This window comes from Sinohyriopsis cumingii, unplaced genomic scaffold, assembly GCF_028554795.1.
Source record: "Sinohyriopsis cumingii isolate HCF-2022 unplaced genomic scaffold, ASM2855479v2 utg000309l, whole genome shotgun sequence".
Taxonomy (NCBI): Eukaryota; Metazoa; Mollusca; class Bivalvia; order Unionida; family Unionidae; genus Sinohyriopsis; species Sinohyriopsis cumingii.
In genome coordinates, this window is record NW_028315887.1 from 752,642 (window position 1) to 896,820 (window position 144,179).

The 144,179-nt window shown below is 35.0% G+C and overlaps 1 protein-coding gene across 1 annotated transcript; it reads left to right on the top strand.

Moving 5' to 3' along the window:
- The first annotated feature begins 6,356 nt into the window (after positions 1–6,356).
- On the top strand, positions 6,357–117,644 carry LOC149774364 (solute carrier family 4 member 11-like). Its single transcript, XM_089945373.1, has 19 exons — positions 6,357–6,484; positions 18,409–18,812; positions 24,151–24,188; positions 30,638–30,842; positions 32,093–32,177; positions 50,791–50,914; positions 52,579–52,770; positions 58,805–58,892; positions 62,364–62,486; positions 65,855–65,968; positions 70,734–70,866; positions 71,076–71,149; positions 74,687–74,891; positions 77,034–77,140; positions 88,670–88,841; positions 93,517–93,690; positions 106,547–106,739; positions 109,845–110,014; positions 111,730–117,644. The coding sequence occupies exons 2-19, from the start codon at positions 18,455–18,457 to the stop codon at positions 111,788–111,790; spliced, it is 2,616 nt and encodes an 871-aa protein (XP_089801499.1). The 5' UTR covers positions 6,357–6,484; positions 18,409–18,454; the 3' UTR covers positions 111,791–117,644.
- The last annotated feature ends 26,535 nt before the right edge of the window (positions 117,645–144,179 follow it).

A 144,179-nucleotide genomic window follows, 5' to 3' on the forward strand; every position in this document is an offset into this window, starting at 1 on the left:
AAATGTGAACTAGATCAAATTGGAGATAACATAATTAGACCAAATTTGAAATAACAGAATTCGACCAGATTTGAGATAACAGAATTAGACCAAATTTGAGATAACAGAATTAGACTAAAATTGACATAAACCATTCTGATAAAAAACATTTTTAAGTTTGTACAAGTTATGTCCATCTGCAGTCAGAAAAGGAAGCCATTACGAAAGTAGAAAACCTTGAAATGACTATCAAAATCCTCCAAACACAAGGAACTAAAGGGGCCCCAAGTGGTCTAAAGCGCTTCCCGTTACAGATCATTGCCATCTCACCTCTGTCTGCGTGGGTTCGAGTCTCGGATTCAGCCAATGTGGGTATGTGAGAAAGCTTGCCAGTAGCTTCTCGTGGGTTGGTGGTTCTTTCCGGGGTTTTTCTGAGTTCTTTCTCCACCATTAATACTGGCCGCCATGTATAGCCTGTCGTGTGCTGAAAAATGGCGTTAAACACTACAACAACAACAATCAAAGTGAACTAAAAGTATTTTGGCGTCAAATCTTTTTTATGAATGATGCCAATCTGCTATCAAAAATGGCAGCGAGATTACCAAAATGAAAACAATCTTGAAATCACTTCTCATTTGGTGCAAAACAGAACTCAACCAAATTTGGCATGAGCATCCTCTCCTTAAAGCCTTTCAGAAATTTACAAGTAGATGTAATATATTTCCACAATCAAATATGGCCCAAACAATACCATTAAATAATATTTTTCAGAAACTGCTGAACAGAATTTGATCACATTTTAACTAAGAGCATGCATTTCGGGTTTATAATAACAATAATAATAATAATAACAGTAATAATAGTAATAATGTGGCTTGACATGTTGTTATGCTGTCAATGTCGGTGGGGTGGGGTGCTTCCAATATTTCTTTAAATCATTATAGAAGTCCCACCCAGGCTCAATTTTGGTTGGAAGTTAAATTAGTAAAAGATAGATATAAAGCTCTGAGCCCCCAGTCAGCAATGCCAATGGTTAAATGATTGCATATACAAAAAAGTGAAATTCAACGAATAGCAATTTAATGACAATTCAATAGTCAAATGATTAAAATTTCCCAAGTACTCACCTTCCTCTTGACCCAGTGATAGCTTTATAGTCTCATTTGATTAGTAGTGTGAGATAGCTTTCCACCTGTCCTTGTATTCAGCTCATCTGTGTATTCTTCTCTCCTATTCCTCCAGTTCCTTCTCCTGACTTTTTCCAAATTTCTTCTCCTCCTCGACTATATATTCCTACTCCTTTTCCACTTTCTCCTCCTCGACTCCTTTTATTCCTCTTCCTCGTCTCTATACCGACTAGACTTGTCAACTCTGACTGCTCTGCTAGTCTTACTTCCGTCTCCCATCTTAGAGACTCTGGACTCAATGAAGTGAAAGTTCTGTCCCCCAAAAAGCTTCCTTTATGAAGCTTTGTCTTTTCTTAGAATCTCTTCTCTAAGTTTTACAGCCAAATTATGAGTGGCTGTCTCGGAATAACCCTATATTGCTCAGCAATCTCCCTAGGTGAGACTAAATTTTTCTTGCTAGTTAGAAGTTATAAATTGGATCAAATTTGTTATCACACCCTCTATTTCAATTCTGATTGGATGTTGTTTTGACCTGATCCAATCAAACTTAGCAGACGAAGTCCTTCTTGCTGTCTGTCCATGTGGGGACAGATTTAGAACATGCCCTGTTCCTTGTGGGTTCCTCTGGTATTTGGACAAAGTTGTAGCACAAAGGTGGGAAGTCACATTATCTGACGCCTGTACCGATTCAAGATGCTGGATCTTCTCTCTGGTCACGGTAACCTTGCGTAAGAGATTAACTCTAGCCTGCGGCTATGTTCAGGCATCAAACCATGGCTTATAATATCTTTGTTTATACACGACTTACTAACTGGGGCAGAGCAAATATGACAAATAATAATAATGCTTTATTTATAGAGGGTGGCTCATTAGTCAAGGGCTATTCTCCCTTGAGGCCCTCTTAAGGAGAGTATAACAATGCACATTATATGAAGATAGCAATAACTACTGTTTATTTTAACATGTTTTGTATTAAAATACTAAATTCCATTATCTATTAGAAACACATACATGCACATGATATCTGTTCTTGAATACTCTAATATTTTCAGCAGATTTTACATGTAGTGGAAGCTTGTTCCACAGAACTGTACCAGAGTATTGGAAGCTCATTTAAATTGCTCTTTTCTTGGTTTTGGTGATAGAAGGTTTCCATGTGATATTGATCTCAACTGGTATTGTGTTGAAAAAGGCCTTAATAAGTCCTGAAAATACTCAGTTGCAGTTCCATATAGACATTTATATAAAAGAACTGCCTTGTAAAAATCGATCCTGTCATATATGGTGAACCATTTGAGTTTTGTAAATAATGCTTTTGAGGGATGATCAATAGATGCATCAAAAATTACGTGTGCTGCTCGTTTCTGAAGTTTATAAATCCTGTCAAGCTCAGATTTAGCAGAGTTTCCCCATACATTTGAACAATAATCCATTGTTGGAAGAATATATGACTTGTAGTATAGATTACGAGTTTCCGTAGGTAAATATTTCTTGATTCTGCTGAGTAGGGTAATTTTGGATGACATTGTTTTACTAAGCTTATCAGTATGGTCATTCCATAATAAATTATTATCTATGGACACACCTAGAAGCCTTTCATGTTTGACATTTTCTAATGGATAGTTATTTTTTGCAAGAGATAGTTCTGGGTTCTCTAACTTGTGTAACTTTTGTGATGTCCCCAAAATCATACATTTTGTTTTACTGAAGGTAATTACCATCCTATTTTCTTGTGCCCAGTTCTGGGCTCTAATAAGGTCTGAGTTTAATTTCATTTGGATACAAATGATGCTGATCTGTAATCAAATTTTGCAGCTATTACTGATTTCTTCTTTTTAAGAAAATACTGAGAAAAATCTCAGCAAATTTGACTGAAATGTTGTAGCGCCTATTTGATGTAACTGCGCTATGGGGAATTAGTCACAAGCAAGAGGGTTTCTTCTTTTCTACATTTAATGGAATTCTTTTACCTCTAGTTCTTCATGCTGACTCCCTGCACTATGATGATGAAAAATATTTAAGTTGCCTATGCACCGTGTGCTTTCGCAACTGGTTAATTCTCGAATGTCGAGATCCTTAATTAGTTGGTACTGTAGGAATGGTGCCACTACAGTTCTGTGTTAATGTGAGAATGTCACACTTTATTGGTCTGTCTGTACGAGGCAGGGTGGAAAGGAACCCAGGAACTGCGCTCAAACCCAACAAAACAATTTCAAATCCGCCAGCTAATTAAAGCGTTTTATTGAGTTCATTTAGCATTTCCAATCATAGTTAATACCAAGTATTCCCAACTAAAAGAAACAAGTTATTAGAGAAGAATTCAGCACTCAGTTAGGTTTAATCTGTCATGTTTGCACATTGCAAGTTAGAAATCAACCAGAATATACAACTACCAATCAAATTTGAGTTTATGCATTGAACACTACCAAGTTGGAAAACCAGCCAAGGAATTCAACCTCCAATCAGATGCAGCCTTTCATAACTTTGTGCGAGTTAGCCAAAGTAGAAAAACTAGCCAAAGGTTTCAACTTCCAATCAAATTCGAGTTTATATACCTGACACTACAAAGTTAGAAACCAACCAAAGGATTCAACTCCCAGTCGAATTCAAGTTTACATACCCAATGCCACCAAGTTAGAAAACCGACCGAAAATTTCAACTGCCAATCAGATTTAGTTTTACGTAGTTAGTTTGAATAACTAATACACCGAGCACATTACACCAAAAAACCCAAAACTATCTTTGAACTGGCTTTTTAAACATTCCTAGCAGACTTCAGAGAGAGCATTGCATGAAGACTATTCTAGAACTAAGCTTCTGGTTTGATTGTTAGGCACAGACCCATTATCTAGCTCTGATCTACATATCAAAAAGCACAGAATCTAAATTATGTAATCCAAAGTAAAGCCATATATCTACTCTCCATACACACTTTTTTCCCCACTGATACTTTATGTTAGAATTTACAAAACTATTATATTGAGTAGGAAATTACTTGTAAACTTAATCCATATGAACAAACAAATTCAAAATTAAACTATAACTACCCAACTCTATTTTAAGCACTTTATACCTACTAAATGAAATTCAAATTTCCCTTCAACTGGTCACTAATTTTAATGTTTAAGTATTAAGGCAAACTTGCTATAATTGATTTTAATTAGCTTTAAAAACACATCATCCAACTGTCCTACTGACTCCTTTGTTTCAGTTTCTCAGGACTGTAACCTGACACCATAGCATTTGAGTAGCTGCTGAAAACATATTGTATTCCCCCAAATATCAGCCTCTACATTAACAGTGACTGTAGATCTACTCCTCTATCATAGACATATTATTATTAAATTTATGGAGAGAATTTAGAAAATTTATACACAAATATATCTTCTCTTTTAAAACAGAAAAATACAATAGCACCTGAAATAATTAAATTTAGCCCTATAATAGAAAGCATTTTAACATGAAGCCCTTCCAGTTTTTTTATACAAATGATACCAGTCCATTTTCAAATATGGCCACTCTTACTAAAAAGAGAAAAGACTTGAAACAATGTTCGCAATAAAGTTTACTTACAAATATCTTAATATAATGGCCTTTCAGGTAAAGTTGCTAACAGTTTATATACCTTTTGCAAACAACTTTCCAAAAATAGGTCAACAGAAGTTATGTATATCTGGTTTAATATATATATATATATATATATATATATATATATATATATATATATATATATATATATATATATATAATTTAATTGTTTTAAAATTTTTTTTTCTAACATGCTATTGTAATGTAAATTTATTCACTAGAGATGATACTTTTTCAGAAAATTGTTTGACCTAGACTGTTAGTTTATAAAGAACCGGTGTTGATCTAAATTCTGACCTGGGTTCAGAATTAGTAAACAAAGTTCTATTTTATTTTAAAATGATTGGTTGTTGTCAACTCATGATGGGACTACGTGTGTTAAGAAGTAAACTTTATTTTTATTCTTTGAATAAAATGATTGGTCTAGTCAAGGCCATATTCTGTATATGTGATATAAACATGATCATCTGACCCCCCCCCCCTTGATTTTGCAATTCTGGTTTTTCCATAACTACGCATTTGTTAGTTATAATAGTGATGCATAGAGAGAGATTTCTCAGTTTTCGGGCTTTTACACTTGGTATCAAGTTGTTTTCTTCGTTGTTGCCAGATTTTGAGTTAATTCTCTTCAGATCATTTCAGGATTTCAAAAGGATTAATTCTTTATTCTCTGGAAAAATTTGAAGAGTGCTCACAGATTTTGGAAAGACATTGTTTACAAGTTAATTTGGATTTCCAATACCAGAGTGCCATTATTTGTATTTCTACAAGGAATTGTAGATAAGCACAGTATTGACTACAGCATACATCATCATCATCTGTGTTGGATTTTCCATCTGGATTCAAATTTGAAATTATTAGAACATTTATTACTAGGACTTTTGCAATTTAATTCGTGGATTATTCTTAGATTATTTTTGGATTTGATTCTTGAAACCGTAAGTTCTTCTCCTTTTTTTATTTTTACAGAATTTTCCAGGAAAATAAATTATTTTGTTAAATTTTAAAAAGCTTGTTGTTTTCACTCGTTCTGTGTTACTCTTTATTAGAGCCTAAACACGCAACAAAGTTAACTAAATTTCACAGAAGGCATCCTGGATTGAAGCCTTTCTAGTTTGTACAAATGACGCTAATTACAAGAGTCAAACCAGAATGACTGTTATTAATTTATTAAAAACTAGAAGAAGATTAAATGTTGAAAGCATCATATAAATTTAATTATCGCCAATGAACTGATCATACATTTAGATTTTAAGTAATTGACAGCCAGGTGAGTGATCTTAGGCCCACATTATCCTCTTGTTATGTACCTAACTATTGTGACAATCATAATGAGGACTTGAGTTAGCTGGGCAGGTGTGATCTGTAAAAGGAAGTTACTTTAAATTAGAATTAATGATCACTCAAAAAATAGTTATCTTGTCATAATTCCAAGAATTTGTTCAAATTTTCCTTTGAACTCCTTTTGTCTCTGCCTTTTTTATGAAATTAAAATTTGTCAGGGAATGCTACTGTAATTTTCCCAGTTGAAAAAGAAGCAGCATCAGTACTGGCTTTCACATATTAGCTTGTGCAAGTTTTTAGACCTACCTCGAATAGACCAGCAGAATTGCTCAATTAATAGACTGTACTTTGTAAAGTAGGAGTGTCTTGTGTTTCTTGCTCTACAATTTAAGTTGGGATATATGATCTTGCTTTAAATAACGGTGTTTGGTGTTCTGACATACTGGTTATGGAATGTTAAGAAGGAAAACTAGCATTATTGTGGATTTTCAATGCTTAAAATGAAGGTATGTGAAACTTATTTTGATGTTCCAGGATTTAAGTAGGTTTATCTAAGAAATTGCCTTTGCTTATGACTATAAAGCATGGGCACCCTCAGGATTTTTTGCAAGGGGGGAGGTCAGTCAGTCAGGGCCAAGAGAGTTGCGTTGTTACGTGTGTAAGAAGCCTGAAACTTCATTTGCTTGATTAAACTTGTTAGAATTTATATATATCTATATTTGCAGTATGATTTCCAGGGGGGGCGTGGGGTCATGTGACCGCCCTTGACCTATGCTGCGGGCATCCAAGCTATAGGGTAAATTGTTCCCAATTTAATTAACATCGTTGAAATATAATATACCAGGTTAAAGATCCCTCAGGCACTTACAGGTTCATAAAAACTCGCTCAAATAGCAATATTTTGTAAGTCCTTTTTAACTGTGAAATTACTTAATTAATTTCGGGGCCCCGAGTGGCAAAGTGGTCTAAAGCGCTCTTTGTTACGGATCACTGCCATCTCACCTCTGGCTGCGTGGGTTCGAGTCTCGGATTCGGCTAATGTGGATATGTGATAAAGCTTGCCAGTAGCTTCTCGTGGGTCGGTGGTTCTTTCTGGGGTTTTCCTGAGTTCTTCCTCCACCATTAATATTGGCCGCCATGTTTAGCCTATCGTGTGCTGAAAAATGGCATTAAACCCTACAACAACAACTTAATTCATTTCAACACAAAAAATACATATATATATCAATATTTTGCATATTCTGACTTTTATATCAATATTTCACATACTCTATTTCTCATACTCTGCTTTATAACAGCATTTCTCATACTCTGCTTTATATCAGTTTTTCTCATACTATGACAGCTTTATATCAGTTATTCTCATATTATGACTACTTTGTGTCAGTATTTCTCATACTCTACTTCATATCATGTCTCCATGGCATTTGATACAAATAACTAGATGCCACCATTTCTGTCTGTCAGTCTGCATGGCCATAAGTATTTTGAAATGGTTTTTATTGGGTTTTTTAAAGGCTTTCAAGCATTGAAAATTGAAAGTGATCATAGGTTAAACTTAGCAGAAAATTCACAAAATTTTACTGCTGTTTTGCTGAAATTAACTTTCATCCTTTCTAAAACATTTATTTATACACATTCTATTGCAACATATTTATCTTTTTAAGAAATGATTTACATTGCAACATCTGAATATGATCTTATTAATCTGACCCAAAGCAATGTCGGATAAAGTCTATTGTTGGATAAACTGATTCAACTGTGAATTACATGAAGAAATTGTTTTGTTCATATTTTTGGGGACTCCAGAAGTCCTGAAGCTTGAAAATTAGTTATGCAGTCCAAAATGACTAGTGGACTCCAGAAGTCCTGAAGCTTGAAAATTAGTTATGCAGTCCAAAATGACTAGTGGACTCCAGAAGTCCTGAAGCTTGAAAATTAGTTACGCAATCCAAAATGACTAGTGGATTCATGAAGTCCTCAAGCTTGAAAATTCATTTTACTCATATATTAATTGCAAAGTGAAGGCCATTAACGCTATGTTTGCGTCAATTTTCAGGCATCATGACAAGTTACGAAGCTTGTAAAATCTGAAATTCTATTGTTAAAGCATCACCAATAATAAATAACACAACTAGACTGCTCTGGTGGCCTAGCAGTTAGAGTGTCTGCCTCAAATGTTTCAAACCTTGACCAAGTCATACCAAAGACTTATGAAAATGGTACTAACAGCTGCCATGCTAGGCACTCAGCATTAAGAGTTTAGTGTTAAGACTGGTCAGCCTGTTGTCAGGATAATGTGACTAGGATGAACTAGACATGACAGAAAATCTGTAAATTAAACCTGTCTATATGACCATTTATTAAGGAACAATGATAACAGGATTTTCAACATGTATGCCAAGCTGGCTGTACTGGATGACCTTGTGGCACCCTTTTTATTTACGACCATTTAAACATAAGAAGTCTTTAAGTATTCAGGGGTACCACTCCGGTGGCTAAGTGGTTAGAGCATCTGCCTTGGATGCTGGCGGTTGCAGGTTTGAACCCCGGCCACGTCATACCAAAGACTTGTGAAAATGGAACTTACAGATACCTCGCTATGCACTCAGCATTAAAAAATTAGCTTTAGGACTAGTCGGCCTGGTGTCAGGATAATGTGACTGGGTGGAACATGATGTTACATGTCTGCGGCATGATGCCCAGTACTAGATATCACTATAAACTGCCACACTGCAGACAAGGTAGCGATATGACTGAATTTTTTTTAAAGCTATGTTCAAAATCCAAATCATGCACACACACACACAAATAACAGAACTATATTTTATCCGTTTTTGGAATTGCTGTCATAATACATAATTTGGGCAGGTGAATGCATGGGTAGTTAGGAATGATAATTTCTGGTTTTCTGTGGCACATGAAGGAATTTTAACAAATTCAGATGTTTGGCATAAAGGCTTGGTAAAATTGTGTTCAAGTTATTTTCAGATAAACAGCTAGCTGATAAACAATACACTGTACATTGTAATGCAGTCATTTGTACTCAAAGAAGAAAGATAAAGTTTTCATGGAATAATTTTAGCTGTTTTCATAGAATAATTTTTGTTATTGGCATAATAATAATAATAATAATAATAATAATAATAATGGCCTTATTTAAAGAGAGTAACACAATTAGCTAAGAACTAATCTACCTTGAGGCCCTCATACAAAGGGATTTATTTATTTTAGCTGCATCTCTGAAGCCACTGGATATATTGGGTTTGGAAGAAGGAAATAGAATGGGCATTTCTAATCTCGACTGGAATACTATTCCAGAGCAAAGTTCCAGAGTAGTATTAGAAACTTTTTTAAAAATAATTTCTTATTTGGTTTGGGAATTTTATACTGTTTGGTTATATCAAGACCATCCTTTCTAAAAGGCTTACAGCATTAACATTGCTGAGACATTTAATGTAAGAGAGGTACACTGTACATGGGCTGTTTAATTATGGTTATACTAACTATTTTGGCTGGATGTTTAAGAAAGGTGCACTGTACTTTGAGATAGGTACACTGTACTTTGTTAAAGAGAGGTACACTAATTTAGCAGGCTGCTTAAGATAGGTACACTGTACTTTGACAATTTAAGAGAAGTACACTTTACTATGGCTATTTAAGAGAAGTACACTGTACATTGACTATTTAAGAGAAGTACACTGTACATGGGTGTTTAATTATGGTTATACTGACTTTTGGCTGGATGTTTAAGAAAGTTACACTGTACTTTAAGATAGGTACACTACTTTGTTAAAGAGAGGTACACTAATTTTGCAGGCTGCTTAAGATAGGTACACTGTACTTTGACTAAGAGAAGTACACTGTACTCTGGCTATTTAAGAGAAGTACACTGTATTTTGACTGTTTAAGAGAAGTACACTGTACATGGGCTGTTTAATTATGGTTATACTATTTTGGCTGGATGTTTAAGAAAGGTACACTGTACTTTGTTAAAGAGAGGTACGCTAATTTGGCAGGCTGTTTAAGATGGGTACAATGTACTTCGACTATTTAAGAAAAGTACACTGTACTTTGGCTGTTTAATAAAGGTACACTAATTTGGCTGGCTGTTGAAGAGAGGTACACCGCACTGAGAGAATATTGCATGCTAAAGCTTTGTTGTCCATCTGTATCAATTCAAGTGTTAAAAAGGTACTATTGGTAATTATTGCAATTCAAAGACTGAGATGTTTGAGACAGGTACTATTGGTAATTATTGCAATTCAAAGACTGAGATGTTTGAGACACAAGTTATTATCAGTTTCTGCCAGATTCACAGTCAGAATGTTTTCAGAAAGCTATAAATCTTTTTGCTTCATTTAATGTAAACAACTGATTGATTTGCTTCATTTAATTTGGTATTTTAAAAAAATGGCTTTGAAGCTATGATACATATCAGCCTTTTAAGAAGAAACTAATCACTTGAAATCAGTTGTTGAAAGACAGTTGGGAGTGAGTAATTTCAAGTAAACTCCGTACTTGAAGAGTGCCAAACTGGTTTATCTGCTAATTGATTTTACCCTCTCTAATGTTTCACTCTGGAAAATTGGCCCTTAGAGCAGAGTTTCCTGCTTGTAAAATAAACCACATTGATTGTGTTTGTAACTGTTTATAGTCTTTAAAAGTAGAATATTTAATTCTGTTTTAAATGTTTTAATGTTACTGTTCAGTTTTGAGCTGTTTAATATTTTGATCTTAGTGGCTAAGAATAGTTCCAGAAAACCTTTCATTATTTTTAGGAAATTCACTTCACAAAAGGAGTTTAGTGACCCCATTCCAAGTGGATAAAATTGGGTGGATCAAACAACACATGATTTGAGTAAGTTGTAAGATGGAGAAGTTTCCATTAGCTGTAGTGGTTTGCTGATTAACAATGGTTTCTTTTCCCTAACTTTGGTACCTAGTTTTGGTACCTATTTATGCAGTGATAAACTTGTAGTAACATTTAATAAATTTGTTAAGACCGTTAATACATTTGCATAATGTACATCAAAATGTGAGCATCACAGACCCAATAGTACCATGACATCAAGATGAATTACATTGATTGTGGATTTATTCAGTTTGCTGTGGAATGGGTGTCATGTGCAGAGAAAAATTTCATAATTTTTATTTTGTATGACTAAGGCTGGAACTATGTTTTTAAATGTTCAGTCAGGTATTTTGTGAATATCACAAACACAACCTTACAAAAACAAAATCTACTGCTTTGGAGGCCTTGTGGTTATTGCGGCCATCTCCGATGCAGGAGGTCATGGGTTTGATCCCCAACCAAGTCATACAAAAAGATTTATAAAAATGCCACTAACAGCTGCCTTAGTAGGCACTCAGCGTTAAGAGGTTAAATGTCAGAACTGGTCGGCTGGTGTTAGGTTAATGCGACTGGGTGGGACATCATGCTACATGTCTGCAGCATAATGTCCCATTGCTAGACATCACTACGGCATGGTGTCCCAGTGCTAGACATCACTATAAACTGCCATACATCATAGCAAATATGACTGAAAAAATTGTTAAAGCTAGATAAGAAATCCAACTCACACACACAAAACCAAAAATCATCAAAAATTGTTCATCATGCCTAAAAATGCCTCCAGTGGATGGAAACTGATTAAGGTGTGTTCAGTTACTATTTGCTTTCATTTACACAGAACATCTGGGTCTTATCCCTGTAGCATTGTTGATATTGATCAACTCGAGTACTTGCAACAGCAATAAGACACTAACAACTTGGGACTACATGTTTAATGTTCGGTATTGTGTAACTTGAATGCAATAAAAAAAAATCGTTTTTTTAGTCTATTTGTTTTTGTAAAATATGCAGATATTATGCAGATTTAAAATTATAGATACATTAAAAAGCCAAATCACACACACTCTCATCATTTTTCATTATTATTATGTTGTCGTGTTGAATATATTGCAATGCTTGTGTTACATAGGGAGAGAGCTAATTTAAGTTGTTAGAACTTGTGCCCAATCCCATTGTATCCTGTTGTGATAATACAGTAGTTTTTTTTTTTACTTTAATTATATAATGTTTAAAATCAAGAATTGTAAATCATGGTTGCTAATTTTTGGTAGGGTAAAAATTTAAATTATTTTTTACTTTGCTCATTCGCTGTTTCTCTGAGTGCCAGTTTTGTTGGAAATTGTAGTTGCTGAAAACTATAAATAATGCATTATATGTGACACCAATATGGACACCTCCCAGGTGCATGGATGTAAGAACCAACTATAATTTATTATATTGCCATAAAATGAATGTCCACAAAAATACATGAATTGTCAGTATTTCCTTCAATATATTTATATTTCCATACCAGTGTTTGACAGGAGAGTCACGGCACTTCAGTTGGCTGAGCATCCGGCTTGTAATCCAAGGGATGCAGGTTCAATGCCTATACAAGTCAACCTGGGTTGGCTGCCTCAGTGTGTACTTGGGGAAAGGCATTCCACTCCCATTTCCTCTGCATGCTTTTGCCGACATTATGTGAACAACAAAAATGCCATTGAAACTCAGAAAAACAACATTTTAGTGGTAACATTAAAAGCATAAACTAAATTATTTAATTTTAACTGTGAAAATAAATAAATCTAAAACCTAATTTACATTCCTAATGTGAAAATGTCTTTTTAAAATAATTGAATGCTAGAAAAAAATTCAGGCAGAAGAAAATGTTTTTCAGGGTAAAATGATCTCCTGACAATAAATACTTGAAAATAGAGTATTTTAGAATACAATACAAATTAAAACATTTCAAAACCTTCTGGCAGAAACTTTGAAGTAGCCTAGAGTCAGTTGAGTAACATAAAGTATTGGAATTTGAGTTGTTATGGCTTTTACTACTGTTTTTTTTTGGTTTACAGCAAGGTTTTAATTCTCTTTTCTGTAGTCTATTTATTTATTCATTTATGTTGGCATTATATTTTTATTACAGTTCTGTATTATTACAGTTCTCTCTTTTTATAACACTGGGAAACTTGCATCACAAGTGAAATGGCCTAAGTCTGAGGGACATTATAATAAGGCTTTGTCATTATTTTCATTAAAAAAACAAAAATAGTATTTAATGATTTAAAAACACATTTTAATTGATACAGTAATTGAAAATATTCAGATGAATTAAGTAGAAGTCAAAGCTTTTAGTCATTATAATTTAATCAGATGATTCCTTGAATTTAAAAGGTTGCCTTGAAAACTACTTGAATTTGGGAAAAGTTGGTTTTGGCCTTGAAAAGTTTCAATTTGATATAAAAAAACTTCCAAGTTCTTTGAGTTTATATGTTGAATACAGAATGTTAAAATTGAATATAATCTCTATCATTTTTAATTCAATTTTTCTCATTTTTATATTTTACAAGAATAATGAATGAATAAATAAAGGTGTTTAGTGACCCCATTCCAGTGGGATAAAATTGGGTGGATTAAACAACACGTTTGATTAGTTGTACAAGGGAGTAGTGTCCCTTTCCTGTAGTGGTTTGCTAATATATATACAAAATTCCCAAACTTCTGTGCCTATTTTTGGTACCTATTTTTGCAGTGATAAACAAAGTAACTTCTGGAGAAAACTTAAATTTGGGAAGAAAAATGGTTTTGAAAACTTGTGGTAGTCCATAAAAAACACATCTTGAGGGCTGTACAAGTCATGTGATGGTTTTGTAGTGATGATCAGCAACAATAATTCATATGAGGAGGTTTGATCTTCAATGCAATCTTTAGTCAAAGTTTTAGAAAATGGCTTTGTTAAAGTTTATTTCATATATTTTATTTTGACATTAATAGTACATAATATCAGCACTATTGACATAGGTCTTTTTGTCAACCATAAAAAAAAATTAACTGCTATATCTGAACATTGATACAAATGCCTGGATCTGGTTTTAGACCATTTATTGCACAATGCTTAGAAACCTTTCAAAATAATCAGTCGGTCTTCTGAGAGTTCTGCAGAATACTGCCATTGCAGAATGGTATGCAAGTGTCTTTGTTGTTTATGTCATTTAAGTACTAAACATGTGGCTTGGAATGGTTCCAATAAAATTTTTTTATCAAAACTTAAGTGAGAGCTATTAAAGTTACTCTGAATTCAGTGTTTTTTGTCAGTACCAATTTTGTGGTGTTATGTACATTTAAGTTGCATTGCTTGTTATTTTTTTCAATTTTAAAATTTCAATATATACTATTGGTAATGTAACAATATGTGTTGGATTTAACCTTGTACAAACTCAATTTCATTTTCTACTTGACCTAAATCACTTTTTAAAGAACTAATACATAGCTAAAATATTAACTATATTATCTTGTCTGTGTCAAGAACATTGTGTATACCATGTTCTTTATTATAATTATTTTATCTAGAAAACATTTGAAACCTTCTAGAAAGAAATTTTCAGTGGTAATAGGTTTTTTTTATTAAAAAAAAAGATTAATTGTGACCTGAGGACTATATAATTTTGTTTTTCTAGAAATTATATATTTGTGCTGCAAGCTCTAAGCAGAATCAAATGTATTATTGTTGTGTCCAGTAGTTCATTTGGGCAGGAATTTTATCAATTCACATTATTTATTCACTGGAAATACAAAGTGCTCATCAAAAATATTCTTGGATATAGAGACTTGAATTTATAGTGAAATTTCAAGCAAGCATATATTCTTGGATTTTATTATTGTGATCCAACAAAAGACTTGGCACATCACCACAATATGGGCCACTGCAGCCATGTCAACACTTCCAGCATTATATTTAGTTTGAATTTCCACAAAAGACTTGGCACATCACCATAACATGGGCCACTGCAGTTATGTCAACACTTCCAGAACTAGATTTAGTTTGGATTTCCACTAAAGACTTGGCCTATCAACCCAATATGGGCCACCAGTCATGTCAACACTTCCAGCATTAGATTTAGTTTGGATTTCCATTAAAGACTTGGCATATCACCACAACTTGGGCCACCAGTCATGTCAACACTTCCAGCATTAGATTTAGTTTGGATTTCCACTAAAGATTTGGCCTATCAACCCAATATGGGCCACCAGTCATGTCAACACTTCCAGCATTAGATTTAGTTTGGATTTCCACTAAAGACTTGGCACATTACCACAACATTGGCCACTGCAGTCATGTCAACACTTCCAGCATTACATTTAGTTTGGATTTCCACTAAAGTTTATTAAGAATTTTAATCAATAGGAATTGTGTTAGTAAATACATAATTGTTTGGGTTTTAATTTGCAATACTTTAAGTTTGTTTTTTTTACATTTTCACTTTGTACTCTTGGGGAATAAATTGTTGAATTTTACAAAGCTTGTTGCTTCACTCTCTTTTTTTTTATTACTTATTTTAAGACCATAGAGTCAGAATGTTGGGTTTTGTAGTTGCCACAAGCTGTAAATTTAAAAACCAAACAAACAATGATGATTGCACCATTTTAGCATTTGGAATACTTGATGACTCTTTGGGTAACAGCTTTTTATGTTACAAAAAATGGCAACAACTGGATAAAGTGTTAAAAGAAGTCAGAGCAGCACCAAATAAAAAGCAAATAAGATAAGTAGCTACTAAAGTGTCTTACATGTGTGAGATTAATCAAATTATGGGGGGAAAACTTATATCAGTTTGGATGCCACCATCTTGAAAGCCATGCTTGATTTGATGCAATTTTTTACCTCTAATTTTGGGGCCCCCAAGTGGCTGAGTAGTCTAAAGTGCTCAACATTATGGATAACTGCCATTTCACCTCTGTCTGCATGGGTTTTTGAGTCTCGGATTCGGCCAATGTGAGTATGTGAGAAAGCTTGCCAGTAGCTTCTAATGGGTTGGTGGTTCTTTCCGGGGTTTTCCCAGGTTGTTCCTCCACCATTTATACTGGCCACCATGTATAGCCTATCTTGTGCTGAAAAATGGCATTAAACCCTACAACAACAACAACAACAACCACCTCTAATTTTGCTGTTAGCAATTTTTTTTCTTCAAATGATGTTGCAAACCAAAGACCCAAGCACAGTAGCTACATAGCTTTGTTTATTGTCTTGAGTGCCTCTAAACTGTTTTTCAAAACATGTCAAGAAAGTTTTTGAATAGGCTGAGAGAGGATGAGATTTAAAGTCAATGCAATTCAAATGCCCAAAACAGAAGATTGAATGATGGTCTGAGGAAACAGTCGGATTCCTTTTGTGATCTTTGAATGTCATTTTTTTTGGCAATACCTTGAAATGTATACTGTCACATTAAAAGAAATTACAGTACAGTCAAACTTGTCCTAACAGTCACCTAAGTTCAGCATCAGCTGGTCAGAACAACCATTCTAATTGTCCCCTGTCTAATTTAATAGATAAATGTCATGTAATCATTGGTCACCTGCCTTCTGCAGTCATTGGAGTGTATCAGTCATTGGAATGTATCATTCATTGGAGTGTATCATTCATTGGAGTGTATCAGTCATTGGAGTGTATCATTCATTGGAGTGGATCATTCCTTGGAGTGTATCAGTCATTGGAGTGTATAATCCATTGGAGTGTATTAGTCATTGGAGTGTATCATCCATTGGAGTGTATCAGTCATTGGAGTGTATCAGCAGTAACTGCTCTAAGTATGCAAATTAGACTTTTTTTGTTTGATGAAGAATGGGATGGTGTATAGAAAGGTACATGTGTATATGTTTTCTTGATTTGATGGAGGTGTATTAATATTGTCATGGTTTCATAAGATGTTAAATGAAAAGCAGATTCAGATTCTGGTGAATGCACATACTGTTATTTCTCTACAGCAGACAAAATAACAGCTCTTGTCATTGGCAAGTAAAAAAACAACAAGCCAGAATACAGTATCTGTGTGTGGAACTTACTTTATTAAATTTCATTATTTTTCTTTCTGCTTAATAACTAAACTAAAATGCATGTATCTTGGTAGCTAAATAACGAAACTAAAATACATGTATCTTGGTAGCTAAATAACTAAACTAAAATACATGTATCTTGGTAGCTAAATAACTAAACTAAAATACATGTATCTTGGTACCTAAATAGCTAAACTAAAATACATGTATATTGGTAGCTAACTAGCTAAACTAAAATACATGTATCTTGGTAGCTAAATAACTAAACTAAAATACATGTATCTTGGTAGCTAAATAAATAAACTAAAATACATGTATCTTGGTAGCTAAATAAATTAACTAAAATGTATCTTGGTAGCTAAATAAATAAACTAAAATACATGTATCTTGGTAGCTAAATAAATTAACTAAAATATATGTATCTTGGTAGCTAAATAAATAAACTAAAATATGTGTATCTTGGTACCTAAATAGCTAAACTAAAATGCATGTTATCTTGGTAGCTAAATAGCTAAACTAAAATACATGTATCGTGGTAGCTAAATAGCTAAACTAAAATGCATGTATCTTGGTAGCTAAATAGCTAAACTAAAATGCATGTATATTGGTAGCTAAATAGCTAAACTAAAATGCATGTATCTTGGTAGCTAAATAGCTAAACTAAAATGCATGTATCTTGGTAGCTAAATAACTAAACTAAAATGCATGTATCTTGGTAGCTAACTAACTAAACTAAAATGCATGTATCTTGGTAGCTAAATAGCTAAACTAAAATACATGTATCTTGATAGCTAAACAGCTAAACTAAAATACATGTATCTTGGTAGCTAAATAACTAAACTAAAATACATGTGTCTTGGTAGCTAAATAACTAAAGTTAAATACATGTATATTGGTAGCTAAAGAACTTAAACTAAAATGTATCTTGGTAGCTAAATAACTAAACTAAAATACATGTATCTTGGTAGCTAACTAACTAAACTAAAATGCATGTATCTTGGTAGCTAAATAGCTAAACTAAAATACATGTATCTTGATAGCTAAACAGCTAAACTAAAATACATGTATCTTGGTAGCTAAATAACTAAACTAAAATACATGTATCTTGGTAGCTAAATAACTAAAGTTAAATACATGTATCTTGGTAGCTAAATAAATTAACTAAAATGTATCTTGGTAGCTAAATAACTAAACTAAAATACATGTATCTTGGTAGCTAAATAACTAAAGTTAAATACATGTATATTGGTAGCTAAAGAACTTAAACTAAAATACATGTATCTTGGTAGCATGCTACCAATACTAATAATAATAAATGTGAAATAATGATAATGATAATACAAATAATAGTAATGGTTATCTGGTTCATAGTACATAATGTGTAATGAGCCAGGTTTGAGAGAGCTGATCCTGCCTTCCGAGGTCACCTGTCTACAAAAGCCACCTTGCCTTTTCCCACAGGTGGCTGCTGTGACAGGTTTTTGCTGTATTCAGTTTTGACTTAATTGCTACAAGTGATTTAATTTTATGTTCCTCTTTTAGGTTTACAAAACCTGTCATAGAGATTAGCATCCCTCATTGTAGTGAAATGAATGGTATTGAGTTGCACCAGGTGACCCTGATGGTCTCAGATACTGAAGTTCCCCATACATTTAATGGCGGAATCAAGAATGATTCAAAAGAGATGGAAAAGGGGCCACCACCCTACCAGGCAAATATTATTGGGTCTCAGGTGTCACCCATAAACTTAATTCACTCAACAGATGATTCTTTAGTCACAGAAAGCAAGCTGGCAGTTGACACTCTTGATGGACGACGCAGGCACAAAAGTGAAGGAGCATTGCATCTGGAAATAAAATCACGGTACTTAGACCCCATCAAAAGGTCTGCAGTGTATGACAGCAAAAGCACAATCAGTGGAATCAAGTTTGAAGATTCATTTCTAGGTAATTTTTTTGATGTGTGATATATGATAGCAAAAGCACAATCAGTGTAATCAAGCTTAATAATTCATTTCTAGGTATTTTTATTGATGTGAAATCCATATTTCATGATAGTATCTTATTCATCCCCAGTATTTAAATTACAAAATGTAATTCAGTTTACTTTGTATTGTTGTTTTTGCTGACAGCATAGCAGCTTTATACCATATATACCTGCTTATCAGTTAGATGTAGTTACAAACAAAATAGACCCATATGCAGATTAGAGTGTATGCCTTTTTTTTCTACCGATTAGTCCTAACAAACAGCATATATCAAGATCTGCCTGCACATTATCAGAGATACTGTCAAGTTTCATGTATGTAAGTCACACAGAATTTTACGAATTTGAAAGTGCAGCATATAACTTTCATTTAACTGTTAAAGCCCCAATGCAAAAAGTCTTAATTGCCAATGCTGTAAATAATATTGAATCCTGAAACATATTGGTCCTAAGCATTATTGGGTTCCATTAAAACCAGATATTATTACATTTCGTCACATTATGAGCCATGTGATTTCTCCCACGAGCTATGAAATCCTGCCTTTTCTCACATGTGCGAATTAATCTGATGTTGATGAGTCAACCAATTTCAGTTGAAAGGTGGAACACAAGATTTGATGATGTCACCATTGGAACACAAGATTTGATGATGTCACCATTGGAACCATAAGAAGTCAACACCATGCTATGTCAAATTATCTTAAGATGGAGTTTTCTCTTCAAAATATTCTAGTGCCCTAGCTGATCACCAATATTCACCCAAGTCTCATTTTTATCCAATGCGTGCTTTTTCTTCTTAGATCCACTTAAAAAAGGGCTTGCCTGATTTCATTCCCTCTCATATCAATTTGTGCACTACATATGAATGTTGTTATTATTAGATTAGTCACTCCTAGAATTTATTGAATGTATCACATCACTGTTTTTGGAGCACTCCCAAGAAAAGAACAGAATTATTATCAACTTCATTGGCTGCATTAAGGGATGGCACCTCTTAATTCTAAACTGAATATTTGAACATTGCTGAAACCTAACCTCTTGAAAGGTTTATGTCAGATAGCTTTTTGTAACAAATCATTTCCTTCCTTCCAAACTTCAGTTAGATTGGAAGAATGGTGAAATTTATGATAGAGAGCAGCATTGGGGCTTTAATCCATAAAGTGCTTGCTGCAACAAATGTCACAATGCCAGTACAGGTCTCATAGCGCTCGTCATAGTATACTGCCGTTTCAGGTAGGCAACTGTTTACACATCTGTGTGCTTCTGTATGACATAAATGGTTGTTAAACTAAATTTGATTGCTACATTGGACCCTGGAACAAGCATGTTGTAGCTTTAATCTTGCATTCATGAAGGAAGTTTCTCAAATGTTGTTTAAATTACAAGCTACCTAGGAAACCCAGAATGGATGACTCCCAACATGGTTCATCTTCAGGTGAATATTTCATTTGGCAAATACTTGCTGTGATAACAATAATTTTTGAAAGTTTTGAAGTGTATCAAATTGTTGGAGCTGCGAAAGTGTTACAGGAAATACAGCTTTGTGATTTTGAGTCTTAATATGATGTTGGACACAAGTCCTATTTGCATGCTGGATGGACAAAACAGCATTCGGTCAACTTGATCAAAATATGATAAGAAATCTGGCACAGTAGCCAGCAAGGCGCTGATTTCAGAAAGTGAAATTTTTGGCCAAGACCATGACAAATCTATTTTTGGAGCAGACATGTCCAAGAGACAATCTGTAAACTGTAGAAAATTGTACATAACAACCATAGAGAAAAAACTGGATAAGCTAACAGTGTCCATTCAGACTGTGAAGGGGTTCTCAGCATAGAATAATATTCAGACTTAGATAATGAACAGATTAAGCTCAGAAATAATCAACAGATTAATGATTATGCAATTAGAGGGGACAGATTAAACTAAGTGGATCAGGAAGAAAGAGATCTGGATAATTATTCAATTGTTGTTTAACAATGGCCATTTCCTCCATTTTACTTCTACTACTGCCTTATTCTTATCAAGGGTGGACATCCCCCTTTAGATAAAATCCTGGCAGCATCTCTATACATTATGCGATGGCAGATCTGGGTCTCTGTAATTTGCAGTTAGATCTGGCTTATAAGTGAACATATATGTACATAACATATCTCTTAATGAAACATTGCTTAAACACATTCTTAAGTTCCCCCCAAAATATATTTGATTATCTATTTTTAAGTTTCATCATACCTATTATGGACCTAACGTTTCTTCTCATATTTGTATTCATTGTAATGTACAGAATCACAACTAAACTTCTTGTCTTCTCATTTTGATCTTTTTTTATTCAGATGGTATGAGTCAAATCTGCAAAGATATGAACCACATATGACCATTCTCCATCAAAAGATTTGGACCACATAAAACCATTTCCCATTAAAATATTTGGACAACATAAGACCATTCCCCATCAAAAGATTTGAACCACATATGACCATTCCCCATCAAAAAATTTGAACCGCATATGGCCATTCCCCATTAAAAAATTTGAACCACATATGACCATTCCCATCAAAAAATTTGGACTGCATAAGACCATTCCCATTAAAAGATTTGGACACATAAGACCATTCCCCATGAGAAGTTTTGGGCCATGTAAGACCTTTCCTCATCAGAATGTTTGGACCACATGAGACCATTTCCCATTAGAAAATTTGGACCACATAAGACCGTTCCCATTAAAAGATTTGGACACATAAGACCATTCCCCATGAGAAGTTTTGGACTATGTAAGACCTTTCCTCATCAGAATGTTTGGACCATGTAAGACCTTTCCTTATCAGAATGTTTGGACCACACAAGACCATTTCCCATTAGAAAATTTGGACCACATAAGACCATTCCCCATAACACGTTTTCAGCCACATAAGAGCATTCCCAGTCCAGATGATTTGGACCACACAAGGCCATTCCCCAACTGATACAGCCTGACAAATTCACCTTATTGTGGGCACGCAGATGTGCATGCTAAATTTTAAAATGTTTAATTTTCAAATGGGTATTTTTATACACCTGCCATAAGGCAAAGCATATAATGTTATGATGTATGTATGGGCATCTGTCTGTTGGTTTCCTATGTTGTTTCTGCATCATCGCTTCATTATTTACAGTGATCCAACTTTGTTAGTAGCTAGTATATGGGGTGAGGAAGAAACCTATTGATGTGGGCTTGAAAGGGTCAAAGACCAGTGTCATAGGGACTAAAAAAGGACAATTTTCCACACATTAACTTGACTAAAGTACCATATACCTTGACCAAACTATGTAAATAGCTTGCATTTGAGATATGATTGCACCTATTGATTTTGGGGCCAGAAGGATAACAGTCAAGGTCACAGTGACTATGTTATCTTGTGTTCTTTATCAGCTACTTTGAACAACCTTTTGGATGGCTTGCATTTGAAACAGTGAAGATACCTATTTATTTTTCGATCAAAAGGTTAAGAGTCAAGGTTACAGGGACTGAAAGAAAGAAAACTGATTTGAACCAAACTGTACTGTATGCCATAACTAAATTCATTATATAGCTTGTATCTGAAATAGGTAAGATACCTTTGAATGAGGTGGGATGGGGTTTTAAAAGTCAAAGGTCATGGTTAGGGGGACTTCAAGAAGGCAGATTGTTCTCACAAAATAACCTGAATCTTATGCAAACAAACTGTGACCAAATTTGTTCGATGACTTTCAGTTAGGACAAGAATGGCATCTATTGAAATTATGATCAATAAGTTAGAGGTCAAGGTCACCAAGATTGAAGCAAGAAAATTGGTTTACCCAAATTGATTTCTGCATTCCATTACCTAGATCAAATTTGTGAATAGCTTGCACTGGAGACAGGATAGACACCAACTGAGTTCTGATTCATAAACTCAACAGTCATGGTCAAATTTGCCTGAGGCCTTTATACCAATGTCCTTGACCCACCATTTGATATGGCCACCATTACTTAAACTTCAAATACGTCCAAAAAACACTGAACAGAATTTGACAGCATTTGACAAAAAGCATCTTGGTATGAAAGGGCTTTCATGTTTCTTAAAATGATGTCAATCAGTCTGCTCTCAAATATGGCCACTGTTACTGAGAATAGAAATATCATTCAGTGAATTCTTCTCAAAAGTGGTTCAACAACAATTAATCAATGATGAAAATATGCCAACATGAAAACGAAACTTTAAATGACTTCTCAGAAACTGCCCATAATAATTTGACCAAATCTGTCCGAAAAATAAACACTCAACATTATTTGACCAAAATTTGACTGAGTATCCTGGTATAAAGGCCTTTCAGTTTTGTATGTCTGCCATCAAATGTGCTGTTGCCACTAAAAATAGTAAAACTTGTAATAATTATTTTTTTAAAGTAACAGAATTTGACAAAAAAATGTCTTGATGGTCTTTCATATTCATATGTATGATGCTTGTTAACAAGATATGGTGGCCTTTACACACAAGAAAAGAAAAAAATATCTACACAACTTTATTGAAGAAAAAGAACTTCTTGACAGAATTTGACCAACTCTTGACAGAAAGCATCCTGGAATAGAGACCTTTCAGTATTTGACCTTGACTGTGACCTGCGATCAAGTATGGTTAAAGGTATAAAACTAGAGAAATCTTAAAACATGTAATCGTCAGCATCTGGAAGAAAAACCATCCTTTTGATCCCAGATTTTTTGGCAACTTTTGCATTTGACTTGAACCTCTTGTTGTTGGATTGCTGTAAAACTCGGTACATATTTTGATCATTGTATAAAGATGCACATATTGACAAGTCTTTGTGCTCTCATGATTTTGGGAAGAGTTATTTCCTTTTTTGACTTACTGCTGGGATTAGTGCATCTACTTCGGATATGGGAGGTCGCGGGTTCGAACCTTGGCCAAGTCATACCAAAGACTTATAAATATGGTACTTGAAGCTGCCTCACATGGCATTCAGCATTAAGAGGTTGGTGTTAGGACTGGTCAGCCTGGTGTCAGGATAATGTGACTTGATGGGACTTGATGCTACATGTCTGCGGCATGCCTCATTGGTAGACATCACTATAAACTGTACATAGCAGACATCATAGCTATATGACTGCATTTGTTAAAGTTACATTACAAAATTCAAAACATACTTTTTTCATATTTTAAGTTCTTTTCTTCAATTGTTCTGCCACTAAAAAAGATCATGGAACCAGCCACTATGAATACAGGAAAACATGCCCATGACATAGCATGCATGTTGTAAACTATTGCTATTATCTTTCAGATGAATCCGGAACAACTCTAATATACTCAAGACATGAGGTAAGTTCTGCCATCACTGTTGTGGATATTATTCATCCAGCATAACCTTTGAGTGATTCATCCTGTGTTCTTTTAACCTTTACTGGAAATGTTACTGTTGTCTTTGATTAAGAAGGCATTGTCCAGTTATAAGCCCAATCCTAAATATAATCAAATGTAAAAGATGGGCCCTCTAGGCTCATCACAGAAATAATCTTGTAAGGGTGTGAAAGGGCACTACCATATATACTTATTTATAGGTCCAACTGCAAACAACATAGACCCTGATTTGCTGTCGCATAATGCAAGAGCTGATCAGGTTCCATGTTTAATCTACTGATTAATCCAACCAAACTGAAATGCCACTGATTGGCCAGCACATTATGCAGCAGCAAATCTGGGTCTATGCAATTTGAATTTGGGCTCAACTAAAGCGTGTATGTATGGTACTTGGGCTAAAAAGGATCCAGCTTAAAAGTTTGGATCATGACCATTGAAATAACTATCAAGGATAATAATTGTCATTATAATAAAATAATTCAGACAATCATAAGTTGGAAATTTTATGGCTGGATCATCTACTTTTGATGGCTGGATCATCTACTTTTGATGGCTGGGTTGTCTACATTTTGATGGCTGAATCATCTACTTTTTGATGACTGGATCATCTACTTTTTGATGGCTGGATCATCTACTTTTGATGGCTGGATCATCTATGTTTTGATGGCTGGATCATCTAGCTGGATCATCTACTTTTTGATGGCTGGATCATCTACTTTTTGATGGCTGGATCATATACTTTTTGATGGCTGGATCATCTACTTTTGATGGCTGGATCATCTACCTTTTGATGGCTGGATCATCTACTTTTGATGGCTGGATCATCTACTTTTTGATGGCTGGATCATCTATGTTTTGATGGCTGGATCATCTAGCTCGATCATCTACTTTTTGATGGCTGAATCATATACTTTTTGATGGCTGGATCATCTACTTTTGATGGCTGGATCATCTACCTTTTGATGGCTGGATTATCTACTTTTGATGGCTGGATCATCTACTTTTTGATGGCTGGATCATCTATGTTTTGATGGCTGGATCATCTACTTTTTGATGGCTGGATCATCTACTTTTGGCAAAGAAAACCATATAATCAGCTGTGTTTGATGGATTGAATTTCTAATTTAATCAACAAGATAGATACAGATACTGCATAATAATGTATTTTCAAGGTTTTCGTTGCTTTGTGAAAAATTACTTTTTTTTAATGGTAATTAAATATTTAGATGTATTTACCTGTTTTCTTTTAAGGCAAACTGCCTTTTATTTAGTCCTAAAATTTTTTATTTGAAATAACCAAGTAATTAAAATAATTTGGTACACCACAAATCAAGGTGACAGTATTTACTCTCCTGTAGATTTATTTGATTGATTTGCAAAGTTCAGCGAGTAATCTTGAAATAAAATTATTCCTGTCCCATTTATAAAGCAAGATACAGTCAGTTCAGGCATCATTTTTAGTAAACAGATTTTGTGTCAAGTTTTGAGTTTAATTTTGTTAGCCTTTCTTCATGAAGTCATTTGGAGCCCAAAAGTAATCATTTCCATTATTGTCCCTGTCTTCAAATTTTAATTTTTAACTTTCCTTTTGAATGTTGGATTTAATATTCAACCCCAAAATTTAGATGCAGGTTTATATTGATAAGAGCTTGAATGAATTTGAATTTCAGTGCTTTACAGGAGTTATGGCCCCTATTTGTGTATTAAACTTATTCAGGTTTCTGCAGATTAATTTTAGTAACAGTTGCTGGATTTGACTGCTGATTCTCCTAAATTTGGTTTCTTAACATACTACGGTTTGCTGGATTTGAACTAGTTTTGGTGTGTAGCTTTATATTGATGGGATCTGGAATGGCACAGTTTCCATCACTATATGAATTATAGCCCTTAATTACCAGTACTCTTAAACTTGTATTTCCATCACTCGATTTCCAGCATTCCATGCCATCATTATTAGGAATTATGACCCTTAATTACCAGTACTCTTAAAATTCTGTTTCCATCACTTGATTTCCTGCATTCCATGCCATCATTATTAGGAATTATGGCCCTTGATTACCAGTACTCTTAAAATTCTGTTTCCATCACTTGATTTCCTGCATTCCATGCCATCATTATTAGGAATTATGGCCCTTGATTACCAGTACTCTTAAAATTCTGTTTCCATCACTTGATTTCCTGCATTCCATGCCATATTTATTAGGAATTATGGCCCTTGATTACCAGTACTCTTAAACTTCTGTTTCCATCACTCAATTTCCAGCATTCCATGCCATCATTATTAGGAATTATGACCCTTAATTACCAGTACTCTTAAAATTCTGTTTCCATCACTCGATTTCCTGCATTCCATGCCATCATTATTAGGAATTATGGCCCTTGATTACCAGTACTCTTAAAATTCTGTTTCCATCACTCGATTTCCTGCATTCCATGCCATCATTATTAGGAATTATGACCCTTAATTACCAGTACTCTTAAACTTCTGTTTCCATCACTTGATTTCCTGCATTCCATGCCATCATTATTAGGAATTTTGGCCCTTGATTACCAGTACTCTTAAAATTCTGTTTCCATCACTTGATTTCCTGCATTCCATGCCATCATTATTAGGAATTATGGCCCTTGATTACCAGTACTCTTAAAATTCTGTTTCCATCACTTGATTTCCTGCATTCCATGCCATCATTATTAGGAATTATGGCCCTTGATTACCAGTACTCTTAAACTTCTGTTTCCATCACTCAATTTCCAGCATTCCATGCCATCATTATTAGGAATTATGGCCCTTAATTACAAGTACTCTTAAACTTCTTTTTGCATGACATGACATTACCCAGGAGATACATAAGTAAAACAGTTGGTAGAGTGTTGAAACTCATAATCCAAGGGTTGTGGGTTTGATACCCACCCTAAACAGGATTGGTTGGCTGCCTCTCTCTTTGGAAAGGCACTTAGCTCCCATTTCCCTGCTATGATAATTAATTAAATGTGTAGTTAAAACCAAGAAAAACATTTTTCAACAATTTTTGTAACCATTTCTCAGATTTGAGGCAAATTTGGTGTGCAGCACTTTATTTCTGAGCTCTGAAATGAATTTATTTTTCAGACATAAACATCCAATTGTCATTAATTAGTGGATTGATCACCCATTTTTTTCCATCTGTTTTTTTTTTCCTTTCTTTTGCAACATTGTCATTTAGGATTTCAAGTGATTTTTATGTGCAGCTTTAAATTGTGTGAATTCTTGCATGAGTTTGATTACCAACATTATACAGGATTCAGACCAAGCAAATTGTAGCAAGCCTTGGGCAATATCTCATTCACTGCTAGATCTAGTATAGTGTAATTTTAAGCTGAGATATTAAGGGTTCTGTTAGATCTAATATAGTGTAGTTTTAAGCTGAGATATTAAGGGTTCTGTTAAATCTAGTGTAGCTTGAAGCTGAGATATTAAGGATTCTGTTAGATCTAATATAGTGTAGCTTTAAGCTGAGATATTAAGGATTCTATTAGATCTAATATAGTGTAGTTTGAAACTGAGATATTAAGGATTCTGTTAGATCTAATATAGTGTAGTTTTAAGCTGAGATATTAAGGATTCTGTTAGATCTAATAGTGTAGATTTAAGCTGAGATATTAAGGATTTTGTTAAATCTAGTGTAGTGTAGTTTGAAGCTGAGATATTAAGGATTCAGTTAGATCTAATATAGTGTAGTTTTAAGCTGAGATATTAAGGATTCTGTTAAATCTAGTATATTGTAGTTTGAAGCTGAGACATTAAAGGTTCTGTTAAATCTAGTATAGTGTAGTTTGAAGCTGAGATATTAAGGATTCTGTTAGATCTAATATAGTGTAGTTTGAAGCTGAGATATTAAGGGTTCTGCTTGACCTAACAGTATGTTTCACAACAAGTTATGTACTTCAAACAAAAATTGCAGCTCAGTAAAAGATGTAGGTTATGCCAATGTTACAGTGACCAAGACCTGTTTTATAAAGGGCATTTTTTCTGACTTGTATTCTGAATTTGACTTAAATACACATTAATCCTGATGTAATTCTTAATTCATACAGATAGAATGTGGCACATCTAAAAATATTGGTAACACAGATAGAATGTGGTACATCTAAAAATATTGGTAACACAGTAATTGTGAGAACTGTTACAAATTTAGCAAGTTCATTGATCGAATTCATACAGATAGAATGTGGTACATCAAAAAATATTGGTAGCACAGATAGAATGTGGTACATCTAAAAATATTGGTAGCACAGATAGAATGTGGTACATCTAAAAATATTGGTAGCACAGATAGAATGTGGTACATCTAAAAATATTGGTAGCACAGATAGAATGTGGTACATCTAAAAATATTGGTAGCACAGATAGAATGTGGTACATCTAAAAATATTGGTAGCACAGATAGAATGTGGTACATCTAAAAATATTGGTAGCACAGATAGAATGTGGTACATCTAAAAATATTGGTAACACAGATAGAATTTGGTACATCTGAAAATATTGGTAACACACTAATTGTGAGAACTGTTACAAATTTAGCAAGTTCATTGATCGAATTCATCATAGGTCATATTTAAGCATGCAGTTCACTTAAGAAGAAAAAAAATTGAAGCTCATTAAAGATGTAGGTCTTGGAAGTAAAAAGCAGGTTACATTAACCCATACATTATGCATGATGGATATTTGTTTCTGACCTAATTTCAAGTTAAATGTACGTGCATTTTAATCTTGATGAAATTGATAATTCCCACCAATAGAAAAGTGGTTTAGGTGAAAGTATAGGTAAGACAGATAAGTGTGAGAACTGTAAAAAAAAATGACAATATACTTTGATTACAATTTAATCTTTTGCATTGTAGGTATGAAATGTATAATAGTAAGGATCAACTTTTATGTAGATATGAAATGTATAACAGTAAGGATCAACTTTTATGTAGTTATGAAATATATAACAGTAAGGATCAACTTTTATTTAGATATGAAATGTATAATAGTAAGGATTAACTTTTATGTAGATATGAAATGTATAATAGTAAGGATCAACTTTTATGTAGATATGAAATGTATAACAGTAAGGATCAACTTTTATGTAGTTATGAAATATATAACAGTAAGGATCAACTTTTATTTAGATATGAAATGTATAATAGTAAGGATTAACTTTTATGTAGATATGAAATGTATAATAGTAAGGATCAACTTTTATGTAGATATGAAATGTATAACAGTAAGGATCAACTTTTATGTAGATATTAAATGTATAACAGTAAGGATCAACTTTTATGTAGATATGAAATGTATAACAGTAAGGATCAACTTTTATGTAGATATGAAATGTATATCAGTAAGGATCAACTTTTATGTAGATATGAAATGTATAACAGTAAGGATCAACTTTTATGTAGATATGAAATGTATAACAGTAAGGATCAACTTTTATTTAGATATGAAATATATAATAGTAAGGATCAACTTTTATGTAGATATGAAATGTATAACAGTAAGGATCAACTTTTATTTAGATATGAAATATATAATAGTAAGGATCAACTTTTATGTAGATATGAAATGGATAACAGTAAGGATCAACTTTTATTTAGATATGAAATGTATAACAGTAAGGATCAACTTTTATGTAGATATGAAATGTATAACAGTAAGGATTAACTTTTATGTAGATATGAAATATATAATAGTAAGGATCAACTTTTATGTAGATATGAAATGTATAACAGTAAGGATCAACTTTTATTTAGATATGAAATATATAATAGTAAGGATCAACTTTTATGTAGATATGAAATGTATAACAGTAAGGATCAACTTTTATTTAGATATGAAATGTATAACAGTAAGGATCAACTTTTATGTAGATATGAAATGTATAACAGTAAGGATCAACTTTTATGTAGATATGAAATATATAATAGTAAGGATCAACTTTTATGTAGATATGAAATGTATAACAGTAAGGATCAACTTTTATTTAGATATGAAATATATAATAGTAAGGATCAACTTTTATGTAGATATGAAATGTATAACAGTAAGGATCAACTTTTATTTAGATATGAAATGTATAACAGTAAGGATCAACTTTTATGTAGATATGAAATATATAATAGTAAGGATCAACTTTTATGTAGATATGAAATGTATAACAGTAAGGATCAACTTTTATTTAGATATGAAATGTATAACAGTAAGGATCAACTTTTATGTAGATATGAAATATATAACAGTAAGGATCAACTTTTATTTAGATATGAAATATATAATAGTAAGGATCAACTTTTATGTAGATATGAAATATATAATAGTAAGGATCAACTTTTATGTAGATATGAAATGTATAACAGTAAGGATCAACTTTTAACTTCTGTTCCAGAAAGTGCCACTGAAGGATTTCTCGCTTGAAATACGGGCCACCCTGGACGTAAAGAGGTTCCTGAATAACACTGTCCTCTTACTCGATCTGAACAATATCAGTCTGGACTCCATTATCAATGAGGTTCTACACAAAATTCTCGACACTACTGAGGACAAAATCAGCTTTGACCAGGCCCGCTCTGCTCTTTTTACACATGACTATAGTAAGATATTCCCCACAACATACTACAGTAACCATAAATTGTGATTTGATGTGTCCAAGATATTTTGGCCCCCAAAAAGGTCATGAAGACTTAGCTTAAAGTCCCAAAAAGGGCATGAGGGCTTAGCTTAAAGTCCCCAAAAGGGCATGAGGGCTTAGCTTGAAGTCCCAAAAGGGCCTGAGGGCTTAGCTTAAAGTCCCAAAAATGGCATGAGGGCTTAGCTCAAAGTCCCAAAAGGGCATGAGGGCTTAGCTTGAAGTCCCAAAAGGGCATGAGGGCTTAGCTTAAAGTCCCAAAAAAGGCATAAGGGCTTAGCTTGAAGTCCCAAAAATGGCATGAGGGCATAGCTTGAAGTCCCAAAAAGGGCATGAGGGCTTAGCTTGAAGTCCCAACAGGGCACGAGGGCTCAGCTTGAAGTCCCAAAAAAGGGCATGAGGGCTTAGCTTAAAGTCCTAATTTGGCAAAGCTGATCACTTGCCAGTCACATCATGTGCTATCATGGAGCCACACTTTTTTATTTTCAGATTTAATTTGAAATATCTTTTAAAGTTTTGCAGAGTTTTATAAAGAAGATATAAGCACCTGTATTGCAAGAGCTGAAGAGAATAACTCTCACTTGCTACTAGGTCCAAATGATGTAGATGACACAGTACCTTATGTGAGCAACAGGGTTTCTAGGTTCAAGTCCCAAGTTTGAAACATAATAATAAAAATAATATTACTAATTTTTTCAGATGACTTGCTTTCTTACAAATAAGATCTAATCATAATTGTGTCCCTTTTATACACTCTAGCTAAAAAGAGAGGAACATGTTCACATGCACACAACATACACACACGCATACACACATATGCATACACACATACACATATATATACACACACACACACATACACACACAATTATCCATATTCATGCCATACTGATGCAAAGTGAAAACAGAATGGTCTTCGGAAGATGCTTCTCTTAACTCCACTTTATCTGTTTAAATTTATTTTCTGTGATTAAGTAGTACACACCATGTTGTATGTGGTAGAATGTGTTCTGTGATTACATTGATATCACACTACCAGCAAACACAATTCTCTCACACAACAGAAAAGTGATGGATCATCAAGCTTGAGAAAAAGCAACAGATATTGTTGACATTAATACATAAGTTTAATTTTTGGGGTAAACTTTACAATGCCAGGCCAATTGAATTCATGCAATCCTTTTGTGACTTTTATTTTTGTGATTTTTTTTTCAGTTCATCAGCTGAGTAGAACACTACAGTGCACTAGCATATCTGAAGGGGGAGGATTTGATTATGACCAGAGTTGGATTTGTGTCATGTAAGTTATTTTTCCGTTTGGAAACATCCTTGAATGAATTCATGTTGAGAAAAATCATTAAGTTTTTATTCTTGTTTTGTTTTAAGCATGCAAGCATTTTATAGTCCTCACCTATGAATTATGTTTGCCTTCATGAAACATATCCTATATTATAATTATAGGTACTTTTGAAGGGCTTCACTGTAGCGGCAAAGTTTGTTGTTTATCTTAGAAGTCGATCTATAATGCCTGGGGTGAATGAGGTCTTTATAAGTGATTATTATTTCCAGATTTGATTGCCTTTGTAAAAGGTTTGTTTTGTTTGTTGATTTCTTTATATGTTACTGTTATTAAAACCAAATCAGGCCATCATCTGCTCAGTGTGATGCATGCCTGTTACACACATTGATTGTGGAGTTAATCTTTTTGTGTCATTGTTGAATTAGGCATTCTGGTTTTGCCTTAAATAAATTCATTTTGTTATGGAAGGATTAATTTGGTCTTTTCATTTCGTTCATTGGTATTATATATCCCATATTTACCTTAAGCCTGATCAAAGTTGCTAATTAAAATAGAGGATAAGCGTTATCAAACCTAATTATGCATTTATTGTAGTGGGGCTGAAATGTATGGACATGTAAAGTTAACTTGTCAACAGGATAAATAAGTATTGCCATATTGATTTAGCAATCCATATGCTAAATTACATGCAATCCATATGCTAAATTACATGCAATCCATATGCTAAATTACATGCAATCCATATGCTAAATTACATGCAATCCATATGCTAAATTACATGCAATCCATATAACTTACTTGCAATCCATATGCTAAATTACATGCAATCCATATGCTAAATTACATGCAATCCATATGCTAAATTACATGCAATCCATATGATAACTTACATGCAATCCATATGCTAAATTACATGCAATCCATATGTTAACTTACATGCAATCCATATGCTAAATTACATGCAATCCATATAACTTACATGCAATCCATATGCTAAATTACATGCAATCCATATGTTAACTTACATGCAATCCATATGCTAAATTACATGCAATCCATATGCTAAATCACATGCAATCCATATGTTAACTTACATGCAATACGTATGCTAAATTACATGCAATCCATATGTTAACTTACATGCAATACGTATGCTAAATTACATGCAATCCATATGCTAAATTACATGCAATCCATATGCTAAATTACATGCAATCCATATGCTAAATTACATGCAATCCATATGCTAAATTACATGCTAAATTACATGCAATCCATATGCTAAATTACATGCAATCCATATGCTAAATTACATGCAATCCATATAACTTACATGCAATCCATATGCTAAATTACATGCAATCCATATGCTAAATTACATGCAATCCGTATGCTAAATTACATGCAATCCATATGCTAAATTACATGCAATCCATATGCTAAATTACATGCAATCCATATGCTAAATTACATGCAATCCATATGCTAAATTACATGCAATCCGTATGCTAAATTACATGCAATCCAAATGGTAACTTTCATGCAATCCATATGGTAACTTTCATGCAATCCATATGGTAACTTTCATGCAATCCACATGTTAACTTACATGCAATACGTTCGCTAAATTACATGCAATCCAAATGGTAACTTTCATGCAATCCACATGTTAACTTACATGCAATCCATATGCTAAATTACATGCAATCCATATGGTAACTTTCATGCAATCCATATGGTAACTTTCATGCAATCCACATGTTAACTTACATGCAATCCATATGCTAAATTACATGCAATCCATATGGTAACTTTCATGCAATCCATATGGTAACTTTCATGCAATCCACTTGTTAACTTACATGCAATCTGTATGCTAAATTACATGCAATCCATATGATAACTTACATGCAATCCATATGATAACTTACATGCAATCTATATGCTAAATTACATGCACCCCATATGCTAACTTACATGCACACATTTTCTTCAATTATAATTGTAAATGTTTTATGATAGAAATATATCTTTATTGCTATGAATAAGCAATAAAATGCGTATACATCAATTGTGGATATTTTCACTTAAACCTGCTGCATTTTGACTTTGAAAAATAGTAATCTTGGTGTCAGATGCCTCTTACTATTTCTATTATGTAATGATCAATGTAAGATCTGAATGCAGCAGTTAAAACCTGCACAAAAACATTCAGATGTGGAGATAGGGTTCTGCAGAATGCATCATCAAACGTTTGAATGGCAGATCATATATCAAGATATATACTTTAGTCATGCAGTAATATTGCACTGGAATTGTAATTAGATGACTGATGTAGAAATTATATGACACGCAGTAGTTTTAATACAAAGTTTTAATTGGATCTTGAAATTATATGAAATGCAATAATTTATCATACAATGTTTTAATTGGTTATTGCAGATGTACAGATTATATGTAATGCAATATTTTTAATAGAGTTTTAGTTATATGAAATTTTATTAATTTTAATACAAAGTTTTGATTAGATCTATTAACTGATGTAGAAATTATGACATACAGTAATTTTACAAAGGTTTTTTTTGGACAGTTTGATAGACATTTGATACTTATTTCTCCCCACTGAAATACTCAATATTACAAGCAGTTAATTAGAGTATTTCAGACATACCACATTTACCATATGCAGTCGTTTATAAGTCAGGTACAATTGTAAACTGCAGAGACCCAGATCTGCCAGAGAATAATAAGCTGGCATATCTGGGTCTATCAACATTGTTATGAATAATCATTAGAACAAACAATATTGCTAGTCAGTGTATTAGTGGATTTTCCATGAGAAATAAATTTGACAATTCAGTGAGTGAAGTATTAGCTCGTTTTTTTCTTCTTTTCACTCTGTCAGTAGACATTGATAAACTTTATGACCAAAGAATTTTATCTACTGTATTGTAAATTCTTTGGTCTAATAAGCAAGGTGAACAGTCATGTACAAACACCAGGTTCAAGTCCCACAGTGTACTGAATGTTTTTTTTACGTGCTTTTGTACCTTGAATTAGGAAAGAGAATTATGTTGCTCTCTTATTTTCTGTGTGAATATGAACCAAACACTACAGAAAAAAAAACAGTAAACATCTGACATTATCAAGTAGATACCATCAAAAATCCACTATTCCACTCCATGATAAATCTCATCTAATCAGTTCATTTAAGTATAAAATAGCAAGAAAATAAGCTTGTTCCAAGTGAATAACATTTGTTTCATCTCATGTGTCATGTTTAAGCATATATGCACACCTGATGCAGTATATCCATTGTTCACTTGATACAACCAAATATCATTTATATAATTGTTAAAGTTTGAAGTATGTAATGTTGGGCCTTAATTATTTATAGAATAAGTATGTAATGTTGGGCCTTAATTATTTATAGAATAAGTATGTAATGTTGAGCCTTAATTATTTATAGAATAAGTATGTAATGTTGGGCCTTAATTATTTACAGGATAAGTATGTAAACATTTAAAGCCCGTAAACACTCAAAATAATCTAGGCATTAACTGTCAACATAACTGTATCCAAAATTTCCCATGGAATGTCAGGAATCTTTCTTTTCTTACTATGTATTTGATGGTATATCACAGCACAGCAGAACTTCAGCCTGAGTGGAAATTATTTATCCTGTTTATTACGAGTTGTACTGCCAACTGTTAGAATAACAGGAGGTCCTGATCTCATTCTTTGGGCCAAAGAATCCTGTATTATAGTTCCTTAACAGCAAGTTGTCTTGTGTCTGCCAGATTTTAAATGTACTGGTAGAAAAGAACTAAACATTCCTTTCTGAAACACAGCATATGCTTTAAATTCAATAAATAAAAACTGTCATTATAAAGCAATTTATAAACATTTCAAAATAGTGGTTCTAAGTTATGTGAAATATGCTGCCAACAATATTTCCAAAAGGAGCAGAACAAAATTTAAACAAAATCAAACTTACTACAATGTTGCAATAAAATGATTTCATGTAACCCTTTACCTCATAGAGTGTGTGGCTTTTTAGAGCTTCAGTATACTTGTAGCACAGTTACCCATTGCAGTGTGCTATAAATAGAATACCTGTTACCTATTCGACTCGTACACATAGGCCTGTCTGTCAACTGTTAGGCAGTGGTAGTGTATGTTACACGTAACAGTAATTTTAACCATTTTACATTTTTGGTACGCATATATTTTATATGGAAAGATTTAAGAGCATAATCCGATCGTTATAGCTGTATAATTATGTTTCATGGAAAAATTTTTTATGTGCTTTAAAATCTTGAGAGAACTTCTTCACCGTCAAGTCAGTAAAACTGCGTGACCAACCAGTTACTTTTTCTCATACTCGAAATTTACATTTTTACATTTTCTTTGTCTGCACCTACATTACTGAATTATGTTAAATTTGATAATTTATAGAAACTAATTGCTGCTACATCAATATCAGAGCCGTAACTTAAGTTATTGAAGCTTTCGTAGTTGTGATTCTAATCATGAAAACTCAGTAAGTACTGAACAAAATCTGAAGCCTCCATTTTGGAGAGTGGAGAATACAACCCAGTTACTTTAAATAGCAGATTCTGACCAGAGCATAAACAACAGCCACGTGATCAGATGTAATGGTCATTCACACCAATGTTTCCCCGTAGGTGGTGCTATGAAAACCCGCTCAAAATGGCAGTTGTCGAAAGGCGCTTCCATGAGAATGGTATAGAGGCATCAAAAGGCCTTCCATGCGAATCGGGTAGAGGCATCCAAAAGTGCTTGCAATAAAATCTTTTCATATAATTACATGAAAAATATGTGTTATGCTTATGAGTCTTCTTCTGGTACTAATTACTGATACTATAATTATTTATAATGACTGAGTTATGAGTATTATTATTATTATTATTATTATTATTTACTTTATGCTATTTTTAATCTTGAAACCTTGATTTTTTTCTTTCTAGCAAGGTATCTGCAATATTTGGAGGGGGGTATTGTCTTTAAATGGCACTTTTAGCACATTATTGACTATATGATGTGAGGAAATGAGAGCTAAGTGTCTTTCCCAATGACACACTGGGGCAGGTATCAGACCCATGACCCTAGGATTACAGGTCAAAAACTTGGGAATAGTAGCTTGAAACTTGTGTTAACAAGTGCAAATACGATCGCATTTGCTTTTGTCATGTATTTTTCACACCTTCTATGTGCTTTGCCTTTTTCCATCTCCAATTTAGAAACTTGTTGTACTGGTGGCCTGATGTGCAGCTGTTTGAAATAGAATTTGGTATTTTTTACAATGCAGGAAAAATCAAGAGTTGCACAACAACAACAACAATAACAATAATAATAAAAATGACTTTATTTAAAGAAGTTCATTTTTTCAACTAATCAATCTTCCATAAGGCTTCTACAATAAATCACTGTATTACAATAAAACCTGTTATGAGAGACCGCCCCTTATACCAACCAAAAATGGTCTCAAGACAGGTGGTCTCTCATGAGAGGTGTGTGAAAATGGATTGGTTTCCAGGGTCATTAGTTAGCATTGTTGAAGAAGGAAAAATACTCAGTGTACAAGTATCATATCCTTCGTTCATAAATCTTGTTAAATATTGCACGCATTGCTCTCAAAATAACTTTATATAATAAAGATGTACATTTTCAAACAACGTGAATCAAATTTATATTTGAACATCACATGAATATGTTCTTTCTTCCAGTCTTAGAATTTTTCACTTTTTTTTATCGGAGGTTCTGCCATTGTTATTAGTGTTGACATAATAACCACCAGATGTATTTCAGTTTTGATTAGGTTTTGGGGAAATGTGGAATTAATATATATCACGTACCAATAAATGAAATCAAAAGACATAATTAACTTGGCAAGAAACAATACATTTATTTTGAGACAAAGTTTAAATCATCAGCATTATAGCTTGATAAACAAAGGCTGTGATCATCTGTACCTGGGTAAACAAATGGTGGCTTGGTGAAACACTGTAACAAACGAAGAAAAAATTCTGGAAATGATTCTCGCTTTCTATTATTAAAGACAAAGAGCTCATCTCTTTCCCCCCACCTCCGGGCATTATGGATTAACTGGAAAGACAAACGATGTACTCAATCCTACACTAAAGCTCTTTCAATAGATTTCTCACTGGGACATTAGGACTAATGGCGTTGTGTGGGTTTTCACAAAGATAAAGAAAAAGTACAAACCTCTAATTTGACTGTGTATGTCCATCCCTTTGATGAAAAAATGGTTAATCTTACTGGCTATTCACATAACTTCGGCACTACAACAGTAGTGTTATATAATGTGCACTTTGTTTGCATGCTACATATATCCTGAGCTCTCATGTTTACAAAGAGTAAATCGAGGTCAGTGGTGTCAATCTGTAGTTTTTTTTGCAATTCGGTCATTTATAATAGCAATGTTGAAATAGATATTTTGCCAAGACATCACGGTTGCTGGTCACGTTCAACCAGTGGTTGCTTATAACAGAGCATTTATATAATAAAATCGATCTGTGCATTACAGTTGTGGTCGGAAATGACAGGTGGTCCCTCATAGCAGAGGCCGTTCATAACAGTTTTTACTGTACACTGAATTACAAAATCATACAAATGTAGATGATTCCTACAACTTTTGAATGAGTATACTTACCTTATATAGGGTAGAACAAAATGAAATAGTTTGGCACCAGAAAATGCAAAATTCTTTTTGTAAAACTCTTAGGATAATATAAAATGTTGTTTAAGATGGATATTAGTTCATACTCATATTGTGGGTATGTGAGAAAGCTTGCCAGTAGCTTCTTGAGGGTTGGTGGTTCTTTCCAGGCATTTCCCAGGTTCTTCCTCCACCATTAATACTGGCCGCCATGTATAGCCTATCATGTGCTGAAAAATGGTGTTAAACCCTACAACAACAACAAAATCATACGTATATACCAGGTAGGTACCCCAGGTAGCTGAGTGGTCTAAGGCACTGATCATTAACACACACCCCTCTGTGTTTCACCTAAATGGGTGTGTGAGAAAGCAATGCCAGTAGCTTTATATGGGTGTTGGTTCTTCCTGGGGTGTTTGCAAGTTCTTCCTCTACCAGATTTACTGGCTGCAATATATAGCCTATCATATGCTGAAAAATGGCATTAAATCCACAATCATAGCTATGTACATTTTCCACAAGTTGAAAATTACTTTTAATATACTAAAAACTCAACCCATATAAGAATTTCAGGACCAGTAAACCTGTTTCAAGTTGAGCTATCTTTTGAAATGGAAGCCCCATAAAGACCTATTGATGCTGTATCAAAATCTGCATGAAGAGTAACTCGGACTGCTTTTCTTCCTAGAAATTTCTGTAGACTTTTGTGACTTTCTGTATCACTGTTACCCCAAATAGAACAGCAATATTCTAGATGTGGCATGATGAATGCGTTGTAAAATATCCTTCTCTACTTGAGGGAGATAAGAATTTCTTCTGTTCAAGAGATAAAGTGGTGGGTTTAAGTTTATCAATGAACATATCACTTGCATTTTCCATCCCAAGATATTATCAGTACCAACGCAAATTGGTTTTTCATTTTCAGACAGTTCTATATCTATTTCTTGTAGCATAATGCTGTAAGTCTTCACTTTTGTTTTGGCTTGACTATTTATGACCCTGGGCCTTTGACTTGGCTTGACTATTTATGATCCTGGGCCTTTGACTTGGCTTGACTATTTATGATCCTGGGCCTTTGACTTGGCTTGACTATTTATGATCCTGGGCTTTTTACTTGGCTTGACTATTTATAATCCTGGGCCTTTGACTTGGCTAGACTATTTATGATCCTGGCCCTTTGACTTGGCTTGACTATTTTTGATCCTGAGCCTTTGACTTGGCTTGACTGTTTATGATCCTGGGCCTTTGACTTGGCTTGACTATTTATGATCCTGGGCCTTTGACTTGGCTAGACTATTTATGATCCTGGGCCTTTGACTTAGCTAGACTATTTATGATCCTGGGTCTTTGACTTGGCTTGACTATTTTTGATCATGGACCTTTGACTTGGCTTGACTATTTATGATCCTGGGCTTTTTACTTGACTATTTATGATTCTGGGCTTTTTACTTGGCTAGACTATTTATGATCCTTGGCCTTTGACTTGGCTTGACTATTTATGATCCTGGGCCTTTGACTTGGCTTGAATAGTTTTGATCATGGGCTTTTGACTTGGCTTCACTATTTATGATCCTGGGTCTTTGACTTGGCTTGACTATATTTGATCATGGACCTTTGACTTGGCTTGACTATTTATGATCCTGAGCCTTTGACTGGGCTTGACTATTTATGATCCTGGGCTTTTGACTTTGCTTGACTACCTATGATGATGGTTTTTTACTTGGCTTTACTACATATGATCATGGCTTTTAACTTCACTTGACTATCTGTGATCATGGACTTTTGACTTGCCTTGACTACCTGTGGTCAAGGCTTTTGACTTGGCTTGACTACTTATGATCAAGACTTTTGAATTTGCTTGACTACTAATGATTGTGGCTTTTGGATTGGCTGTATTATCAATGATGATGGGCTTTTGACATGGCTTGACTGCTTATGATCATGGCTTTTAAATTTGCTTGACTATTTATGATCATGGACTTTTGACTTGCCTTGACTACTTATGATCAAGGCTTTTGACTTGGCTTGACTATTTATGATCCTGGGCCTTTGACTTGGCTTGACTATTTATGATCATTGGCCTTTGACTTGGCTTGACTATTTTTGATCCTGGGCCTTTGACTTGGCTTGACTATTTATGATCCTGGGCCTTTGACTTGGCTTGATGATTTATGATCCTGGGCTTTTGACTTGGCTTGACTATTTATGATCATGGTTTTTGACTTGGCTTTACTACATATGATTATGGCTTTTGACTTTGCTTGACTATCTGTGATCATGGACTTTTGACTTGCCTTGACTACCTGTGATCAAGGCTTTTGACTTGGCTTGGATTGGCTGTATTATCCATGATGATGGGCTTTTGACATGGCTTTACTGTTTATGATCATGGCTTTTAACTTCGCTTGACTATCTATGATCATGGACTTTTGACTTGGCTTGACTACTTGTGATGAAGGCTTTTGACTTGGCTTGACTACTTATGATGAAGGCTTTTGACTTGGCTTGACTACTTATGATGAAGGCTTTTGAATTGGCTTGACCATCTATGATCATGGCTTTTAACTTGGCTTGACTATCTATGATCATGGACTTTTGACTTGCCTTGACTACTTGTGATCAAGGCTTTTGACTTGACTACTAATGATTATGGCTTTTGGATTGGCTTGACCATCTATGGTCATTGGTTTTTGACTTGGCTTGACTATCTGTGATAATGGCTTTTGACTTGGCTAGACTACTTACCATCATGACTTTTGGCTTGACTACCTGTTATCATAACTTTTGACCTATGTATGATCATAGCTTTTAAACTGACTCCATTACCTATGATTAGAGATGTAAAAATTTTGGGAAATTTCTACCAGGTACAATCAGTCCTAATGATCGGTTATGCAGGTACCCGATCAAAGGGTAATTGTATTAAATGTGAACCTGACTTGCTTTGTTGTAGGTTCACACATGCCAACCCCCAAGAGAGGTATAAGCGTAATTTTTTACTAATAAAAGTTACACATAAGTCTGGACATAAGAAGAGCATTATATATTACATGCCATAATTGCAGAATAATGTATGAAAAACGTACATATTTATTTTATTTAACATACATTTATTTTTTATACTTATCTGGAGCTGCAGTTAAAATTTTTGCCACAAATCAGCTAAATCCATGTGGATTAGTAGTTAATACAAGAGTACAGACACAAAGGGGCCCCGAGTGGCCGAGTGGTTTAAAGCGCTCTCCGTTACGGATCACTGCCATCTCACCTCTGTCTGTGTGGGTTCGAGTCTCGGATTCGGCCAATGTGGGTATGTGAGAAAGCTTGCCAGTAGCTTCTCAAGGGTCGGTGGTTCTTTCTGGGGATTTCCCAGGTTCTTCCTCCACCGTTAATACTGGCCGCCATGTATAGCCTATCGTGTGCTGAAAAATGGCGTTAAGCAACAACAACAACAACAGTACAGACACAAAAGAAATTTATAAATTATTGATGCACAATGCAAGACTTTAACTAGTCCACAGTAACTTTAGTGAATAGTCATAACATCCACAAATGATGACTATTGTAGTATCCTTGACCTGCCATGGTTCAACCCTTAACAATGGTCCAGTGCAACATGTTTTTAAGTTGAATAAAATCCCTCCCCTCTAACATTTTTCAGTCATATAACATGCAACAATCAAATCAATACAGCCCAGTTTTTTTTATGTCTGGTGCCATTTATTTTCAGTTTAGACTTGTCCACTACATATGTAGTATCAAAATAGAATTAATAAATGTCAGGTGGTTTCACATCCAAGAATCCTGTCTGTTTTCTTGGAACTAGGACCATCCAGCTTTAAATATCAGCATTGATTCCTAAATAGGTCACAAGGGAAGGGAGAGAAGTGTCCTCCCTTGTATTATTATATAGTACATGTATGACAAGTAAATTGTAAGCAATCATACGAACCCCTGCAATGATGAATAAATGCGCATGACACAAGCCTCGAACTGTAATCGTTATTCTGTGTCTCATTCTGAACTTGGAATCCATTTTTTTTTTACAGGTACCCAATTGTTCACTTAATTATCTGGGTTATTATCAATGGGTGAGTACCCAAGTATTCATTGGCATCTTTACCTATGCATGGCTTTTGACTTGACACAACCACCTATAATCATGGCTTTTGACTTGACTCAACTACATATGATTATGGCTTTTGACTTGACTCAACTACCTATGATAATGGCTTTTGACTTGACTCAACTACCTATGATCATGGCTTTTGACTTGGCTGCATTTATCATGATACAGCTCTCCCTCATTATAACATGGTAGTTGGGGTCCATAATAGCTGACCACATTACGCACCATTATATTGATTTGTGTAAATTAATAATACAGAACCATGCTATATTGAGAACAGTGAAATATACTGAATTGTGGTACAGTGGAACCTGTCTTGAAAGACCACCTCTTCTGCCAAAACATAATGGTCTCTCATGACAGGTGGTCTCTCATAACATGTCATAACACTAATCAATAAATCAGTATATGGAGAACCTGGTCTGTCAAGACAGGTGGTCTCTCAAGGCAGTGGTCTCTCAAGACAGGTTTACTGTATAGTGGGCACTATCGAAATCCGTTAAATAGTGGTATTTTGAAAAGGAAATGAAGCTACAAGGCTAACTTTCACTTTGTTTTCTTCCAACCCAACATATTGTTATACATTGGTAGGATTTTGGTCGTGGGGTGCATAGTAATACTGTGTTATATCCAGAATAAACATTATAATGAGGTGCATTATAGTTGTAGAGTTGTTGTTGTTATGAGGTTTAATGCCATTTTTCAGCACACAATAGGCTGTGCTTGGCGGCCAGTATTAATGGTGGAGGAAGAACCCAGGAAAACCCTGGAAAGAACCACCGACCCACAAGAAGCTACTGGCAAGCTCTCTCACATACCCACACTGACTGAATCTGAGACTCGAACCAGTGCAGACAGAGGTGAGATGGCAGTGATCCGTAACGGAGAGCACTTTAGACCACTCAGCCACTCAGGGCCCCTTAGTTGTAGAGAGATGTGCCATTATGGTCACACCAGTGATTTAATAGTGATAAGCTTATGGTTTGTTAATCCAGTTTTATATGATGTTGTATAATATGTCTGTGGTGGATAGCTCAGTGTGATGTGCATGGTAAATCATTGATTTACAACAATAGTAAAATGTTCTAGTAACTGATCCTTGTGAAGCACCATGTACGGTGAGTTTCATATCTGAAAATTTATTTAAAATAGAAACATCATTGTTTGCCTTCAATGCAGGATTGAATCCACGTAACACTTACATGGTTAACTTGATACTTATTGAGATTTTACCACAGGAATTTTTGATTAACATGGTCAGTAACCTTTGTAAGCTCAAGAAAAACTGCAATTAGGTATATTGCTCTTAACCAATCATCCACCATTACAATGCTAGTATAGTCGGTATGAATGGCCTTATTGAAAGCCTGATAGTTTTGAATGTAGCAAACTGAAAGATTCCAGGTTACTTCTAAACTCGTTAAGAACCTATTTTTCTAATATCGTTGAAAGTGATTATAAAACTGATATACAATATTGTTATTCACATATAAAAAAATCTATCCTTTGCTACGTTCATAGGAAATGTCCTCGTTTAATTCATAACTTGAGAATTGTTTATGTCTGTTGAGATTCGTAGAATTTTCATTTATGTTCACTTACTAATCATTGAGAGCATTGGCAATTTCAAGAGCTTCTTGTTGAATGTTACTATTTTCATCACTAGTACGTGTAAATAGGTTATTGACAGATTTGTCCCTAAAGTCATTGAAAGTTTTCCAAAGTTCATTTTTATAATAATATTTTTTTATTTCAGTGGAATAGTAAGTTTTTTAATTATTTTTTATCACTGGCTTGACCTTGTTTTGCCATAATCTGTAACCGTTGGAATCTTTTAATTTATGAAATGCGTCTTTTGTCTTAATAACATTTCAGTATAGCAATCCAAATCGGTTGATTTTGTTAATATGAGAATGATTGTTCATGATGTCAGTGCACATACCTATCCAAATGTCAGTTTGTTGTTGTTCGTGATATCAGTACACATACCTATCCAGATGTCAGTTTGCTGTTGTTCATGATGTAAATGCACATACCTATCCAAATGTCAGTTTGCTGTTGTTCATGATGTCAGTACACATACCTATCCAAATGTCAGTTTGTTGTTGTTCGTGATGTCAGTACACATACCTATCCAAATGTCAGTTTGCTGTTGTTCATGATGTAAATGCACATACCTATCCAAATGTCAGTTTGCTGTTGTTCATGATGTCAGTACACATACCTATCCAAATGTCAGTTTGCTGTTGTTCATGATGTCAGTACACATACCTATCCAAAGGTCAGTTTGTTGTTGTTCGTGATGTCAGTACACATACCTATCTAGATGTCAGTTTGCTGTTGTTCATGATGTAAATGCACATACCTATCCAAATGTCAGTTTGCTGTTGTTCATAATGTCAGTACACATACCTATCCAAATGTCAGTTTGTTGTTGTTCATGATGTCAGTGCACATACCTATCCAAATGTCAGTTTGCTGTTGTTCATGATGTCAGTACACATACCTATCCAAATGTCAGTTTGCTGTTGTTCATGATGTCAGTACACATACCTATCCAAATGTCAGTTTGCTGTTGTTCATGATGTCAGTACACATACCTATCCAAATGTCAGTTTGCTGTTGTTCATGATGTCAGTACACATACCTATCCAAATGTCAGTTTGCTGTTGTTCATGATGTCAGTGCACATACCTATCCAAATGTCAGTTTGCTGTTGTTCATGATGTAAATGCACATACCTATCCAAATGTCAGTTTGCTGTTGTTCATGATGTCAGTACACATACCTATCCAAATGTCAGTTTGCTGTTGTTCATGATGTCAGTACACATACCTATCCAAATGTCAGTTTGCTGATGTTCATGATGTCAGTACACATACCTATCCAAATGTCAGTTTGCTGTTGTTCATGATGTCAGTGCACATACCTATCCAAATGTCAGTTTGCTGTTGTTCATGATGTCAGTACACATATTTCCATGTCTCCTGACGAAGAATTTTAACATTGCCTCCATTTCTTCGCAGAATCATGACTTTCCAGTCGACATGGGATTGGACTTAAATTTAACTGTTCACATAGTTCCATACTGCACATACACAAACGATCATATATCCAGCTGCGGTTGAATGAGGGACTAAGCTTATTTCCTCAACACAGATCATGTTTAATGAGGGACAAAGTTTATTTCCTCAACACAGATCATGTTGAATGAGGGACAAAGTTTATTTCCTCAACACAGATCATGTTGAATGAGGGACAAAGTTTATTACCTCAACACAGATATTGTTGAATGAGGGACAAAGTTTATTTCCTCAACACAGATCACGTTTAATGAGGGACAAAGTTTATTTCCTCAACACAGATCATGTTTAATGAGGGACAAAGTTTATTTCCTCGATCCAGCTTGAGTTCAGTGGTGGACTAAATTTTATTTCCTTAACTTAGCTCAAGTTCAGTGAGGACTTTTTTTTTCTCAATCCAGTTTAAGTTGAAAAAAGGATTAAGTTTACTTTCTCTATCCAGCTCAGGTTGAAAGAGAGAATAAGTTTATTTCCTGAAACACAGCTTAAGCTTAACTAGAGAACAGTAATAATAATAATAATGAGGGCTTTGTATAGCGCCTTATCTTTAGAAGCTCTAAGCGCTTTACAACATTAGATAACACCTATAAGATAAAAAACATATAATGATATGATTACAAACACAAACACTATGAAATTAGAAAACAGAGAAAAAACCATGCTGAGAATATTTAAGAATAAGTATGTTTCTTCAATTCATCGCAGTGCAGCTAAAATCAGAGGGATAAGTTTCATTCCTCAGGTAGTTTCAACTGAAAACAATTGAACTAAAGTTTAAATACTTGAGTGTGCTTAGCTACAGCTACCTAAAATTTATATTTGTTCATTCATGTAAAGAGAAATTTTCTTTTTTCAAAGTTTGAAATCTAATGTGTAAAAAGCTAATTATCATTTTGGGAAGAGATCATGTATGAATTCTGATAACACGACTCATGAGATTTTACGATAATTTTACCAATTTTTGGAAGAAAAGCAAAGTTTTATGCCAAAATACACAAGGGTTTGATTAATAACTTGGCAAGATGTGATGCATTCTTGAAGAAAAAATTGTCTTACGGTTGCATCTTTCTCGACATGAAAAGAATGTTCAGAGTTTCTATAATTTGTTAGTATTCATTTTGAATTTTGTTAGTAATCAATCACTGCACTTTTGTCTTTGCTTAGTTTTGAAAGAAGTTAGCTCCTTAGTGTTAATCTTATCATACAACCCAATACTCCATTTATCTTCACTATTTTCTGTGTACAGTTTTTGCTCAAAGGAAAGAAAAGTTTCTCATCCAAGTTTATAAATCAGTTGATTTCAGCAATTGCTAATCATCAGTTTAATCTCAATACTAAAGGTTGTTACAATTATGTGGCAATGATATATAAAATATACAAAAGCAACACCCTCCCTCCCCCCCAAAAAAAAGAGAAAGCTGCCAGCATGTGCACATGGCTTTATGGTGTTATCAGTTGCATGCAGTCAGTTGACTCTTGAATACTATTCTGCATTACCTTTAAGAATTACCCTGTTGTTCATTAATTATTCTTGTTGTAGTTCAAACAGATTGGGGTCAGAGTGTTAATTAGTGTGTATTTACAAAGGATAAAGGGATACAGAAAAGAGAACCTTCAAGCCCTAGGTAGAATTAAGTTTCGATTTAAATAAATGCAATTATCTTGAGATTTAGAGTTCACAAGTCACCAAGACAAAAATGCTTCTTAGCTAAATTTATAAACCAAAATATCTACAGGGAAACAATAGATTATCAATACCTGCTCAATCATCCATTATAAATTCCTGCTGAAGAAAGCCATTTTTGGTGCATGCATCACTTTCTTCAGTTAGCTGACTTGGTTGCTTAAAGCATGGTTCAGTACATAGCACAGTCTCGTTTTATGGACACCTTTGTACTCGTGGACAGATGTGTTCAGTTTTGAAACAGTGTAAATCATATGCTTGATGTGAACAAAGATCAGACGAAATGCTGCCGAGCCACAGAAATTATACATGTACTTGCTGATGAAGGGTGATCTTTCTTCGTGTTGACGTTCATGTCATTTTTACTAGCAAAGAAAACAAGACAGCATTCTCAGTGATCATACTTGCATATGGCATCTAAACTAAATAGAGTATGTATGGTTATAAATATTTTTGAACATTTAAATACAAATGATACATCTTTGAATATTGAAAGTTTGCATGTTTTGAATAATTTCCATTCACTATGTTATAACTTCTCTTATATCGAGGAATATTTTGCTTGAATGATGAGGTGTAAGAATAATGTTGTTGTTGTAGGGTATAACGCCATATTTCAGCACACGATAGGCTATACATGGCGGCCAGTATTAATGGTGGAGGAAGAACCCAGGAAAGCCCTGGAAAGAACCACCAACCCACGAGAAGCTACTGACAAGCTTTCTCACGTACCCACATTAACCGAATCTGAGACTCAAACCCATGCAGACAGAGGTGAGATGGCAGTGATCCATAATAGAGAGCGCTTTAGACCACTCGGCCACTCAGGGCCCCAAGAAAAATGTGATGATGTAATACCTATGTCTCTGTTATATGTATCCATTTAAAAATTTATCTACTCCATTACACACAAATATAAGCAGTTTCATAATGTACTAGTGCATGCTTTCACTCAGCTATGTCCAGTGAATTTAATATTGACGATGATATGTTTTGGAATTCCCATTGTGCGGCCCTTTATTTTTTGTACTGGATCTTTTCGCCAAAATGAAAATTTGTTCACACATTTTGTTGTTTGGTGGTTGTTTTTTTTTAAATATTTATTTTGACAAAATCTACATAAAGTTACAAGAAATCAGGTAATGTCTATGAACTTCTCATTTAGTTGAAATTTTGATCAGTAATAGTCCCATGGGAGTAGATGGTGCCAAACCTTGTGGAATTTTGATCAGTAATAGTCCCATGGGAGTAGATGGTGCCAAACCTTGTGGAATTTTGATCAGTAGTAGTCCCATGGGAGTAGATGGTGCCAAACCTTGTGGAATTTTGATCAGTAGTAGTCCCATGGGAGTAGATGGTGCCAAACCTTGTGGAATTTTGATCAGTAGTAGTCCCATGGGAGTAGATGGTGCCAAACCTTGTGGAATTTTGATCAGTAGTAGTCCCATGGGAGTAGATGGTGCCAAACCTTGTGGAATTTTGATCAGTAGTAGTCCCATGGGAGTAGATGGTGCCAAACCTTGTGGAATTTTGATCAGTAGTAGTCCCATGGGAGTAGATGGTGCCAAACCTTGTGGAATTTTGATCAGTAATAGTCCCATGGGAGTAGATGGTGCCAAACCTTGTGGAATTTTGATCAGTAATAGTCCCATGGGAGTAGATGGTGCCAGACCTTGTGGAATTTTGATCAGTAATAGTCCCATGGGAGTAGATGGTGCCAGACCTTGTGGAATTTTGATCAGTAATAGTCCCATGGGAGTAGATGGTGCCAAACCTTGTGGAATTTTGATCAGTAATAGTCCCATGGGAGTAGATGGTGCCAAACCTTGTGGAATTTTGATCAGTAATAGTCCCATGGGAGTAGATGGTGCCAAACCTTGTGGAATTTTGATCAGTAATAGTCCCATGGGAGTAGATGGTGCCAAACCTTGTGGAATTTTGATCAGTAATAGTCCCATGGGAGTAGATGGTGCCAAACCTTGTGGAATTTTGATCAGTAATAGTCCCATGGGAGTAGATGGTGCCAAACCTTGTGGAATTTTGATCAGTAATAGTCCCATGGGAGTAGATGGTGCCAAACCTTGTGGAATTTTGATCAGTAATAGTCCCATGGGAGTAGATGGTGCCAAACCTTGTGGAATTTTGATCAGTAATAGTCCCATGGGAGTAGATGGTGCCAAACCTTGTGGAATTTTGATCAGTAATAGTCCCATGGGAGTAGATGGTGCCAAACCTTGTGGAATTTTGATCAGTAATAGTCCCATGGGAGTAGATGGTGCCAAACCTTGTGGAATTTTGATCAGTAATAGTCCCATGGGAGTAGATGGTGCCAAACCTTGTGGAATTTTGATCAGTAATAGTCCCATGGGAGTAGATGGTGCCAAACCTTGTGAAATTTTGATCAGTAATAGTCCCATGGGAGTAGATGGTGCCAAACCTTGTGGAATTTTGATCTCCACCCAAGGGTGACTTTACATAAATTTCACGTAACTTGGGTGTCATTTGTCTGACACATCAAAGAAGTGACGTGTAAACAATGACCCCAATGTCAACACAGGATTGACCTGGACCTGTGAGTTTATTGTCCCAGGGTCTCTACCAACCCCATACAAACTTTTGCCTCTGAGTTATGCTATAGAGATCCTATCCTATATCCATATATGCCTTATTCAAGGACTTGAAAAGATCAAAATGTTTACATTGACCTTGTCCAGCCCACCTGCAGACTCAAACCCTGGATCCCACCTCCAGCCCACCTGCAGACTCAAACCCAGGATCCCACCTCCAGCCCACCTGCAGACTCAAACCCTGGATCCCACCCTAGAACTATATATACATTTAGCTGAACATGAAGATGATAAATGCACACATCAATAACTTTTTCCCTATTAACCTTAAGACCTACCTCGGGTGAAGGTCAGAATAGGGATTAGTACCAGTACACATATTTTGTAAATACCTAATTCTGCACTTAATGTTATTTAAAACAAAGTTCAAAATTCTTTGTACTTCAGGGCAAGTATCCATTCTATGCAGGCCTATCACGTGGGAATTGCACGTCTTCGTCATCCAGCTAACCTGGGTCCAACTTGTCAAGAGGTGCATTTTGTGATTGTTGTCCTCACACCTACAAAGGCTGTAAGTCATTTTTATGTACTCTATCAATCATTTCCTCTATCAATGTGGAAGAAACATACAGTTGTACTCTTTTGCATCCATACACCTGTCCTTGTCAGGTTAAATTTTGCATTTGGGTCACTCTGGATTGATATGCATGAACCATGAACATATTTCTAGCTTTGAACTGTGTTTGGAGAGGAACCAGTAAGCTTTAGAACTTGACAACCATATTTATTGTGTATCTTTGGAAAAGATTAATGATTTTTTTTTTATCCTTTCCATTAACTTGTGATTAAACGTTTTGCTACCTAGCTGATATGTCCCAAAACTTAAGGACACGAAATAAATTATGTTGAATTTGCTGCTCCCTGCCCATGCATATTACAATAAAGGAGGTAAATAGATTTGATAACACACTGGAAGAAACTAATCTTGTACTGTTCTTGGTGGCAAATAATATTAAATTTAATATATTAAATTATTATAATCCAGAATAAACATAGATATTAGTATCATATAATGAATAACATAATAAAACTAGTATACCATGCCTATATACAAATTAAAGTTTGAATACGTATTTTGGAGATGCAAGTTTCGGATTGAAGGAACTTTATGACCCATGTATGAACAGGTTAAAGACCAATACACATTAAAGAGGACACCATGTACGGACAGCTTAAAGACCAATACACATTAAAGAGGACACCATGTACGGACAGCTTAAAGACCAATACACATTAAAGAGGACACCATGTATGGACAGCTTAAAGACCAATAGTAGTTAAAGAGTACAGATTAATTGAATACATTAAATGGATCGCTGTAGGAAAGTTTAATTTCACCCTACGGCACGCCTGAGCCAAAATTCGGAATTTTCCTATACAACAATTTTCTGGTTACAAAGTGGAGGTTATATAAAATAGCATGCAGTTGTAATTGCATAAAAGCATTTGGTGTAACCGTGGAAATGAGGTTAAAGTGCAGATGAAGTAGAAAAGCATTGAAATTATGGTGATAGAATTGTGATGTGATGAATATGATGATATTATACAAACATATCAGTGGCAATGCACCAATCAAAATTCTGTTTTGATGTCATGTGATATAAAACTACAGTCATGTGATGAATATGATGATGTTATGCAAACATCAGTGGCAATGCACCAATCAGAATTCTATTTTGATGTCATGTGATATGAGACAACAGTCATGTGATGAAAAATATTCACCACACTGGAGATCATGATGTTAAGAATATGGTAATGTGAGAAAAGATATTAGTTGATGCAAAAACAGCAGTGCTCTGATAAAGTACTGGAACTAATGCCTGAACAACAACAATAATTCTGCATAAACATATAATAATTTTTTTCCCGATTTTATTCAAAACAATTCATTGTATATTTGTGTACAATAAACTTTATATGTGGGCAAACATTTTTGCAGAATAAGTTATATCACTGTTTCTGCTGATATTGAATATGACTCAAAAAAATCAATTGTAGAGAATTTATATATTGAAGTTTTATTCAGGGAATTTCGGAAGACAAAAAGATGGAATGCTCTTAAATGAATTAAGAAAATTTTGAACAAAAAAAATAACAGTTGCAGTATTTAGGTTGAAATGAATATAGTTGTTAACATAACATTTGTTGTAGTGACTTTTTTCATGATTACAGAAAAGAACCAAAAATGACCTTGAGACTGGCCGGACATTTGCAACAATTTTCTCAGATCGGGACATACGCATGCAGCTTCTGGATGCAGTAAATGAGGCTGAATTCACGAAAATCCTGGAGATGCACACAAACACTATGATAGGGAGAATGACATTTTTGGAAGAAAAACCTCCCAACTTTGACCACCTCAATGTATGTGCCTACAGGTTGTTTCTTGAATATTATTATTGCAATAAAACATGTTAACCTGATGGACTTTTACCTATTATTGTTACAAGGGGCACAAGATTTCACTGAAGTTCTTTAGTTAAGCATTCTGTAGAGCTTTTGTTGGGGCCCTGAGTGGCAGAGTGGTCTAAAGCGCTCTCCATTATGGACCACTGCCATCTCACCTCTGTCTGCATGTGTTCGAGTCTTGGATTCGTCCAATGTGGATATGTGAGAAAGCTTGCCAGTAGCTTCTTGAGGGTTGGTGGTTCTTTTCCGGGAATTTTCCGTGTTCTTCCTCCACCATTAATACTGGCCGCGATGCATAGCCTATCATGTGCTGAAAAATGGTGTTAAACCCTAAAATAACAACAACAACAACAAGTGCTTTTGTTCAGACACTGTATGAAGCTTGTTGATAACATTATTGCATTGAGTTACCATGAAGTGGTCCTGGTCATCTGTCCATCCATCTGTATGGCCATACTGGGAAGTTTGTTAGCACAATTATACAAAAGTCATTTTAAACATATCCTGATTAAATTTAATATGCATGTTTCTATCTTTGTATAGATGACCAGATTAAATTTCTACATTACTTGAATGATTTTTTGATAGCTTTTTGTAAATGCCTTGTTTTTAAATAAAAAATACTTTACTTTTCAGGATTAACCTTGTTAGCATAGTTATTTAGAAATACTGACTGGCATGGGGAAATGATAATGTTTAAGTATGTTTCTTCAGAAATGTGTTACCCAGTTTCATAAGCTTAGGAGTATGACTGCTGCCTCAGTATCAAGCTCTCACATGTTAAATTTTTCCATGAAAAATCTAAATGTTGTATGACCACATAGGTGGGATTCGGACAAAATTGATCTTCTCTTGAAGAAAAGAGATTGATGCAAAATTTTGTACAGCTGTAGCTTTTGCCAAGTCATATATGGCTTCTAGGTGTGGTCAGTGATATAGCTTTTGAGAAGGATGTAAGAACAGTGATTTTAAAAGATTTAATACATTAACATTAATCTGTTTCATATCAGATTATTACCTCAACTTTGATATGATAGAATAGAATTTTGTGTTTTATGTCATGTCACAGTTGGTTAGTAGGAAATTACTCACATGTATAAACACAATACTGGCTGTATAATGCCAATAATACTATGTTTATGGCAATTATTTATCTTTACAGTTGAAGTTTTAATCAATTTAAAATTTGAACAATACGTTCGAATTTTAAATTGATTAAAACTTCAACTGTAAAGATAAATAATTGCCAAAAAATATTAGTTAGAAAAGGAGCCAAGATTACTTCAGTCAGAATTTATTTTAGCATGATAATGTTTACAGTGGCTACTGGAGGCTAAGGCGGGCTTTGTAATTGTTGATTAGACTTAGGTTATATTAGTATTAGGTAAAGTAATACACTAGTATGAGTAACTGGAGTCTGCTTTTTAGATAACTGAAGTGATCAATAGAGTGGATTTTGGCACATTAGCAAAAGGCGCCACACAATCTTGCAGTTTTGACTAAGTAATAATGGATGCCTTTCATGATCAGCATTGCCGGAATGCAAAATATAGTAGCACTACATTCCATACTATTTTGTTCTTCATATTTGGCGGTCATAATGAGGTTGTCAGAAAGCAGGCTGCTATTACTCACTGTGCTGGCTGCCACTTTTCTGCCTTGGCAGTCACAGCAATGGGACAGACAGTCATCTCAAACTGGCCAAGAAAGCATACTCCACTCAGCAAGAACAGCAGTCACAGTCATGGGACAGACAATCATCTCAAATTGGCCAAGAAAGCAAACTCCAATCAGCAAGAACAGCAGTCACAGTCATGGGACAGACAATCATCTCAGACTGGCCAAGAAAGCAAACTCCAATCAGCAAGAACAGCAGTCACAGTCATGGGACAGACAATCATCTCAGACTGGCCAAGAAAGCAAACTCCAATCAGCAAGAACAGCAGTCACAGTCATGGGACAGACAATCATCTCAGACTGGCCAAGAAAGCAAACTCCACTCAGCAAGAACAGCAGTCACAGTCATGGGACAGACAATCATCTCAGACTGGCCAAGAAAGCAAACTCCACTCAGCAAGAACAGCAGTCAGAGTCATGGGACAGACAATCATCTCAAACTGGCCAAGAAAGCAAACTCCACTCAGCAAGAACAGCAGTCACAGTCATGGGACAGACAGTCATCTCGAACTGGCCAAGAAAGCAAACTCCACTCAGCAAGAACAGCAGTCACAGTCATGGGACAGACAATCATCTCGAACTGGCCAAGAAAGCAAACTTCAATCAGCAAGAACAGCAGTAAACATGATATACAGTTAGGCAGATATTTGGACATATCTAGAAATACACATTGAGTACGGTACTTCTGGAGGATATCAGTGAGCAGTTTGCTTTTCTTTTCCAACTGGGTTTTTTTTTAGTGAAAAGGGAGATGTTAGATATGTCTCCCTGTCAATATTTTCCCCATTTCCTCATGGCCTTTCTAACTCGCTTTTATTTTGTTCATCCCCTCCCCCTCAAAGTAAGATGACTGGATCAACAGAACCACAGTGAGGACATGTCTACAATTCCAACAGAACCTCGGGGAGGTCATGTCTACAACACCAACAGAGCCTCAGTGATGGCATGTCTACAACTCCTGTTACAGTTGAATGCAGCTGCAGATCTAAACCATTTGGACAGCTTTTTCCTGTAGCAGATTCAAACATTCATTTGGGTGACCAGATTCAAATTATGCCCAAAGTGAAAAGCAATTAGTTGTATAACTTTGATTATCTGCTGGAATACCTCTAGAGTTTCCCCAAACAAAAATGAACATGCAGTTGGGGTTCCCATCTAGTGCCTTTCTTCACAATGGTCAGTTTGGAGGAAAAACTTAAACACGTAATCATTATTGAGATGAAGTTTTTTGCTACTCATAGTCCCTCTCCATTGGCAAGATAGTTCTCATCATGACTGACAGGTCAGTGGTGGTCAGCTACCTCCACAAGCGTCAGGGACCAGATTACGTTATCTTTGTGTTCTGGTGTGGGATTTTCTTCACAGTCCTCCCATCTTCAAGTAATGGTGTAGACATGGGACATCTGAACATTAAGGGTAGTTCATTATCAAGAAAGGAATGGACCTTGCACACTGAATGGTCCCTTCATGTTCCACTGGGTCTGTGGAACCATCCAGTCATTGACTTATTAACCACTAGGTGTGGACACAAACTACTTTAGTACCATGCTCAGAAAGCAAGACCGTGGACTGTCAGCCATCTAGTGGGGGAGGGGGCATTGGTAATACTCATCTCCCTTGGTTTTTCATTCTAGAGTGATTCAAAATAAAATATTAGAATTGAATAATCTGCTGAGACAGCCCTGAATGTAAGTCTTTCAGCCCAGCCCAGTTAGACTGTGTATACATGGCTCAACTTACTCGAGAAAAACAATAAAATTGTCAGACACATTGTGTACTATATGAGATGACAACATAGGGAGGAAACAAATTTTTCAGAGCTTATTTTTCTTTTCCTGTAATTAATTTAGTCAATCTTGATAAACGAAGTGTAATTATCATTCAGTGCTTGAGTTGTTTGAATATGTCCTGAACACTTGGCAGCACTTCATGTACCTGTCAGATATGACTAGTCCAAGGATGGCAACTTGTCAATGTTTGTCATTTTAAATTTTATATTGCCAATTCCTAATGATTTGGTTGCATTGGACATCGAGATCAGAAATCAGTTGAGTGGAAAAATAATGATTAAAGATGCCAAAAAGTGAAGGTTTTAGTTAATGGAAAAATAATGATTGAAGATGCCAAAAAGTGAAGGTTTTAGTTAATGGAAAAATAATGATTGAAGATGCCAAAAGGTCAAGGTTTTAGTTAATGGAAATTAAAGAGTGTAAGACTATATACCTAGACCTGTCTGAGAGAATTGTCAAACATTGTCATCTGCTTCAGACTCAGGCCACTATTAAAATCCACTATTTGGACCATCTCCTACATATTACTTGGCCACTATTAAAATCCACTCTTTGGACCATCTCCTACATGTTACTTGGCCACTATTAAAATCCACTATTTGGACCATCTCCTACATGTTACATGGCCACTATTAAAATCCACTCTTTGGACCATCTCCTACATATTACTTGGCCACTATTAAAATCCACTATTTGGACCATCTCCTACATATTACTTGGCCACTATTAAAATCCACTATTTGGACCATATCCTACATATTACTTGGCCACTATTAAAATCCTCTCTTTGGACCATCTCCTACATATTACTTGGCCACTATTAAAATCCACTCTTTGGACCATCTCCTACATATTACTAGGCCACTATTAAAATCCACTATTTGGACTATCTCCTACATATTACTTGACCACTATTAAAATCCACTATTTGGACCATCTTTGTCATGTTACTTGGCCACTATTAAAATCCACTATTTGGACCATCCCCTACATGTTACATGGCCACTATTAAAATCCACTATTTGGACCATCTCCTACATGTTACATGGCCACTATTAAAATCCACTATTTGGACCATCTCCTACATATTACTTGGCCACTATTAAAATCCACTCTTTGGACCATCTCCTACATATTACTTGGCCACTATTAAAATCCACTATTTGGACCATCTCCTACATGTTACTTGGCCACTATTAAAATCCACTATTTGGACCATCTCCAATATGTTACATGGCCACTATTAAAATCCACTCTTTGGACCATCTCCTACATATTACTTGGCCACTATTAAAATCCACTCTTTGGACCATCTCCTACATATTACTTGGCCACTATTAAAATCCACTATTTGGACCATCTCCTACATATTACTTGGCCACTATTAAAATCCACTCTTTGGACCATCTCCTACATATTACTTGGCCACTATTAAAATCCACTATTTGGACTATCTCCTACATATTACTTGACCACTATTAAAATCCACTATTTGGACCATCTTTGTCATGTTACTTGGCCACTATTAAAATCCACTATTGGGACCATCCCCTACATGTTACATGGCCACTATTAAAATCCACTATTTGGACCATCTCCTACATGTTACATGGCCACTATTAAAATCCACTATTTGGACAATTTCCTACATATTACTTGGCCACTATTAAAATCCACTATTTGGACCATCTTCGTCATGTTACTTGGCCACTATTAAAATCCACTATTTGGACCATCTCCTACATGTTACATGGCCACTATTAAAATCCACTATTTGGACAATCTCCTACATGTTACATGGCCACTGTTACAATCCACTATTTGGACCATCTCCTACATGTTACATGGCCACTATTAAAATCCACTATTTGGACCATCCCCTACATATTACTTGGCCTCAATTTCACAGATAAAGGGCTTTAACCTTGATTTCTTCTGATAGTTCAGATTAATAAAACATTAGCCATATGGTACTTAATGACTGACAGTAATGTTCCTGCCGACTAAAGTTTCCTTATTCATCTTCGCATCTACATTTCTTTCAGCTGTCACATGTACATAGGACCTAATGTAAGAACTGGCAACCATGAATGTTTTAGCATAAAACTTAATATATACTTAATTAGAAAGTGTTGATGGGATTTTCTAGTAGCTGCATTATGTTTCTGTCAGTCACCAGAAGGTAAGTAGGTGACAATTTAATTGATTCTAAAATTTTATTCACAACTTGGAGTGCTGCTTGGTAAGTAGTGCTTGTCCAACTTTGTGAAAATGAAAAACTTCGTAACAGTATGTTTAGGATTCATATGAACTCTTTTAAACCATTTAACTTGATTTTTTTAAACGTTTATTAACAATTTTATTTAATTTTAATTTTTTAGACATGAATGAAGAAATAAATGTAGTGTTTTTTTAATTTATTTTCTAGAATTTTTCAGATTGAAAAACAAATCAATCTGGATTCTGTTTAATTTGATGAGATCAATGAAAAGATTATAATCCAGTCCCTGTAATAATTTCAGGATAGAAGGTTAAGATGTTTGTTCATGAGTGGTATTATTGGAGACCTCAAGAGGAGACTTCCGCATTACTGGTCAGATTTCAAAGATGGTGAGTCAGTCATGAATTCTTTTGAATATTAATAAGCCAAAATAAAAATGCATCCATGCTGATTGTTGAGAAATTACATAACAATCATGTATACTCTAAAACACACTTCAGTACCAGTAACGTGTAAGTGAAATTTTGGTACATGTAGTAAATTAATGTAGCAACATTTTGATTTATTATCCTACATCAAAATATCTTCAAAGTTTTGCTGGAACACATGATATGGGTCTAACCAATAAAAGTATATTCTAAACATGTCAGACTGATCTAACCTACACATTAATTCAGGAGACATCAGACTGGTCTAACCCACACATTAATTCAGAACACATCAGACTGATCTAACATACACATTAATTCAAAACACATCCAGACTGGTCTAACATTCACATTAATTCAGAACATTTCAGACTGGTATAACCTTCACATTAATTCAGAACACATCAGATTGGTCTAACCTTCACATTAATTCAGAACACATCCAGACTGGTCTAACCTTCACATTAGTTTATTCAGAACACATCAACCTGATCTAACCTACAAAGTTTATTCAGACTCATCAGACTGGTCTAACCTACAAAGTGTATCTGTAACACATGAAATGGGTCTAACCTATAAGGTATATTCAGAACACATCAGACTGATCTAACCTACACATTAATTCAGAACACATCAGACTGATCTAACCTACACATTAATTCAGAATACATCAGACTGATCTAACCTACACATTAATTCAGAACACATTAGACTGATCTAACCTACACATTAATTCAGAACACATCAGACTGATCTAATCTTCACATTAATTCAGAATACATCAGACTAATCTAATCTTCACATTAATTCAGAATACATCAGTCTAATCTAACCTACACATTGATTCGAAACATCAGACTGGTCTAACCTACAAAGTTTTTTCAGAACACATCAGACTGATCTAGCCTACACATTAATTCAGAACACATCATACTGATCTAACCTAGACATTAATTCAGAACACATCCCAACTGGATCTAACCTACATAATAAATCAGAACACATCAGACTACTCTAACCTATACATTAATTCAGAACACATCAGACTGGTCTAACCTACACATTAATTCAAAACACATCAGACTGATCTAACCTACACATTAATTCAAAACACATCCAGACTGGTCTAACCTACACATTAATTCAGAACACATCCAGACTGGTCTAACCTACACATTAATTCAGAACACATCAGACTGGTTTAACCTACACATTAATTCAAAACACATCAGACTGGTCTAACCTTCGCATTAATTCAAAACACATCAGACTGGTCTAACCTTCACATTAATTCAGAACACATCAGACTGGTCTAACCGTCACATTAATTCAGAACACATCAGACTGGTCTAACCTTCACATCAATTCAGAACACATCAGACTGGTCTAACCTTCACATTAATTCAAAACACATCAGCTGGTCTAACCTTCACATTAATTCAAAACACATCAGGCTGGTCTAACCTTCACATTAATTCAAAACACATCAGACTGGTCTAACCTCTGCATTAATTCAAAACACATCAGACTGGTCTAACCTCCGCATTAATTCAGAACCGCATTAATTCAGAACACATCAGACTGGTCTAACCTTCACATTAATTCAGAACACATCAGATTGGTCTAACCTTCACATTAATTCAGAACACATCCAGACTGGTCTAACCTTCACATTAGTTTATTCAGAACACATCAACCTGATCTAACCTACAAAGTTTATTCAGACTCATCAGACTGGTCTAACCTACAAAGTGTATCTGGAACACATGAAATGGGTCTAACCTATAAGGTATATTTAGAACACATCAGACTGATCTAACCTACACATTAATTCAGAACACATCAGACTGATCTAACCTACACATTAATTCAGAATACATCAGACTGATCTAACCTACACATTAATTCAGAACACATCAGACTGATCTAACCTACACATTAATTCAGAATACATCAGACTGATCTAACCTACACATTAATTCAGAACACATCAGACTGATCTAACCTACACATTAATTCAGAATACATCAGACTGATCTAACCTTCACATTAATTCAGAATACATCAGACTAATCTAACCTACACATTGATTCGAAACATCAGACTGGTCTAACCTACAAAGTTTTTTCAGAACACATCAGACTGATCTAACCTACACATTAATTCAGAACACATCCCGACTGGATCTAAGCTACATAATAAATCAGAACACATCAGACTACTCTAACCTATACATTAATTCAGAACACGTCAGACTGGTCTAACCTACACATTAATTCAGAACATATCAGACTGATCTAACCTACACATTAATTCAAAACACATCCAGACTGGTCTAACCTACACATTAATTCAGAACACATCCAGACTGGTCTAACCTACACATTAATTCAGAACACATCAGACTGGTTTAACCTACACATTAATTCAAAACACATCAGACTGGTCTAACCTTCACATTAATTCAAAACACATCAGACTGGTCTAACCTTCACATTAATTCAGAACACATCAGACTGGTCTAACCGTCACATTAATTCAGAACACATCAGACTGGTCTAACCTTCACATTAATTCAGAACACATCAGACTGGTCTAACCTTCACATTAATTCAAAACACATCAGCTGGTCTAACCTTCACATTAATTCAAAACACATCAGGCTGGTCTAACCTTCACATTAATTCAAAACACATCAGACTGGTCTAACCTCTGCATTAATTCAAAACACATCAGACTGGTCTAACCTCCGCATTAATTCAGAACCGCATTAATTCAGAACACATCAGACTGGTCTAACCTTCACATTAATTCAGAACACATCAGACTGGTCTAACCTTTACATTAATTCAGAACACATCAGACTGGTCTAACCTACACATTAATTCAGAACACATCAGACATTTCTAACTTACAGAGTTAATTCAGAACACATCAGATTCATCTAACCTACAAAGTTTTGTGCAGATTCTTTCATTTCTTTCTCATTTCATGCTTTGGACTGAATGTAACTGACAAAAGTGGGGTGGGTGGGGCATTTTATTTAAGTACACTGAAATCTATGTATTTTAATCAGCTGATGTGGACCCTTCATTACACAATTTATCATCTTTACATATGATGCCTTTTGAATAATAAAAAAATCAAAAGATACTCAATGTATTAAAAGGACTATCTTGAAGAAATAGACCTAACGGGTCTAAATAATCATGGCTATTCCTATTGGAGGACAGCTGCATTTTCATAGAAAGTTAAATCTGCCTATTTTCTCAGAAATATTTTCTTCTCCTAGACCCAATTACAGATGGCATTTACCATATTTATTCTGTGTACCCAATTTAGAATGATATTTGACTAAGATACATTTTGTCCAGGTGTTGTGTACCCAATTTAGAATGATAATAATATTTAACTAAGATACTTTTTGTCCAGGTGTTGTGGGGCCCAAATCCATTCAGAAGACCGTGTCCACCTCATTCTTCCTGTACTTCGCATGTCTGATTCCCTCCATAGCATTTGGAGTACTGAATTCAGAGAATACTAATGGAGAATTAGGTGAGTCTTTTTGGAGTACTGAATTCAGAGAATATACTAATGGAGAATTAGGTGAGTCTTTTTGGAGTACTGAATTCAGAGAATATACTAATGGAGAATTAGGTGAGTCTTTTTGGAGTACTGAATTCAGAGAATACTAATGGACAATTAGGTGAGTCTTTGCTCCTGTATGAACATTGTTTAATTTTTTTGCAGAAAATGTAAAATATAGACCTGAATGTAATTCCTATGTACAATTTCCTTTATTTTCAAAAACCTAGTTAAAGCTTCATGAATTTAAAATTAGAGTTTTTCATATAAAACATTAGATACTCTAAATTCTGTGTTATCATAGTTTAACACTAGTAGTCATATATATATATATATATATATATATATATATATATATATATATATATATATATATATATATATATAGATAGATAGATAGATAGATATATATATAGATAGATATATATACATATATATATATATAGATAGATAGATAGATAGTGATACCCCACTATAACATGGTAGTTGGGAGCCATAGAACCTGACTGTGTTCTAGACCGAACCGTGTTATAAGCAACCAGGTCAGTTTGCTGAAGAAAATGATGCATGTAACCCAAAAAAATTGTGGGGGAGGGTGTAGGTAATAAATGCGGCCACAAAAATATGTGCTTCATTGGCACAGTTACCATCTTAAATCAGTTCATATTAATAGAGAAATACACCGTAGTGAAAACAGAGAGGGCATTTATAATATTTTAATTTATTCAGAGAATGATGAATTGGTACATATACGTCTTTGCTCTTTTTATATACATGTCTAACGTATAGCATGAATAGAGTATCAACACCGTGTACTCACCCGCGAATCTCATCGCATACTTTGAATCCACAATACAAATAATTCCATCAAAAATATGCACACACAGATTTAAAATATTCAATAATTTTGTCACATGCCATATAGGTCTGAAAGATAGCACAATCATGTAATGAATGATGAAGCACATTTACTTTTCAGTATGTCTCGAGTCAGTAAAAGTTTGCATTTTAAGCCACCATTGGTAGCATTCATAAGCATAAACTTTTTTCCTACAACAAGGAAGCTTTCACGGTGCAGTAAATGTGTTCCAGTCACGTTGGAAAATGAAAACAATCCATCAGATTCCATTGCTTTTAAGTTTGGTACTGACTTCCTTTGAAGAAGGGTTCTTTATTTTTAATGAAGATTGTAGTCGGCTTTCTTTGATGAAGGCTGCATGTGTTATTGAAGTCACCACTAATGGACAGCTTTGGAGAACCAAACAAATGCCCATTTCTTATTGTGGCGGCAACATCAAATAATTGTATTGCATGATTGAGACTGATTTTTTTTCCATTTGCTTTGTACATTCTCATAACATTTGGTGCTTCAAAGGTAATTTGTTTTCTTTGAAATTTCAGCAAACTATTTAATCTGGGTAAATTGAAAAGACCAACAAGTAAGATCTCTTATTTTATTTTTTGTATTTTACATTTGTGGTAGCGAAGTGATGCTGCCTTCTTTGCATGCATCAGAAATTTAAAAAACAGTCAACGGATGATAGAGACACAGGTGTTCTGGTCTGATGACAGGGATTACTACAGAAAAAATGAGTGTTCTGAAGAATTTATTTCCTTTTATTATCCTTTCAAGCTACATGGAAGACTACTATGCATTTTTTACGCGGTTTGCATAGTCCTAAATGAAAATGTTGCTGATCGGACATTCATTATGGTTACCATCTTGAAATCATGTTATTGCTGTTGTCATGATTAGTCATGTTAATATGGTGCTTTCAATAAGAGACTCTGGTTTTTCCTAAATGTAAATGGTATTGATAATAATAATAATAATAATAATAATAAGCTTTATTTATAGAGGGTGACTCATTAGTCAAGGACTATTCTCCCATGAGACCCTCTAAGGAGAGTATAACAATACATTTATATGAAGATAGCAATAATTACTGTTTATTTTAATATGTTTAGTATTACAATACTAAATTCCATTATCTATTAGAAGCACATACAAGCTCATGATATCTCTTCTTAAATACTCTAATATTTTCAGCAGATTTTACATGTAGTGGAAGCTTGTTCCACATAACTGTAACAGAGTATTGGAAGCTCTTTTTAAATTGCTCAGTTCTTGGTTTTGGTGCTAGAAGGTTTCCATGTGATATTGATCTCAACTGGTATTGTGTTGAAAAAGGCCTGAATAAGTCTTGAAGATACTCTGATGCAGTTCCATATAGACATTTATATAAAAGAACTGTCTTGTGAAAATATATCCTGTCATGTATTGTGAACCATTTGAGTTTTGTAAATAATACTTTTGAGGGATGATCAATAGATGCATCTAAAATTACATGTGCTGCTCGTTTCTGAAGTTTATAAATCCTGTCAAGCTCAGATTTAGCAGTTTCCCCATACATTAGAACAATAATCCATTGTTGGAAGAATATATGACTTGTAGTATAGATTGCAAGTTTCCATAGGTAAATATTTCTTGATTCTGCTGAGTACTAGGGCAGTTTTGGATGACAATGTTTTACAAAGCTTATCAATATGGTCATTCCATAATAAATTATTATCTACAGTCACACCAACAAGCTTTTCATGTTTGACATTTTCTAATGAATGATTATTCATTGCAAGAGATAGTTCTGGGTTCCCTGATTTGTGTAGCTTCTGTGACATTCCCAAAATCATCCATCTTGTTTTACCTTCATTAATTACCATCCTATTTTTTGTGCCCAGTTTTGGATTCTAATAAGGTCTGAGTTTAATCTCATTTGGATAACTTCAGTATCAGAACTAGATGTATACAAGGTTGCATCATCTGCAAACAAATCTTGTTATTACCAAAATCATCCATCTTGTTATTACTGCTGATTAGATGGATATGGGTTCTTCACTTCTTCTTCTTCTTATATTTTGTTGATTCTAAATGAAAACGATGTCAACCTTACATACAGTATGGTCACCATGTTGACCAGTTTGAAAATCTTGTTATTGGTACTCATGAATGGATGGTCAGTTGTCACTAAAATACTTTTTATGATGTCTGATTGGTCATAAATGAAATGTTGTTGACCATGCATACAAACTGGCCATCACATTGGCCAGCTTCAAAATAGTTGTTTCAGTCAAGAATATCAGATCTGGTTTCAACAGCAGTTAAAAAGAACAGATGGTTTTATCTTGGATTGCTGGAAATTCATTTTGGCCAGTAGAGCAACAGCCTCATCAAGGGACTCTTTTTTTTGTTTTAATTTCTCTTTTCTCCCTCCCTTCCCCCCATTTTTCATGTAGCTCTACGACTAGGATGACTGTTATACAGTTGTTTCACATTTCAGATGTTGAGAAGGTGCTTTATTCCCAGACCTTTGGCGGACTGGTATTTGCAGTACTGGGGGGTACTCCTCAGGTTGTCCTTCTAACCACAGCTCCACTGGCTTTGTACACCAAAAGTATGTATAGTAATGAATATTCATTTGAGATTAGATCAGATAAAGTTGCCACCTTCACTTCTATTGGAATAATATTAAATATTAAATACCGAACGATAATTTATTTGTTGGGATCTCAATTGACATATTTTAGGGGAAAATTACATTTTTTGTCAATACTTGAATTTGTGGATTAAGGAACAGGTACTGTTGCTTCCACATTGTTCATTGGGTCTGTATAATATATTGTCAGATGTTATTGATTCTTCTTGATTATATTGATGTACACCAATATCTAATATTGGTGCATCATAGACCTGTATATAACATCGGTTGTGAGTGCAGCAAGAGTGGGGCCATTGCATACATAGAGTTCTACAGGTGGTAGGAAAAAAATGCAGTTTTAAAAGGCCATCTAACACACACTATTTTATAATTGAAATCTACCTCATTTGAAACATAAAAGATTTTTTTAATTTAAGATTTGGAATTTTTGCACTTTCTATCCACAAATTACAGAATTCAGTGGGAACCAATCTGCTAGGGTATCAGAAATACGCTGGTGCCGTGATGTGTGGTTGAGTGATAGGCGTAACCCTTTATCTCATAGTGTATAGCATTTTAGCCAGTTCATATACATGTACCGAAGTTACACAGAGCAGTGCACTATAAGTAGAACACCTGTTACCCATGCAACTAGACCGACATGTTAACTGTTAAGCAGTGTAGTATATGTTACATTTAACAGCAATTTTAACCATTTTACATTTTTGGTACAAATATATTATGTATAGAAAGATTTAAGAGTAAAATCCAATCATTATAGCTGTATAATTATTTTTCATGGAAGAATTCTTTATGCATTTTAAAATCTTGAAAAAACTCATTCACCGTCATGCCAGTGAAACTGTCTGACCAACCATAGCTGCCGTTTCTCATACTCGAAATGTACAATTTCTTTGTGACTACATCACTAAATCATGAGAATTTGATAATTTATAAAAACTAATTGTTGCCTACATCAATATCAGAGCCTTTACTTAAGTTATTGAAGATTTCTTAGTAGTTATTCTAATCGTGAAAACTTTGTAAGTACTGTATGAGATCTGTGGCCTCCATTTTGGAGAGTTAAGAATACGACTCAGTTACTTTAAATAGAAGATTACGACCAAATCTTAAACAGTGACCACATGATCTGGCGTAATAGTCATTCACAGCAATTAATGTAGTATCTAATAAGGGGTTTTCCCTGAAGGTGGCGCTACAAAAAACTGCTCAGGCATCAAAAGGTACTTCCATGAGAATGGTGTAGAGGCGTCAAAACGCACTTCTGTGCAAATCAGTCACTTCCATGAGAATGGAGTAGAGACATCCAAAGGCGCTTGCATGAGGTAAAAGGTCAAGAAGGCTACCATGTGTACACAACAAACTGTTAATTGATTACTTTGTTGTTGTAAGGTGGTGAGTTTAAGGCTAACATGTGTACACAACAAACTGTTAATTGATTACTTTGTTGTTGTAAGGTGGTGAGTTTAAGGCCAAATGTTAGGGTATTATAAATAAAGGGAATCCAAATTGGTTCTTGATGACTTGCAAGTCTTGTAAATAAAAATTGGCCAACCTTTGGTGGAAGTGAGAAATAAAATGGAGGGACCAATCACAAATCATTTAAGCAAAAACACTTAAGTTAGTATTTTGAGTGTTTGTATTGTTTAATTGTAATTTCATTGTTCAAGATGCTTTTAGAAGAACATGTAAGGGCAGGTTATTGTTTGTTTTTTTCTATTCGTGTCAAAATGTCGAATCTTGCATTCTTTCAATGATAAAAATCCGTCAGCTAATAAATACAAGACTCAGGAATACATCTAGAGCCTTTTAGATTTTAAACTTGTCTTAGAAGGGTATTGGAAAGCAGTCAGCAGCCTTAAAATCCTAGCCACAGGAAAACAAGCTTCTCTGCAGGTTGAGTATGGTTGTTTTGTCATTGCCACTCCCAATGATGATACAGAGAGTACAATTTCCATTTTTCAAAAAGCGATTCAAGGGAATTCTGGACCAGAAAACTATTGAGAATTTGTTAAGTGTGAAACTTAAAAATTGCAGTGAATGTCATTAGTGAATGTCATCAGTGAATATCATTAGTGAATATCATCAATGAATGTCACTTGTAATGTCAGTGTCATCAGTGAATGTCATCAATGTCATTAGTGAATGTCATCAATGTCATCAGTCAATGTCATCAATGTCATTAGTGAATGTCATCAATGTCATTAGTGAATGTCATCAATGTCATCAGTCAATGTCATCAATGTCATTAGTGAATATCATCAATGAATGTCACTTGTGAATGTCAGTGTCATTAGTGAATGTCATCAATGTCATCAGTGAATGTCATTAGTGGATGTCACCAGTTTAAATAACACACAATACATAGTTTCAATATAAACTGTATTGTAAGTATAAATAATCTTGACATAATGGGGGCAAATTGTTTCTGTAGGAATACCTCAGGAAGAGAGAGTTGGGGGAGTTTGTAGTGTTGTGAAGTGTGTCCGACACCTGTATGTGGAGCCGCAAGGGGCTGATACGAGGTATATAGGGACACTGATAACCGAAACTCCATAAGTCTGATCCTGAGGATGCCATGATAACAAACATCAGCTGATACTCCATACATGCACTGTAGGAAGCGGGTATGAAGTATATGGGCATAATAGTTGAATACATTTAAGTACTGACACAAATTTCATGTCAAATGCAAAGTTGTGAATGCATGAAACTTGGCAATGGCCCAAACAAAGTAAAGGGAACCCTGTGACTATGGAACAGTGCAACTGTAATGAAGGCCGCCAATTTATTAACATATATTGGCTGCAATGACATCATGTCTGGGCAGAGAACCATATTAGATAAAGAAGGGCCCAGCAAGGGGCCAGAGAAAGATGCACTGTGTATTACTTAAACTACATTTAACCAATTAAATTATAATGAATGTCATTATTGAATGTCAGTGTCATTAGTAAATGTCAGTGTCATTAGTGAATGTCAATGTCATTAGTGAATGTCAGTGTCATTAGTGAAAGTCAGTGTCATTAGTGAAAGTCAGTGTCATTAGTGAATGTCAGTGTCATTAGTGAATGTCATCAGTGAATGTCAATGTCATTAGTGATTGTCATCACTGAATGTCATCACTGAATGTTGTTGTTGTGGGGTTTAACGCCATTTTCAGCACAAGATAGGCTATGCATGGTGGCCAGTGTTAATGGTGGAGGAAGAACCCGGGAAAACCCCAGAAAGAACCACTGACCCACAAGAAGCTGCTGGCAAGCTTTCTGTACCCACGTAGGCTGAACCCAAGACTTGAACATATGCAGACAGAGGTGAGATGGCAATGATCCCTAGCAGTGAGCACTTTAGACCACTCGGCTACTCGAGGCCCCCGTCACTGAATGTCAATGTCATTAGTTAATATCATCACTGAATGTCATTGTCATTAGTCAATGTCATTAGTGAATTTCAATGTCATCAGTGAATGTCATTAGTGAATTTCAATGTCATTAGTGAATGTTGTTAGTGGTCACCAGGCAGAATCTAAAAATGATTATGGTTTTTTCTTTGTTGTTTTTTTTTGGGTTTTTTTGGTGAACTTTGAAATATACAGGTCTTTATTTTCATTTAATAACAATACACTGACTTGTATTAATTATTATTGTATCATTTTCCACTAGAATCTGATTCACATTCAAAAATTGCTGTTTTAATATAGAATGAAGAGAATATGTATTATGTTTTTAAAAAAAATCCCATTGTTTTCTTTTCATTCTCCTTCAAACACCATAAAATTTATGCCAATATAAAATCTACTCTTTAGAAGTCAATCTACTAAACAACGTTTTTAAATCTACTGATTTGATGTCCTGGTTTTGTCACATGTATTTTATTGCTGTCTTTATGACAATGCATATCATCTACACAGCTTCAGGTAAACTGTTTCTAATTTTCTGTTACTGATTTCTCACATGATATACTCCATATGATTACTTAATCAGAGAATGCAAAATTCAGAACAGTAAAATTAAAGAAATGCAAGAAACTATAATTTTCTTTATACAGATTCATAGTTTTTCATATATTATGCATTCCGAAACACATCCACAGGGGTCACGGGTGGCTGAGCAGTCTCAGGCACTTGCCTTTACTGATCACTGCCATCTCACATCTGTCCATGTGGGTTTGAATCTTGGGCTTGGCCAATGTGTCGGTGTGGGTATGCGAGAAAACTTGCTTGAGGCTTCTCAGAAATTGTTAGTTCTGACTGGATTTTTACCAGGTTCTTCTTCCACCAGTTCTACTGGCTGCCATGTAGAGCCTATCATGTGATAAAAGATGGCATCAAATCCATAATATCAATATCATATAAATTTGGACATATGAAGAACAAGCACCTGACACTATGAAAAGCGTTTCAGTGACATCATATGTAAAGATTTATCATTTGAATAAAATGTATTAGCTGAGTTCTCAGTAATTAAATTTCTATGGTCATTTGTTGTGTGGCCAGCTTTAGCTGTCAGCATGACATGTATTGTACTTTTTGGCAACAACATAGAATGAAAAACAAATCATATGCAGCATGGTCAACAGATTTTAGATTGTTTTTGAAAGTCTTTTGAAAGTCATAAACATGCATCATGTGCAATTTAGAACCCTTGCTTTGGAGCAAACTAAATCAAAGTACACATGCACTAAAAAGCTTGTCTAAAATAACTCTTGTTATGTATTTCAGTTATTTACAGCATCAGTGAAGATTTTGAACTGGACTTTAAAGGCATGTTGGGCTGTGTTGGTCTCTGGAATAGCTTCTTCCTCTTCATTTATGCCTTGTTCAACCTGAGCACCATCATGAAATGGTCAACAAGGTAACAATTAGATAGACTGTACTTGTAATATACTCAATATTTTTATACATTCCAATGTTTTTTATCCTTACTGTACTCAATGGTAGAGGCATGTAGTGTTTCCCATGTCTATACAGCTTGTCGTATCTCATCATGTCATATCACATCTCATAATGTCATATCACATTCATTGCCTGTTTTCTTCTACATATATTCTTTCTTACTTGCAGGTCATCAGAAGAAATCTTTGCCCTTTTTATATCCATTGCTTTCTGTGTTGCTGCCATAAGGAACACAGTAAACAGTAAGTTAAAAAGAAAAGGGTTCACATTTTTATTCCTTTCTTTTTCTAAATACTTATTCCATTGAAACCATCAGTTTTGATTGAAATGTAGGATTGTATATAGTGACTTTAAAAAGTGAAATCTCAGATGGAATTTTTTCATAGTAATTGAATATTATTTCAATTTTTTTATCTTCAGGGTTCTGACACTGAATTCAAGGGGTCACATACCTCAATACACAATCTCTCAGTATCAATCCTGTCTCAGAGTTCTGACATTGGGCAGGGCCTTGTGGTCAAAATGGTTCTAATATTGGGTGGGGCCTTGTGGTCAAAATGGTTCTAATATTGGGTGGGGCCTTGTGGTCAAAATGGTTCTAACATAGGGTGGGAACTTGGGGTCACAATGGTTCTGACACTGGGCAGGGCCTTGTGGTCATAATGGTTCTAATATTGGGTGGGGACTTGGGGTCAAAATGGTTCTAATATTGGGTGGTGCCTTGTGGTCAAAATGGTTCTAACATAGGGTGGGAACTTGGGGTCACAATGGTTCTGACACTGGGCAGGGCCTTGTGGTCATAATGGTTCTAATATTGGGTGGGGACTTGGGGTCAAAATGGTTCTAATATTGGGTGGTGCCTTGTGGTCAAAATGGTTCTAACATAGGGTGGGAACTTGGGGTCACAATGGTTCTGACACTGGGCAGGGCCTTTTGGTCATAATGGTTCTAATATTGGGTGGGGACTTGGGGTCACAATGGTTCTAATGATGGGTGGGGCCTTGAGGTCAAAATGGTTCTAACATTGGGTGGGGACTTGGGGTCACAATGGTTCTGACACTGGGCAGGGCCTTGTGGTCATAATGGTTCTAATATTGGGTGGAGCCTTGTGGTCAAAATGGTTCTAATATTGAGTGGGGCCTTGTGGTCAAAATGGTTCTAACATTGAGTGGAGCCTTATGGTCAAAATAGTTCTAACACTGGGTGGGGCCTTGTGGTCAAAATGGTTCTAATATTTGGTGGGGCCTTGTGGTCAAAATGGTTCTTCTATTGGGTGGAGCCTTGTGGTAAAAATGTTTCTAATATTGGGTGGGGCCTTGGGGTCAAAATGGTTCTAACATTGAGTGTGGCCTTGTGGTCAAAATGGTTCTAATATTGGGTGGGGCCTTGTGGTAAAATGGTTCTAATATTGGGTGGGGCCTTGTGGTCAAAATGGTTCTAACATTGAGTGGTTCTAATATTGGGTGGAGCCTTGTGGTAAAATGGTTCTAATATTGGATGGGGCCTTGTGGTCAAAATGGTTCTAACATTGAGTGTGGCCTTGTGGTCAAAATGGTTCTAATATTGGGTGGGGCCTTGTGGTCAAAATGGTTCTAATATTGGGTGGGGCCTTGTGGTCAAAATGGTTCTAATATTGAGTGGGGCCTTGTGGTCAAAATGGTTCTAATATTGGGTGGGGCCTTGTGGTCAAAATGGTTCTAATATTGGGTGGGGCCTTGTGGTCAAAATGGTTCTAATATTGGGTGGGGCCTTGTGGTCAAAATGGTTCTAATATTGGGTGGGGCCTTGTGGTCAAAATGGTTCTAATATTGGGTGGGGTCTTATGGTCAAAATGGTTCTAACATTGAGTGGGGCCTTGTGGTCAAATTGGTTATAATATTGGGTTGAGTCTTGTGGTCAAAATGGTTTTGACATTGAATGGTTCTAATATTGGGTGGAGCCTTGTGGTAAAATGGTTCTGACATTGAGTGGGGCCTTGTGGTCAAAATGGTTCTAATATTGGGTGGGGCCTTGTGGTCAAAATGGTTCTGATACTGGGTGGGGCCTTGTGGTCAAAATGGTTCTGATACTGGTTGGGGCTTTGTGGTCAAAATGGTTCTAACACTGAGTGGGACCTTGAGGTCAAAATGGTTCTAATATTGGGTGGAGCCTTGTGGTCAAAATGGTTCTAATATTGGGTGGGGCCTTGTGGTCAAAATGGTTCTAATATTGGGTGGGGCCTTGGGGTCAAAATGGTTCTAACATTGAGTGGGGCCTTGTGGTCAAAATGGTTATAATATTGGATGGAACCTTGTGGTCAAAATGGTTCTAGTATTGGAGGGGGCCTTGGGGTCAATTGGTTCTAATAATGGATGGGTCCTTGGGATCGAAATGGTTTTAATATTGGGTGGGGCCTTGGGGACAAAATGGTTCTAACATTGGGTGGGGCCTTGGGGTCAAAATGGTTCTAACATTGGGTGGGACCTTGGGGTCAAAATGGTTCTAACATACGGTGGGGCCATGGAGTCAAAATAGTTCTAATATTGAGTGGGACCTTGGGGTCAAAATTGTTCTAATATTGGGTGGGGCCTTGAGGTCAAAATGGTTCTAACATTGGGTGGGGGCTTGGGGTCAGAATGGTTCTAACATTGGGTGGGGGCTTGGGGTCAAAATGGTTCTAACATTGGGTGGGGGCTTAGAGTAAAAAATTACAATGATGCATATTATGCTTAAAGATTATGCTAAGTTTTATTTTTGTTTTTTTTTAATATTTCCATAACTAACCAAGTTTTTCCTTAACAGTTAATACAGTTCACTTTATATAAGGAATATAATGAAAAATACTTCTTTCTATATATATGCTGCCACTAGGTGGAGCCATGGGACAAGAATTAGAATTGTTGCAATTTGGTTAAAGGTTTTTGGTTAAGTTGCCTTGTTTACTTTTGATAAATTAACCAATCCACTTCATGCTTGAAATAAAGCATCATCATCCCACTGAACATAAGGATTGCAGTACTTGAGCCCCCAAGTGACAATGGGTGTGACAATGGGTTCGTTGTGTAGGATAGCTTTTAGTTCAAGTTGATTTCATCTCTTATAGTTTAATAAACTTCTTTCAATAATATTAACTTCAGATTTGGAATATTATATGATCACAAACTCCATATTTTTCTTTACTACTGTTGTTGCCTGGGTTACATGCCTTGATGGCACCATGAAGTCAAGAATTTAGACAGTTAGGTTAATTTTTTGTGCTATTATATAACCCCTTACCCATATACCACTGTTGCTTCAAGATTATGTTTCTGAGTAGAGCAATGGGGGCAAAATTCAGGACATTTTTATATTCCTATTATGATTTGAAGTGAATGGCTTGCAGTTTGAGGTTATGAAGAAGTCTACAAATAAAGGTCAGAAGTCAAGGTCGTTGTGCTTGAAAAGAAGAAAAATGTTTTCTGCAGTTTTACATCACATATGTGGACCATTTGTTTTACTTGCACTTGGAAAAGAGAGAAATCCTGTTGATTTGCAGGTCATGGTCACTGTATATACCATATGTACTCACAGGTCCAACAGCAAACAACATAGATCCTGATCTGTTATTGCATAATGCACTTGCAGATCAGGGTCTGTGTTGTTTCTCCTACTCATTACTCCAAACAAACTGCAAAGACCACGATTTGCCAGCACTTTATGCAATGACAGAAATGGATCTTTGCAGTTTGCATTATGACCAGATTTTTATGTGAGCATATATGGTAATTTTTTATATTTTCTTTGTTTAAAATGCATTTCAGATTTTGATGGTCACTATAACATTCCTGCCTGTCAAGAAATGACTTCGAACACCAGTTCAGTCAAGGTATATATGAACAGTACTGACATTAGAGGCAATGCAACAGTCAGGGACACGGTTTGTCAAAGAGATGTCAGTCTGCTGTACCTTCTTCTTCTTCTTGGAACTTTATGGTTGGGAGTCACGATCTTCAATTTCACTAAGACGTATGTATTACTGTTTTAGGTCATTTTAGAGAGATAACAAAGTATGGGGGATATGGAATACATTTTTTTTATAATGCAGAAATCATTGTTTTAAAATGTTGATTGGTGAAACTTACAGCTACTCTGCAATACATAACTGAAAATTAATGACTAGCTTTCTTTGTTTATATCTGCACTTTTCAGCATATGTTTTGATTGTTAAGGTGCAAGTCCATGTGTCCATCCATCTGTCTGACCAGGAATCCAACCATCTGCCTGACCATGCATCCATCCATCTGTCTCACCATGCAGCCATCCATCTGTCTGAACATGCATCCATCCATCCATCTGTCTCACCATGCAGCTATCCATCTGTCTCACCATGCAGCTATCCATCTGTCTGACCATCCATCCATCCATCTGTCTGACATCAATTGAAAGAGCCTGATCATATTGCTCAGAGATGAGTCAGTTAAGGATTTTATCCTGAATGCAGCCACAATTGCAGGACAGGTTTAGGGTTACATGTCAGATTTGTATTTGTCTATCATTAGATACAGTCAACTCCGCTTATATGCATAGCCTCGGGACCGGACCCAAGCTATGCATATAAACGGAGTATGCATTTAAGCGGCATTCATGTATATTTACAATGTAAAACGGGACCATACTTTCACTATGCACTTAAGCGATCTATGCAGTTAAGCGATATACATTTAAGTGGAGCTAACTGTAACATGATGTCTATGCATCTGTCCAGCTGTCCATCTATCTGACTGTCCATTCGTCCATCTGTTTATTTTGTTCCATCAATTAACTGGAGTTCTACAGCATCTGCAGTTGCTAAACTTTGTAATATGCTTGCACCTGATCGAGGAAGAAACTTTTTGACTTTTGACACAGAAGGTCAAAGGTTAAGGTCACATGGACTGAAAGAAGGGAAAGTGTTTCCACACAATATTTTAACTAGTATACCAGATACCTTAACCAAGCATTGTAAAAGTGACTGCATTTGACATAAAATATGTTCATGGTTTGCATTTAAGAAAAGAAAAGCTTCTATTGATACGTTATGTCAAAGGTCAAGGTCACCAAGATTGGTAGGTGTATAATTTACCATTTACAGTCCTCTTGTTTGTAGGTAATATGGACTCTTCCCACTAGAGTTGCTCTTATTTGTAGGTAACATGGACTCTTCCCACTAGAGTTGCTCTTGCGGGGCCCCGAGTGGCCGAGTGGTCTAAAGCGCTCTTCGTTACGGATCACTGCCATCTCACCTCTGTCTGCGGCGGTTCGAGTCTAAGATTCAGCCAATGTGGGCATGTGAGAAAGCTTGCCAGTAGCTTCTCGTGGGTCGGTGGTTCTTTCCGGGGTTTTCCGGGTTCTTCGTCCACCATTAATACTGGCCGCCATGTATAGCCTATCGTGCTGAAAAATGGCGTTAAACCCCACAACAACAACAACAATGCTCTTGCTAATAATTTTACCTGAGGTTTAAATTTTTTAGAAGAATTTGATGTTCCACTGTCCTTCATTGTAATGCAGTGACATATATAACACGATACCACAAATAATTCCACAACCAAAATCATACAAATGTATAGTAATGAACAGTAATACGAGTTGAAAGAAAACAAGGTAACACTTAGTTGTGTATTTTTATTTCTCTTCCAAACACCATTATTTTAAACATTTGTTAGTTCCCATTATACCCCAATTAAGTATGTTTTGCTATTCTCAATATATCACAGTTCCATACATCTCGCAGTTATCAATATAACACAGTTCCATACATCTCACAGTTATCAATATATCACAGTTCCATACATCTCACAGTTATCAATATAACACAGTTCAGTATATAACACAGTAGGCAGTTAAAGACCCTGATTACTACATTATAACATTGAAAAGCTGTATATGTAGTCCTGACCTTTTTCTTGTGTTTGATTTACTTAGAAAAAAATTTCTTAACGCGCAATGAACACTGCATTGCAATAAAAGCTTGATCACTTCCTTGAATTCTCGTGATTGAATTGTCAAATGTAGCTCATTGTTGCCACTCTCTTCATCTTTGATATGGATTATAATGCAACGTGGAGTTTTCTTTGCTTTTATATATCTACTACGAGTCATTAATCTCAGATTGATTCTTTCACACAGGCCATACTTGAATGCTGGCAAACGGGAGATGTTGGCTGACTATGCCCTTCCAGTGTCTGTCATCATAATGTCTATAATTGGAGCTGTAGGCTTTAGAGATGTCAGTAGTAAGTCATTCCATCGAGAAAATGCAAGCACATATTTTTTCAAATGGTAATAAATTTATTTTGTCAAATGGTAGTAAAATTTATTTGGACTCGCAACCAACAAATAATTTTAACAATGATTTCTTTACTTTTAATTGGTAAGACATAGGTATTGCTATTCTGTCAGGAATGGCAACTGATTAGTCAAAAATCATAGAAGTCCTGTCATGTCAAAGTTATGATTGTCAAATACATTTTACAACAGTTGCTATACTTAACTGATTTGTCAAGAATCATAGAGTTATGTCATGTCAAAGTTTTGATAGTCAAATACCTTTTACATCAGTTGCTATACTTAGCTGATATTTTGTTGTAATATTACTATTTGATATACAAACATTGGCCTACATATTAAGTAAGCTGCCATCATTACATTGTTGTATTCTTTGGAGTGGTCTAGTAGTTTAGTACATATGTAGTATCATAATTGAACATAAATATCCTTAATTACTATATTTACTGTATATATTGGGACACCGTATTTTCTGGGACACAGTGTTTTCAGAAACTATATATCATAATTAATTTTACCTGATACCTAGAGCACCTAGATTAAAGTATTGTAATTATGAATGAGTCGTAAGGCCAGTAAACATAGTGCAATGACCAAGATGTGCACATTAACCTTAAGCACCTGTGTAAAGATACGTTGAGAGAGAGAGAGAGAATGTATGAATATATGGAGATTTACAGATGAAAGCTACTGAGCTACCACTAGTTAGTGACAGTACAATGATAGATAAGCTTGCTAATTCCAAAACCGAAAATCTTTTATTTACACAGCAATGATATCCAACATAATCCAAGTACTGCTGAACAAACTTGAATGCTGCTACTATATTTAACTAAAATCCTTCAAGCTGTCCACATTTTTAATTGCCCACTCAACCTCTTCAGGCTCAAACCCATCAAACTCATCCTCTTTACTATCGCTGCCATTTTCATCACATTCAGTATTTTTTGTGATATTGTCCTCACATCCATTCAAGTTATTGTTAATACCACACACATTAAATGATTTTTGTATCAGATCTGGCTTGTCCTGAAGTAATTGCATTCACAATCCAGATCACAACTGTTTGTTTTTCTGCCTTCTTAATACAAGACATGTTGTCATTTTCCTTGGAAAGGCCCTCTGCTGCCTTACAAATAAGATTTGCCCAGCTTACCAGTTTATTAACGCTGATGTCTAGTGGCTGCATCATGGTGGTGCATCCATACAGAATAACTACAGGCACCATGTTACCCCGTCTCAAAACCTTTATGACAGCATCTGTAATATGCACCCGGAATGAATTCATCACTAAAAGAGATCATTCTTTTCCTGTATACATGAGATATATCTCTTAATCCACTGTAGCATCACCTCCTTACCAAACCAACTGTTCCAGTGGCCTAGTGGTTGGAGCATCCGCCTTGGATGCAGGAGGTCATGGGTTCGATCCCCGGCCGAGTCATATGAAAGCCTTACAAAAATGGTACTAACAGTTGCCTCGCTTGGCGCTCAGCATTAAGAGGTTAGTGTTAGGACTGTTCGGCCTGGTGTCAGGATAATGTGACTGGGTGAGACATCATGCTACATGTCTGCAGCATGATGCCCCAGTGCTAGACATCACTATAATACTGTCACACTGCAGACATCATAGCAGTATGACTGAAAAATTGTTAAAGCTACGTTAAAAATCCAAATCACACACATATACACACCCAAACCAACCCTTTTCCTGCACACCTACAATCCATCCTTTTGTTGCCTGAATATCTTTTAGCTCCCTCATGCCACAAAAAATTATCATTGGAGACATCTTCTGCTGCGGAAACTGCAAGGACTAAAGTTAGATGCTTTTTATCCGCACCAGTTGTACAGATTTGCACATTTTTAACCCCACTTCTTATTTCAGTTCATCCAGGAATGAGTTCAAACTACATTGGAGTTTCATCCATGTTAATTATCATATTGTCATCAAAATTGACTTTTTTCTCTTCTTGCTTTTACGAATTCGTGCAATAATTTTGTTTTCTCCACCAAATCTTCTGGGAGACACTGGGCTATTGTTGTCCATGAATGAAACACAAGGTTGTATTGCTTTAAAAAACCTGTTGCCCAGTTCCTTTGGCTTGAAACTCAATTTCTGGACATTCACTTGAGACTACTTTTTTTGGCATAAGCACATATAGTGTCAACACTGACTGGGATCTGCAGATTGCAGATCCCACTTTGCACTTTTTCCATCTAACGCATTACCATGTGATACTGGTCTCCCACTCTTTGCTAAATGCCCCCATTCATTCAGATGCTGAGAAAAATCTATTTTTGACCAATTTGCAATGGTTGATTTTGGAATTTTTTAAATGTCGTGCTGTCACTCTAATTCCATGTAATATTTGATAAATTTGCAACTTCCTCCTTCTGCTTTAATGTGAAACACTTGTAATGCCCTTGCCTGACATGATCATTTTCACAGGTATCATCTCTCTCCTGTCTGGAGTTTCCAGTCTCTCCTGTCTGGAGTTTCCAGTCTCTCCTGTCTGGGGTTTCCAGTCTCTCCAGTCTGGGGTTTCCAGTCTCTCCTGTCTGTGGTTTCCAGTTTCACTTGTAATGCCCTTGCCTGACATAATCATTTTCACAGGCATCATCTCTCTCCTGTCTGGAGTTTCCAGTCTCTCCTGTCTGGGGTTTCCATTCTCTCCTGTCTGGGGTTTCCACTTTCATGCTTTTTGGCAGCTGATTCATTTTGCTTTCACACTCCCCCTCTCTAGCATGCTTTCTTGGTCGACCTATGGGCCTCGTAGGTGAATCTTTAAGCAACACATTTTCTTTCCATGCAAAAGACAAGGCCTCTTCACTACTTGAGTATCACATTACAAACTTGTCCATAACAGCTGAGATCTATAATGTGGATTGTATAATTTGTATTCCTCTATGTACATGATAATAATGAATGCGAGGAGTCATACTTTTGTAAATGTGTGAGAATATTTCCTTTCAAACTGTGCCATTGTTTCTGTTTATTTTAAAAATTCCAGTGAATACTGGTAGAAAGAACCCAAAGTTGGCTTCCCTATGTCGCCCAACTTTGTATATATATATATATATATATATATATATATATATATATATATATATATATATATATATTTTACAAAGAAAAACTCAATGCTAAAAGGAATCCAAAGTCTGCTTCTAGTGTTGGCTTGCTTTGTAATAAAATAACCTTTGGACACCTCTCCTTCGATAACTTGCGCACAACAGGGTCCACAAACATAGACTGCACTATAAGCAAGGGTGTAGGTTACCAAGGGACCTCCAAAAATTGAAAAAATCTGCTTAAACCTTGAGAAAACCACAGAGGGAGGTGTTAGAGCACTGGGCTGCTTAATGACTGAATCTTCATTTTGCAACCACATACATAATAATTGTTAATAACTCACTTTTTCTCTTGAAGTTGTTCCTTGCTCTGTATAAATAACATTTATTTTCAAAATGTCCAAAATGTGAAAGAGCATTCTTGTTGGTTTCAACAACTGTCACGTGATCGTGAAAACATCTGTGCATTACGACACTGCTTTTTGTTTTGTTGATTAGTCTGCTTATTGTAGTGTTTTTAATACATTGTGCCAAGTCAGGAGTCAAAGTAGAGTCAGGGTATTAGACTAACTGTTGATACACCACCAAACAAGATTGGTTTTGTTTTAAAAAAAGTAGCATTTATTTCGTGAGACAATCATCTACGCAGAACTTCAGCTTTTGTATTGTTCGGTTGGTACAATATTGAGTCGTAATTTCATTGGAAGTAATAGTGAAACTTCTTATCATCCTTGAGGATATCTCTATGTCCCAGTTCAGGAATTCTCTAAAACTTGCTTGCCCACAATGAAATATTTTAAGAAATATTCATTTTGTTTGCTTTGTAATAAAATAACCTTTGTACACCTCTCCCTCGATAACTTGCGCATTCAACACATCCTTCCTAAACTGAATGAGATAAAGTTAATATTACAGCAAACTAGATCAGTCAGCATTCTAGGTCTATGTGAAACCTTTCTTTCTGATGATACTGACGATTTGGCTCTCCAAATACAGGGGTTCAACTTTGAAAGAAAAGATAGGGAATCCATGGGGGGTGGGGGTATTCTTCTCTATGTAGACAGTTCCATTAGTTATAACAGACGTGTTGATCTAGAGACTATTGGGGTAGAGAGTATCTGGATCGAAGTAACACTTGCCCAATCAAAGCCAATACTCTTATGTTCGGTTTACAGGCCACCTAGTTCCACGGCTGATTGGATTGATAGATTTGAGGTTCAAATTCAAAAAGTATTACTAAAGGAAGATTTAGAAATTATCATATTAGGTGATTTTAACATTGACTACTTGAAAACTCCACCATTAACATGGATAAGTAGCTTTGAAACTTACAACTTTACTCAATTAATTAACACCCCAACTAGAGTAACGGATAAAAGTGCTACTATCATTGATCATGTCTATACTAATAAACCTGAAAACGTAAGTGAAATTAAGGTACCAGTGTATGCACTGAGTGACCACTACCCAGTCTGTATAACTAGACATGTTCCGAAATCATCTAAAAATGGCCAACACATTGAAATACAATACAGGGACTTCAAACAGTTTGATGAGGAAAAGTTCTTAAATGATTTAGTTTGCAAACCCTTCCAATCAGTCTGCACTATAGCTGATGTCAACACTGCCTTGGACAAATGGTATCAGATGTTCAATGCAGCCTTAGACAAGCATGCCCCAATTAAAACAAAAAGGGTTCAACACCAAATTACACCCAAGTGGATTACCCCTGGGATCAATGAGGCTAGGCACCTAAGAGATAATTTCCACAAGAAAAAAGACATGAAAAGCTATAGAAAGTGGAAAAATAAAACTAAGTACCTGATAGATAAGGCAAAAGAGAACTACTATAAACAGGCTATTAATGAAAGTAAGAGTACCAAAACATTGTGGAAGCATCTAAAAGAGCTGAACCCACGCAAGAACAGTTGTCTTCCCCCTAGACTTAAGCAAAATAATGATATAGCAACATCTGTACAAGACATTGTGGAAATGTTCAACAATTTCTTCATAAGCATCACCAGTAAGAGTATTCAGAACCAGTCTAACATCCCAATTGAACTTTATGCTCTTCTATTATTTATAAGAGCTAAAATTCCTGATGATAATTATTTTTCAATAGCTAATGTTAGTGAAGCTGATGTTTTTGATATGCCAATTAAGGTGACTATTAATAAATCCTCTGGAATGGATGGTATTGGTCCATGAATTCTTAAAATTGCTGCACCAGTAATAACAAAGTCACTAACGCATATCATTAATTTAAGTATGAGTGGTAATTTTCCAGAAACATTGAAATTTGCAAAGGTTAACACCTATCTTTAAGAAAGGAGAAAAGGAGGATCCAGGAAATTACAGACCAATATCAATTCTACCTGTATTGTCAAAACTATTTGAAAAGCATGTAGCCATTCAGGTCTACAAATTTTTTGAAACATACTCTCTATTTCATAAAGCTCAATCAGGATTTAGAAAGTACCACTCGTGCCAAACAGAACTTACCAAATTAATTGATCTTTGGCTGAAGGAAATGGATAATGGACATATGACTGGGATTGTTTTCCTTGACTTCAAGAAAGCCTTTGATCTTGTTGATCATGAAATTCTGTTGCAAAAGTTGAACTGTTACAGGTTCAACAATCCTTCTTTAAACTGGTTTAGATCATACCTAGACCAAAGGTCTCAACAAGTAAGCATTGGCAATATTAGCTCTCAAACTCGCACTATTCATTCAGGAGTCCCTCAAGGCTCAGTTTTGGGCCCTCTCCTCTTCCTTATCTATATCAATGATCTACCATTAAATAATGAATCCACAAACACAGATTTGTTTGCAGATGATGCAACCTTGTATATATCTAGTTCTGATACTGAAGTTATCCAAATGAAATTAAACTCGGACCTTATCAGAGTCCAAAACTGGGCACAACAAAATAGGATGGTAATTAATGAAGGTAAAACAAAATGTATGATTTTGGGGACATCACAAAAGCTACACAAGTCAGGGAACCCAAAACTGTCTCTTGCAATAAATAATCATCCATTAGAAAATGTCAAACATGAAAGGCTTGTAGGTGTGTCTGTAGATAATAATTTATTATGGAATGACCATATTGATAAGCTTTGTAAAACACTGTCATCCAAAATTGCCCTTCTCAGCAGAATCTAGAAATATTTACCTATGGAAACTCGCAATCTATACTACAAGTCATATATTCTTCCAAAAATGGATTATTGTTCTAATGTATGGGGAAACTGTGCCAAATCTGAGCTTGACAGGATTTATAAACTTCAGAAACGAGCAGCACATGTAATTTTAGATGCATCTGTTGATCATCCCTCAAAAGCATTATTTACAGAACTCAAATGGTTCACAATATATGACAGGATAGATTTTCACAAGGCAGTTCTTTTATATAAATGTCTACATGGAACTGCACCAGAGTATCTTCAAGACTTATTCAGGCCTTTTTCAACACAATACCAGTTGAGATCAATATCACATGGAAACCTTCTAATACCAAAACCAAGAACTGAGCAATTTAAAAAGAGTTTTCAATACTCTGGTACAGTTCTGTGGAATAAGCTTCCACTACATGTAAAATCTGCTGAAAATATTAGAGTATTTAAGAAAAGATATCATGAGCATGTATGTGTTTCTAACAGATAATGGAATTTAGTATTTTAATACTAAACATGTTAAAATAAACAGTAATTATTGCCATCTTCATATAATGTGCATTGTTATACTCTCGTTAAGAGGGCCTCTCGGGAGAATAGTCCTTGACTAATGAGTCACCCTCTATAAATAAAGCATTATTATTATTATTATTCTTGTTTGGTTGCCTTGCTATCTTTGATCGCAGTTATGAAAAGTCAGTTAATATAAGGTAGCTTAATTATGTTACATACACAATAACATTTATAACAGTGTTCAATTGATCAATTGAAACGAGTTTACCTGACATATAACCAGGGCCACTAGATTTTAAGTATGTAGGATTTGCATGCCTTTTAACTTTTCTTTTTTTCCACCTCCTTTATTTGATTGAAAAGACGTAATTAACTTGCTAATACAAAGGAGGCCAGCTTTTAATTCAGTGCAACACTACAACAAATACTTCTGCTAGTCAGTTATCAAAATACAGTTGGCACTTAATTAGGTTCTCAGAGAAACACTTGTGGAAATAGCTGTTACGATAGATTGACACATTTTGCATTTAATTTATGATGATTACACTTGAGAGGAACTAAAAGATAGAATTAAAACACACATTTCTTGTAATAAAAATTATTTAATTGGCATTTAAATATCAAGGTACTGCCAACACTAGGTGTAAGTCTCATTTTTATTGATCGAAATTTCCTTGAATATCATTAGTTACAGAGTACTGAAAATGTTGTTTGGAAAAAAAATATAACCAATTATGTGACTTCTTACTAAAAGTTGATAATTTCAAAAAATTTATTAAAATTTCCAAGTCCTATCTACCGTTTTTGTCCATAATATGAGTGATATTCAGTTACCAATTGTGATTGCGATTTTCTTCAAGTTCAAGAAATTTGGATCAAGTTTTGGGGTATTTTTGGATTTTAAAAAAAGGGATACATGCCTGACCCCGTATTATAAGCAGGTTCACGAGCTATCAGGGCACAAGTTATCGTGGGAGTGGTGTATTTGTTATTCTACCAGTAAGTTCCAATATTGAGTTTATTGCTCGTTACAAGGTGTGTTTACTCTACACCTGGACATTTTTTTATTTGCCATCTGTAATCGTAATTGATACAAATGGGCATTGAAGTCTGCAATGTAAATTTTATACACAGAATTAACTTGCTTTCATAATACATTTTGTAATCCATGTGTAACAAGATAACCGGGTGGGATTTCGGATTTATAACAGAACACTTTTGATGGTGATACGAATACAATGTTTAATGAGGAATGACTTGAATGAGAAAATAATTGTGATTAATGTGTGCGTATATAATATCCAAATATTGGATCAGTTAACATAATCCACACAAACTAGATAATGAAAATACAAATAAATGACCTTACATGGTACAAGGACAAAGGGTGATTGATTCACAGTGATTTCATAACGAAGAATGATCATTTTACTCAAATAGTAAAAACTATCATTTTACTCATATAGTAAAAATGTATTCACTCAAATAGTGAAAATGATGAAAACAAAGGGACATATATAAAAAATATCTTTACAGTCCCAAAAACACACTAGGTAATACAAACCCCAAAGATTAGCCCGTGGCTAAAAAATTACGTATATGGAGTTACACACTCCGTTACCAGCCCACTTGACTACCAGTCACACTGATCAATCAAGCAGTCAGCGCCCACCAATCTCGGTCAGCAATGCCTGATCACCTGCTACTTGACCAGCAACACTTTACTCAACTCTGCAGCTGCTATGGTTCAGCTTTAGAGCTGCTATGGTCGATTCCTATGGTTAGCTCTACAGCTTGTACGACGACGACTTTATTGACTCTGATCACTCTGGTTGGTCCGACCACTCTGATCACTCTGGTCAGCTGAAAATACATCTAACACCAAGTACTATGCATGACACGACATATACGATAAAACATAATGATGTTATATATGGTAGCAACACAGATTATATTATCCACACAATAATTACAAAACAATACACAGTTCAGAAGTGAACCTAACCATGCCCGACAAGAATCATACGGTACTAAATGTTACTTAAAAATGCAACTTTATATTGCTAATATAAATCTCTTGCTAAGTCACAAACAAGAATAGAAAATATTTGCTTGATACTACCTAAGCTGAAGCTACATGGAAAATATACAAAAATAAATGTGGTAGTACAATAGTTATAACTTACACACAAGAAATTAATAACTCGCATACATCTACAGCTGAAGATGTGTACATCCTTACAGAAGACTGCTCACTGACAAGACATTGCGTAATGTAAAGGAATGTTATGACACCAACTCACTGTCAATATGTTGTCTTTTAAATCTCCCACAGAATTTATAGACATCACGTCGATGTTTTATTTGCCTACATTGGATCTTCTGGATCTGTTGATGGTTCAGTTGGTCATATTCATGAAAATCACATGTTGGGAACATATTTTTTAATAGTAAAACCTGTCTTGAAAAACCAGGATAGACCACATTCTCAATGCACAAATTTATTGATTATATAGCATAATGACCTGTTATGAGAGACCACCTGTCTTGAGAGACCATAATTTTTGGTCAAAAGAGGCAGTCTTTCAAGACAGGTTTTATTGTACCATGTTGCAGATTTGGGGATTGGGCAGTGATACTATTTTGCAATTTTGTCAATAAATAAGGTTTTCAGCTTTAGCAAGTTTTATTTTGTTGACTGCAGATATCAGAAAGTTTTATTTTGTTGTAACAAGCAATAGTATAAGCAGATGCTAAATTAACTCATTTGGCCCCAATCTCATCTGTATGCGTGATCTGGTTTCTGCATTCAATGGCCGTTCCCGTCATGGTTTGTTTACTGCATTCATTGACCGATCCCATCTCCAGTCATGATGAATGTGTGTTGGATACAACATCTCTGTTTGGTTACAAATGGTTTTTTCCAAGAATCAGACCAATATTAAACCAATCAGAAATTATTTTACTTTCGTTTGTGCAAATTTGAATTGTTCAGAAGCCAAGGGTTACTAATTGAGAGCAGTTTCACTACACATGTTCTGTGCATGAAAAATCGTAAATGATGGTGGATGTAAGAGTGATTTTTGATGATGATGTGAGCGAAAATGAGGAGTTTCTCGGGTTTAATCTAAAAGATAGTGAGCAAGCAGAGGAAAGATATGTCCGGCAGTTGGACATTTTGCAAGATTTAGATTCAGACATAGAAGTTTCTGAGATTGAATTGTCAGAAGATGAGGATGCTGATATCAATGATGATAGGGCTGATGACATTTCTAAAAAATTTGCACATGATTTTGTAAATAGTGTATAAATACGTTGTGAAAGAATTGGACAAATAGGAAAAAAAATACATTACTGTGTAGAAAAATTCATTTGGAATAATTGGTGAAAAATTACGTGGATTTTTATTGGATATAAGAAGAGAAATTAAGGTAAGAGTGAATGCATGGGCATGATATTTAAAAAATTTTCCAAACAGGTAAAACATCTCTGGGGAACAAGCAGCTAGACACAGCTTAGTGCTGCTGGGGCATTGCAGCAGTGATACTAATAACCGGTCTGGGGCTGAATGAGTTAATCTCAACTGTACATGTACTATAGTAGTGAGGACAGGTTGTTGTGACCTTTTTGCCATTTGTTGTTAAATCAGAAGAAACTAGATCAGGTTAAAAGAAGCAGGTAGCAAAGAACTTATCTTTTGCCACCACATGTTTATTAAACAGTGTGGATTTGTGATGGCTTGACATCTTCGTAGTTTAGTTTAGACTCTTCTCAGCAATGTCTGCTGATCTCGGTTGATATTTTACTGTACTGTATGTCAATCTGTCTGTACATCCACAATTTTGCTGGGCTTTTTTAGTTCCATTTGCGACAAATGACATGCAGTTTATTATTGATGGGACATTGAATTTCTTGGATTTCCAACATTGATGGGACATTGAATTACTTGGATTTCCAACATTGATGGGACATTGAATTACTTAGATTTTTCAACATTGATGGGACATTGAGTTACTTGGATTTCCAACATTGATGGGACATTGAATTACTTGGATTTTTCAACATTGATGGGACATTGAGTTGCTTGGATTTCCAACATTGATGGGACATTGAATTACTTGGATTACCGTCATTGATGGGACATTGAATTACTTGGATTTCCAACATTGATGGGACATTGAATTACTTGGATTTCCAACATTCCACATCATCATTTAGAGGCATTATGGCCCTTGAATGCCCTTTCTCCTAACTTTAGACAACTCTGGTGACCTGGTGGTTAGAGCATCTGTGTCAGATGTGGGAGGTCGTGGGTTCAAACCGCAGCCGAGTCATACCAAAGACTTGTAACAAAATGGTACTAACAACTGCCTCGCTAGGCACTCAGCATTAAGAGATTAGTGTTAGGACTGGTCGGCCTGGTGTCAGGATAATGTGACTGGATAGTACATCATGATACATATCTGTGGCATGATGCCTCAGTGCTAGACATCACTATAAACTGCCATACTGCAGACATCGTAACAATGTGACTGAAAATCCTTAAAAGCTAAGTTAAAAATCCAAATCGCACTCACATTCCCCTAACTTTAATTTCCAAACACAGGTTATTAAGTAGGTCCTTCACAGATGACCCATTACTAATAGCTCTTTATATTTACAAAATTTGTGCACAAATATATAAATTGTTTTTTTATTAACCTAATTTTCAGTGCATAAAAGTTTTGAACCCAGAAGAAATGAGAAGATTTTCCAAACTGTTCCGTTTTGGGATTTATCCACAGGAGCTGTGTTTGGAGCCATGGGTTTGGGATTTTGCCTTTCTCTTCTTTTCTTCATGGATCAGAACATATCATCAGCCCTGGTCAATGCTCCACACAACAAGTTAGTACAGTTTATAATTTTTGTAACTGTTTTTTTGTTTTGCGTCAAGCTTTTGTCTTGTTTAATACAGGGCTGCATAATTTCCTAAATAATGTTTGCTCTTTTTCATTCTCACGTATTTGTAATGAATTCTGCATGAGCAAGGACTTCCTTGGAAACGTGATTTTCCTGGTTTGGATTTCACTGTCATATTTTTTTAATATTCTGCATGTTAGTTAGGTGAACTTAATGTACCTCAATACACAATAGTGGTATCCTTGAGGTATGGCAGCTTCAAGAGAGATACCTTGAATGGTATCAGAAATCCTTGGATGTGGACCTAGCTGAAATGTTGATTTCTGAAGCGTTTCAGAAATTAGGGACAATGGGACTTGGATGTTGTTATGTAGGAAGGAAATTAACTATACCAAGCACTGTTACAGCCATGGCACTCCCAAGACCATGTTCCTTCTCGGAAATATCAGGATATGATCAAAACCAGAATTTAGAATAGTACATATGTGGTATGTTTGCAGTCTGAGAGTATCGTATATTTCATATTTTTATAGTTTTAAATTGGGTTTTATTTAAGATTTTGGACTCTTGTAATTAAAGTTAATGTGAACTTTATGACAGACTTTAAGGGAATTTCTAGTAAGTGGTATCATATATTCCAAGAAAGAGAAAATTTCTGTTATTTTATCATTGTTTAACTCATTTGTTCTAATTTCTTGTTGAGGAGTTATGTTTACTAATCATAGGTTTGATTTAATTTTATTTGTTCCTTCATCCTCTTTGTTCCTGTTTCAAGACTGTCACTTTTTAAATAATATAATAAAAGATATCAAAAAATAAACTTGATGCTATATGGTCAATTATGTTTCAATTTCATATTTTCTTTTTAATTTACTCACTTATTCATTATCATTTCATAAGGAATCAGAACGACTGAATGAAAATGAGTGATTTTTTTTTCTCAGTATTTTATTTCTTACACTCTCAATATTATAAGCTCTGTTTCAGATAAACTCATAAATATTGGTAAGTGGTAACTGAGTCATACCAAAATTGGTCACTGATCTAAGTTTTTGTTTGAACGACTTATGTGTTTTTAGCTATTGTTTTGTTACACTCACGGTATCTTACCTTATTCCACCTATGCTACTGAAAATATGTGTGTAAATTCATCTTAACAAGAGTAACTCTGCCATACCAAGAGTAACTCTGCCATACCAAGAGTAACTCTGCCATGCCAAAAGTAACTCTGCCATACCAAGAGTAACTCTGCCATACCAAAAGTAGATCATTTTCACTTAATTCCAGTGCTTAATTGACTTTCGTATTTTCAGTTATTTCTGAATTATACCATCAATAAGATGGGCCCATTTTCAATTACACTCATGAGAACTGGTGTGGATGCATCTCACTGAGATGACTCTACCATACCTAAATTAAGTAACTGAATGAATTTTCATACTCTAATGAATGACAATTCATATCTTGGTTCCCCATTAACCAGTGTTAATGAATGTTGATGCATCTCCAAGATGTAATCACAGAAAATAAAGTAACTTGAATTACTTTGCAGTTTGCTAAACAATTACTTAGAATCGCTATTTACTAAAGTACCTAAAATCATCATTTACTAGGTAATTACCTAAAATCCTCATTTACTAGGTAATTTACGAAAATCACCATTCACTAGCTAATTACCTGAAATCACCATTTACTGATAAGTACCTAAAATCCTCATTTGCTAGATAATTACCTAAAATCCTCATGTACTAGGTAATTATCTAAATTCCTCATTTACTAGGTAATTACCTAAAATCACCATTTACTAAGTAAGTACCTAAAATCACCATTTACTAGGTAATTACCTAAAATTCTCATTTGCTAGGTAATTCCTTAAAATCACCATTTACTAGGTAATTATTTAAAATCCTCATTTACTAGGTAGTTACCTAAAATCCTCATTTACTAAGTAATAACTTTATATTGCCATTTACTGAGTGACTTTGATTTTAAACCATGCTGACTAAAACAACTTTCTCATGTATGATCATATTTCTAACTACATATTTGAAGATGAACTCTGCAAATGAATTGGGATGCATATATACTTGCATTATTCTGTAAGGTTGGATACACATGTACTTGCATTATTCTGTACATTTAATTTATATTGTGTGCTAAACTTTTGTCCATGATTGTAATTCATTAACACCATGTTTAAATAGCAAGAATTCAAGGTCTGTATTGTTTACAATGAGACTAGATTTTCCATTGGTAGGTCGTTCTTTTCTGTTATGTTATAAGTAACGTAGAACTGTGTATAAATAAGGATTTAATAAACAAATAATTCATTCCTGTTCCATATCAGTATGTGGGAATCAATGACCAGATTTTGCAGTTGTGTTGTTCACATAATTCAAGAGGAATTATTTATTTTAAATATTCATTGGAATTACTAAAGTGCTCATTGACATTTGAGTTATACACACTACTTTGGGGTTATTGTGAACTCATTCTGGACTGCATCATTGTGTTATTACATCAGGAAATTCAAGACTATTGGAATTCATTCAGTCTTTCAATGATTTTGGACTTGTGATAGGACAGTTAGGATTATTTGTGATATAACTCAAAATCATGTAAGTGTTATTTGAATTTTCACATTGTATTGTAGGGAAATAAATTGCTTGTTGGATTTATTTGAAATTGTTAGTTTCACTACTTTCTGTTACATATTTTAAGACCTAGAGTTATAATGCTATAATACCACTGCACACAGGTTCACCTTTTAAAATTGATTTTGAACAAATATCATGCACCTATTATTATTATTATTATTATTATTATTATTAATTATTATTAATAATAATTATAATAATAATGACCTTATTTAAAGAGGGTAACACAATTAGCTAAAAACTAATCTACCTTGAGGCCCTCATAGAAAGGAATTCATTTATTTAAGCTGCATCTCTGAAGCCACTGGATATATTGGGTTTGGAAGAAGGAAATAGAGTGGGCATTTCTAATCTCAGCTGGAATACTATTCCAGAGCAGAGTTCCAGAGTATTGGAAATTTTATTTAAATAACTCCTTATTTGGTTTGGGAATTTTATACTGTTTGGTTGACATGGATCGCAGGTGGGGAGTATTACCAGGTAGCCTATACTGGAATAGTGATTGTAAATATTCAGGAGCACTATTCTGAGATATCCTGTACATTAATTTGGCTTTTCTCAAACAGATTCGGTCTTTAATAGGTAATATTTTTAACCTACCAGCTAAACTTTCCTTGCTTTCTTTCTGGATTGATATTAGCCCAAATGCTCTTTTTTGAAGATGTGCCAGCTTTGCTATATTTTTATCATTTGAATTACCCCATACTGTACTACAGTAGTCCAAATAGGGTTGTATGTAACTGTTATAAAATAGTTTCCTGTGCCTTTCAGGGAGAAAATGTCTTATCCTACTGAGAAGCCATAAACTTGAATTGACTTTTTTACTGGTATGTTTGATATGTTCAGTCCATGATAGGTTATTATTATTACCATGATTATTTTATATGCATGATCTTAATTTGATCACGATATAAAAACAATACCTGGATTAGACAGTTGCTCAACTCACCACGATAAAATAGATAGTTGGCTAATTTGATGAACAGAAAATCAAAGAGGCCATGTATAGCTAAATATTGTGGCACATGAACCAAGAATTCACCTGCCTCGAGACAGATTTTGAACATTCAGTGATCCCTGACCCTAAAGAAAAGAGATGTAACTTTTATATCCTCTTGAAAACCAACACGTTTTCTTTAGAGATGGCTTAAATTCAGAGGCAAATGGATAAAGATATTTAACTCTACCTGTCACGCTGGCACAAGAAGTGAGTTCCATATTTGCTGCAATATCGCAATTACTTTTCCTATCATCCAGCTTAGATTTTGCTTCGATCCTCTCCAGTAAGGACAAAGCCACCTTGCTTTCCAAAGCCAGCATGTTGGCATCTTTGAATTTGACAGTGGAACTGGAGTACAGTAAGTACAGTCGATATATGAAATGTTTAATCATTGAATTTGACAGTGGAACTGGAGTACAGTCGATATATGAAATGTTTAATCATTGATTCACATGATATTCCTTTATCTAAACAATGACTTGCTCATCAAACTGATGAAGTGTTTAATTTGCATACTTGTAGCCTTTTCTGCTGTTCGGCTCCAGTGACCATTTAAGGCATGGTGAAACCATTGTTTGGTATGGAAACACCTTGCTACTGATTGTGGAGGGGAGGTGACTGTTAAATACAGTGCATTTGTATTGGAAATTTGTCTGGGAACATTAGAATGGCTATTGTAACTAGGTGACCACTGAACACAGGCGACCATTAGGACAGGTTTGACCGTACTTTACGATGGTTAAAAGAAGTATATTCTCATACTCACTGTGTGAATATGACAGACAGACAGACAGATCTGTAACAACATAATCCACGAGCAGATTAGGGTCTCGGCTGGTCACTCAAAGTAAAATTTGAATAGCATTAACCCTGAACTGCTGGCTTTTTATGTGTTTTTTGCAACCTTTAGTCAATATTGCTTACAGTTGTGTGATTGTTATACAATAACTAATTCAGTACACGGAATATATGAGAGATTGTATCTGCATAAATTATGTTTCAGAATAAAGAAAGGCACATCTTACCATTGGGATCTAATAATAATTGGGGTTATAAATGGAGTTCTCTCCCTTTTTGCCTTCCCATGGATCCATGCAGCATTGCCTCATTCACCTCTGCATGTCCGTGCTCTGGCTGATGTGGAGGAGAGGGTGGACCAAGGGCATATCTACCAAATGTAAGTTGATTTTATTTTATTCTTGTGTCCAGATAGGAATGGGTATAGCTTTTCTAAAAGCAGTCTTATCCCCATTTATTTTGAAAAAGCATTTGAGATGTTGTCTCCCTCCATCTGTCCATTTGTTTGTTACTACATATGATCACAAACTGCTGGCAAGAAATTCAGAAAAATAAAAATTTTGGTTGCCCATCTGGTAACCATCTGCAAGAGGTTGCCATCACTGGCTCCATGCATTCAGGTCCTGGAAAGTGGGTCAGAGGTCACACAAATTTCAGTTATGATATTTTCAAAAAGAAAATTTTCAAAACTACATCATTATATTTGTTGTCATAGCAGGAAGACATATCATATATGTAAAAGATTTTACATTGCTTTCCAGAGAGTTTCTCCCTGGGTAGTTAAATGCAGGTAAGGGTTGGAATAGGCAATATAACACAGGGGATTTACAATAGCAAGTCATTGAATTTGCTCTAGTTTATACTTGAATAGGCATCAATGTGATTAAGTGTTCACATTAAATCTTTTTCTCAGTCTTTTGGATATATTGCCATGAAATTGGATGGGTACTGTCGAAGTGTCACAGTGACCAACTTTTTCTTCTACAGTGGTTAAGATATAGCCTTTAGCCCTGTTTCTCTGACACTTGCTTATGCAGTCAGAAAACTTGGTATGAAAATGGGGAATTGAGCTTGTTCATCCTTCCATCTGTCCATCTATATAGTAGCTCTCTTCATTATCACTGGAGTTTATATTCAGCATGATGGTGATGAGATCTTGACTGAATTAGATTTCCAGCATTCTGGATGATCACTTAGCCTATGATTGTCACACCAACAACCTTTATTTTCAGACTGTAACTCCCACCACTTTTATTTCAATATTGTAACTCCAAACACTTTTGTTTCCAGACTAACTCCCACCGCTTTTATTTCCATACTGTAACTCCCACCACTTTTGTTTCCAGACTAACTCCCACCGCTTTTATTTCCATACTGTAACTCCCACCACTTTTGTTTCCAGACTAACTCCCACCACTTTTATTTCCATACTGTAACTCCCAACACTTTTGTTTCCAGACTAACTCCCACCACTTTTATTTCCATACTGTAACTCCCAACATTTTTGTTTCCAGACTAACTCCCACCACTTTTATTTCCATGCTGTAACTCCCACCACTATTATATTCATGCTGTAACTGGACCCAACACTTTTATTTCCATATTGTAACTTCCAACATCTTTATTTCCAGACTAATTCACACCACTTTTGTAGCCATACTGTAACTGGGCCCACTTTTGTTTCCAGACTAATTCACACCACTTTTGTAGCCATACTGTAACTGGACCCAACACTTACTTCCAGACTAATTCCCAACATCTTTACTTCCAGACTGTAACTCCCACCACTTTTATTTCTGGATTGTAACTCCCAAAAATAATTTTTGATTTTATTTAATTCAATTTGAAATTGTTATATTGTTTCATGTTGGTGAGACCTTGGTTGAGTTTGCTTGTAAGCTTTTGTGTCATCATTTAGCAGAGTTATAGCTCCTGATTTTCAAACCCATCCACTTTATTTTCCACACAATAAATACCATAATTATTATTGGATTTCAAACGTATTTAGTATTCAGCTTGATTTTCATGACAACTTGGCCAAGTCTAACTGCCACAATTTTTTCATTGGTTAGCAGATTTTTAACCCCACTTGTCAGACCCACCCCACTTTCATTTCAGAAATTCTAAATCTTATCCATGGATCTGACATTGTATTTAATCTTACCATAATAATAGGAACAATTTGTTTCAGATAATAAGACCAGACTAAATTTCAACTATTTAACTGAATTTAATTACCTGACTACCTTTATGTAAAAATGTAACAATTTTAATTACCTGACTACCTTGACCACTCTGGTGGCCTAGTGGTTAGAGCATCTGTCTCAGATGCGGGAGGTCGTGGGTTCAATACCCAGCCAAGTCATTACCAAAGACTTATAATAAAATTGGTATTGACAGCTGCCTCACTTGGTGCTCAGCATTAAAAGGTTAGTGTTAGTACTGGTCGGCCTGGTTTCAGGATAATGTGACTGGGCAGAACATCATGCTATATGTCTGTGGCATGATGTCGCAGTGCTAGACATTACTATAAGCTGTCACACTGCAGACATCATAGCAATATGATTGATAAATTGTTAAAGCTACATTAAAATTCCAAATCACACACACACCTGACTACCTTTATATAAAAATGTAACTTAATTGAATTACTTGACTTCCTTTATGTAGAAATGCAACTGAATTTAATTACCTACCTTTATGTAATAATGTAACTGAATTTAATTACCTACCTTTATGTAATAATGTAACTGAATTTAATTTCCTACCTTTATGTAATAATATAACTTAATTTAATTTCCTACCTTTATGTAAAAATGTAACTGAATTTAATTACCTACGTTTGTGTAAAAATGTAACTGAATTTAATTACCTATGTTTATGTAAAAATGTAACTGAATTAATTTATCCACCTTTATGTAAAAAATGTAACTGAATTTAATTACCTGACTACCTTTATGTAAAAATGTAACTGAATTTAATTACCTATGTTTATGTAAAAATGTAACTGAATTAATTTATCCACCTTTATGTAAAAAATGTAACTGAATTTAATTACCTGACTACCTTTTTGTAATAATGTAACTTAATTTAATTTCCTACCTTTATGTAAAAATGTAACTGAATTTAATTACCTACCTTTACATAAAAATATAACTGAATTTAATTATCCACCTTTATGTAAAAAATGTAACTGAATTTAATTACCTGACTACCTTTATGTAAAAATGTAACTGAATTTAATTATCCACCTTTATGTAAAAATGTAACTGAATTTAACTACCTACCTTTACGTAAAAATATAACAGAATTTAATTATCTGACTGTGTGTTGGCATCCGTTAGTCTCGAGAGACGATGGAACTGCGCCCATGAGAGATGTCCCAGTTGGTGGTTGTGCAGCGTCTGCTGTGGCTAAGTAGTCCAATGCAGAAGTGGCAGTCCCTGCTGCACTTTCTGCACTTGAAGGTTGTGTCAGGTGTTGGTTGAAGCTGCTTTTTCTTCCTCTGCGATTGTCTTTCATCAGCTAGCAAGCATTGCTTGTCCTCTCCGGCTTTCAGACCAGTGATCAGAGCATGTCGCCAGCTTGATCTGTCTAGAGTGAGCTCTTCCCAGGTGTTGACATCAATATCAAGGGCTTTCATGTCATGCTTACAGACATCCTTGAAGCGGAGATGTGGCCGTCCTATCGACCTTTTGCCAGAGGCAAGTTCCGAATAAAGAATGTCTTTGGGGATCCGTCCGTCATCCATCCGACGTACATGGTCCAGCCATCTGATGCGGCGTTGGCGGAGGAGTGTGATCATGCTGGGAATCTTGGCACGCTCGAGCACCTCGTTGTTTGTTACTCGATCGCTCCAGGTGATCCCGAGTATGCGTCGGAGGCATCGCATGTGAAAGGCACTCAGTCTTTTCTCTTGTGAGGCGTACAGAGTCCAGGTTTCACTGGCATACATGAGAGTGCTTAGCACGCATGCACGGTACACAGTGATCTTAGTGTTCATGGTCAGCATGCTGTTGTTTCACACTCTCTGTGACAACCTGGAGAGAGTTGTTGATGCCTTTCCGATCCGCTTGTTGAGCTCAGCATCGAGCGAGAGGTTGTTAGTGATGGTAGAGCCAAGATACATGAACTGACTCACCACCTCAAGTTCGTAGTTGTTGATGATGATGCTTGGGGGGGTCCTCGTCCTGAACCATCACGTTTGTTTTCTTTAGGCTTATGGTTAACCCAAACTCGTCACAAGCTTTAGCAAAGCGGGCCATCAGGCACTGAAGCTCAGCTTCTGTGTGGGTGGCTAGAGCAGCATCGTCTGCGAAGAGCATGTCCCTGATGGTTACTTCACGCACATTGCTCTTTGCCTTCAGTCGTGCCAGGTTGAACAGTCTGCCGTCTGATCGTGTGTGCAGGTAAATCCCTTCTGTGGACATCCCAAAGGCATGCTTGAGCAGGACTGCAAAGATGATGTCGAAGAGCGTGGGGGCAAGGACACAGCCCTGTTTAACTCCACTGCGGATGTCAAAGGGGTCGGATGTTGAGCCATCGTACTGCACTGTGCCTTTCATGTCATCGTGGAAGGACTGGATCATGCTTTTGGAGGGCAACCAATTTTCGCCAGGATTGTGAAGAGTCCGTCTCTGCTGACCAGATCGAATGCCTTGGTGAGGTCTATAAAGGCCAGGAAGAGGGATCTGTGTTGTTCTCTGCATTTTTCCTGCAGTTGCCTGACAGAGAAGATCATGTTGATTGTGGACCTCTCTGCGCGGAAACCCGCACTGCGACTCTGGGTAAACTCTGTCAGCAAGTGTCTGCAGTCTGTTCAGGATGACGCATGCGAAAATTTTACCCACGATACTGAGAAGTGATATGCCCCTGTAGTTGTTGCAGTCACTTCTGTCGCCCTTGTTCTTGTACAGGGTTATGATGTCAGCATCTCTCATGTCCTGAGGCGCTGCCCCCTCGTCCCAGCACTGCCCCTTCGTCCCAACACTGGCAGAGGAGGTCATGCAGGTGTGTGAGAAGCACGCTACATCCACACTTGATGAGTTCTGCTGTGATGCCATCCTTCCCTGGGGCTTTACCTAGGGACAGTTTCTCTAAGGCCTTCTTTAGTTCGTCTACAGTAGGTTTTTCGTCCAGTTCAGCCATTGGAGGGAGGTTTTCAATGACGTTGAGGGCATCATTGTTCATGTGGCTCTTTTTGGAGTACAGTTTGGAGTAGTATTCCACCCAACACTCCATCTGCTTGCCCTTGTTGTGGATGGTATCGCCTGTGGCAGACTTCAGTGGTGCTGTCAGTTTCTTCGTGGGACCCATTGCTTTCTTTATGCCATCGTACATGCCTCTGATGTTTCCAATATCTGCTGCTGACTGGATACTCTGACAGCTGAAGCCACTATTCACTGGCACACTGCCGTGCTAATCTCTGCACTTTCCTTCTGGTAGACCTGTATGCCTGTAGTGTCTTCTGACAGGGGGATCGCTTGTATTGCAGGTGAGCTCTGCAACGCTCTTCTATGGCTGGCATGAGTGTGGCAGAGTTAGCCTCAAACCAGTCATTGTTCTTTGATTGCTTCTTACCAAAGATCCATGTGGCTGTGCTGTATACAGTCTCTCTGATGTAATCCCATCTTTCTTTGGCACTGCCGTTGGGGGGTTCTGAGTCAAACGTCTTGGAAAGAGCATATGTGAATTCCTCAGCCTTGTCTGGATATGATGTCTTGCTCACATCAATGCGTGGTTGACCCTCTTGCCTAGAGCGGTGGATCTTCTTTGGCTGAAGCTTCATTTTGCAGCACACCAGCGAGTGGTCGGTGTCGCAGTCAGCACTGTGGAAGGTACGGGTAAGAAGCACACCCTTCATGGCTGACCATCTTGTAATGATCAAGTCCAGCTGGTGCCAGTGTTTAGACTGGGGATGCCTCCAAGACACTTTGTGCTGTGGCTTTGTCTGAAAGAATGAATTGGTGATGCTGAGTTCATGGTACAAGCACATCTCTAGAAGGCACTGCCCATTCTCATTCATCTTCCCAATGCCAAACTTGCCAAGACAGGAGGGCCAAGAGTCATGATCGGCACCCACCCTAGCACTGAAGTCGCCCAGCAAAATTAAGTTCTCTTCCTTGGGAATTTTGTCGATGAGCGAGTTTAACTCATCATAAAACTCATCCTTGGTATCTGTGGCGGATCTTAGTGTGGTAGCGTATACACTGATCAGGTTGACAGGCCCGTTTGTGGTGTGGAGGTGGAGGGATAGCAGTCTTTCATTTCCTTGTTGGCAGGATTCTATCATTCCCAGCAGAGTATTCCTGACAGCGAATCCAACACCATACTCTCTGGCTTCATCTGCGCTCTTTCCTTGCCAGAAGAATGTGTAGTTCTTTTCTCTGAGGGACCCAGAATCTGGTAGTCTTGTTTCCTGTAGTGAGGTGATGTCGACCTGGAGCCTTGCAAGTTCGTCGTTGATGACTGAGGTCTTACGAACATCACTGATTGTCTGGAGATCATCTGAAAGCCCAGTCAGCATGGTCCGGACATTCCAGGTACCTAGCTTGAGGATTGAAGTCTTCTTTTTTATTTTAATTTTGTTATTTCTTGGTGCAGTAGTTGCAGTTCGCTTGTCAGGTACTCGCGTACCTTAAGCCTTAAGCACCCAGCAAGGCAGGCGAACTGTGGTGGGACAGCACCTTATTGGCTGGGGGCTGCCCAGTTTGAGGCAGGCGGTAGCTGTCCAGTGAAACATGTTGGTCTCTCCCACCGTCAGAAGCAACCCTTGGCGTCTGGCTCTACGCCAATCGAGCGGTGACTTATAACCGGTAAACTGCTGCTTCCTATGTTGTGTTGACGCTATGGAGCGAAGCTGGAGTGTCCTCTCCAGGGCGCAAGCCTGGGCAGGGTGATATGGAGAATCAACTGTTGCCCATGCAGCTGATCCCCCCTCTCCACGCAGCTGATGGATCCAAGGGAAAGGGGAAGCCGATACGTCATGGCACCAGCTGCATCGCAGGAGTTGCCGAGATGACACTGAAATCAATGCCAAGTCACCTTAGGGACTCCGACTCCAGATTTTCTGTTGGGGTTTACTCCCTTAGCCTTTCCCCTAAGAGGGTATAGTCGCAAGGCAGCGAAGGTTTGAAATCGGAGTTTACCTTCTCCTAGATGGGTGACCACCCAAGGTTAACAAGCCCCATCTGCCCAAAGCATCTGGTTTTGAGGTGCCAGAAGCTCACCTGTCATCCCTTCTCCAGTCAGCTTAAACAGGTTCCGCCACTCGTGAAGGCCTGGAGCTGGATTTCGTTGTCAGAGGCTCTATCAGACGCAAGCCATTGGGAGATTTCCAAGGGAAGTGGGTGCTTATCTCTCACAACCGCCCCCGGCAATGACAACCCTTGAAACCCAATTACCTGACTACCTTTATGTAAAAATATAACTGAATTTAATTACCTACGTTTATGTAAAAATGTAACTGAATTTAATTATCCACCTTTATGTTAAAAATGTAACTGAATTTAATTACCTACCTTTATGTAAAAATGTAACTGAATTTAATTACCTGACTACCTTTATGTAAAAATGTAACTGAATTTAATTATCCACCTTTATGTAAAAAATATAACTGAATTTAATTATCCACCTTTAAGTAAAAATGTAACTGAATTTAATTACCTACCTTTACATAAAAATATAACTGAATTTAATTACCTGACTACCTTTATGTAAAAATGTAACTGAATTTAATTATCCACCTTTATGTAAAAAATGTAACTGAATTTAATTACCTGACTACCTTTATGCAAAAATGTAACTGAATTTAATTACCCACCTTTAAGTAAAAATGTAACTGAATTTAATTACCTACCTTTAGGTAAAAATATAACTGAATTTAATTACCTGACTACCTTTATGTAAAAATGTAACTGAATTTAATTATCCACCTTTATGTAAAAAATGTAACTGAATTTAATTATCCACCTTTAAGTAAAAATGTAACTGAATTTAATTACCTACCTTTACATAAAAATATAACTGAATTTAATTACCTGACTACCTTTATGTAAAAATGTAACTGAATTTAATTATCCACCTTTATGTAAAAAATGTAACTGAATTTAATTACCTGACTACCTTTATGCAAAAATGTAACTGAATTTAATTACCCACCTTTAAGTAAAAATGTAACTGAATTTAATTACCTACCTTTAGGTAAAAATATAACTGAATTTAATTACCTGACTACCTTTATTTAAAAATGTAACTGAATTTAATTACCTGACTACCTTTATGAAAAAATGTAACTGAATTTAATTATCCACCTTTATGTAAAAATGTAACTGAATTTAATTACCTGACTACCTTTATGAAAAAATGTAACTGAATTTAATTATCCACCTTTATGTAAAAATGTAACTGAATTTAATTACCTGACTACCTTTATGTAAAAATGTAACTGAATTTAATTACCTGACTACCTTTATGTAAAAATGTAACTGAATTTAATTATCCACCTTTATGTAAAAAATATAACTGAATTTAATTATCCACCTTTAAGTAAAAATGTAACTGAATTTAATTACCTACCTTTACATAAAAATATAACTGAATTTAATTACCTGACTACCTTTATGTAAAAATGTAACTGAATTTAATTATCCACCTTTATGTAAAAAATGTAACTGAATTTAATTACCTGACTACCTTTATGCAAAAATGTAACTGAATTTAATTACCCACCTTTAAGTAAAAATGTAACTGAATTTAATTACCTACCTTTAGGTAAAAATATAACTGAATTTAATTACCTGACTACCTTTATGTAAAAATGTAACTGAATTTAATTATCCACCTTTATGTAAAAAATGTAACTGAATTTAATTATCCACCTTTAAGTAAAAATGTAACTGAATTTAATTACCTACCTTTACATAAAAATATAACTGAATTTAATTACCTGACTACCTTTATGTAAAAATGTAACTGAATTTAATTATCCACCTTTATGTAAAAAATGTAACTGAATTTAATTACCTGACTACCTTTATGCAAAAATGTAACTGAATTTAATTACCCACCTTTAAGTAAAAATGTAACTGAATTTAATTACCTACCTTTAGGTAAAAATATAACTGAATTTAATTACCTGACTACCTTTATTTAAAAATGTAACTGAATTTAATTACCTGACTACCTTTATGAAAAAATGTAACTGAATTTAATTATCCACCTTTATGTAAAAATGTAACTGAATTTAATTACCTGACTACCTTTATGAAAAAATGTAACTGAATTTAATTATCCACCTTTATGTAAAAATGTAACTGAATTTAATTACCTGACTACCTTTATGTAAAAATGTAACTGAATTTAATTACCTGACTACCTTTATGTAAAAATGTAACTGAATTTAATTACCTGACTACCTTTATGTAAAAATGTAACTGAATTTAATTACCTGACTACCTTTATGTAAAAATGTAACTGAATTTAATTATCCACCTTTAAGTAAAAATGTAACTGAATTTAATTACCTGACTACCTTTATGTAAAAATGTAACTGAATTTAATTACCTGACTACCTTTATGTAAAAATGTAACTGAATTTAATTACCTGACTACCTTTATGTAAAAATGTAACTGAATTTAATTACCTGACTACCTTTATGTAAAAATGTAACTGAATTTAATTACCTGACTACCTTTATGTAAAAATGTAACTGAATTTAATTATCCACCTTTAAGTAAAAATGTAACTGAATTTAATTACCTGACTACCTTTATGTAAAAATGTAACTGAATTTAATTATCCACCTTTATGTAAAAATGTAACTGAATTTAATTACCTGACTACCTTTATGTAAAAATATAACTGAATTTAATTACCTACTTTTATGTAAAAATGTAACTGAATTTAATTATCCACCTTTATGTAAAAAATGTAACTGAATTTAATTACCTGACTACCTTTATGTAAAAATGTAACTGAATTTAATTACCTGACTACCTTTATGTAAAAATGTAACTGAATTTAATTATCTACCTTTATGTAAAAATATAACTGAATTTAATTACCTGACTACCTTTATGTAATAATGTAACTGAATTTAATTACCTGACTACCTTTATGTAAAAATGTAACTGAATTTAATTACCTGACTACCTTTATGTAATAATGTAACTGAATTTAATTACCTGACTACCTTTATGTAATAATGTAATTGAATTTAATTACCTGACTACCTTTATGTAATAATGTAACTGAATTTAATTACCTGACTACCTTTATGTAAAAATGTAACTGAATTTAATTATCCACCTTTATGTAAAAATGTAACTGAATTTAATTACCTGACTACCTTTATGTAAAAATGTAACTGAATTTAATTATCCACCTTTATGTAAAAATGTAACTGAATTTAATTATCCACCTTTATGTAATAATGTAATTGAATTTAATTACCTGACTACCTTTATGTAATAATGTAACTGAATTTAATTACCTGACTACCTTTATGTAAAAATGTAACTGAATTTAATTATCCACCTTTATGTAAAAATGTAACTGAATTTAATTACCTGACTACCTTTATGTAAAAATGTAACTGAATTTAATTATCCACCTTTATGTAAAAATGTAACTGAATTTAATTATCCACCTTTATGTAATAATGTAATTGAATTTAATTACCTGACTACCTTTATGTAATAATGTAACTGAATTTAATTACCTGACTACCTTTATGTAAAAATGTAACTGAATTTAATTATCCACCTTTATGTAAAAATGTAACTGAATTTAATTATCCACCTTTAAGTAAAAATGTAACTGAATTTAATTACCTACCTTTACATAAAAATATAACTGAATTTAATTACCTGACTACCTTTATGTAAAAATGTAACTGAATTTAATTATCCACCTTTATGTAAAAAATGTAACTGAATTTAATTACCTGACTACCTTTATGCAAAAATGTAACTGAATTTAATTACCCACCTTTAAGTAAAAATGTAACTGAATTTAATTACCTACCTTTAGGTAAAAATATAACTGAATTTAATTACCTGACTACCTTTATTTAAAAATGTAACTGAATTTAATTACCTGACTACCTTTATGAAAAAATGTAACTGAATTTAATTATCTACCTTTATGTAAAAATATAACTGAATTTAATTACCTGACTACCTTTATGTAATAATGTAACTGAATTTAATTATCTACCTTTATGTAAAAATATAACTGAATTTAATTACCTGACTACCTTTATGTAATAATGTAACTGAATTTAATTACCTGACTACCTTTATGTAAAAATGTAACTGAATTTAATTACCTGACTACCTTTATGTAAAAATGTAACTGAATTTAATTACCTGACTACCTTTATGTAAAAATGTAACTGAATTTAATTATCTACCTTTATGTAAAAATATAACTGAATTTAATTACCTGACTACCTTTATGTAATAATGTAACTGAATTTAATTACCTGACTACCTTTATGTAAAAATGTAACTGAATTTAATTACCTGACTACCTTTATGTAATAATGTAACTGAATTTAATTACCTGACTACCTTTATGTAATAATGTAATTGAATTTAATTACCTGACTACCTTTATGTAATAATGTAACTGAATTTAATTACCTGACTACCTTTATGTAAAAATGTAACTGAATTTAATTATCCACCTTTATGTAAAAATGTAACTGAATTTAATTACCTGACTACCTTTATGTAAAAATGTAACTGAATTTAATTATCCACCTTTATGTAAAAATGTAACTGAATTTAATTATCCACCTTTATGTAATAATGTAATTGAATTTAATTACCTGACTACCTTTATGTAATAATGTAACTGAATTTAATTACCTGACTACCTTTATGTAAAAATGTAACTGAATTTAATTATCCACCTTTATGTAAAAATGTAACTGAATTTAATTACCTGACTACCTTTATGTAAAAATGTAACTGAATTTAATTATCCACCTTTATGTAAAAATGTAACTGAATTTAATTATCCACCTTTATGTAATAATGTAATTGAATTTAATTACCTGACTACCTTTATGTAATAATGTAACTGAATTTAATTACCTGACTACCTTTATGTAAAAATGTAACTGAATTTAATTATCCACCTTTATGTAAAAATGTAACTGAATTTAATTATCCACCTTTAAGTAAAAATGTAACTGAATTTAATTACCTACCTTTACATAAAAATATAACTGAATTTAATTACCTGACTACCTTTATGTAAAAATGTAACTGAATTTAATTATCCACCTTTATGTAAAAAATGTAACTGAATTTAATTACCTGACTACCTTTATGCAAAAATGTAACTGAATTTAATTACCCACCTTTAAGTAAAAATGTAACTGAATTTAATTACCTACCTTTAGGTAAAAATATAACTGAATTTAATTACCTGACTACCTTTATTTAAAAATGTAACTGAATTTAATTACCTGACTACCTTTATGAAAAAATGTAACTGAATTTAATTATCCACCTTTATGTAAAAAATGTAACTGAATTTAATTACCTGACTACCTTTATGAAAAAATGTAACTGAATTTAATTATCCACCTTTATGTAAAAATGTAACTGAATTTAATTACCTGACTACCTTTATGTAAAAATGTAACTGAATTTAATTACCTGACTACCTTTATGTAAAAATGTAACTGAATTTAATTATCCACCTTTATGTAAAAAATGTAACTGAATTTAATTATCCACCTTTATGTAAAAAATGTAACTGAATTTAATTACCTGACTACCTTTATGTAAAAATGTAACTGAATTTAATTACCTGACTACCTTTATGTAAAAATGTAACTGAATTTAATTACCTGACTACCTTTATGTAAAAATGTAACTGAATTTAATTATCTACCTTTATGTAAAAATATAACTGAATTTAATTACCTGACTACCTTTATGTAATAATGTAACTGAATTTAATTACCTGACTACCTTTATGTAAAAATGTAACTGAATTTAATTACCTGACTACCTTTATGTAATAATGTAACTGAATTTAATTACCTGACTACCTTTATGTAATAATGTAATTGAATTTAATTACCTGACTACCTTTATGTAATAATGTAACTGAATTTAATTACCTGACTACCTTTATGTAAAAATGATTTTTATGGTGGCCACACTAGGAATCTCACTATAGATAAAAAAAAAAATATTCCCTGTCCTTGTTTCAGAGTTGTGAAAGTGCGAGAGACCAGACTGACATCAATCATTTCCACAGTGATGATTGGTCTATCCTTATTGATATTACCCTACCTGTCCTATATACCTACACCAGTTCTGTATGGCCTGTTTTTGTATTTGGCTTTCACAGCTCTCAGTGGAAATCAGCTGTTTGAAAGGATTATGCTCTTGATCACAGAACAGGTAATTTATCCATTATATTTGTCTTTTTCAGGGAACAGGTAATTTATCCATTATATTTGTCTTTTTCAGAAAACAGGTAATTTATCCATTATATTTGTCTTTTTCAGAGAACAGTTGATTCTGCACAAAAACAACTGCTGATGCTAAAATGTTTTGCTCATCTTATAACATTCAACATTCTTTTATTTCGCAAAGTTCCACTTTTGCTAATTTTCTTTAACATTTTCTGCAAGTTTAGATTTTGCATATCTTGCTTACATTATTTCTGATAGTATTTAGACTTTTGTAAGTGATAAATATAATTTGGAGGATGACAAATATTCTTATCATTCATTAGAAATGACTTGAGAAACGGTCTATTTTTCCTCCATGTTCAACCCATACTAATTTGTTTCTTGAGTTATGTCCCTTTTGTTCTTAAATGTTTTTGCTATATATGATAATTCTTGTGAACAACAAGTCTCACAACTTTTGATGAATTGCTTTTATTGACAGTGTCACATATCTATTTCATTCTGCTGGCATTTTTGACTGCTCCGATGGCCTAGTGGTTAGAGCATCCTCCTCAGATGCGGGAGTTTGTGGGTTTGATCCCCAAGCCAAATCATACCAAAGACTTACAAAAATGGTACTAACAGCTGCCTCACTTGGCGCTCAGCATTAAGAGGTTAGTGTTTGTCGCAGAATAGAAACCATGTGGGTTTTTGGACTAAATGAATAAGACAAACACAATGTGTGAAAGATGGAAATTTATGAAATGAATTGATAAAGATAAATATATGGGGTAAAAATACAATGATTCTCTCACGCTCTCAACATACTATTGACCCACTCACTCTACACAAACATCCACACAGTGAAAGTAAAGCAAGAATATGAACTCAATATGAAATACAAATCCAAGAACCTCATGGACTGCAGATACGTTTCAAACAGTATTATACACTACAAAAGAGATTCACATAATCTCAAGTATGGACTCCGATTAAGATTCAAAATAATCTTATGATATTCACATGCGTTTCAAAATAATGTCATAAACTATGAGAGAGATTCACTTAATCCCATGGAACACAACTAAGATTCAAAATTATCTTATGAACACAACTAAGATTCAAAATAATTTTATAACATAAAAATGCGCCCAATTGGAACAACAATTAAACCAAACGTATGCTTCTAGACCCCTTTTACAGTCGCATGATTCCTTGGGTTGGCCCACTCTTATCGACCGCTCACATCCGTCATGGATCCACCACATGTACAGTCATACGTTTACACACGTACAGACAGCATACAGCACCCTTTTGAATTAGCTGTGTCTACGTCTGTGGCTCAGACATACGTACATACATACTTACATATCGACAGTATGCAGCCTTAAATACTGTGGAAACTCCAGACAGCTTCAGACAGCTCTAGTCATATTCACAGTCACAATCACAATCAGCTACAATAAAACCAAACTGGTCATAATGATAGTTTCTGTAAAATCTCTTGATATATGCTAATACGTTTACCTCTAATAGTGACTTGTAATTCAAAGTTCAAATCTGTGTTGTAATAAATGCATTATTACGCGATAAGACATTACAAACCAAATAAGCTTCGCATATCAAATGAAATATAAATTTAACACTTTCCCCTGTGCCTGGAGAACAATGGAGAGCGTACACTCCTTGACAAGATCCAAAATGACCAGTCTCGGTTCAGAAATTGATCTTACTTAAGGAGAGTGAGCAATAGTCAGGGTAAAATACCCATGCATATCATGTTATTAATGTCCCTCGTCGCAAGTAATTTCCGGCGAGGTACATGTTAGTACAGTTACTTTCCTGGAAAAACACTTATTCACCCTAGATAACGTTGTACATATGTACAACGATAAATAGTCAAATAGCTCTACGGCAAAACCAAGTTATTTTTTTGCCTAATTCTGTGACAGTGTTAGGACTGGTTGACCTGGTTTCAGGATAATGTGACTTGGTGAGACATCATGCTGCATGTCTGCAGCATGATGCCCCAGTGCTTGACATCACTATAAACTGTCACACTGCAGACATAGCGATATGGCTGAATTATTTTTAAAGCTATGTTAAAAATCCAAATCACACACACGGGTTGTCATTTTTTTACCCAATCTAGCATTCAGTATATATACTATGTCTGATCTATTGCCCTTGATAGACATAATTGGCATAAAAGTCAACATGTGCATATCATAGCGTCATTGTGTTCTGACGAGTTTTTTCCAGACTTGTACCACTCTTTCATGTTGAATATATATATTGTAGATGACTTGCATGACTCATTCAAGAAATTTGGGAGTGAGCAAGGGCAGCTGTGTCAAATGACACATTTCTAGTTTGAAATAGTATATGAAATGCTATGTGGTTTTGCTGTGCTTTGTGTTCACAATTGTCTTCACTTGCAAAAAATACAATGTGAACACCAACAGACAACTCTGATGGCATAACAGTTAAAGTGTCTACTTTTCATGTGGGAGGTCATGGGTTCAAACCCCAGCCAAGTCATACCAAAGACTTATAAAAATTTTATTCACAGCTGCCTCACTTGGCGCTTAGCATTAAGCATTAAGTAGTTAGTGTTAGGACTGGTCAGCCTGGTGTCAGGATAATGTTACTGGGTGGAACATCATGCTACATGTCTGCAGCATGATGCTAGACATCACTATAAACTGACACACTGCAGACATCATAGTGATATGACTGAAAAAAATTTAAGCTATGATACAAATCCAAATCACACACACACTGAACAAGTTAAATAATTATTTATGTTTTGCAGGCTTTTTTGCACTTTTTTAGAGCTTAAACTTTTTGTGGAAACTTCTATCAAAATTATTCATATACTGTTTTACCATTGCAGATGAAGTTTGGTAGACCATTTTTCTATGCATCTGTAATTGACTCACTTGGTGTTTGTGCAATTAAAATGAATTTTTAGAGTTCTCTTTTGTTTCACAAATTGGACTTGGACTTGTTGTGTCTGCATTATTATGTATCTAGCTATGGTAGCTTTGATTTGCATGATGTAACATCCATTTTACCTACTATTTGTCTGAATCTTATACCTACATTGTAGAGTGCCTATCCACCAAACCATTATATCAGACGTGTTCCTCAGAGAAAGATGCATCTGTTCACAATATTACAATTAACACAGCTCACTGCCTTGTGTGGATTTGGATTTGCCCCTTATCCATACCTGAAGATGTTCTTCCCTATACTCATTTTTCTTCTGATCCCACTCAGGTAAGGAGGACTAATTAATTTAATTAATATAAGTTATTAACTTGAATAATTTTGCATTGATTGCACAACAAACTCAAGCAAGGTATACATTAGTTGCTGGATGAATCAGATGTGAGTTGAAGGTGACCTCTTAAGTGGAGGAAATTAGTGGAGAAAACCAAGACTTTGCAGTTTTACTTATGTTCACCAAATTGCTAGCTATTATTCTGTACTTTTTGTAAGTAAAAATGGAATCTGCACCAGCCAGCACATTTTAAGCAGTTTCATAAGTTGTCTAGGAACACCAAAACAAGGTAAAAGTTTTCTTTGTTATAATGAAGTACTCTCATTACAGTAAAACCTGTCTTGAAAGACCACTGCTATGTGAGACCACCTGTCTTGTGAGACCACATTCTCAGTACACAAATTTATTGATTATATAGGATTGTGACCTGTTATGAGAGACCACCTGTCTTGAGAGACCATAATTTTTGGCAAAAGAGGTGGTCTTTCATGACAGGTTCTACTGTATTTATAAGCGCTCTGATCCAATTTGGGTGTCTGTTATATCAAGGAATTCCCAATAGCAAGGGTCTTTATAGTGAGGGTTTATTGTATATGATATATTTTGGGATAGGCTTTTGAGGAGATTCAATAATTGATAGAAATTTATAGAAAACTTTAAGGCCAGTAGCATTGGATATGTAAAAGTAATTCCTTAGAAAAAGCGCAGAACACTCAGAGAGTATCAGACACAATAATGCACAATTTTTCTGGCATATTGGGACACCTGGTAACCATGGAATGGTATTTATCTTCCTGCCCTGTCTCCTTTTGCTGGTAGATGTAGTGGAAACTCCCCATGAAAGATTTCTGACAGCATCTCTGCTTGGGTCACAGTCACACAAAAATTTTCATGCAGTCAGATGAAAGCTATTCACATAGTAACCCAAGTTTTGGATACTCACTGGGATAAGAAAATCAAAGACATGTGCCACAATGAAAAATATGCCATTCTCATTGAAAATTCTCCCTCTTTTTTTTTTTCAAACTCCTGACACAATTTTGCAAATATACCAATTTGTCCTAAGCTGTTCTGTTACATCTATGCTCAACTAATTCCCAGCACTATAGAGTTCTATAGCAGGGAACAATTACTACATTAGTGACAGTCTCTTATTTGTAAAACATCTTCTTTCAGTTTAATCAGTCTTAAATAATTTACTGTTTTAAGAGTAACTGTGCCGGTCTGATTTGCAAACAGTCTATTTTAAATGGTGAAATGGACTGCTTATAAATTTATATCTAATTTGTTACGCCGTCACTGCAATAACCAAAAAGGCATATTGTTTTTCTTGTGTACAGTCCATAAGACTGTGATTTATGTCTGAATGTCTCTATATATATAACAAGGCAAAAGTAGTTATTAGATTTAGAGCCTTTCAGTTTTACACTTCAACTAACTGGATTTTTTTCAGGCCATTACATCAGCATTTAAAATTTTTACAAATATTTTAACATTTGGACTTGGCACAAAACATGAGATAGTCAAATGAAATATAGTGTGAATGGTGTATGTATCAATGGATAATGTGATGAGATTTTCATGCCATTATATATATGTATAATGTTTCTTTTAAATGTTCTAGTTTTGAAGTTTTGGAAACTTCTTTGCTCAGTAGTATAATACAGCAGGGGCATATATGTTTTACAAACCAAAATCCTTTTTATTTCAGGCACATAGCTATCCCACATATTATTCCACCAAAGTACTTGAGAGCTCTGGATATTCATTAGAATCAGTGATGTCTGGTGCCAGTCAGTGATGTCTGGTAGTCAGTGATGTCGGGTGTCAGTCAGTGCTGTCTGGTGTCAGTCTTTCTCTGGAATGATGTATAAAGTGTACAGCAAGTTAACCGCTAAGGATAGATTTCAGAATGCCTCAGTCTGGAACAGGAGCAAGGAATCAGCTGATATTACACATTCAAGAAATCCAATCAAAATGGATCCATACCTCTACATGTTTTACTGTATATAAATGCTTGTAAATCAAGTCCAATTGCAAGCAACATAGACCCTAATCTTCCATTATATAATGTACTGGCAGATCAGGGTACTGGTTACTCCTAACAAAACTGCATAGACTCAGATCTGCAGGTACATGCAATTGTAACAAGATGATCTGTGTTGGAGTCAGATTATTACAGTCAAGACACTAAGAATTTTATTGAAAATAAGATGTTTATATAATTAAAGATAGAAAAATCCTACGCCAAACTTTATGCATACATTCCAACACTGTATTTTTCAATGATGTGCACTGAGTTAAATAACTGATAAAACAAAAAATGATATGGTTCCTAACTGGAACGAATTGTAATATGCACTTTAAATTGAATAGTCAATAATAATAAGTTGATTGAAATTAAAGATTAAGTGCAAAAAACACCAATGATTAGTCACTCAAACAACGTTAAGTTTTCACTCAAATAGTGAGAAATGATTTCATATAAATTGGGCCATATATCTTGTGACATCCAATTCACAACCACAAGGTATTTCCAGCCCTACCACTCTTCCAGATGGTCAAATAGCCATGTACACAAAGAGTTCGCAGTCTGCCTAAGGATACATAGAACCCCTTTTGTTCCCTGCAGACCTGTTGATCCCAAAACTTTTGGTCCCTCACCATGAGATAACCACTATCTTCCTCTGGGCCAATGTCACCACCGACAACAGCACATCAGGTGTATACCAACCCATGTTAGCACCTCGGCTAAAACAAGACTTTCAGTACGTGGCAAACACAGCAGAGATATAGCATAGCTCTGTTACTATCACCCCATCATGCATTCACCCCCTCACTCCTTTCAGCTGAAAATATAACATCTAAATCTGTGTAATATTTTTGACGCAGTTAGTATAACATGGCAATGACATACATGACGCATGCATGTCAGTGGAGTTGGTTATTTTATAAAAGTCATATCGTCAGGAATACTTAATCAGGTTATCATAATAATCAGGTTCATATGATCTGATGAGAATCTTACAGAACTTGAAGTAACATTCTCACATCCCTTAACACATGTAACATTAATTTGAATATAATTCTCTTGTTCAGTTACCAGACAGGCCTATATGTATGGAGTCGAATAGGTAACAGGTGTTCTATTTATAGCACACTGCACTGGGTAACTTTGCTTTATGAAGTAAAGGGTCAATAGATATTCTGAGACTGGGTAATTTTGCTTTATGAGGCAAAGAGTTAGTAGATATTCTGAGACACTGGGTAACTTTGCTTTATGAAGTAAGGGTTAATAGATATTCTAAGACACTGGGTAACTTTGCTCTATGAGGCAAAGGGTGAGTAGATATTCTGAGACACTGGGTAACTTCACTCTATGAGGTAAAGGGTTAATTGATATTCTGAGACACTGGGTAACTTTGCTTTATGAAGTAAAGTGTTAATAGATATTCTAAGACACTGGGTAACTTTGCTCTGTGAGGTAAAGGGTTAATAGATATTCTGAGACATTGTTATGTTGACTTCACACAATACTATGTTGATTATTCTGATTTCATTAGAATTTCAAGTTTTAACTCATTCGACCCCAGCACTGTTTTCAGTATCTCTGCTGATATGCCTCAGAAGCACAAAGCTGTGTCTAGCTGCTTGTGCCCCATAGTTTTTACCTGTTTGAAAACATCGTGCAAATGCATTCACTCTTACTTTAATTTCTCTTCTTATATCCAAACAAAATCCACGAAATTTTCACTATTTATTTCAAATGAATTTGTCGATACATTGATGTAATTTTTTTCCGATTTGTCAAAGTCTTTCACAGCTTATTTATCCAGTATTTACAAATTTATGTGCAACATTTATCCGCAAGAACTCCGTCATCATCGCTGTCAGCATCATCATCTTCAGATGATTCAGTCTCAGAAATTTCTATGTCCAAATCTAAATCTCACAAAATATTCAACTGCTGAACATATCTTTCCTCAGCTTGCTCAGTATTTTCGAGATCAAACCCGAGAAACTCTACATTTTTGCTCTCATCAAAAATCACTCTTCCATCAGCCATCATTTACGATTTTTCATGAACAGAACACGTGTAGTTAAACCGCTCTCAAACTTTAGCCTTTTGCTTCAGAACAATTCAAATTCCCACAAATGAAAGTAAAATCATTTCTGATTGGTTTAATAGTTGTTTAGTTCTTGGAATAAACCATTTCTAACCAATCAGAGACGTTGTATCTAACACACATTCATCACGCCTGGAGACGGGATCAGCCATTGAATGCAGTAAACAATTCACAACTACAGGCGGGATCGGCCAATGAATGCAGAAACCGGATCACGCCTACAGACGGGATCGGGGCCGAATGAGTTAAAGGAAAATAACAATTAATTTCAGTTGCTCAGGCTTCTATTGTGTCCTCATACCAACATAATGCAATTCAGCAACACAACGTTACCCGAAATTTTCCACATGGATTGGATATGGAATCCATACGTACTTTTACAGAAATATCCATATGGACATTTTTATTCTATAGCTGAACCACTCTTACGGATTTCAATGTATCCATATGGAAATGTTACGGATTCCATACATACTCCTTATGGAAGGTCCCATGAAATATGCAAATTAGTCCATGAGATCTGTAGGTTGTCCATATGGAATAAAATTAAAATTCCTTATGGAATTTGTAAACATTTCATATGGAATTTGGTAATAATCCATCCTGTACAAAATTTTCCAGGTGTACTTAAAGCAGATTTCAGACGGGTTTTTTAAGCGCTTTCTGCCTAAACCATAACAAATCTGTTTCAGATTTCTATTAACCTGCCTAATGATTCTTAGACATTATTTGGAATCATTTTTAAAATGGATCATTCTGACAGACATTATCAAATAAGACTTACGATTTTCTTGTCCTCATTTTCTTTCAACGCATACAAAACCTAATCCATGATGGCATCACTTAAGTCTTTTTCATCTTACTGAAAAGTTTGGTGAGATTTCACAAATATTTCAATCAAAACTTTCATTGAAAATTTGGTGAGATCTCACTAAAATTTCACTGAAATATTTTAAGAAACTTTAAAACTTTTATGAGACTCCACTAACATTTTGATCATAGTATTTTACTAAAATTTCAGTAGTTTTTCAGACATTTTAGAAGGTTTCAAATTAATAATAGATATGAATTAAACAGGACTTTATTAACCAAGGTGATATTAAGTGTGCATGAAAAAATATACAGATGTTGTAATTATATGACATCCAAGGCAAGAGATATGGGAATTAATTATAATAATAATAATAATGACTTTATTTAGAGAAGGTAACACAATTAGTTACAGAACTAATCTACCCTGAGGCCTTCTATATGTTACCTACAATATATACAGTACATACAACATGATGTGAAGAATCTGGCTTGACAATAAATAAGTGATTGTAAAAATCAAAGTATCAAGCCTGGAACATATGCACAGGCATTTGTGAACACATAAACATGTATAAAATATCAAATATTAATCTGCATTGAAAAATTCAACTGTGAAAATAATGTAAAATTACAGAAAAGCATCCATTTTTTGAGACATTGATAAAAAAAAAGAAGAAATGCTAGGAGCCTGCCTTATCTCACTAGTACTGCAGACTTGATTTTTGATTAATGTACAAACTATGATGCTGTTGTGGTCTCATGAATTAGTCCTTGTGCCATAAGCAGCCATGACAAACGTTTATCTTGATATAATTACTCTTATTTTACACCGAATTCTAACACACCTAGAATATTTTAATAATATACACAATAATGCCTCACGATATTCAAAGATGATTATACATGTGGGCCAAGAACACTCCGCAAAGATATGACTATCTTTGTTAGACATGCATATTTGGCAACAATTCCCACCAGTGATCTGTACATTGTTCCTCCTTAAATTCATTCTGGAAGTTAATCAGTTTTTAGTTATATAACTTCGAAATCTACCTCATTCAATTCCTTGTCCTATTTAGCACGTTAGCTGCTACTGTAAAGATCTTTATGGCACAAAAAGCAAAATGCTAGTCCTGGCGTTCACTTTTCATACAGACTTTGCATTCAAGCTATTCTCATTGCCGCACATTTTTCAAATGGTTATTCAATCTCGTATCCTGCTCGAATCACCATGTTTAGCAAGCATGCTCATTCCCATCAGTTTCCGTTATGCAACATTTCAGTGGGCAAGTGCAAAATTTTGACCAATCAGAAAACTCTTTACAGTGATCAGCTTTTAAATAATAAACAGAACAAATACTTATTAGAAAACTTGTTGCAGAATGGGACCAGATAGAGCATTATTTAAACAGAAACGTTTTGGAGACGATACTTTTTTTTAAAAAAGGTCCGTTTCGAGGAAAATTAGATTCAGGTCAGGAGAAAAGCAAAATTCTGATTTAAAATGGAAAACAAGAAAACTTGTTTGAGGGCAGTTAAATACAACACCACCACCAACAACAAAATTTGAGTGGGGCCCCGAGTGGCTGAGTGGTCTAAAGCGCTTTCCATCATGGATCACTGCCATCTCACCTCCGTCTGCGTGGGGTTTGAGTCTCAGGCTCGGTCAATGTGGATATGTAAGAATGCTTGCCGGTTGCTTCTCGTGGGTCAGTGGTTCTTTCCGGAGGGCCCCGAGTGGTCTAAAGCGCTCACCGTTCCGGATCACTGCCATCTCACCTCTGTCTGCGTGGGTTCGAGTCCAAGGCTCGGCTAGCGTGGGTACGTGGGAAAGCCTGCCAGTAGCTTCTCGTGGGTCGGTGGTTCTTCCCTGGGTTTTCCAGGGTTCTTCCTCCACCAGTTATACTGGCCGCCATGTATAGCCTATCTTGTGCTGAAAAATGGCATTAAACCCTAGATCAACAGAAAAAAGGTTCTTTCCGGGGTTTTTCCGGGTTCTTCCTCCACCACTAATACTGGCCGTGATGTATAGCCTATCTTGTGCTGAAAAATGGCATTAAACTCTATAACAACAACAACAACAACAAAATTTGAAAAAGAAATATAACAAAGATGTGGAAAGAAGTTATTGTGCCCTAAATAAACAATAAAATTTTTACAGCTATCAGAAACTGGAAATATAAATGCTGCTGAAAATCATTCATATTGTACAAGAAACAAAAAATATATCACTATATTTTCAGAATTTTGACAAACTCTTAGTGAAATTTCAATCACAAATTCCCACTGATATTTTCAGAAATGTTGGCAGAGTCGGTGAAATTTCAATGACAAACTTTCCCACTGATATTTGAAGAAAATTTGGTAAAATCTCCTAAAATACCATAATTGTAGTGAAAAAGGATATTTGAGTGAATGTCAAAAAATGTTCAGTGAGTTTGCTGAAATTTCAGTCACAGTTTCACTAGGGTATGATTTTTGTAGAGCATATTTTAATAGGAAGCCAAAAAAAAATATTTTTCAGAACAAACATCAGATCAAGCCCAAAATCCACCTTGCACAAAATTTTCTATGTCCAAAGATTAATCTATGCTTGTACTACCGAATTTTAATTTTCTCTACTTTTTGGGTCATGTCTTTGTCTGTTTCTAAACATTCATTGGAAATAAATTAAAGAAAACTGACATACATGTGTTTCTTCAAATTTATATGAGTATATATTCATCCTTCCACATGCACACTGACATATACATGTACTCTAACTCCCACCAATATTTCTATTTGAATCAGATAGTCTAGGTTATTAATTCTTCAGAGAGTATTTTCCATGATGCTATATTACATGAGCCTGCTTTCCATATGAAAAAAAGTGCTTATGGATTAAAGTTGTAACTGGAATTTTCACTTGCTGTGAAGTACTTATGGAACTGATATGGAATAAATTGTCTGATTCCATAAGGTTTTCAGTCCATATCTCTTCCATACTTATTCCTGAAGTATTGCATATGGAATCCATGAGAAATTTCTGTACGGTTAAATATGTATTCTGTAAATTGAATCAACGTGCAATTTTATATTAATTTTCTATAGTCTGATTTGTTTCGTGTGATATATTTAGTACAGGGTCATATGTTTCATTCAGATGTTATTGGAGCATCTTGAAATAGAAACATCTTTTGATTTATAAAGTGCATGTCTTCTAAGCTAAAGCATTATTTAATTCCATTTAGTAATGGTTGTATGAGAATTAGGGGGAAAAAAGAATTTGATCCTGGTCCAAAAACAACTAGAAAAGACCTGAAAACATTTTTTTTAAAAGCATTGGAACCATGAAAGTGGTCAATTACAGATTAAAATCCAGTAATACATGGTTCACTTCATTTCCCTAATTTAGATTTCAGTTTTGTGTTCCTCTTTGGGTTGTTTTTCCTAAGACAAAATGTCTAAGTTCATAGTGGTAGTTATTTTTGTTATTGCTCCACAATTAATTTGTGTTGCAGTAACCTCCCCTACAATAAAGTTCACTGATTTCTTGGCATGTGGTCTTGGAATACAAGTTATTTAAGTAAGAGTGAGGTTATTTCCCTTTAAATGTTTCCTGAATCCTGGACTGTTAACCATTAACACACATTTAGAAAATATTTGCACAAATGATAGTGATTATTATAAATCTAAAGTCAATATCTTGGCATTAAAAAATAAATCACAGTATTTTGTATGTGTTTTTTATGATTTTTATTTTTTTCTGGAAAACGAAATAGTCATTTACCGATTAAAATCCAATAATACATAATACACTTAATTTCCCTAATTTAGATTTCAATCTAAGAAAAGGGATTATCACCTTTTGTACAAAGTGAACATTCTGAATTGTCACCGTTGGTCTTTGTGCCTGAATAAGAGCTACGGATGTTTAATGATTAATAAGTGAATAACTTTACATTTTTTGTGTTCCTCTTTGGGTTGTTTTTCTTAATGCAAAATGTCTAAGTTCCTAGCGGTAGTTATTTTTGTTATTGCTCCACAATTAGTTTGTGTTGCAGTTACCTCCCCTACAATAAAGTTCACTGATTTCTTGGTATGTGGTCTTGGTGTTGGGGGGCAGGAGCCAGTTTTTATGTACAAATTTAATACCGCAATCAACGACCTAGTATAAAAAATCATAAAAAATCAAATACACAAGTGAGGTCAAAGAGGTCCATATTTTTAGATACCTATATTAAAACAAAGCATAAGAATAGTATTCACTTGACCAGAGATGTCAATGGCAGTTCATAGCAGAAGAAGTTCATGCACCCCAACCCCTATTTTATACACGCATTTTTCACATCCAAAGGCCATTTTTGACAGCATGTGGTGCTGAAAGTGCAAATGCAAGCTCTTTCCCTGGATGAAAATTTTGAAAAACATTGCTAAATAGTTTGATGCAATTCAGAATAGTTGTCATCCAAGCCGTTTTTGAGATACTCTACTTGCCTTGAACCCACGTGTCTACTGCTATGGGAGGTTAGCTCTTCTTCCTAGCTGACTATTGGTATTTCACTATCAACATACTGCAGAGCAACTATGGAAAGTGTACATGCCTGACATCAATTTCAAGAACAACACAAGCCCGAAACAAATAGTTCACAAATATATTCATATCTATAAATAGTAAACGATAATAGCTGAAAAAGTCACACCCTAGCCTTAAGTTAAGAAATTTGCCAGGGGCCAATTTACGAAACTGGACCCTGCCACCTAGGAATTTGTTATTTAAGGGTGAGGTTATTTCCCTTTGAGGGTTTCCTGAAGCATTGACTGTTAACCATTAACACACATTTAGGAAATATTTGCACAAATGATAGTGATTATTATAAATCTAAAGTCAATATCTTGGCATTAAAACATAAATCATAGTATTTTGTATGTGTTTTTTATGAAATTTTTATGATTTCTGGATAGTTTTATTTAAATTAGTTAATATATCATTACATGATGATAATTTTTCACTTATTTTGTAACTGAATTGTTATGTCTTGATTTATATATAGTTGTAAACCCTGTTGATGATGGAGGTCTGTAGCTATTGGCTTATTTCTCATGTTGAAACCTCAGGTTTCATTAGTTGATGTGTATGGAAATGAAATAGTTATTGAAACACTTAGTCAATAGTGCCCCTTGACCTCCATTTTGTTTGGTCGTATGACTTCCATTTTGTTTGGTCTTGCAACTTGATGTTTAAAATGTATCATTGACTTCATACTTCATTGTTCAGGAACTGAATTTCTGTGTAGTTGTAGCTTCTATACACTAGGGACATTATTGAATCCAAATTGAATAAACAAATAACTGACTAAATATACAACACTATTGATATGAGAAGAAGAAATGTATGGCTAACATAATTAACAGTGACCTAAGAGTTGAACTCTGCCTCCCCACTCCTATACTTCTCCCACCCCCCACTCCTACCAACACAGAAAAACACCAATGCTCTCCCACCTGTCTATAAGGATCAGATTATAAACACAATCATTGGGGAGGGGGGGCTAATTTGTTTCTCCCAGGCACACTGTTTAGTTGATAACATCCCTCCATCATATCTCCCCCCACCAACTGTACACTAAATCGGCACCTTTTACCTGACTATAACTCCCCTCCCCCCCCAGCTATGAATCATTTAAGGGGCAATTGGGTCTGTATAAAGCTACATTAATAGTTACCTGAATAGGAATGCAGATGAAAACCCCAATAATGTATAGCATAAAGCCATAAGCCAACATGTACCACCATGACTGCATCTTATTTATCTGACGTTACCTGCCCAAACACTCAATAATTTATACATGGAAAACAGAAGGGGGAGCTCATATACAAAAAGGCCAGCCTTAGATGAGCCATCTCAAGAGAATCGTAAGTTTGAGTCTTTCACAACTGTACTAAATCACCCTACAAATCCCAAACTTAAACTCTTCAACAAATTTTGCAAAATTAAATCCAGACTCATAGAAAAAAGAAAAACAAAACACACCTCTTCCAAAATACAATTCAAAATAACACCGGAAAGACACAATAAAATATAAACAGAAATGCGTACAAGCTCACAAAATACAGACCACAACAAGTAGAAATATTATTATTTTCCCTTTTCCGCTTAAATCCTTATATGTTCCAAAATCTTATTCTAGGAATAGATGGGGCAACCAGACCAGTACATTGGGATCAAGACAAAGTTCATTGCTTGCCTTCTTGTACTTCTGTTTATTCAGCTTATGAACAGACACTTGCACACAGACAAATGAATTTAGACAGACTTGGTATTTAGTTGCATTTCAATAGACCAGTTGATTTCAAGTCAACTCTCAGGTATTGTAAGGTCAGAAGACTTGACTCAAACTTTTAGTTACACTGGCTTGTAGGCATGATAAGACAAAAATGCATCATTGGGTTTTTATAAAACCAGCTTGTAGATATACAAGTATCTGAAAAATGCTTTGAAAAACTACCACTTAAATAAATCTGGGTTTTTCCAAAATGTATTCTATATTTAATCAAACATAGCCTGTCACTATATCATGACACTGCTTTACATATGTAAAACGAGTCCTGTTACCATGACATTTGGTTCAAGGTCAGCACCATGACAACAATTTTATTTTTACTATATTACTTTAGGATCTGGGGCCCCGAGTGGCCGAGTGGTCTAAAGTGCTATCCGTTACAGATCACTGCCATCTCACATCTGTCTGCGTAATTTCGAGCCTTGGATTCGGCCAATGTGGGTATATGAAAAAGCTTGCCAGTAGCTTCTCAAGGGTTGATGGTTCTTTCCGAGGATTTCACGGGTTCTTCCTCCACCATTAATACTGGCTGACATGTATAGCCTGTCGTGTGCTGAAAAATGGCATTAAACCCTACAAGAACAACAACAACAACTACTACTTTTGGATCTAGACTGCTCTGGTGGTCTAAGTGATTAGAGTGTCTGCCTCAAATGTGGGGGTTGTGGATTTGAACCCTATCGGAGTCATACCAAGACTTATAAAAATGGTACTAACAGCTGCCTCACTTGATGCTCAGCATTAAGAGGTTAGTGTTAGGACTGGTCCGCCTGGCATCAGGAATATATAACTTGGTGGGGCATGATGCCCCTGTGCTCGACATCACTGTAAATGTCTACACTGCAGACATTGTAGCAAAATAACTGAAAAATTGTTAAAGCTGTTAAAAATCCAAATCACATACACAAGTACTTATGTATCTACATTACTGCTGGAATTTTGTCAAAATTCAGCATTGTAGCCTAAATCAAAAGAACTAGCCAGAATAAATTAAACATGTCCACTTGACCTGTCAAGTTTGTGGCCAATTAACTAATTGTTTTCGTATCAGGAATGTTACAGCTTTTACAGGAAACTAATGTTCTTAAGGGATTCTGCCATTGTTCTAAAAGGAGTCTGCCATTGATCTAAAGGGATTCTGCCATTGATCTAAAGGGATTCTGCCATTGTTCTAAAAGGATTCTGCCATTGATCTAAAGGGATTCTGCCATTGATCTAAAGGGATTCTGTCATTGTTCTTAAGGGATTCTGTCATTGTTCTGAAAGGATTCTGCCATTGTTCTAAAAGGATTCTGTCATTGTTCTTACGGGATTCTGCCATTGTTCTAAAGGGATTCTGCCATTGATCTAAAGGGATTCTGCCATTGTTCTTAAGGGATTCTGTCATTGTTCTGAAAGGATTCTGCCATTGTTCTAAAAGGATTCTGCCATTGTTTTAAAGGGATTCTGCCATTGATCTAAAAGGAGTCTGCCATTGATCTAAAGGGAGTCTGCCATTGTTCTAAAGGGATTCTGTCATTGTTCTAAAAGGATTCTGCCATTGTTCTAAAGGGATTCTGCCATTGTTCCATTTGGCCATGAAAATAGGTCATTTCACATTTTTGTAAAGGGGTTAGTGAAAATTTATGACATGTATTTTCAGAATGTGTTAGTCAGTAAAACTGCCACAGAATTAAAAAATTAAATACCATTTCATAATAAATATCTCAGCAATATTTAATAGAACTAATCTTGCATAATAATTTTATTGATTAATGACTAGCACAACATAAAAAAATTAATGGTTTTTCATGTACACCTGCATTTCCACAGGAAAATGAATTTCCAGGCGGATTCCATCTACTTTCCTGCCATTGTCCACATGGATTCCCATTGGATGTTTGCATGGGAATTACTCTTTTTCATTTGTTTCCTGAAGAAAAAAAATTTAATTTGAATTTAGTTGTATTATTATTAGTGGAAAATGATCAAAAGTGTTTGCATAATCAATACAACTGTCCCAAAATGTAAGAGATCAATCATTTTTGGTTTTAATCTCTTAGCAGTATTTGATAGAACAGTTTTGATAATAAATTTGCTTATGACAACTAGCGCAGCATATGGAAAATTTAACTTTGAAAAGACTGTACTAAAAGAGTTTGTAAACATGTCAGCATGTTTGAATAAATCCAAGTCACTTTTTATTCCTCTTCAATTAGTTTTTGTGTGTATAGGAGTTATCACCCTTACACTAGTTTTATCTAATGCTGTGATCTTGCTGGTAGGAATTGGAAAGGTATTTCAGTAAGGGCAAGGTTATTTCCCATTCATTGTTTCCAAAATCATTGCATTTTCACCATTAACACACACACATGTAGAAAATATTTTTACAAAATAACAATTATTTTAAGTCTTAAGCCAATATTTTGAAACAAAAACATAAATCATAGTGCCTTATATTAGTATTTTGTAAAATAGTCCTATTTTCTAGCTATTTTATTTGATTCACTTAATATAAAGTATAATTATATGATGGTAATAATTTAGTTCTTTCTAAATGAATTTCTTTGGCTTGAGTTATATAATGCTTCAAACAATTTTATACACGGAGGTCTGTAGCTATTGGTTTATTACTCATGCTTAAACCTTAATTGGTTTACCTGTCTGATAATGTAATAGTTATTGAAACTTACTTAGCCAATAGTGTCCATTGACTTCCATTTTGCTATCAGATAGTTGTAACGATAAGACAATATTGCAAAATTGCTATGTATCCTGGTTAATTTATTAATGGTCAGTTAATATATCTTTACATCTCAATAATTGATCAGCTCCTATCTAAATGATTTGTTATGTATCTTCTTATTGTTTTGAACCCTGTATGTGATGTATGGAGGTCTGTACCTGTTGGCTTATTTCTTAATTTTAAGCCTTAATTGGTTGATTTGTATGGAAATGAAATAGAAGTAAACTCACTGAGTCATTAGTGTCCATTGACTTCCTTTTTATCTCACAACTTATTGCTGAATTTTATCATTGACTTCATGTCTGACATTACCAATCAGATGCTGAAATTTATTTAGTTGAAAAAGTGATGTTCTTTGTAATTATTCCTCTTGCTGTGTAAATATCAATGTTAAATATGACTCATTTACTTGTAAAGACCTAATTATATACATCGAGGCCAGCTATTATGTTCAATATTTGCAAAACTGTTTAAATGTTATATTCACACCTAAACAATGCTTATGCATCAAGGTGAGCCTATTTAATTTCCTTTGGAATATTATTATACAAGGGTGCCTGAATACCTGTGTGGTTTATGGTGGATTTTTAATGCAGCTATTTTTAAATAGAATTTTGCAATCATATGACTACAGTGTTATAGTAATGTCTAGCATCATGTCTCACCCACTCACATTATCCTGACATCATTGTTCCTTAACAAATGGTCATATAGACAGGTTTAACTTAAAGATTTTCTGTCATGTCTTAACTTAACATTGTTTGAGTGACTAATCATTGGTTCTTTTTTGTGACTAATCTTTGTTTAATTTCAATTAACTTATTATTATTAACTATTCAATTTAAAGTGAATATTACAATTCGTTCCAGTTAGGAATGATATCATATTTTGTTTTATCAGTTATTTAACTTAGTGCACATCATTGAAAAATCCAATCCTGGAATTTATACATACAAGTTTGGTGTAGGATTTTTCTATCTTTAATTATATAAACATCTTACTTTCAATAAAATTCTTAGTGTCTTGACTGTAATAATCTGACTCCAACACAAATCATCTTGTTACAATTGCATGTACCTGCAGATCTGAGTCTATGCAGTTTTGTTAGGAGTAACCAGTACCCTGACCTGCCAGTACATTATCTAATGGAAGATTAGGGTCTATGTTGCTTGCAGTTGGACTTGATTTACAAGCATTTATATACAGTAAAACATGTAGAGGTATGGATCCATTTTGATCGGATTTTTTGAAGGTGTAATACCAGTTGATTCCTTGCTCTTGTTCCAGATTGTGACGCATTCTGAAATCTATTCTAAATGGTTAACTTGCTGTACACTTTATACATCATTCCAGTGAAATACTGACACCAGACATCACTGACTGACACCAGACATCTCTGACTGACACCAGACATCACTGACTGACACCAGACATCTCTGACTGACACCAGACATCACTGACTGACACCAGACATCACTGACTGACACCAGACATGTATGCCCCTGCTGTATATACTGCTGAGCAAACAAGTTCCCAAAACTTCAAAACTAGAACATTTAAAATAATATTATACATGCGTATAATGGCATGAAAATCTCATCACATTATCTATTGATACATACACCATACATACAATGTTTCATTTGACTATCTCATGTTTTGTGCCAAGTCCAAATGTTAAAATATTTGTAAAATTTTTAAATGCTGATGTATTGGCTCGAAAAAAAATGCAGTCTACAATTGAATAGCTATAATCCAATAATTTTTTTGTGCCATGTTACCAATATATACGTATATATATAAATAGACATTCGAACATAAATCACAGTCTTATGGATTGTACACAAGAAAAACAATATGCCCCTTTTGGCTATCGCTGTGACGCCATACAAAATTAGATATAAATTTGTAAGCTGTCCATTTCACCATTTAAAATACATAGAAAAGTTTTAGAATGCACTAGACTCTGTTTGTAAATTAGACTGGCACAGAAATATAGGTGTACATGGAAAATCTTTAATTCACTTTTATTTTCTATGCTGTGCTCGTCATTAATCGACAAATTTATTATGCATGAGCATTTCTAATAAGTATTGCTGAAAAATTATACATGTATCCTTTGTGTTTCATGCAAGGTAGTAAGTACAGCATTCCACTTTTTCCAGTGCATTATCAGTTCAAGTGTATATAGACAGGTGAAAATGTGTTATGTGTGTGCATGTTTGTGTGTGTATGTATGAGCAGTGTTTAGGTGTGACTGTGATAATTAAATACATTGTTATAAATGTTGTGCATAACAGATGACACCAAGGTACATAAATTCTTTTAAGTGATTCACATTTGTCACTGACGTTGATGCAGTAAAAAAATAGAAATGTAGTTTACTTTTTGAACTAAATCAATTTTAGCATCAGACTGGTAAAGTAAAAAGGTAATTATAAAATTTAGTCATTAAATTTTAAAAGCAAAATGGAAGTCCAGGGACACCATTGGCTATGTAACATGAAGAACTATTTCATTTCCATACAGGTCCACCAGTTAAGGTTTAAACATAAGAAATAAGCCAATAGCTGCAGACCTCCGTTAGATTAAAGCTTAAAAATAATACATAACTCAACAAATAGCAAATTATTTAGAAATAACTGAACAATTATCATCATGTAATTATAAATGAACTAATTACAAATAAACTATTCAGAATAAATGAAAATCTTATAAGAGTTTCATCCAGAGCACTATGATTTATGTTTAAATGCAAAATATTTTCCAAATTTAAAATAACTACTTGTTATTTTGCAAATATATTTTCTAATGCATGTGAACAAGCAGGAACCATTGAAAGGGAACTAACCACAACCGTGTTTAAACTACCTTCAGGAAGACCACAGGCAATGAAATTAAGTACCTTTAGTGTATGGATGAGGAGTTCCAAACATGCAAATTAACTGAGAAGCAATAACAAGTTAGATTCAAACACACGTGCTGATTTATAAAAATATCGTTAAGAAATAGCTTCTTTCATAGATTTTTAAAAATGAAATTTTCCATGTACGTTATTAGACTTTAATCAACAAATTTATTAAACAAGAACAGTTCTATTGTGTTTGTGTGTTTTTTTAAATTTTAATGTAGCTTTAATAATTTCAGTCATATTGCTATGATATCTGCAGTGTGGCAGTTTATAGTAATGTAGCATCATGTCCCACCCATCACATTATTCTGACATCAGGTCAACCAGTCCTAACACTAACCTTTTAATGCTGAGTGCCAAGTGAGGCAGCTGGTATTACTCAGCTGGGGTTTGAACCCATGACCTTTTGCATCCAAGGAGGATGCTCTAACCACTAAGGTCACCAAGAACAATTCTATTCAACATTTCTGAGATATTATCACAGAATAGTCTTTAATTTCTGAAATTTTTTGGAACCTTTACTGATAAATACATTATGCAAACACTTTTGTTCATTTTTCACTAATTCTAATACAAAAGTTTACACTAAAAAAAATTATGGGCCAAAAATGATAAAAAATAATAAAAATGGGTCATTGCAACCTAGTTTTCTTACCAACAAAAAGTAATTCTCCTGATAAATATTCTATGAAAGTATCATGATTGTACATAGCACAGTGCTTGAAAAGGAAATTAAAATACTAAACAAAGCACAAATGATGTATAAATATGTAACATTCTTTTAAATTGACCAGAGCCAGCCTGAACCTGTCTTGAAAGACCACCTCTTCTGCCAAAAAATGAATGGTCTCTCAAGACAGGTGGTCTGTCATGACAGGTCATAACACTATATAATCAATAAATCTGTGCATGGAGAACCCAGTCTAACAAGACAGGTGGTCTTTTATAGCAGTGGTCTCTCAAGAAAGGTTTTACTGTAATCAATTTTTACTTATACTATATATAATACAAGACTAGCTAACCGTAAGGTAGATCATTTTTTATACCAATTACTTATATATGATTGATGCTAAGGCACCAAAAGGAACAACAGCACAGACATCAACTTCTTGAACTGAATGAGGCTGTGTGTGTGATTTGGACTTTTAATGCAACTTTAACAATTTTCCAGTCATATTGATGCGATGTCTGCAGTGTGTCAGTTTATAGTGCTGTCTAGCACTTGGGCATTATGCCACAGACATGTACCATCATGTCCCACCTAGTCACATTATAACATTATATTAACCCGCTGAGTGCCAACTGAGGCAGCTGTAAGTAACATTGTTATAAGTCTTTGGTATGACCTGGACAGGGTTTGAACCAGCAACCTCCTGTAGGCAGACCCTCTAACCACTTAGGCCATTGGATGGGTCTACAGAAATTTGGATTTCTTTAAAGAATGTTTCCTAGTTCATAGGGTGGATTCAAATAGGCATAGAATAAGTCTTATAAACACATAAATCACCAGTTACATTCACAAAGATATTTACTTTGTTTGGATCAAATGTGTTGAAAATGTTTGTTTTTAGGAGTTTCACTGAAAAGATTTTTAAGGTGGTCCATATCTGATATCAGACTGGCACAGTTTTCATTTAGGATGAACTAAACATGACAGAAAATCAAGTTAAACCTGTCTATATGACCATTCATTAAGGAACAATGATAACAGGATTTTCAACATGTATGCCAAGCTGTCCATACTGGATGATCCTGCAGCACTCTTTTCATTTAAGACCATTTAGACCTAAGAAGTCTTTAAGTATTCAGGGGTACCACTCCGGTGACTAAGTGGTTAGAGCATCTGCCTTGGATACTGGAGGTTGCAGGTTTGAACCCTGGTATACCAAAGACTCATGACAATGGAACTAACAGATGCCTCACTAGGTGCTTAGCATTAAGAGGTTAGCTTTAGGACTGGTCAGCCTGGTGTCAGGATAATGTGACTGGGTGGGACATGATGCCCCAGTGCTATACATTACTACAAACTGCCACACTGCAGACAACTTCTGTATTAAAAATCCAAACTACAAACCACACAAGTATAATAATATTCGAAAGGAAATTAATTATGCTCCCTTTGATGCATAAGTACTTTTTAGGTGTGACTATATAATTTATATACAGTTTTGCAAATATTGTACATAATTACTGGCCTCAATGTATATAATTAAATCTTTACAAGTAATTGAGTCATATTTAACATTGATATTTACACAGCAAAAGGAATAATTACAAAGAACATCACTTCTTCAACTAAATAAATAAAAGAATCTGATTGGTAATGTGAGACAGTGTTGTTGTTGTTGTTGTTGTAGGGTTTAACGCCATTTTTCAGCACATGATAGGCTATACATGGCGGTCAGTACTAATGGAGGAGAAAGAACCCGGGAACACCCTGGAAAGAACCATTGACCCACGAGAAGCTACTGGCAAGCTTTCTCACATACCCACATTGGTTGAATCTGAGACTGGAACCCATGCAGGCGGAGGTGAGATCGGAGTGATCCATAACGGAGAGCGCTTTAGAACAGTTGGCCAGCCAGGCCCCGTAATGCCAGACATGATGTCAATGATAAAATTCAGGCAATAAGTTGTGAGATAAAAAGGAAGTCAATGGACACTAATGACTCGGTGAGTTTAGCTCTATTTCATTTCCATACAAATCAATGAATTAAGGCTTAAAATTAAGAAATAAGCCAACAGGTACAGACCTCCATGCATCACATACAGGGTTGAAAACAATTAAAAGATACATAACAAATCATTTAGATAGGAGTTGATCAATTATTGAGATGTAAAGATATATTAACTGACCATTAATAAATTAACCAGGGTACATAGCAATTTCGTAATATTGTCTTATTACATCTATCTGATAGCAAAATGGAAGTCAAAGGACACTATTGGCTAAGTAAGTTTCAATAACTGTTTCATTACCAGACAAGTCAACCAATGAAGGTTTTAACATGAGTAATATGCCAATAGCTACAGATCTCCGTCACCCATAGGGTTCAAAGCGATATATATCTCAAGCCAACGAAATTCATTAATCAACAAAATTATTATGCAAAATTAGTTCTATTAAATATTGCTGAGATATTTATTATGAAATGGGCTTTAATTTCTTAATTATGTGGCAGTTTTACTGACAAACACATTCTGAAAACATTTGTCATAAATTTTCACAAACCCCATTACAAAAATGTGAAATGACCTATTTCATGGCCAAATGGAACAATGGTATAATTCCTTTAGAACAACAACAGAATCCCTTTAGATCAATGGCAGAATCCCTTTAGATCAATGGCAGAATTTCTTTAGAACAATAGCAGAAACCATTAATAACATTATTTTCCTGTAAAAACTGTGACATTCCTGACATGGAAACAATTAGTTAATTGGCCACAAACTTGACAGGTCAAGTGGACATGTTTAAATTTATTCTGGCTGTTGCTTTTGATTTAGGCTACAATGCTGAATTTTGACAAAATTCAAGCAGTAATGTAGATACAGAAGTACAGTGGAGCCTCGTTAATCTGGACTCCGTTTATCCGGAAACCTCTCTATCTGGACATAATTCAACGGGAACGGAATTCCTAAACGTTAATTTGCTCCGTTAATCAAGAAATCCACGTTCCTACAGTCAGAAGAATAATACATAAAACAGAGTAGTGAAGCCCTTGAGAATCTATGGCCACTATCAATAACTAAGTAGCGTGTCCGTATAAACAATGTCTGTTTTAGTTAGTTGCCGACGGGGGTGTTAATAATTAAATAAACACACTGGGATCAAATCGTCCACGCTTTTTGACATAACATATGGTAAATAAATTAAAAGTGTCATTAAGCCTCTTTGTTGTTTACCAATTTTATGTAACAATCACAGTTTATTGTTTGCTGAGCAAATACAGTTGATATTTTTAAGCTGTGGACAGTATAGGGCTTCATTTAAAATGGGGACGTCAGTCATTAGCAACTGTAAAATACGACTTATAAAAATGACTGCATTTTATTAGTTTACCATTGCGCATTTAACTGGGAGATAACAGTTTGTATTCGCTGTACTTTTTACATATTATGGCGACACCATCAAGCAAGCGCAGACGAGTAGAGATATTGGCCAGCATAAAAAAAGAAGATTTGCCAGCACAAAGAAGATCACCCAAAAGCTACAATTCAAGATATACGCTAGCATATTATAGCTTACTATTCCTTAGACATTGGCAAGTCGACAGGTGCGGACATTATAAAAACAAGGACAAATGGTTGTCCATACCTGCCGACTCAGCAGACCTAACCCGCGCTCGCCATGCCAAATATCAACAAGTCGATGATGCCGTATTCATGTGGTTCTCAGATATGTACGTACAAGCACATTATAATAATGTGAAATCAACACAAATTAATAGATGTATTCATTAATTTATTTCAACCATTTTTGAATATACAGTTACTGTACATTACATTTAAAGCTAGCATATACATGTACATATATATGGTGTGATGATATCGTAAAATAAAAAATGTGCATGATTCAATTATCCGGAAAACTCGTTAATCTGGACATGCTGGAAACGAATGTGTCCAGATTAACGAGGCTGCACTGTACTTGTGTGTGTAATGTGATTTGGATTTTTAATGTAGCTTTAAAAAAATTTCAGTCGTTTTGCTACGATGTCTGCACTGTGGCAGTTTACAGTGATGTCGAGTAAACAGGCAACATGGCCCACATTATCCTGACACCAGGATGACCAGTCCTAACACTAACCTATTAATGCTGAGCGTCAAGTAAGGCAGCTGCAAGTAATACTTTATACGATTTTGGAATATGTAAGGATTTAAGCGTATAAGGGAAAATAATAATACGTCTACTTGTTGTGGTCTGTATTTTGTGTGCTTGTATGAATTTTTGTTTATATTTTATTGTGTCGTTCCGGTGTTATTTTAAACTGTATTTTGAAGAGGCGTGTTTTGTTTGTCTTTTTTTTATGAGTTGGATTTAATTTTGAAAATTTGTTGAAGAGTTTAAGTTTGGGATTTGTAGGGTGATTTACTATAGTTGTGATAGACTCAGACTTAAGATTCTCTTGAAATGGCTCATCTAAGGCTGGCTTTTTCGTATTTGAGCTTCCGCATTCTGTTTTCCATGTATAAATTATTGAGTGTTTGGTCAGGTAACGTCAGACAAATAGGATGTAGTCATGGTAGTACACGTTGGCTTATGGCTTTATGCTATACATTATTGTTTTTTTTTTTTTTAATCTGCATTCCTATTCAGGTAACTATTAATGTAGCTTTATACAGACCCAATTAAATGATTTATAGCTGGGGGTGGGGGGGTTATAGTCAGGTAAAAGGTATTGATTTAGTGTACAGTGGGGGGTGGGGGTGGAGATATGAGGGAGGGATGTTATCAACTAAACAGTGTGCCTGGGAGAAACAAATTAGCCCCCCCCCCCACTGAATGTGTTTATAATCTGATTCTGTAGACAGGTGTTAGAGCGTAGGTGTATTTTCTGTGTTAGTAGGAGTGGGGGATGGGAGAAGTATAGGAGTGGGGAGGCAGAGTTCAACTCTTAGGTCACTGTTAATTATGTTAGCCATATGTTTCTTCTTCTCATATCCATAGTGTTGTATATGTAGTCAGTTATCTGTTTATACAATTTGGATTCAATAATGTCCCTAGTGTATATAAGCTACAAAAACATAGAAATTCAGTTCCTGAACAATGAATAAATTCCGTAACTTCTGACTGGGATTGCCAGGTATGACGTCAATGATACATTTTAAACATCAAGACCAAACAAAATGGAAGTCATAAGCCTAAACAAAACGGAGGTCTGAATACCCTAATAACTGCTGAAGACCATAATGAGTATTGGAAATCAATAAGAATTTAAAGAACAATATATCTTCAGAAACACTGACCAATTTGCGGGATAATATATATTCAGCATTACAAACACGTCAAGAGCTCCAGACCTCCTACACATTAATGGTGTAGAGTTGTATATAAATGAAGACATAACAATTAGTTACAAAATAAGTGAACAATTATCATCATATAATGATATATTATCTAATTTAAATAAAATTTACCAGAAAAAAGTAAAATTTCACAAAAACACATACAAAATACTGTGATTTATGTTTTAATGCTAAAAAAAAAAATTATAATAATGACTGTCATTTATAGAAATTTTTCTAAAAAAATGTTAATACAGTCTTGATTGTTGACATATTTAAAGGGAAATAACCTCACTCTTAAAGAACTTGTATTCCACGACCACATGCCGAGAAAGCATTCAGAAAACGGGGATCAGCCTTGGTTATCAGCCTGGCTTAATTAAACTAAAAAATCCACTGAATACGACAACTAGTATGTACAAATTGATGTAAATACGTCACATAAAAGGATTAATGATAAAAATATTTTTTTAATTAAATGTAAAAGCTATTTATCAAATTTATTATCAGGTTCTCCAGCTAGGGGCCGGTCATTGTAATGTCAGGTTTTGTAAGCGTGTGTCGACTATGATCAATCGTAGAATTTGAATGTATTACCGAATAAGATAGATAGTAACTTACCAGATAAATATTGTTACTTGCTGGGGCTTAGACGACGACAAGAGAAGACATTCGAATTTAACCAAATAGATCGCATATTCAGGAGCATGGTGTACTAACGTATTGTATTTTGAAGTAATAATTGATAGGCTGAGTTCAAATCCTAGCTTTGACCTGAGTTTCAACTTTAAATGGTTCGTGCTGCTGGAATAGTCGAGAACTCGCCTTGGGATTACTCGCCCCATTAATAGTCCTACAATGTAAGACACTGTACAAGCTGGTTTTGTTTTAGTGCTAGTCCTGACGCCCAAAACATAAATTTCAGCGTCATGGTCTTACATGTTGGACTAGCTCCATTGGAGAACCTGTCCCTTGGAGAAATCATCATTCCAAGTGTCAGGAAAAGTCGCCCCGAAGATCATAGATACTCTTGAATTGTTCAGTTACCGAATAACCGAGATACATCATGCTACATGTCTGAGGCATGATGCTCCAGTGCTAGACATCACTATAAACTGCCACATGCAGACATCATATACACATACATACATCATTTAGGACTTAATCACACTTAAATTCATATATGCCCCCCCCCCCACACACCTGTTCATTTCTATAACAAGTGTTTACTTATGCCCTGTGTATTGCCGGTCATTGCAGAATAACTTTTTGCTTTTGTTGATTTTGTGACGTGATTTTTATTTTTAATGTAGCTTTAACAATTTTTCTGTCATATCGCTACGATGTCTGCAATGTGGCAGTTTATAGTGATGTCTATTACTGGGGCATCATGCCGCAGACATGTAGCATGATGTCCCACCCAGTCACATTATCCTGACACCAGGCCAACCAGTCCTAACACTAACCTCTTAATGCCGAGCACCAAGTGAGGCAACTGTTAGTACCATTTTTTAAGTCTCTGGTATGACTCTGCCAGGAATCGAACCCACATCCTTCTGCATCCGAGGCATTATGTAAGAAATCCACTTTCAAATTTCTAATACAGTTTTTTTGCCAACTAGTTTGAACATAACGTAAAAAGATTTGTTTGTTTTGAGTGAAGAACAGAAAAAGATCATCGATTGGATTTGTTACCCATTATATTTACTCAATATCTATTTTAAAATGTCTGTTTCAGGAGGAGATAAAGGACTGTAACATTATGCAAGTTTTAACAACAGTGACCTGCAGAAACCTGAAAGACTAACATGCTTAAACAATTAAGCCGGTTTCATGATCATCTAGATGTAGTGGGCAAAAGCTAAGATAGGTCCGAATTTAGAATTTAGTATTTGGATAATCACATTACTTAAATAATCATGCAAAAAAAACTACTTATTAAGCCTGCCTTTTTTCATTAGCAAGGTGTAACAGCATTGTCTTACCAGAGGTCTCTGTTCTCTCAAATCAGTTGGCCATTTTAATGCATGTTTTTTTTTTTTTACAGATGTTAATTATAGATATGATAATCATGTTTCCTGTTAAACTTCAAAGTGTGTGTCCTGCAGTATTACTGTACGTCTTTGTGCAAACATTTAAAGATAGAAACAGAACTCTTGGATATTATGATTATAAAAAGGGATTTCTCAGATAAGGAAAAGTGTTGCTGTAAAATGTAACCATTTGCAAATTTGTTATATTTATAAAACGAATCCTGTTACCATGATATCAGGTTCAAGGTCGGTGCCATGATAAAAATTGTGTGCTGCACTTACAGGTCTCTTGTGAACAAAAAAAATATGTAGCTTATAAATTATTTCTACAAATTTGATATTTGTAATGTTTTATTTTTACTATATTACTTTTGGATCTGGGGCCTCGAGTGGCCGAGTGGTCTAAAGCGCTTTCCATTATGGATCACTGACATCTCACCTTTGTCTGCATAATTTCGAGTCCTGGATTCGGCCAATGTGGGTATGTGAGAAAGCTTGCCAGTAGCTTCTCGAGGGTTGATGGTTCTTTCTGGGGATTTCATGGGATCTTCCTCCACCATGAATACTGGCCACCATGAATAGCCTATCATGTGCTGAAAAATGGTGTTAAACCCTACAACAACAACAACAACTACTTTTGGATCTAGACTACACTGGTGGTCTAAGTGATTAGAGTGTCTGCCTCAGATGCAGAGGTTGTGGGTTCGAACCCTATCTGAGTCACACCAAGACTCATAAAAATGGTACTAACAGCTGCATCACTTGACGCTTAGCATTAAGAGGTTAGTGTTAGGACTGGTCAGCCTGGTGTCAGGATAATGTAATTGGGTGGGGCATGATGCCCATTTACTCGACATCACTGTAAACTGCCACACTGCAGACATTGTAGCAAAATGACTGAAAAATTGTTAAAGCTACGTTAAAAGTCCAAATCACATACACACACAAGTACTTATGTATCTTCATTACTGCTGGAATTTTGTCAAAATTCAGCATTGTAGCCTTAATCAAAAGCACTAGCCAGAATAAATTAAACATGTCGACTTGACCTGTCAGGTTTGTGACCAAGTAACAAATTATTTTCATGTCAGGAATGTCAGAGTTTTTACAGGAAAATAATGTTCTTAAGGGATTCTGCCATTGTTCATATGGATTCTCACAGTACCTTTGTATAGAAATTATTTTGTTTTCCATTTGGCCATGAAAATAGGTCATTTGACTTTTTTGCTAAGGGGTTAGTGAAAATTTATTACAGACGTTTTTAGAATGTGTTAGTAAAGCTGCCACAAGATTAAAAAAATTAAATACCATTTCATAATAAATATCTCAGCAATATTTAATTGAACTATTCTAGCATAATAATTTTGTTGATTAATGACTAGCACAACACATAAAAAAACTAATGGTTTTTCATGTACACATACATTTCCACAGGAAAATGAATTTCCAGGTGGACTCCATCTACTTTCCTGCCATTGTCCACATGGATTCCCGTTGAATGTTTGCATGGGAATTAATCTTTTCATTTGTTTCTTGAAAAAATTTGAAATTTGAATTTATGTGTATTTTTATTAGTGGAAAATTATCAAAGGTGTTTGCATTATCAGTACAACTGTCCCAAAATTTAAGAGATTAATCATTTTTGGTTTTAATCTCTTAGCAATATTTGATAAAACAGTTTTGCATAATAAATTTGCTGATAACGACTAGTGCAGCATATGGAAAATTTTAACTTTGAAAAGACTGTAATAAAAGAGTTTGTAAACATGTCAGCATGTTTGAATAAATCCAAGTCACTTTTTATTCATCCTCAAGTATTTTATGTGTAGGAGTTATCACCCTTACACTTGTTTTATCTAATGTCTTGGCTGTGATCTTGCTGGTAGGAATTGGAAAGGTATTTCAGTAAGGGCAAGGTTATTTCCCATTCATTGTTTCCAAAATCATTGCATTTTCACCATTAACACACACACACACAGAGAAAATATTTCTTTTTATAAAATAACAATTATTTTAAGTCTTAAGTCAATATTTTGAAACAAAAACATAAATCATAGTGCTTTGTATTAGTATTTTGTAAAATAGCCATATTTTCTGGATTTTTAATTTGCATTCACTTAATATAAGGTATAATTACATGATGATAATTTTTCAGTTCTTTCTAAATGAATTTCTTTGGCTTGAGGTATATACTGCTTCGAACCCAATGAGTGATGGAGGTCTGTAGCTATTGGCATATTACTCATGTTAAAACCTTCATTGGTTGACTTGTCTGGTAATGAAACAGTTATTGAAACTTACTTAGCCAATAGTGTCCTTTGACTTCCATTTTGCTATGAGATAGATGTAATGATAATACAAAATTGTTATGTATCCTGGTTAATTTATTAATGGTCAGTTAATATATCTTTACATTTGTTATGTATATGTTTATTGATTTGTACCCTGTATGTGATGGAGGTCTGTACCTGTTTGCTTATTTCTTAATTTTAAGCCGTAATTGGTTGATTTGTATGGAAATGAAATAGAGCTAAACTCATTGAATCAATAATGTCCATCGACTTCCTTTTTATCTCACAACTTATTGCCTGAATGTTATCACTGACTTCATGTCTGGCATTACAGACCACTCCGGTGGCCTAGTGATTAGAGCATCCTCCTCGGATGAGGGAGCTCGTGGGTTCGATCCCTGGCCAAGTCATACCAAAGACTTACAGAAATGGTACTAACAGCTGCCTCGCTTGGCACTCAGCATTAAGAGGTTAGTGTTAGGACTGGTTGGCCTGGTGTCAGGATAATGTGACTGGGTGGGACATCATGCCACATGTCTGCGGCATGATGCCCCAGTGCTAGACATCACTAAAAACTGCCACACTGCAGACATCGTAGCGATATGACTGGAAAATTGTTAAAGCTACGTTAAAAATCCAAATCACACACACACACACTCTGGCATTACAGGGCCTGGGTGGCCGAGTGTTGTAAAGCGCTCTCCATTACAGATCACTGCCATCTCACCTCTATCTGCATAAGTTGCAGTCTCAGATTCAACCAGTGTGGGTATGTGAGAAAGCTTGCCAGTAGCTTCTCGTGGGTCAGTGGTTCTTTCCAGGGTGTTCACGGGTTCTTCCTCCTCCATTATTACTGGCCGCCATGTATAGCCTATCATGTGCTGAAAAATGGCGTTAAACCCTGTAACAACAACAATGATGTCTGACATTACCAATCAGATGCTGAAATTTATTTAGTTGAAGAAGTGATGTTCTTTGTACAGTAATTATTCCTTTTGCTGTGTAAATATCAATGTTAAATATGACTCAATTACTTGTAAAGACCTAATTATATACATTGAGGCCAGCTATTATGTACAATATTTGCAAAACTGTATATAAATGTTATATTCACACCTAAGCAGTGCTTATGCATCAAGGTGAGCCTATTTAATTTCCTTTGGAACATTATTATACATGGGTGCCTGAATACCTATGTGGTTTGTGGTTAGGATTTTTAATGCAGCAGTTTTTCTACGATGTCTGCAATGTGGCACTTGATAGTAATGTATAGCACTGGGACATCATGCCACATACATGTAGCATCATGTCCCACCCAGTCACATTATCCTGACATCGGGCTGACCAGTCCTAAAGCTAACCTCTTAATGCTGAGCGCCTAGCGAGGCATCTGTTAGTTCCATTTTCATAAGTCTTTGGTATACCAGGGTTCAAACCTGCAACCTCAGCATCCAAGGCAGATGCTCTAACCACTTAGCCACCGGAGTGGTACCCCTGAATATTTAAAGACTTCTTATGTCTAAATTGTTGTAAATAAAACGGGTGCCACAAGGTCATCCAGTACAGCCAGCTTGGCATACATGTTGAAAATCCTGTTATCATTGTTCCTTAATGAATGATCATATAGACAGGTTTAACTTAAAGATTTTCTGCCAGTAGCTTCTCGAGGGTCGGTGGTTCTTTCCGGGGTTTTCCAGGGTTCTTCCTCCACCATTAATACTGGCCGCCATATATAGCCTATCATGTGCTGAAAAATGGCATTAAACCCTAAAACAACAACAACAACTTAAAGATTTTCTGTCATGTCTAGTTCATTTTAAATGAAAATTGTGCCAGTCTGATATCAGATATGGGCGACCTTTAAAAGCTTTTCAGTGAAACTCCCCAAAACAAACATTTTCAACACATTTGATCCAAACAAAGTAAATATCTTTGTGAATGTAACTGGTGATTTATGTGTTTATAAGACTTATTTTATGCCTATTTGAATCCAGCCTATGAACTAGGAAACATTCTTCAAAGAAATCCAAATTTCTGTAGATCGATCCAGTGGCCTAAGTGGTTAGAGTGTCTGCCTACAGGAGATCGCTGGTTCAAACCCTGTCCAGGTCATACCAAAGACTTATAACAATGTTACTTGCAGCTGCCTCACTTGGCACTCAGCAGGTTAGTGTCAGGACTGATCGGCGTGTTGTCTGGATAATGTGACTGGGTGGGACATGATGGTACATGTCTGTGGCATAATTCCCAGTGCTAGACAGCACTATAAACTGACACACTCCAGACATCATAGCAGTATGACTCAAAAATTGTTAAAGTTGCATTAAAAGTCCAAATCACACACACAATCATTCAGTTCAAGAAGTTGATTTCTATGCAGTTGTTCCTTTTGCTGCCTCAACATCAGTCATATATAAGTTATAAAAAATGATCTACCTTAAGGTTAGCTAGTCTTGTATTATATATAGTATAAGTAAAAATTGATTACAGTAAAACCTGTCTTGAGAGACCACTGCTATAAAAGACCACATGTCATGATAGACTGGATTCATGCACAGATTTATTGATTGTATAGTGTTATAACCTGTCATGACAGACCACCTGTCTTGAAAGACCATTAATTTTTTGGCAGAAGAGGTGGTCTTTCAAGACAGGTTCAGGCTGGCTCTGGTCAATTTAAAAGCATGTTGCATATTTATACAGCTCCTCGTGGATCAGTGGTTCTTCCCAGGATTTTCCCAGGTTCTTTCTCCACCATTAATACTGGCCGCCATGCATAGTCTATTGTGTGCTGAAAAATGGCGTTAAACCCCATGACAGCAACAACAACATATTTATACATCATTTGTGCTTTGTTTAGTATTTTCATTTAGTTTTAATTGTGCTATGTACAATCATGATACTTTCATAGAATATTTATCAGGAGAATTACTTTTTGTTGGTAAGAAAACTAGGTTGCAATGACCCATTTTTATTATTTTTTATCATTTTTGGCCCATAATTTTTTTTAGTGTAAACTTTTATATTAGAATTAGTGAAAAATGAACAAAAGTGTTTGCATAATGTATTTATCAGTAAAGGTTCCAAAAAATTTAAGAAATTAAAGACTATTGTGTGATAATATCTCAGAAATCTTGAATAGAATTGTTCTTTAGTGGCCTTAGTGGTTAGAGCATCCTTCTTGGATGCAAAAGGTCATGGGTTCAAACCCCAGCAGAGTAATACCAGCTGCCTCACTTGGCACTCAGCATTAAAAGGTTAGTGTTAGGACTGGTTGACCTGATGTCAGAATAATGTGATGGGTGGGTCATGATGCTGCATTACTATAAACTGCCACACTGCAGACATCATAGCAATATGACTGAAATTATTAAAGCTACATTAAAATTAAAAAAAAACACAATAGAACTGTTCTTGTTTAATAATTTTTTTGATTAAAGTCAAATAACGTACATGGAAAATTTCATTTTTAAAAATCTATGAAAGAAGCTATTTCTTAACAATATTTTTTTAAATCAGCACATGTGTTTGAATCTAATTTGTTATTGCTCCTCAATTAATTTGCATGTTTGGAACTCCTCATCCATACACTGAAGGTACTTAATTTCATTGCCTGTGGTCTTCCTGAAGGTAGTTTAAGCAAGGTTGAGGTTAGTTCCCTTTCAGTGGTTCCTGCTTGTTCACCAGTGACACGCGCATTAGAAAATATATTTCCAAAATAAAAATTAGTTATTTTAAATTTAGGAAACATTTTGCATTTAAACATAAATCATAGTGCTTTGGAAGAAACTTTTATAAGATTTTTATTTATTCTGAATAGTTTATTTGTAATTAGTTCATTTATAATTACATGATGATAATTGTTCAGTTATTTCTAAATAATTTGCTATGAGTTGAGTTATATATTATTTTTAACCATGTGTTTGATGGAGGTCTGTAGCTGTTGGCTTATTTCTTATGTTTAAACTATAACTGGTGGACCTGTATGGAAATGAAATAGTTCTTCACGTTACATAGCTAATAGTGTCCCTGGACTTCCATTTTGCTTTTAAAATTGAATGCCTACATTTTATAATTGACTTTTTACCTTACATTACCAGTCAGATGCTAAAATTGATTTAGTTCAAGTGAACAGTACATTTCTATTATTGTTTTTACTACGTCAACATCAATGAAAAATGTGAATCACTTACAAAGAATTTATCTACCTTGAAGTCATCTGTTATGCACAACATTTACAAAAATGTATTTAATTATCACAGTCACACCTAAACACTGCTCATACATACACACATAAACATGCACACACATAACACATTTTCACCTGTCTATATACACTTGAACTGATAATCACTAGAAAAAGTGGAATGCTGTACTTACTGCCTTGCATGAAACACAAAGGATACATGTATCAAGTGAATTTATGTACAGTTTTACAAATTTATTTGAAACAGTGGATCTGCATTTAGTAGTATATTATATATTACCTGGTTCCAGTCAATTAAAAATATTGTTAAATATTTATGCATCCTTTGTTAAGTATCTATATTTAGTTTTCATTTTCAGACACTGTGTTGTGTACAGTCAGGACACTTTATTAAAACATTTATCTTGAGAATTACATTTTCTTGCTAAGAAATAATGGTACAACAACCTATTTTTCACACACACTGATAATTTTGTTTCTGGTGTTTGCCTCTTGTACAATGTTTAGTTTAAATCTTCTCTTGCAAGTTCTTGCAAGTTCTAGCATTGGACACAATTTTTGTTAGCTCAACTGACCAATGACCAGAAGATCTTACATGATGACCTTCTGTCCATCCTGTCCACCATCTGAGATTGTTTATCACAAGTTTGTTATTCCTTCTGAATGGATGATCACATCAGCATCGCATTTCCATTAAAGACATAATGTCTAGTTGGTCCTAATTGAACATGGTGCTAACCTGAACTCCATTATGGTCATCATGGAGTTTGTATTAAAGACATCTTATAATGTCTAATTAGTCCTAATTGAACATGGTGCTAACCTGAACTCCATTATGGTCATCGTGGAGTTTGTATTAAAAGACATCTTATAATGTCTAGTTGGTCCTAATTGAACATGTTGCTAACCTGATCTCCATTATGGTCATCATTTTAGTTTGCATTAAAGACATCTTATAATGTCTAGTTGGTCCTAATTGAACATGGTGCTAACCTGATCTCCATTATGGTCATCGTGGAGTTTGTATTAAAGACATCTTATAATGTCTAGTTAGTCCTAATTGAACATGGTGCTAACCTGATCTCCATTATGGTCATCATGGACTTTATATTAAAAGACATCTTATAGTGTCTAGTTGGTCCTAATTGAACATGTTGCTAACCTGATCTCCATTATGGTCATCGTGGAGTTTGTATTAAAGACATCTTATAATGTCTAGTTGGTCCTAATTGAACATGGTGCTAACCTGAACTCCATTATGGTCATCGTGGAGTTTGTATTAAAGACATCTTATAATGTTTAGTTGGTCCTAATTGAACATGGTGCTAACCTGAACTCCATTATGGTCATCGTGGAGTTTGTATTAAAGACATCTTATAATGTCTAGTTGGTCCTAATTGAACATGGTGCTAACCTGAACTCCATTATGGTCATCGTGGAGTTTGTATTAAAGACATCTTATGATGTCTAGTTGACCCTAATTGAACATGGTGCTAACCTGAACTCCATTATGGTCATCATGGAGTTTGCATTAAAGACATCTTATAATGTCTAGTTGGTCCTAATTGAACATCTTGCTAACCTGATCTCCATTATGGTCATCATGGAGTTTGTATCAAAGACATCTTATAATGTCTAGTTGGTCCTAATTGAACATGGTGCTAACCTGAACTCCATTATGGTCATTGTGGAGTTTGCATTAAAGACATCTATAATATCTAGTTGGTCCTAATTGAACATGGTGCTAACCTGATCTCCATTATGGTCATCTTGGAGTTTGCATTAAAGACATCTTATAATGTCTACTTGATCCTAATTGAACATGGTGCTAACCTGAACTCCATTATGGTCATCTTGGAGTTTGTATTAAAGACATCTTATAATGTCTAGTTTGTCCTAATTGAACATGGTTCTAACCTGATCTCCATTATGGTCATCGTGGAGTTTGTATTAAAGACATCTTATAATGTTTAGTTGGTCCTAATTGAACATGGTTCTAACCTGATCTCCATTATGGTCATCGTGGAGTTTGTATTAAAGACATCTTATAATGTCTAGTTGGTCCTAATTGAACATGGTGCTAACCTGAATTCCATTATAGTCATCTTGGAGTTTGTACTAAAGACATCTTATAATGTCTAGTTGGTCCTAATTGAACATGGTGCTAACCTGATCTCCATTATGGTCATCATGGAGTTTGTATTAAAGACATCTTATAATGTCTAGTTGGTCCTAATTGAACATGTTGCTAACCTGATCTCCATTATGGTCATCGTGGAGTTTGTATTAAAGACATCTTATAATGTCTAGTTGGTCCTAATTGAACATGGTGCTAACCTGAACTCCATTATGGTCATCATTTTAGTTTGCATTAAAGACATCTTATAATGTCTAGTTGGTCCTAATTGAACATGGTGCTAACCTGAACTCCATTATGGTCATCATGGATTTTTTATTAAAGACATCTTATAATGTCTAGTTGGTCCTAATTGAACATGGTGCTAACCTGAACTCCATTATGGTCATCATGGAGTTTGTATTAAAGACATCTTATAATGTCTAGTTGGTCCTAATTGAACATGTTGCTAACCTGATCTCCATTATGGTCATCATGGAGTTTGTATTAAAAGACATCTTATAATGTCTAGTTGGTCCTAATTGAACATGGTGCTAACCTGAACTCCATTATGGTCATGGTGGAGTTTGCATTAAAGACAGAATG

Coding starts and splice junctions, on each gene's coding strand:
- LOC149774364 (XM_089945373.1), top strand. CDS start 18,455: ATGAATGGTATTGAGTTGCACCAGGTGACCCTGATGGTCTCAGATACT. Junction 74,892..77,033: donor ATCTTCAATTTCACTAAGAC/GTATGTATTACT, acceptor TCTTTCACACAG/GCCATACTTGAATGCTGGCA. Junction 93,691..106,546: donor CAAGGGCATATCTACCAAAT/GTAAGTTGATTT, acceptor TCCTTGTTTCAG/AGTTGTGAAAGTGCGAGAGA.